The sequence below is a fragment of the Rhipicephalus microplus genome, chromosome 9, assembly GCF_043290135.1.
Source record: "Rhipicephalus microplus isolate Deutch F79 chromosome 9, USDA_Rmic, whole genome shotgun sequence".
NCBI classification, from domain to species: domain Eukaryota; kingdom Metazoa; phylum Arthropoda; class Arachnida; order Ixodida; family Ixodidae; genus Rhipicephalus; species Rhipicephalus microplus.
In genome coordinates, this window is record NC_134708.1 from 44,184,790 (window position 1) to 44,302,819 (window position 118,030).

The window sequence follows — 118,030 nt, forward strand, 5'->3', positions numbered from 1 at the left end:
GGATTCGCTCAAAGTGTCAGCAGGTTATAAAGAAATGCTTCGCATTTAAATATAATAGAAAACTGAACGCACGCTTTTCCATGCAATGATTGCTGCATGGTTTTACGAAGGGCGCGGATTTCTTTAACACATGAAAGGTCTTTGTACGCTTCATAGTTTCCGTTTCCACTCAGCTAGAATGACCATCTCGCATTTCGCTGTCAAGTTCACTCGGCTGAACGTGATATCGGGAAACAGTGGTGTCACCTCTCACGTCTATAACTACGAAGTGTAGCGTTCGCAGATGCACTAGCGACATCCGCTGTAGTATATACGCTACATCTGGGCATGCGTGGTGCCAACGATGCGTCTTCCTCCCATTTTAAGGACGATCGTCTTTCTTGGGGAACTTCGACGCAAAAATTTTGGTCTGTCTCTCTGTTCGTTTGTTTGTCCATCCTTAACGGTACTGGGCATTTTAAACGGCACCAGCGGATATCCCAAACAGCCGACCCCAACCGCAGCGCTCACCAATGTCGCTCAAGGTTCAGCGTTCATGCTTGTGTCATTAAAAGCAATTATCACGCACATCTGAGGCACCATAACAAAACGTATATATTTTGTATGTGCGTCTCTTACCGGAAAAGGGACACATAAGTCAGTATTAGCGTTCATCACGCGGCACTGACCATGCAACGCTTGAACGAAAAGGGAAGAGTTTCCAACGCTTTGCTGAGACGACACGGTGGTGGAACCTACCCGTCGCCTTGCGTTCTACACCTTATCACCTCTGAGACGGATGTGCGCGCCCGTCTCAGAGCCGCGCCTTTTGTTTTCCAAGATAACTGCCAGATAGCGCTCATGTCTCACGTGTGACGTGGTTTCGTGCGCTCGTCGTCTCCGCTGCACGCTCAAGCAACGCCTCCTAGGCGTTGGCTCGAGGCACTCTAAGTCAGCGCCTCCAGAATAGCATTCACCAATTCCCTTGCGCAGAACATCAAATAAACGCTTTGTTCAATCTCTCCAGACGCAAAACTATCGTCTTTCGATGACATTTGTAGTGGACCATGCAGATACGGGGCCAATTTTCATTCTTGTTTATCGCAGCAGGTGTAACAACCGTTGTGGCCGGTGAAGCGTTGTGAATGGCTTATCCCATAAACAGAACAGAAACATTGATGATCATTCTTTTTAGGAACCGGTAAGTGGACTCCCAACCTAGGCCAGGGGGCGCTGCGCCGCACGCGTTTCGCCGCCTTTCTAGCAAAAGCCGATCGATCTGTACCATGCTCCCACTTTCAGCCTGCGCCAACTCAGCACGGTCACACGCTTTGCACGCGCTGTTATCTGGTCACCCTCCACATGCAGCGTCACCTGTGACTTGCTCCGAAGGTTTCAAAAGGTTATAAAACGTTTTTACGGTGTAAATCTTATCAGAACCGAGAGTGAATTCGTCGACAACCTTTTCGGGACCAAGCAAGTCAAACACGATGTCTTTAAAGGACATTAAAAGTGAGGTGACGGCGCAAATTCTATATGTATCAATGTATGTTACCGGTAAAACGCGCATTTGCTGCGGCAGTGGTTTCTTCTCGGAGCTGTCGGCAAAATACCACCATGCTTCCGCGTGCATTTTTATATAGCGTTCGGTTTCGGTTGCTTGGTCGCCAAGTTTGTCACGTGGCTTTCGATTTATTAGGAGGTCAGTGTGAAGAGACTGAACCTCCGTTTTCACAAACGCTCCTCGACTCGACTTTCACCCTTCACTTGACAGAGTGAAGCACTGCGTCGCTGCTCGGCTGAAATTGACGATGCGCTGCTTGAGAATCGCACCACATTATCGCTAATATGCAGTGACTTGCTGTGCCTAGAGAGGGCGCTTCCATCGGCTTTTTCAAGTGAATTCGGTGAAGCGTTGAGTGAAGAGACGTTCTAGAATACGGGGGTAAACTTATGCCTGCCCTGTTCAGTTCTGGCACCATTTTATGCGGCGGGTTCAGTTTCATAAGTCACTTTTGCCGAGGTTTTCATCAGATGTTAAGAAGGTCGCTTCGTAAGCTCAATGACATCTTTGATTTTTTGCAGCTTCTTTGAAAGTACAATGATGCGCACAAAAAAAAGCTTTTTTTATGTCCACTTCTTTCATGCAAGTTTCTTGCAGAGCATGTTTCATTTTGGATAACATCCACACCTTATTACGCAGCGTGTGCATAGATACGAATGTCGATTTGAAACTGTGAATTCGACGCTTCGCTTGGTCGTCATCGCATTGCGCATGTTTCAGCATCGAGCAACTAGCATCGAGCATGTTTCAGTTACACCGAGATTAGCTCCTGATAACCGCGTCAAAATTCGTGATACCATGAAAATTTAATATCTGCCTTGGTTCTTTTTTCAACTTGTTTTCATAGCGGCACCTGTATATCACCCGTGGCTCGGGCGCAAGCAACTTAGCAAGGACATAATTTTTTACGTGTCAAAACCATCATATCTTTAGGAGGCACGCCGTGGTTTAAGACCCCAGATTGATTCCGGCCATGCGAGGTTTTTTTTTTTTAACGTTAACGTGTACCCAAGTCTATTTGAAATGTATGTGGTGTGATGACAACGGAAAGAGGGTGCACACACACCGAGCATCACTTCTGTTAACATGGTGCGTCATACCACACGCTTGAAATATGCAACACCACTAGTATTCTTCCTTGCTGGGACAGCCTTGCTTTGGTTTGAGAACCATGAACATGTCCTCCCCTCTTGGGATATATTTGTTAAGGGACTGAAGGCCTGCTTTGGGGACACGAGTTCCTTGAAAAATAAAGCTGAGCAAACGCTGTCACGTAGAGCTCAGTTGTCCGGCGAGACGTGCAAAACCTACATTGAAGAAGTATTGAAGCTTTGCGGGATTATCAACGCAAGTATGTCTGACGATGCCAAAGTCGGTCATTTGTTAAAAGGCATCGCCGAGGACGTGTACAATTTTTTGACAACAAAAGAAAACTTGAAAACTCCTTCGATTTTCAGGCAGCAGTGTCGCGCATTCGAGGCGTTGAAGACCCGGAGAATTTTACGCAACTTCGGGCGCTTGGACAATGTTCCCACTGTCGCAAGTATGGACGTCGCCACCTGCGAAGACATTCCCTTCCTCGTACGTCGGGTAGTTCGAGAAGAGCTCGTACGACTTCAAGCAGGTGACGTTCACCACCAATACTCGTTCGCCGCGTGCCCCGAGCCACCTCTCTACTGGATGCGAGAGCTCCACGTTGAAAACAGACCACGTACAGAAACTACAGATTTCACCCCGCAGCTTCCGTTTTCCCCGACGGGTCACGGCCACCACCAAATGTCATCATCTCGACGTGCCGCTGCGGACCTCCAACCGTCGTCAACCAGGTCTCTACTAGAAGATTACTATGCGTCATCACTAAATGTTCCTGCGGAGCACGACCCGTCTCCGCGTACTTCTGCCACCTCTGCTCCTGCTAATGTAAGCCGACAAGTCCCCATTTGCTACACATGTGGTCTCCCAGGGCACATTTCGCGCTTCTGTTCCAGACGGCCACCTGCACCGCCACGTTTTTCGACGTATCCAGCTCGTATGTACGGCACGCCTGTGCCGCCACGTTTTTCGACGTGTCCGGCTCCTATGTACGAAACGCCTGTGCCACCACGTTTTTCGACGCACCCGCCTCGTATGCAGGAAACCTGGACCTCTCACCCGGCCGGCCACCGTCCCCGACAGCAATGGCCTAACGAATTTCGCAGCGAGTCCCCCGCCTCCGAGTGAAGCCTGACGCCGCCTCCGACACGGTCCTGCCGATCGCCGTCTCCGCGTCGTCGATCACCTTCCCCGCATCAGCTGGGACACTAACTGGTGCGACCGATGGAGGTGCGGTCGCGGGACGATCAGTTTCGCCAATTCCTTATTCTGTTGTGATGTTGATGAACAAAGTGCGTGTGTGTATAGACGGTGTAGATACTCTTGCTCTTGTAGACACTGGTGCTGCTGTTTCGGTTATGAGTATTCGTTGCAAACATCGTTTCTTGGGTCCCAAAGTTATGTTCGCGTGGAATCGTAAAGAAACTTTTCGTGGAGTTGGAGGCGAAGCGTTATGCCCTGTTGATATTTGTTCAGTTGTACTCACTATTGGTGCTCAAAATTTCCGAGTTGAATTCACTGTACTGGCTCGCTCATCTCACGACGTCAGTTTAGGGATAGACCTCCTTCATGAATGCGGCGCTACGCTTGACTGTGGAACTGGAGAGATTCTTCTACAAAGTACGTTGCCCGCTGCAATAGTTGACGATTTTCCGACTCTGCCCATCGATGCGCCTTCGTTGGCTGAAGATGTGACGATCCCTGGTCGGACAGCAGTGTTTGTACCCGTATGCTCTTCTCATGTCCGCTCAGTACCCTGCGCTGGACTTGTGGAGCCCGATCATGCAAACGCCATCAAGAAGAATATGCTGGTCCCACGGTCTGTCCTTACAGCAATCGAAGGACATGCTTGCTTGTGGGCGCTCAACGCAGCCTCAGAGCCTGTTGTTCTACCAGCCGGATTCAAACTAGGAACGTTCGAGGAGCAGGCCACAATTGACATCAGAATGGTCTCAGAGTCTCCAGCCATCAGTCAGACTGCGCCCAAGTACTCAGTCGAGATTGAACGTATGATCAATAAGTCGTTGCTTTCTTCCGAGCAGATTGTCCTCGAGGAGGTGCTTACACGCTACGCGGGAGTCTTTGATTTCGCTCAAAACAAGCGTTGTTCCACGCTGCCCGAATCCTGTATGCACCACCGCATCAACACGGGAGATGCTACACCGATACGCCAGAAACCCTATCGCGTATCCCCGTCAGAGAGGCAAGTGATCGCCGATCAGGTCAACGACATGCTGCAGAAAGGCGTTATTCAAAAGTCAAGCAGTCCCTGGGCAGCTCCTGTTATATTAGTAAAAAGAAAGACAACTCTTGGCGATTTTGTGTAGACTACCGCCGTCTCAACGCCGTCACAAAGAAAGACGTTTATCCGTTACCACGCATCGACGATGCTGTTGATTGTCTGCACTCGGCCGCATACTTTTAGTCCGTCGACCTAAGGTCTGGATACTGGCAAATACCAATGCATCCGTCTGACAAAGAGAAGACTGTTTTTGTCACGCCTGATGGGTTATTTGAATTCAACGTTATGCCGTTTGGCTTATGCGATGCCCCAGCTACCTTCGAGCGATTCATGGACTCCATCCTTCGCGGTCTCAAATGGGAGATATGTATGTGTTATCTTGATGATGTAATTATTTTTGGCGAGACATTCCACGAGCGCAACCATCGGCTTAGCTTTGTTCTAGATTGCGTCAAACAAGCTGGTCTCGTTTTAAACGCAAGGAAGTGTCATTTTGGTAAGCGTCAAGCACTTGTGCTTGGATATCTAGCCGACAGGGACGGTATACGAGGCGACCAGACTCACACAAAATCAGTGCTGTCCGAGACTTCAGGTAACCGACGTCTGTGAAGGATCTCCATAGCTTCGTGGGCCTGTGTTCTTATTTTCGTCGGTTGATCAAAGACTTCGCCCAGCTTGCTCATCTTCTGACAGAGTTGCTCCGCAAAAACGCCCCATTCCGATGGACCGTTGAGTGTCAGGCTGCTTTCGAGCAGCTGAAGTATTTGCTTACTTCCGGGCCCCTCTTGCGCCATTTCAACCCGGAGGCACTCACGGAACTGCATACAGATGCTAGTGGTATCGGCGTTGGTGCCGTGCTAGTTCAGTATCACGACAGCCGCCATATAGTGCTCACAGGTACTGCACAGCTTGTTTCGTACTCCTAGGTAGAGGAGCTTCTTCGTGCATTCTCCTATAATCACAGCGACACCAGAGTTGGCAGAATACCGGTGTCCATGACTGCCGTGTGACCACCCACCATCGACAATCACTGTAATATAGGGGGTTATGCCATCCTCACAGAAAGCCCCAGCTTCTTCCGCGAGTTTTTTTTTCTTCTTTTCCGGCTTTTATCATTTGGTCAAGAAGGACGGTTTTCCAGCACTGCAACAAAACAAAAATTACAGCAGATTACAACGTCGAAATTGTTTTCACAATAGCGATGCCGCACTTTGTAATTGCGTCAATGCGTGAGTGAGCTCCTAGACAGGACGATTACTGGCTCACTTGTAATCCTGACATCTCACGATCAATCGTTTCATTGTATACGACGAAATGTTGCAGAGAAATTTTCATCGTGCCGTACTCCCGTTCAAAACGCTTGCCATGCACGTGCCACTGTCGCTTCACGTGAATTTTACTAAAAATAAAGCGCTGTACATCCTCCATCGTCTTCAGAAAGAGAAAAATAAATATATATCAGCTTATTTACCTTTCTCAGGGACTCCTCCCGGCGTAGAAAAGCCCCTTTGCTCATAGCAGGAATTTCCATGACTGCCATTGCTTCCTCGAACTGCGAGTGGCCCGATCCGATACTCATGAATGCCCAAACAGCAGCATCATAGACTCCTATATATATATATATATATATATATATATATATATATATATATATATATATATATATATATATATATGTGACGTATGAACTGATGGTTGGTAGAAGCTGAGGAGGAAGAAGTGCAGAAAGGAATAAACATGGGGTATGAGCCAGGCAATGTCACCCAGTCATCATAGCGTCACACAAGTCGACAGGATGAAGACCTCCCAGCCCCTTCATCAGTGTCTCATCATCGACGCAGTTCTACACAAGACGCCCTGACCATACATCGACTACGGAATCATCTCCTAGCCGCACACTGCGACCAGCACCATGACAGAATCATCGACCGACCTTCCCATCCCCAAGTACACCGGAGCAGCGGACGATGGACCTGTACAGGACTGGTTCGACCTGTTCGAGTTCCACGCTACCGCCGCATCTTGGTCGGAACGGGAAATGGTTACGAACTTCAGCGACTACGTCACCGGTGAGGCATTTAAATTTTACCTAATTCACATATTCGAGAACGACGAGTCATGGCGAAAAATCAAAGAGGAGATGATTACCCGTTTTAACGACTATGACCAAGACCTAGTCATTGCCCACCAGCTAGAGACAACTGCACACTATCGTCAATTTCCTAAGCAGTCCTCAAGCATTCGAAAGTCCAGCGCGAATCGACAAGTGCCTCAAGACGAAGTGGCACATGCGTTTACTTACAGAAGGCCATGCGTATATTCGGAAAAACCCAACCGTCAAGCGCAACTCCCTTGTGCACGAAAGTCGGCATTTCCAAAGTCGTGGCACCAACATACGACACGAGACGTCGCTCACCCTACTGATGCTTTTCAAGCTTCGTCTCGCATACATGGTCCACCATCTGGTTTTCTACGACGCAGCTCTGCTCTTAACGGTCACTATTCGTGTCATAAGGACGCCTTGTTCATGGTAGACCAGCTGACACATGGGGAAAATACCAAACAACGCCAAGATGACTCAAAGAGTGAAAATCAGTCTTCACGCATTGGAGCAGCTTACTCCCCATCTCGCAGACTTGGCCCGCCTCCTGGTTTTCCATCGCTTTGCTCTTTCGTGACTCCCAATGTTCATCTCACATCTAGCACGCTCACATTGGTCGGGATAGAGCTGCGGAGCTTGGACGATGCTACGCCAAGCCCTGGACTTACCACCCAGATTCATGCGCCAGAACAACTCGCATCGTTAGTTGGACAGAAAGAGGGCCATTCACAACTCAAACCTTACCGAACTACCCCTGTTGCGGTGTTGCCGTCCAGTGCGCAGCCACCAGAAACTCCAAACACAGAAGGCTCAGACGCATCGAACGTCACATGCTACCAGGCGCAAGAACCACTCATAGTGAGCCGCGAAGAAGAAGCCCCTGATGAACTATCTGTCAACTCTGAATGTTTTTTGTCGCAAGAGTTCATTTCCACGGCACCGCAGACATGCCAAAATTTGCATTTTAAACCTGGTGATGCGACGTCACATGTCGTACTCTCATGCAGTGGTCACCAATCCAAGATTCGAACCAACTCAGAAACAAATCATACATCAAACCTCGTACGCAGTTGTTTTTCAGAAGCGTCCGTAATCAACCACGTCACAGAAGCCTCTGAAGAGCAGGCTAGCAATGATGGCGTACCACCAACCATGCCAGATAATCAAGAAACCTGTTCACCATGCATCAGCTGTCTACAGGACGCGTCAAACCTCAAAGTAAATGAATGTCCCATTCCGGAAGGCTTGCCACTACAGCCATCTCCTGAGCAGCATCAGCAAAGCAAGCATAGCCAAGCGCGCAACCTCATGCGACAACAAAATAGACTGCAACGAAGGCATCGACGAACGCGAAATTCAACGGAAGCACACTCACCAATTGAAGAACAGCGGAAAATAAGATCTCTAACCGAAAAAGTATTCCAAGACGTCAAATTTTCTCGCACAGAGGAAAGTCACCAGAGACGCTCCCTGCGCCTGGAGTTACACAGACCGCAACACCACGGAAAACGCCAAGAAACATGCGGAAGCACTTCTTGCATACTGCCAGCCCGCAGGCATCACGCCATCACAATCCGTCAACAAGCACGCATTTTAGAAACAAAGCGTCTGTCGCAGCCACGTCTCAGAATCCAACGCATGAGACATCCGACCTTCCAACGCTACAAGGACTCCCAGCCTTGTTCCTTCCTCAATACTAACCAGGTTGTGCCATCATCATTTTTAACGCTGAAGGCATGGTTATGCTCACCAGAACGCAACAGCCAACCTCGCCCACCTGAGGTCTCCTAGATGTCACCGGACTGCCTTTCCTGTGAACATTTTATGCAAGTACATGGAACCGCCGTGTGGCATGGAACTACTGCATTTTCTGGCATTATTTTTTATTATAAGACTCCATTTGTTCATGCTTTCTAGATTGTAGCTCGCGCATTCTTTCAGGGGGAGGGGGAATCGTGTGACGTATGAACTGATGGTTGGTAGAAGCTGAGGAGGAAGAAGTGCAGAAAGGAATAAACATGGGGTATGAGCCAGGCAATGTCACCCAGTCATCATAGCGTCACACACACACACACACATATATATATATATATATATATATATATATATATATATATATATATATATATATATATATATATGTTTGCTTTGTCAGTGAGGGACGTTGGTTCTGTGACGGGGTCAGTCGTCAACTTTCTGATTTCCTGACATTCCCTGCAGGTAAACGTGAGCTCCGACCAGAGCCCCACTCTCCGTTCTTTCACGAGTGCAAAACGTCCAGTCAGCTTAGGACAGCTGTGGTCGTCGAGACTACGAACAGCGTTCACGAAATGGGCCAGCGACACAACTCTTCTTCCGGTGATGATCGGCTCCTCTGGCTGAGTTGTGACGCTTGTCTCCAGACTCAGGCCCGGCAGCGACTCTTCGACGATGCCGAAATTGTCCCAGTATTCAGACGTTGCGTCATCCTCTCTGGCAAAACCACTGTCGTCCAAGCATGGCGTACAGGCGGCGCTTTGGCGTTGCTCTCTGTTGCTCTCCGGCGAATTCGCCTTCCTGAAAATTGTACAGGAAAGTACGTCATGTGGTTAGTGAGCTAGCACCAGATGCACAGGGATCGTAGCAACTACACTTCCAAAGCTGGCATGAATAATAAGCTGGTGTGGTGAGGGACCGATGCAAAACTCAAAATAAAAGGGCGAGTCCTTTTCTCAGTCGGGATAATTACTGAAAAGAATTTCTCCCGAAAGTCGTCTGCTATGGGTTGCTTGAATGTCTTCCTCGATCCTAATCAATCAATAAATAAATAAATAAACTAAATAATTTTGTTTCCAAAAAACATATTTACGGTAGAAAAGGATGGCCGGGATAAAATATGAACCATTACGGATTGACAAGTGCGTCATAGCGTTTTGAGAGGATGGTTGGGCGGATAGGGCATGTGACACGCTGTGTGCGCGCGTGTCCGTGCGCTGTAGGATAAGCGCTCGTGTGTACAGAATCATTTGATTGGGTGCATCTCACATCTTTTTTTTTTACTTTGAGCACAGTCTAGCTTTTATATAACACTTTCTCAGTTACAGTGCTCAGCTCTCAAGCACGCCGCGTGCTTGCGACAAAAGCAGCATCAGACAAAAATGCCGGGCTTTGCCACCACTGCTCAATGTTCCGCCCGCAAATATGCTGTTCGATCGGACAAGTGCAGGTCAGAAAGATAGACGGAGCCCAAGGTCACGACAAATGAAAGGCGCCCAAGCAGACAAACACGCAAGCAGGAGCGTTGTGACGTACACACAGCGTGTTGTAGGTCCTGATTCGCCCAGACCTCTCGTCACAGCGCTAAGAAGTACCTACCCTTAGCCTTTTGATACACGGCAGCGACATTTCAGATACACAAAGAAACAAGGCTTTTTATAGACTCCGCACGTCCGCAGATCTTAGCACTTTCTTCTCACGGGCGCGCATTATGTAGGAGTGACTGCGTGTCCAGCGTCCTGTACACGCACCGAAAGGCGCTGCAGCGACAAAGTACGGGCTATAGCATTGGACAGTTTTGTTCACCTGAAGCCGTAAAGCAGAAGTTCTAACGAATTTGTCTTTGTACATATATAGCCGCCAAAACTAACAGGCCAACATAAAATAGAGTAAAGTATAGCAGTGTAGCTGGCAATGTAAAGCTGATCATAGAAAGAATGTCGCCCACAACGTGACAATTTGCCTTCTGCTTCCTTCTTCCTTTACGGAGCCCACATTGCGTCTGGGGTACAAAACGAGCTCGCCACCGTATCAAGAATATGCTTCTATAATGTTTTTTTTTCTTTTTGCTGCTGTAGCTGTGCGCTTTTATTATCAAAAGAAACCACAGTAATCGAAATGGTCTTACCTTGAATGGTGTGAAAATGCAGCTGCTGCCCGTGCTCGACATGTCGCGATGGCGGCTCTCTTCCTCTTCCGTGAAGCTCTATCCTTATGATTTGTCATGACTCATGTGAAGTCCGGCAAGGCACTCGTGCTGCAGGTACTCCCACACGCACTCGCAGCGCACGCTAAGCAAACTCTAAAGAAGCCCTCCACGCGAGCAGTGGACACCAGAGGATGCGGCAGAAATGCGTTCTATCTCTAGTGTCTCACGCTACTACAGCACTGTCGCCTTCCGTGCTGAGCACGCATTTTTGTGTCCGTCCTCATCCTCACTCAGTCCGCCTCCCCCCTCATCATGCTGCCTCGCACCTTCAGGCTAGCATAGTGGCTGTCATTCCACATCTCCTGCCCTCATGCGAGGCCATCTAGACTATTCAGGTGTTAGTGGTGTCGCCTTGGGCACCCCTTCTTGGTACCTGGTAAAACGCGTTCCTCGCTCACTATTGACGGGGGACTAGAGCCCCGTGTACATGGACGCGACGGGGGCGGGCTGAGTTGAGTGGCGGGTTCAGCTTACCTCGACGCGCCCGAGTTTATATGAACTCGCACGGACGAGTTGAGGTGAGTGGTTATCGCAGCGACGCTTTGCGTCGAGGCGAGCCGAAAGCCCGTCTTCCGAAGCCTGCGCTCTCGCCTCTCGCCGCTGTGGGCTGCGGTTGTTTACGCAGTTGTCGCTCCGCCACCGCGATGGCTATCTCAACTCCCGTCTTGGTATTTTTTCTCAGTCTCTCAGAGCAATTTAAATATCGTGGCAGCGCCCAATAGCTAGGTTGTGAAAAAAACTCGTGGGTAGGAAGAACACAGCGTTTCCTTGGCACAACGCGTTCACAGCTACTAGGTTGTCTCAAGATGTTCTTTGAGGGGAAGCAATGCGTTGTTCTTGGGCGATATTTTAACAGTCTTTACAGTTCTTACAACTTTTTATGAGATAATGCAGCTGCATAATTTGTTTCTATTACTGGCGGTAAGCGCAGGAAAATGGAGCACGAATCAACAAGCCGGCTTTGGTGCATTTAGGAGGCTGCCGAGGAACCCTGGGTGCAGTGAAGTGCGCTTACATCCGCCGTTGACAGCCTTGGGGACAGCTCAATATAAATAATATTTTCTCGCGTAAAACAAAGATTCGTATTAAACTTACAGAAATAAATATCGTTTCTGCACCCTTTGAAATGACCCAAAGTGTATATTTTTATCTGGAGCGCCACACAGACCGATAAGTGCCTGAACATGAGCAATATAGCAAATTTTTCAAAGTTCATGTGCCAGCGCTTCCAAACTACTGTCTTCGCGACTCGTTTTTTCCCCCACTTACCGTCAACAATGCAAGCAAGCTATGCAGCTCCTTTGTCTCTAGAAAAGTTGAAAAGCTGTAAAAATTTCTGACTTTGGTCAAGAACACTGCATTGCTTCCCCGCAAAACACATTAACATACACTAGTGGTGAATGCGTTTTAACAAGGAAATGCGGTTCTTTTCCTACCGACTAGAATCGTTTTACCGTGCTGCGTGTAATATTTCAATATTTCAGAGCGAAACCAACCCTGGACTACGCTTTTCCTCTGGGGGAAACTACATGTATTGGTAAACTCACTTAATTTTTGTGATAAAGTCAATTTACACCACTTGCAAAAAAAACCCAAAACAAAATTAACAAAGAATAAAATACCCGAACGTATTTGCCTTTTCATAGTCGAATCTGGCTGTGAAGAACGCAAAATAAATGCAAGCGGAGTTGGAATGCTGCGCATTAGTAGACAATTCTGTGAATTTACGCAAATGTATTCTGATGGCGAGGTGACCAGAAACTTTATTAAAGCATTTATGTGCACGTATTTGAGATTTCTGGCGGACAAGCCGATTTCCTGCTATGGGCAGAGCAAAATAGCCGGTCGTGAGAACGATAACCAACAAGCTCTCGTAGGACGTGCCAAGCAAGATTTAAACGTAAAAGTGATCTGCATTTACCGCATAACAGAACGATGTCCTCCGCGCGTACCGCGCGTACCAGCCGACAGAGAAAGAGCAACGTCGAAGTGATGGGGACAGGGGAAGCGGAGACGGCGACGGGCGGGAGAGGTCACGAGCCGTCAACTCAGCGCGACCGGTTATACATGCCCTTTCTGAGCGCGGCGAGTTCGGTGAACCTACCCCCTGTCTCCGGGTCGACGGGACTCGCCGCGACGACTCTCTGCCCCGACGCGTCCGCTTATACATGGGGAGGGCGAGTCCAGAAAACCTGTTTATTTAGACTCAACGCGCCCTCGTCGGGTCAATGTAAACGGGCCTTAGCTGGAGGAGAAAAGCGCGTCGCGTTCGCACATTGTTCACTGATAGGCGCGTGGCTAATTTACTTATACGTACGTGGCTTTGGAAGTCTTCCTAGTTAGGAAGCACATGGCGGCAGACACCGGCTGTGTGTGAGAGAGGGTCGGGAGAGGAGGCAGTTGTCGTTACTTAAGTAAAAGAGAAAAATTTAGCGGACTTTAGTCTCGAGAAGCTCTTGCTTTCTGTCCTCGCAGCTGTCTTGTGTGCGAGAAGTGCACACAAGGCCAACACGACGGGTGGTCGGCGTTCCTTTGTCATGAAAAGTACTCTGGGTCGACTTACCCCTCGAAATCCAGACCTGCCTGGCGCATTTGTGCGATACGTCTTTCTAGCGCATTACCCCCGTTTACATGGTCGTGATGCGCCAGTTGTCGCATTCGTATAAACGCTGTGCGTGCCGTGCCGGCTTACGGCAAACTGTCGACGCGCGGCTATACGCAGACGTGCTTTCTTATCGAGGAAAGACGAACTGGACCCCACTCCCAACAACCGTGGAGACGGCGTGCCGGCCTCTTGTTGAATGAAGTTAGTTAGTCGCCCCAGCTGGCAGCCGACTGACTGGCAGTTGCCTCGAGCTGTCAGGCTGTAATCAATTTTACACGAATGCCAGAGTAGCCTATCGACTTTGCAAGCGCGTTTCGGAAAGGTGATGCGACGCCGTTTGCAGGACCTCTCGTATGCCGCAGCTACCATGTGGCGTCGGATTACAGCGAGCGAGTATCGGATTACAGCGACTTGTAGCTGGGCCAGTTGGTTTATGTAAAAGAATTTAAAAATAACTCATTAGCTTAGTCGTGCCTCGAGCATGGGAAACAGAAATTCGCACAGTTTTCTGCGTCATCAACCACTATATAAATAGGTACATATTAGCGCGAGCAAAATAACAATGACTTGAGAAAGGAGTGGCAGGAGGCAGGAATATCTCAGCTCCCGACATTTCTGCTTCGTCCCACTTCTTTCTCGAGTGTTTTTGTTTTCTTGAGCTTATATTAATTAATTCCTTATAGCGAAAGAGGGACGCACGAAGTTCGCACAACGGGGGGTCACCATTCCCCTCATCGTGATTTACGGCCCGTGAATCGACCGGCACTCGCAAAACTGCCCATTTCCTACGCATTAGTGCAATGCGCCTTCCATTGCTTACATGAATGCGAAGCGCATGTTTCACACTCATGTAAACGTGTTTTATGCACACCGATGTCACCACACTTTCTTATAAACTTCAGAAACGTTTCTGTTCTTTTCGAGCTACTAGGCGTATTCTAGGACGGGAAAGGGCAAGAAAGACCATGTATGTTACAAGAATTGGAACCAAAGCTCAGGGGCAATGGAGTCGGATATTATCGTTGAAGGCTTCCAGAGAAGCATGTAAATGCATGGTGTGGAATACCGGACATTTATAGGGGACGTGGATTCATCCGTTTTACATCAGATACTCACGAAAGTGGAGTACGGGCGCTTTGTAAAAAAGAGGGAATGTGCAAACCATGTTGTGAAATGTTGCACCACTCGGCTCTATGGCATAGCCAAAGAAACAAATGGCATTTCAGCTTTCCTAAGTGGCTCTAGGATTAAGCGGTTAAAGAATGGTGCACGGAAGGCCATAAAGCACTACGCAAACATTCTTAGAGATGTACAGGGTACTGCACAAAAGCAGCGTGCTCAGAAAGCCGACCTTACGCGCCAGCTCGCGGGTGACCTCATAAATGGCCCAAAACATGTTTTTGGTTGCCACGACAGGTGCAAAGACTACTTCTGTGATGGCACCAAAGGTGACAACATTTATGATAGCATGCCTAAGGTGCTACAAATGAAAATAGTTACCGCTGCCAATATAATTGCCGAAAAAGCTGACCGTCTTGTGACAGATGATACAAGTAATCTTGCCGAGGCAGTCATAGCCCTGGTAGCCAAATTATCTGGTGGTAAACAGACCAACAGATGTCAAAAGGGCTCTTATGAACACCGCTGTTATGGAGCTGGGCTCAGCTTTCAGCTGGGGCTACAGTGGCACTGCACCACATCCAAAACTGTAACCTGCAAGAGCCCCGCGGCCGTCTTGACGCGCTACGTAAGCAAGAAGACGGCTCAGAAAGCAAACAAAGAGTCTCTCAGAGAAAAACTGTTTGGAGAAAATGGCCACCAGCAGCATAAGCGCAAGGAGTCTACGGTGAACGACTCAATGATTCATTATGGTCCGAATTGCCAGCAGCCAGACATGCCACCAGAGCAATATGCCGAGAAACAACGGGCTGTTTTAGCAAGCCTGCAGGTGAATGAGAAACAGCAGATGGAAATTGAGAAGGCTACTCGAGGACAGGCTGATAATCCTACATGGCATTTTGAAAGGAACATGCGCCTAACAGCGTCGAATTTCTATGCAGTATGCCGAAGGAGGGAGTGGACACCGTGTGACACGCTCGTGAAGACCCTGCTCTATAAGAAAAATTTCACCAGTGCCGCTCTTGAGCATGCATGGAAGACAACAGGAACGTGTCGCACTCCAGTTATACGAGCAAGAAATGGAAACTGCTGTGCAACCTTGCGGGTTATTTGTTTACCCAGAGTACGGATTCTTGGCGGCGTCGCCAGACGGATTAATTGCGAGCGACGGTATCGTGGAGGTGAAGTGCCCATTCACTGCGAAGGACATGGAGCCATCCGAGGCAGCTAAAAAGTACAATCAAAGGAGCCAAGTACACGAACCACCCAAATTGAGCCGCTCTCATAACTATTTCTACCAAGTGCAAGGCCAGCTGCATATCACTAAAAGAAGTTTCTGCCACTTCGTCGTCTGCACGTCGAAGGGCATCCACGTACAGCGCATCGAAAGAGATAATGACTTTTGGAAATTCAGAATGCTTCCACAACTAATCAGATTTTACAGAGACTGCATATTATACCTGAAATTGTAGATCCCCGTACTACGCGCAGCATGCCCATACGCAGACCACAGTGGAATGTGAAAGCAATGAAGTCACACCAGCAGTCTAAACGAGCTTCGATGAAGAACAAGGAGGCAAAGCAGAGTGGCGACTCGGACATTTTCCACAGCCTTGAGTCGTAGGACTGCTGGGCGCGTGCACTGTCAAGAAATTCACCAATTGTGACGATGCTACCTAATGGTGATTTTGAGCGCACTTTCGTGTTGGGGCAACGCCAAGTGCGTCTGTAGTTTCGGCCATGTGCAGTTGTAGCTATTTACATATTTCCACGCAAATTGCCAGTGCTCGAGCGTTACGCATACCACTTTGTGCATTGCAGGCGTCGCGAACCAAGCGAAATGCCGAGAGCCCCGTTACGACAAGCGAAGCCAGCCGCAGTGCACGTGCCAGCCCTGCACGCGCGCGAGCTGCGACCGGGGGGGCTAGCGAGCGTGACGGAGGAAGAAGGCGAGGTTAGAGGCCATGGAGTGGAGAGTGACATCGGCAGACTCCACGTTCGCTCTCTTTCGTCCTTGTTCGCTCTATTGGTTACGCCGACGACGCCAACAGGCGCCGCCGCTCAACGCAGCAGTATGTGCGTAAGAGCTTCGCTCTAAAAAACTGCACATTAGGAGAACGACCTTGTATATATCGAATGGCAGATGCAGGCTCAGATTTGACGATAGCAAAGACTCTTGTTCGAACAAGCTATGAGGTAGAAATTCACTTCCTTGTGTCGGGTGTGTCATCAGCCATTCACGTGCGTTCTGCAGCAGCAATGACCGAGAGACATGACCACAGAAGCTCCAATGAACTTTTGTAAAAAGTTCGTGTGTGATATAGGATAACGGAAAATAATAATAAAACATACACCTTCCATTCTCTGCTGTCACAAGTTCGCATCCGAAAGTCGTGATTATATGTACTTTTGCTTTGTGCGATTTCACATTTCTCTGAATGTATGCGTTGTAGTTCTGCGGGCTTTTTTGTGTGTGTGATGTTCAGGTGTCTTCGTGGGTGTAACCAAGTGCTGCCGACGCTCGTTTCGTACTAAATAAATTGTCACAACAACGTGTATTGACTCAATCTTGCTTACTGCATGACAGCCCTTCATTGCATAGCATATACACAACACTAAGACTCGTTGCTTGAAGATATGTTAGCCGACATAGTTATTTGAATTGACCAATCATGCATCCAAAAGCCTTCTTCAGTGCGACAAGACCTTTTCTTCAACTCCTTTGCAACTATTGTATTTGTGTACTCATGTTTTTGCCTTGCATGCGCTTTACGAACTCGAAATGGGTACGACATAGAAGAATTACAAGCAGCGGCTGTGTAGAAAGATGCATGGGAGATGCACTGTATCATAAGTATTCCGCTCCCTTGTTGCACTCCTGGGAGGTTTGTGTGAATCCGCCCCAGTTTTTATCATGATATGTTTATAGAGCTTGAGGTAACGGCCTCGAATCTACGAGCTTGCAGTCAATAACTGATATGGGCGAAACGATCACTCTTCATGTTATTGCCACGACCTTTACAGGAAAAAAAAAATGATGTTGAAATAGCGTACGCGAATAGAGAAGTCGTTCCTTGGACAAGGGAATAACGCACCTGGACCATTCAAGCCACGCATGTGCGAGTCTCGCTCATATGACACACAAGAGGTAATTGCTTCATTTTCGTCATAAAAATAGTTTGTCGACTAGTCCGATGCTTTGCGTACGGCAACGTGGTAAATAAACGTTGCATCAACCAAAACATGAATTCATACTAGCCTGCTGAAGTTTCAATTCTAATGAAATAAATTACGCTACGTATAGTGGGGAAAAATAATGATTATGCATTCGGCACGTGTTGGGCACCGTGAGTCACAGCGGCCACACTTCTTAGCACGCGATTTGCCTAACTACCCGTTTTGTTTTGTTTTGAAAATTCGGAAGCTTAGGTCATACTGGGAAGGAAGTATACATAGTCAAATATAATTTGCCTTCTCCTGTCCCACCGAACCGCATCATGCTCCAGCAACCCCAATTATTTGTAGAACGACCTGTTCCGTTGAACCTCGCATGAATACTCATAGTCCAAGTTTTGATCTCCGTTGTATACATTGTTGTGACCTCCGCGATAGAGTTTTTTACTCAACCCCGCATTCCGGCACTGTATGGAACATAGAGCAGCTGGCCAAGCAGGCTACGCAGCCTACATGAGGGATCTCTTGAAAAGCAGCGACCGCAGGGGTCAGGGGCTAGTGAGCATGGAGAGAGACGGAGGTGTCATTGAAGGGGAGAAAAAAAAAGCCCCTGCTCAGTGCCTCATTTCTTCGAACCTTGTCAGCGCTGAAGGGGAGAAAAAAAAAAAGCCCCTGCTCAGTGCCTCATTTCTTGGAACCGTGTCAGCGTGATTTGCACCCCCTCGTCATGCAGTGTGGCGCGCCGGCACACGTGTGGCAGTTCACCTCCGAAATGTTGGCCTTCCAGTCCTGACTTGGTGGCACCGTCTGGTGTTTTTTCCAGAACTACTCGCAATATAGCGACAGTAGGACCGCCACCTTAAACCAAGCCCTCCGTGTTTCCCTTTTCGAAACAGATTAGTTCGACTGCATCTCTCCTAGTTCGAAGACCACACGAACACTGCGAAGATACGATGGAACTTCTGTATATTTGCCCTTGAACAATGCAATACTTGCATCACATACCAAAGTTTTGAGGCAAAGAAAAGATTACAGACAGTCACCCTAGCAAACACTGACAGATGATTACCGTTGCATCTATTAGCTTTCGTCCAGATTTCTTTCGCTTGTTCTTGCCAGTAGTTCTCATTATCTTTATAAAATTCCAGTGGCACCCCTACGTACTTGACAGATGTGGTCACCCATTTAACATTGGCAAAATAGTCTGGTTTTGATGACCACTCTCCATGCCCCGCCGCGGTGGTCTAGTGGCTAAGGTACTCGGCTGCTGACCCGCAGGGCGCGGGTTCGAATCCCGGCTGCGGCGGCTGCATTTCCGATGGAGGCGGAAATGTTGTAGGCCCGTGTGCTCAGATTTGGGTGCACGTTAAAGAACCCCAGGTGGTCAAAATTTCCGGAGCCCTCCACTACGGCGTCTCTCATAATCATATCGTGGTTTTGGGACGTTAAACCCCACAAATCAATCAATGACCACTCTCCATGCCAGAAACCCAGACACTTTCCCCAGTTTACTAGACTGCCAGTTGCCCAGCCAAACCTTTTAACCACACTGATGGTAGTGGTAACACTATCTCGATCGATACAACAAACAGCCACATCGTCGGCATATGCCAAAATTTTAACTTCGGATTCTTGTAATCTAAAGCCACGAATGCAACTGTTTTGAGCTATTGCTAAGCACAACAATTCTATATATAAACTGAAAAGTAGGGGGCTCAGCGGACAGCCCTGACGGACAGAACGCTTTATGTTAATTGTATCTCCTAGCGTCTTATTGATTACCAGTCGGGTTGTGCAACTCCAGTATGCCATAGATACTCCATCTCTGATTACAAAACCAACGTTGATATGGCCAAGAATGGCAAGCAGAAGGTTGTGGGAAACACAATCAAAATCTTTCTCGAGATCAATCTGTAGAATGGCTACCCCTACTTGATTGGCATCGCTACACTCGAGCACGCAGCGCATCTTGTGTATATTAGTCACAATGGAGCGTCCCATAATCCCACATGTTTGGTGAGGCCCTACTAATTCTTTGATTACCCCTTGAAGTCGCCGTGCTAGTACTTTCATTAAAATTTTGTAATCACAATTAGTTAGTGATATCGGTCTATACGAAGAAACTAATTTTAACTTCTCCGAGTGTTCTGTCTTAGGTATCAAAACTGTATGTGCTTCACTAAAGGACCTAGGGAGGACATTAAGTTTATAAGCTTGATTGAAGACATCTGCAACTACTTGGGATAATTCATTTTTGAACTCCTTATAAAACGAAGCACTAAGCCCGTCCGGCCCTGGAGATTTACCAGGATTCATTTTATCTATAGCCCTTTCTACTTCCGTTGGCGTTATATAAAGCTCTAAAGCTGATTTGGTGTTATCTGACAACTTCGGCATTCTGCTAAGAAACACCTGCTTAAATGCCTCTGAATCAATGGGGGTGGCAGCGAAGAGTCCTTCGTATAGTGTTTGCCAAACGCTCGTCCTATGCTCTCATTGTCTGAAACTTCGATACCGTTGACTTCAATGGCATCTATGTGATTTCGTCTGGCATGACTCTTCTCTAATCCAAGCGCTCGCTTCGTCGGGCGATCATCCACAGTCATTGATGTTGCTCTGGCTCGCACTAGTGCTCCGCGATAGCGTTCCTCCTCATATACCTCTATCCTCTGTTTGATACTCCACAAATCGTCACCATATACTCCGGGTTTTTCACATTCAAGAGCTGTTAGTCTCTCAAGTGTTCGTCTAAGCTCTTTCTCATTCTTCTTAGATTCAAAAGATAAAACGCTAGATCTCTCTATTGCTTTTATTTTGATTCGCTGCTTGAATAGCTCCCATTCTTCTCCTATTTTGTCCATACACTCTATGTTAATATTACTTATTTTTTTAATAACTGATGCGCTAAACGACTCATCCCTTAAAAGGTTAGAGTTCATTTTCCACTGTTCCCAAGAAAAGGCGTTCCTTTCTTTTTTTGACCCGATATTGAATTTTACAAGACAGTTATCGGAAAAGGAAACCGGGACAACATTATAACTGCTACACTGGGACATCGCATCTGCAGTAAGGTAAAGTCGATCCAATCGGGCATTGCTTGTGCCTTGAAAGTGGGTATACTTCACATCTCGAGAGCTATGCAAACACTCCGCTACATCTACTAATTCGCGTTCAATAATCACCTGTGCCAGGACATCACTGCTTCTATCTTTAACGTTGCGCCTGCTTGATCTATCACTTTCATTCAAGACACAGTTGAAATCACCCACCAATAAGAGTTTCCTACCAGTACACATATGTTGTCGTAAATTGAAAAAAAAAAACGATCTTTCCTGGCCAATAGTTGGAGCATAAACACATATAATGCGCTATTCAGTGTCACAATAAACAATATCACACCATACTACTCGACCTGAAGAGCAAGAAAAGACATTTTCTATGACTAATCCTGGCAGTTTTCTAACAAAAAGAACACATCCCCCTGATGCGCCTATGGCCTGGCTCACAGTGGCAAAATACCGTGATGTAAACTTAAGAACCACGCTCGCAGTCTCCTCCTCGCCTTCAACTTTCGTCTCCTGCACTGCAGGCACATCCAGATTTTCTTCCAATAACAACCGGTAGACTTGGCTTTGCTTCTTTTTTGAAGCCAAGCCTCTAACATTCAGCGTGGCGAAGCTAAATGATACTTGAGGCGCCATTACAACCATGTGGAGGAGTTAGGCCCGGAGCATGGCGCTTACCTTGCACGTCTAGCGCTACGCTAGACGCCTGCAGGACCGTCCGACCGCCCGGTTTCACTGCACAGTAGAATTGAATTGTTCACAGCTTTTTTGTCCGTGGTGCCACCAGCTCTTGCTCTCATGCTGGTGCATCTGCCAGTCGGCGTCTTTGCCGGTGGTTCTTCCACGCTACTTGCACTGTTCTTGTCTCCCGTCTTCACAGGTTCTTCCAATGGTCTTTTAATGGCTGAAACGGCACCGCTGGGCCAAGAGACGGGGCTGGCGTTGCACGTGTTTCCGTCTATCTTCATGTCGAAACCAACGCTACAGGAGGCACCATCGACAGCTTGGCCTGGCTCCGACGCATGGGCAGACGCTCCGGCTAATTCACAGCCTGCGTCTGTCACTGAATTGTCAGCTGTATTGGTCGATACAGCTGCAGAACCTGGTCGAGTGTCAACAGGTGCCGGTGTAGATTTGTCTACTGGTGTTGCAGATGTGCAGTTCAAATTTTCTGCGACTTGATCTCCACAACCTTCAGCCGCGTCCTCTGCTTCTGTCACGTCCATAATGTGTTCTGACGCATCTTCGGCCTCCGCTGACGCGGTCACTGCGGCGTACGAACGGACGCATTCCGCGTCCCCATGCCCGAAACGCCGGCAGCGCGAGCACCGAGGCACCTTACACTCGCGACGCACATGTCCTGCTCCGCTGCAACGCAGGCATTGCATAGGCCGACCTGGGGCTACCACTAAGGCTAATTCACCGGCGACTCGTATCTGATGAGGTAGGTCCTCGACTTTCATACCGCTTTTCAGCTTAATGAAAACAGTGCGGGTCGTCGATTTCTTCTCATTTACTCCTTCCACACGCCAGCGTTCCCGGGTCCCTTCTGTAACTTTCAGAACGCTGCCAACGCCGTGCGGACATCTTCGTCCGAAACGCCGTGTAACAGCCAGTGAAGCCGCAGCCTCACCTTCTGCTCCTGAGGGTCGATAACGAGGCAGCGGCGTCCCTTGACCTGGAGTTCTTTCAGTTCAGTCAACCTCTTCGTCGCCTCCTGGCTGTTAAAGGTGACGGCCCACACATGGTTGATCTGGTAGGCGCCCAATGCAATTACGTCGGGAAGCAGTCGTTCCTTGTCCAGGGCGTCTCGGAAATCTTCGACCTTGAAAGGCCTCACTCGAATATCACCGTACAAAAACACTGTGTTCACAACAATACGTCCTGTTGGCGAATTTGGCAAGATGATCTCATAATCCTTGTCACTTTCGTCTGTAATCCTGTTTCCGCGGCCACCAAGGACCGCCTTTGCCGCTCCGCGGGAGCCCATGATTCCTGCGTCCGACGCGTGCGAGTGCCAACGAAATAATGACGCCACAGCTAACAATCAGTTTGAGATGGCAAACAAGCCGGTTTTGTATTGTTGTCACGCTAAACCTAACTAACATTTTTGTTCACTTTTTTGTTTGGACGTAATTTTAACTGGTTTTGGAGCTTATATGCAACAAAAAAAAACGTAAAAAGTTTTTAAAAGGCGTAAACGTATTTATAATTACCCCACGTAAGTGACGCCGTCATTCAGTAAGCAACTTTTTAATACAAGGCATCCTTTGAGTTAGTAGCAAACGCCAAAATTGCTTATCTCAAAGCCAAGGACAAAGACCCTTATTCCTACGTAGGCAGCGCCGCTAAAGATAACCGGCGTTTCTCGCTCATTCGGCAGGCACAAGAAATCTTGGAGGCGTTAGTCCACCACACGACAAACAAACAAACAAAAACCATAAAAAAAAACGCGCATTGAGTGTCTTTTAGTGGCACTCTATTCGCATCACAACTAGGTTCGGTTTCGAATTCGGATTTGAAGCACGGATAAATTTTTTGTGCAATTTATTTTTCAACAATCAATAGACTTATTTACTTATCGCATGTACATGACAAGCAAGTGTTTGGACACGTTCTCAGACAAAATAGTGCGTTGAACCAATTGCTTGTCATTTCTTTGTAAACTTTTTTTTATTGCGTTCTAGGCATTGAATGTTACGCGAAGTGTGTTCCTGTAATTCTGCCCAGAACTAGGAGTGCATTCTAATGAGCGCATCACGTCATGAGTGGCAGATGTAAAAATAATAATAATAATAATACTGCTTCTAATGGGCCGCCAAGCTCGACTTGACGGTCCCTACGTGGCATTAGCCGGGTGGCGCGGGGTCTCCCCTGCGTCTTCTCGGGACCAAAATAAAGTTTTAATCAATCAATCACCTTTGAACGCCACCTTTGAATGAATGATGGACTCCCTGCTCCATGCATTCAAGTGGTCTACGTGTCTTTGTTATCTGGATGACGTGATTGTATTTGCTCCCACTTTTCAAGCGCACCTTGAGAGACTGTCCGAAATTCTTGATGTATTCCGTCTCGCCGGCCTTCAGCTGAATTGATCTAAGTACCGGTTTGGTCGCCGCCGCATTACAATACTTGGACATATTGTTGACGCTTACGGCGTACAGCCCGACCCAGAAAAAGTTCGAGCTGTGAAAGACTTTTCTGTGCCAAAAACCGCCAAAGATGTCCGCAGCTTTGTGGGGCTCTGCTCCTACTTTCGGCGGTTCATCAAGAACTTCGTGGAAATCATTCGGCCCCTAACAGATTTACTCAAACCGGATGAGATGTTTTTCTGGGGTTCCTCGCAAGTAGCAGCATTTTCCGACCTGACCACTTTGTTCACTTCTCCTGTTCTGGCTCACTTCGACCCTATGGCATCGACCGAAGTCTGCACCGGTTCCAGTGGTTACGGAATAGGCGTTGTGTTAGCTCAGCGACAACGTGGACAGCATCGCGTGATAGCTTATGCTAGTAGGCTGCTGTCCCCCTCGGAGCGTAATTATTACATCACAGAGCGCGAATGCCTAGCGCTGGTGTGAGCAGTCGCGAAATTTCGCCCTTACTTATACGGTCAATCATTTATAGTTCTCACCGACCACCACGCCTTTTGCGGGCTCGCCCCCCTCAAAGATCACACAGGTCGTCTCGCCCGCTGGGCACTCCACCTCCAAGAGTATTCTTACACCGTTGTGTATAAATCAGGAAAACTGCAAAAAAGATGCGGATTGTCTGTCACGCTACCCTGAGGCCGACTGCGATCCTACGAGCACTGATTCTGTGGGTTGCGTCCTTTCCATTTCCCAGCTGCTTCATCTCGGGGACGAGCAGCGTCGCGATCCGGATATCAGCTGCCTAATACAACAGCTCGAATCTTCACCTCAAGACGCTTCTGTTCGCATGTTTACCTTAAAGGACCACACCTTATATCGGCGTAATTTATCGCCCAATGGTCACGACCTACCTCCGGTTATACCAAAGCACCTGCGCTCCACAGTCCTACGCGAGCTCTATGACGCGCCAACCGCGGGTCACCTTGGTGTTTCTCGCACAGATGACAGTGTGCGCCGCCGCTTCTATGGCCTGGTCTTTCACACTCTGTACGTCGTCATGTCAACGCTTGCGAAATTTGCCAGCGTCGCAAAAAAGCCATTGGGACTCCCTTCCGGGTATCTTCAGCCCATCGACATCCCATCGGAGCCATTCTTCCGTGTTGGTTTGGACCTTCTCGGTCCCTTCCCAATATCCACCTCCGGAAACAAGTGGGTCGCGGTTGCTGCCGATTACGCGACCCGCTATGCAGTTACACAAGCCATGCTAAAGGCTGCGCTACCGACGTCGCTGATTTTCTACTACGCGATCTCATTTAAGCGGACCGACTACTGTTATTTTCCATGTAACAATATCAAGCATATGAAGTACAATGAGAAAGGAGTTGGTTTGAAATGAATTGGCAAATATAATGAAAACAAAACATTCTTTTACAATGGCCAGACTAGCATAGAAGCTTCTCTTAGCGAAAAACATAGGTTTATATTTATGAATATAACTTTTGCTTCTTACGCATTAGCAGAGTTTACACATTTCTAAATGGCTCTCGGTTGCTTGAATGAAAGTGTAGCGATGCAAAGGAATATTATAAATACATTATTCACACCCTAACGCTTCAGTCATTTACATGACCACACATGTGTAGATGTTGCCCTTTATTGGTATATATTAGCAATTATATTGAACAAAACCAATGTCTTCAGAATGAAGGCATATTTAGAAGACAAGCTTAGCCTCTTTAATCAAACGATCAAAGTTCTTTCAATGTTACAATAAAATAAATAATGCATACACTGATGCAATGTACCACATGCAGTTTGGCCATTGAAGTATTTCTGCCATCGGCACACACAACGCAAAACTCGTGCAAAATGTAAAAACATGAAAGCAACGAACCAAACTAGAAATATAACAAAAAAAACTAATTAATGCAAATGTAGTGCTATGTCAAAGAAAGAAAGAAAATATGGCACATTTCTGAGCACTTATGAAAGGATTTTTCGTGGGTTAGTGTCAGAGTAGAGAAGAAAATAATGTTATTTGGTCAATGAGACTTTTCCCATACTATTTCTCATTTCAAACTATGACACAAGAACTGAAAAACATTTCATTTTCACATTTAGGGCTTGTCCTTTCTGTAAACATCTAAAATGAGTACTGCCAATACATCCAAAACCTAAAAAAAGATGCACATACTTGTCTTTGTGTTTACTCAAGCTATAAGTCATTTGAACAGTTAGCAAAAGGAAAGTGGCAGTAGGCTCACAAATGAAATGCCTCAATATTCCTTAAGATTTGTAGTTTTTCATTAATATGCAATATTATTACATAAATGCAAAAAAAATGAAAGTGTACAAACAACAAAACCACTCCTGCCAGAGCTCTATATGCAGATCATGGGGCACCTCAATTAGAAAACCACGTTTTCAAACCCCACCCAGTAAGGTTTTTTTTTCTACCCCTCACTTGAATCCATTCTTTTTTCATAACTTGAGGCTACAAACGTCATGAGAAAAATACCAAATTATCCCTGAAAAAAGAGAGGTAGGGCAAAAAAATTAAACACACAAATTTCTAGCTTTCTTTTAGTTCTCTGTATGTCCCTACTTTCGCTGAAATGTTCATTCTCCAACCTAATCACGGTATAACAAGCATTTAAGTTTTTCTTAGATTCAAGTGGAGATAATATGCATACAGAACAAATTACATTAGAAAAAGCGATGTAATCAATTGTATTGCTCCCTTACCTCAGACATGACATACTTCTCATTGCTGAAATCTTGTCTGAAAATTTCGCCTAATTTGAATTAGGAAGAAAAAAAAAGTTTTTTGATCCTGCTAACATTTAGGAATCTACGAATCCAAAAATGAAAGATTCTGCTTTATTTAACGTTTCTGTGCTAAGCACCACTGAACAAGGATACAAAATTCACAAACCGAGACAAAACATGGATACACGAGGAAAAACAGAATAATCCACTCTGTTACTCTTTTCGTGGCTCCACAGCACCGAGCAAGGATGCGAAATTCACAAACTGAGACAAGACATGGATAGAAGATCATAAACAAAATAATCCACAGTGATTAACTTTTTTTAGCTCCACAGCACAGAGCAATAATACAAGTTCACAAATTGAGACGAGACATTAATAGAAGATCATAAACAAAATATTACACTGTGCTTACCCTTTTTTAGCTCCACAGCACAAAGCTAGAATACAAAATTCACAAACTGAGACGAGACACGAATAGAAGATCATTAACAAAATATTATACTGTGTTTAACTTAGCTCCAGAGCACAGAGCAAGGATAGAAAATTTACAAATTGAGACTAGACATGGATGCAATAGCATAAACAAAATGGTTCAGTGTGTTTACCTTTTCGTAGCTCTACAGCACAGAGCAAAAATACAAAATTCACAAACCGAGACGAGACATGAATAGAAGATAATAAACAAAATAATCCACTGTGTTGAACTTTTCTTAGCTCCACAACACACAGCAAGAATACGGAATTCACAAACTGAGACTAGACATGAATAAAAGATCATAAACAAAGTAATCCACTGTGTTTAACTTTTCTTAGCTTCACAGCACAGAGCATGAATACAAAATTAAAAAAACTGAGACGAGACATGAACATAAGATCATAAACAAAATAAACCACTGTGTTTAACTTTTCTTCTCCAAAGCACAGAGCAAGGATACAAAATTCACAAACTGAGACTAGACATGAATAGAAAATCGTAAACAAAATAATCCACTGTGTCTACCTTTTCTTAGGTCCACAGCACAGAGCAAGGATACGGAATTCACAAACTGAGACTAGACATAAATAACAGATTATAAACAAAATAGTCCACTGTGTTTAACTTTTTTTAGCTTCACAGCGCAGAGCATGAATACAAAATTCACAAACTGAGATGAGACATGAGTACAAGAGCATACATGTGAAGTCCCTCAAAAGCTCCTGAAAAGTTTTTTTAAACGAATAAGCCAAATAGTGATAAGATATCCAATAGCTGATGGATCCCAAATCTCTCAACACACTTTAGCAGCTATTTGCAATAAAGTATCCAATCAATCATTTCCACAAAAAAATCCTGGGTACTTCTGACCTTTAGGCATTCTTGTTCTTGTGACAACAGGACAGAAGTAGAATAAGATGACCTCTCCGTCTAAATGATGCAGTGCAGTGAATGCACGAAAACAGACATTCTTTTGTGCGGCTGCATACATTGTCCAAAAGATGATTCTTCAGCAAAGAACATGCACTGCAATCGTCACAAAAAAAAAAAAACAAAAGGCGGGCCTGTGTTAACCGAGATGTCTTTTCATTCGCGACTTGCACTTGGTCAAATAGGTGCACTGTTGCTCGTAGGAATACAGTCCACCTTGTATGGACATAAATGGATGGTACTGCTTACAGGCAGCTGTTTATAAGAAACCTGGAAAGACGCATAACAACAGAAAAGCAATCAAAACAGTGTCATACAACGCACGACATCACAGCACCAAGCAAGCAAGAATACTTACTGCACTGCTAAGTGAATTGCCTACACAAACATATTAGTGAAGTTTACAATGAACTGACCCAGTACGTCTCACAAAGGCAATCAAAACTGTGTCATACATCGCACGACATCAGAACACAGCACCAAGCAAGCAGGAATACTTACTGCCCGTGCTAAATGAATCATTGCACAAACATGTTAGTGAAGTTTATAATGAACTGACCCAGTACATCACACAACAGTTCCAATGACTTACAACAGAAATATTGTATTTAATACACGTATACACCTGCTGCAAAAATACAGAGGTATGAATTATGGGGGGACAAAAATTATCTTTGTTATTTAGGAAGCTACAGTGATAAAATTTGGCATGCAGATGTCATTTGTAGTGCTAATATCATAAGTGAAATTGGTTTTAAGCTATATAATATAACTTTTGAGTTACAACACTTGATAGACTCTCATTGTAACCCCAAACTTAATTAGCTAGTTAGACTCAAGTTCGTCAAAATTTTTGCATAAGAATATTTACAAGGGTCCATTTTGTGCCGTAATGCTATTGGTTTATATTTAATATATAAGTATGCACACAAAATTTTTTTCTGAAATGTCCTGGACATATCGTCGTACCAACATCATTTACAAAAAGCTAGTTGCAAAAGTCTGTATTATGTGCACACAAATACGGACAGCCTTACGGCGCTCGCCAATGTTTCAGAATACAAGTGCAGGAAACGGAATGGCTACAGCTTAATTTGCTATGAAATGGCACAGGGATGACTGACAGTAACTGCTCAAAAAATGAACTTGAGAAACTGAAACAAGGAGATTAGAGCTAGTTGCTGATGAAACGGAACTCTGAAGGAGGCTGGCTTTATTTTTCGTTGGAGAAATACATCTTTGTGGTTATGTTGAGCTCCAATCTGTCCTCTTTGTGATGTTGCGAATATGGTGGCACTTTGCCAAGGGAAAGCTACCTATTTGCATTTTTCAATACCCAATTTTCACATAGCTTTGGATGACAGCCCACCAGTAAAATGCTTGTTTCTTAACTTCTACTACTTGTTTTGGTCTAAAATCACACCATGATGTAAAACATGGTCTCTGTATTACAGAAAAAACTAATTGAAAAACTGAACATTTTGACCAAATTCACAATTCTTCTTGTCACGTCCCCCCTCAAAAGTATTTCTTATATTACTATTCGAAGATCGCACGTTCAGATCTTGGGTTCCTGCTGGTGGCAAGTCATCTTTTTGTCCACTTTTTTTTCTTTCGATTTACATAACAATTACTCATAATACCATTCCCTATACTTTGTTTGGCATGATTATTATTTAGATCTCATTGTGTCTAACAAGGAAAACGAGCCCTTATATGTACACATCTTTCCTTCATTCATAGCAGTGTGTCTTTTACATATGAACACACTAAAATTGAAAGCTCTAAAAGAGTTAATATTACCAGTCCAGTAGTCAAAGAAAGAAACAACCTGTATTGAGAACACTAACAAGGTACTCTAATGACTCAACCCACCTGTCGAAAAAAAAACACACTTGCCCAAATTACAGAGTTCTCTAGATTTACATAGAAGAGATTTTGTAACACAGTTATAGAAGAAAGCATTACACGCTTCCTTAGAATCCCCATCAATATGCCCTCTAAGAAAACATGGAATTCAAGTGCTACAGTGTTGCCAACCATGAAAGAGGGCACGGAGACAATAAACTTGGCCTCAACCATGGCCACTGCCGATTGGCATGCCCTCCCGGCAGGGTGTGCCATGCAGGACCTAAAACCTCTCTATGTTGCTTAGTCTTTGGTCATGAGTGCAAATTGAATTGAAAGTGAGTTGGCAGAGTGCAGAGGATTTGCAGGCAAAGCACTCGGAATGCTCGAACCTGCCGAACTGTTCGGACTAACGCGAGCAGATACAAAAGCACTGGCTGCACACCTGTGTGAAAAGGCAACTGAACCAGTTCTATGCATGCGATAAACCTATTGTAATAGCACTCAATGAAAGTGACCGAAAAGACACAGGTAACCCATTCCAAAAACTGCTGAGCATTTCTTATCTGCCGGGTCGAAATAGCTTTCGCTAAAATACTTGGTCTAGGAAAAGTAGCAAGATTATTGTCTTCAAATATTAGTGCACAACTATTTATTATTTCCAAAGTAAATTGCATACACTGCACTATTAAATAAAATTTGTTGCTAGGGCAACTAATGCACAGATAAATTAAACACATATGTCTGATTTTGGAAAAAGGATATCAAACATATCCGTTTTTGGAGTACCTTGTACCAGACATTGATTTCTTGAGGTTTTTTCAATGCGAAAATAAAAAGTCTTGGCAAGGAAAGCTACACCTTGGCAATTAGTAGTGGCTGCTCTAATATGAGCAAAATTTGTTAACACAGAAACGTGGCCGAGTACACCATTAAAGTTTTCTGCGAAGTTCAAACAAAAAAAAATCTACCAAGGTTTTTCGAAACACTATAAAAACATGAAACCGTATTTTTTTGGGGGGGGGGGGGGGCAGGGGGGGTAACTTGTAAATATGTCTGTATGAGTATGATAGTACGATTGTACCTACACAAGTAGGCTATGACTGCACAAGTGATGTATATTTAGGTGCACACATTTATGAATAGATTTTTCAAACATATAAAAGTGCATCGTTACCTTTACACTGCTACTCAAAAGGACTGCACTTAAATTTTCCATGACTTATTTCTTTCCCTTTGATTTTAGAATATTGTTTGTATATCTGAGAAAAGATCTAAAATGAGGTTGGAAACATGTAATAAATATATATTTATACACGCGAAAACCATTTTATTATGAGGCATGCCGTAGAAGAAAGCTCCAAACTTTCTAACATCTGGTGCTCTTTAACGTGCACTGATATCACGAAGTACATGGGCCTCCAGCATTTCGCCACCATTGAAATGCAATCACTGCAGCCGGAATCAAACATTCAACTTTCAGGTCAACACCCAAGCACTGTTATTTGCTACACCACCACGGTGGACATGATCTAAATATAAAAAAAAATACTTTGATTATACTTTTTCGTGCACACATTCAAGCTACGACGCATTTGAAAAGTGTGCAAGACAAATGTGGGAGCACGCTCATGTACTATAAAATGCCACATGAATCATTATTCGCATTTCAAAAGATATGTAGCATTATGACATAAGAAAAATAGATTGGGGTGGGCAAAAACAAAAACACAGCTGCTAAAGCTCAATATAAAGAACATTGAACCTGTAATCAGAAAATAGTGATTTCAAATGCCAGTGGCTGTGAGTTTTCATGTTTGTTTTTTTCACCCACTTCCATTCATAGTGCCTGTGGTTTTTCTGATGAAGCGAGTATTACCCAAAGTGGTGCATAGTTGTGTCGATACTCACATCATAAGAAGCTGACCTCATCGCACCCTCTTTTACGACTCTCCTTCCCTACTTCGAATTCATGCCGTTCTCCCTCGATAGGTTCCACACTAGGTTGCACTCTGAACCTCAATCTACTCTTTCATTGTTACCCCAATGAACACACTCTCTCCATTCTGATGCGCCTCCCCCCTCTTGAAGAAGACCACCAAACGGCTCACTTTTTATGGTTTCTTTTTTCCATGACGCCGGGACATGTGGGAGCTGAGCTTGCGTTTTCCGTAAAATGATGCTTTGCAAAGCTCACAAGAAAAGGTACGCTTTACTGTATGGGTGCGCAAGTGTTGCATGAGAGTCTGTTTTGCCGAGAACGATGCGTTGCAGCCGTCACAAGAAAAGGAACGCTTTACTGTGTGGCAGCGCATGTGCTGAGTGAGGTGCGTTTTCTGCGAGAACGACGCACTGCACTTGTGACAAGCAAAAGGGCGCTTTCCCGCGTGGGTGGGAATGTGTTCTTTGAGGTCAGTGTAGCGAGAGAATGTAGCTGGACAGAAGTGGCACTGGAAGGGATGCTCGCCCCTGTGTCTGGAAAGGTGCATTTGCATATCCCTTTTGCGATTGGTCCTGTAGGTGCACTGGGGACAGGAAAGCAGTTCACCTTGTTCGGATACAAGTGAATGGTCCTGCTGATGGGATGGTGAAGACGAGGAACCTGCAAAGCCACAGAGAGAACAGAAGGCCAATGAAAACTGTGTTAAACACATTGTCTGTAGAGGCAATGAAGAAAACTTGCTGCACTTGTAAATTGTAGTACACGATTACCTTTGCTTATTCAAACAACATGTTTTTGCAGGAGCAGTAGCTGTGTACTGACATGCAGGTTTTAGAATATTCTCATTTCCGTACATGAGCCAATCAATAAAATTCATGTAAGAAACTCCCATGAATGCATAAGGGTCTGATTTGATTAAAATTCTGATACTATACCAAAATGGCCAATTTCTTGCTGACAAGTAAATACATTAGGCACCAGCAAATTGCACTTATTTTACTTTCTTATTTGCATAATACTGCACAGCACCAACACCACCTCATTATTCAAGACATGAACTGCAAGAAATAAAGTATCGATGAAAACGTCAATATGAAACGAACTGGAAAAGATGATTACGGGAAAACAATAATTTCAAGGAATTGAATGGCTTCGCAGTTTTTAACTGGCAGAAGATGAAGGCATGTTTCTGTGGAATACACAAAAATATTGTTTTGATGTGAGCTGGCACAGTTTACAGATTCCCGATTTTTACCTCAACCCTCCATCAAGGAAAGCATAATCATACCACACAATCCTATGGAACCTATTCACCTCATAATGTTTCAGACAAATATTTGCATGAATAGGAAAGTATTCCCCTTAATCACAATATATAAATGATTATACTGAATGAGGACTATTGGTACCGTATACTTTACATTCAATACAACTGTACAGATTTGCCAGAAAGGTCATGTCACCTTTGATATATTACGGGGCAATACACACAACACAAGGAACTAAATGTATTTCAAGAACTATTTAAAATGAATGCTAAAGGAAAAAACATGAATTATTAGTGAAACATTTCATGACAAAAGAGCATAAATAAGACATTTAGACAAACTTAAATAGTTTTTGTTGCGCAGTAAGCAGCAGAGCAAAAAAAAATAAATGAGGTTTGTCCGAATTATTCAACTATCTTGTTCATTTCAAAGAACACAGACATCTGCACCAAGGTTTTAGGGAGTGAAATGCAAAATGAGGTAATGCAAGCTTGTCTTTGCACACTTCTTTTAAAAATTATCACTAGCTTAAATCGGTGCGAAATCAAAGTGCCCCTACCAAGTGTTGCGGTTACTCAGATGCAACACTGGATGAAGGAAGTCAACATTGAGCACTCATTCCTTTCACACAAGACACGAAAAGTATAAGATAATGAAGCCAAGAAATGTACACAAGACAAATACAGCAACCCTTAAATTTTATTCTAAAAATTCTGTCGTATACGTGGTGAAGGAAGCAAAGTGAGCAAACAAAGATCTAGTGGCCGGCCAGTGCCGAACCTGCAACCTAAAGAACAAAAATTGCAGGTTGTCCCTGCCAGTAGCAGGTTGTCTTTTGGTGTGCTTTGCTTTCTCACATCTGTATAGCAATTGCTTAAAACTGTACAATTAACATCCCCTTTCCTTCTTCGGCTTCATAATCTGCTACTTTTCACTATATGGAACAGTTTCTCACACCACATGCAAATACTTAGAGATGTGCATTGTAAATACCTACACTCAAACCTCTAAATAACAAACCAAGATATAATGAAATATTCATTATACCAAAGTAATAGTCTTGCAATATTGTTAGGAATGTAGCTTTATATCAAGTTGATGGATATAACACACTTAGTTTGCTGTACGGTGCAGCTTAGTTATACTGAGGCTTGAGTGTAGCTTGAACCAGTGCTTTGTACAATAGGCACAATTTTTTCGCACTGCTGACTGAGAAATATACATTTGAATAAAATATATTACTTTCTTCCCAATTTTAATATACTAACAGCATAGAAAAAAAAGTGGACTTCACTTATCACTATTATTCAATGCTGAACAGGAGTCCACAGACATGGGTACATCACTATCGCTGTACTAAGTTCTTTGCACATTAGAATGCAACATAAACTTAAAATGATGAATCATTTTATTGTGGGAAACTGACGAAACACATTTCCGGCAATATTCAACCCTTGCCACTTTTTGGTTGCTCCCTGGAAGGACTGGCTGCATCTTCGACAGCAAACAGACCACTGTTAAATCCAACACACACAAAACAGTACACTCAAACCTGCTTATACCCTTGCCATCAACTAAGCTTCATTGCTAGAAATTCCATAATCCAATTTTTCAGTACTGTAAATGCTAAAAAATTTCTTTAGTAACTAATTTGATGTCCCTATTAATCTTTATGCCAAGGCAAGCTCTTAACATAAGGTTACACAAGCTTGAGGAGTTGAATGCAGAAGTAAATATAGAGCTGAATATCTCCGGCAGTGCAGTGCTGCAGCGTATAGTATATGTATGCACAGCGAATCAAACTAAAGGGCGAGTATCTGTTCCCCCATTTTAGCGCACTACATGTGTGGAAACTATACCAGATGTAGCTGTAGTGGCTAAATAGAGATGGGTGCATTAGAGCACACATCTTTATTCAATAGTTAATTTTGAACTAAAATCTCGACCACATAAACAATGAATTGATTGATTGATATGAGGGGTTTCACTTCCCAGAACCACACAAAAAAAACACAGATAGAACGGGTGCTAATGGGTGCATCAACTGCAGATGCACGCAAATCAAACATATAGACAGTTTCGTTCACATTTACCAAAACGTTTAGGTGGTGTCGCCCTCGAGTCTTAGCAAAAATAAAGTACGGTGCTTAGAAGAGAACACACATGCAGGACTTCAGCCAGAAAGAAAATGCAATTTGATGCACTACGTTTTTGTACAACACTGTCCCTTGTTGTCGTGCATACACAAAAGAAACTTCTAATGTTGTTACTTTGGCTTTGAGACAGTTAGAAATATTTATCAGCACCAATATTGAAAATTTAAAGTCATAAACAGCTTTGGCAGGGCGGCAGAGGATTCGATAAGAAAAAGGGCAGATGATTTTGCATGCTGAAATTAAAAGGTTATGAAAAAGATAATACAAAGGCAACCTATTTCATTTAACTGGCTTTCATTATCAGTAAGGGTTATCAATGCAAAGGCTGCAATGGGCATAAAGCATCAAGGCAACTTAAGGTGTATATGCATCAGTGTAGTTGATGACTATGCCCGATTGTAACGTGGCTGTAAAAAACTGTAAAATCCTGCGCATTAAACTTGCATCACATACATAAAAGTGACACAGCGATCAAAATGAAATAAAATTTGCCGTTAAGCATGTATTTTTCAAGGAGCCCTGACACCAAAACCGATACCTCAGTTGATAGTGTTTCTTGGATTCCGACTGATTATTAGTTGGAAGCGTTGCTTTTATATTTTCTTAATTTGGTTTTAAAGCAAACGTGAATGCTTAGCTGAGTCGGCAGCACCTTTCGACACCGTCACTAGAGACAAAGGCCTCAGGTGACGTTACACAGAAAATGCGAGTATTGTCAACATAGCAGAAGATTCGAGGGGCACATACAACACCATGACTGCAACCCAATCAGGGCTATTGTTGTTGTTGTTTTCCTATTGTTAGTGGCGCATACATACTGAGGGGGATTGGCCAAGAATCGAGTGGTTTCAAAATTTACTGTTCAGATTTGGAATGATGGAGGTTTAACAGAAAGATTACCGATAGCCTAGGAAAGCGTGGTGCTTAATGTAGTGCATACAAATATTTACATAAACGAATTTATTCCTAGAATATACCAATAATCTGATTTTATACGCATATAATTATGTGGACCTGTTAGGATAACGAAACTGGTTAATTAGTCAACCTATTGGTTTTATCAATATAGTGCTGGACAGCCGCACATACTGTCGCATTAGAGAGACCAGAAATGGAAGCTCCAAAAGACAAAATGACAGGCAGAGATAAGTCCATACCAATACCACGTAAAGGTATTCTAATAGGGTTTTTCGTAATGTGTTAAACCACCTGCAGGTAAAAAAGAAATGGTCTATTGTTTCCAGTTCATCACAGAATGGACACAATGGCAAAGGTGCCTGAGCAGGCCTGTGTTTATAGAAATTTAGATTCGATACCGGGCAACGCAGCCTAGTAATAGCTACTTTTTGTTTACGAGTTTGGCAAAAGTCTCTTCGCCAGGGATATAATAAATGGCGATATTCCGTAGAGCTTGTTAGTGCTGAACCTTTAAAGACTTCCATAAGCGTACGTCTGCGGAATCGAGCAGCACTCACATAAGCGGATGATGGACAGAGTGGTAGAATTGGTTGGCTGATTGACGACTTAGCTAAGGAATCGGCTATTTCATTTAGAAACAAACCTTTATGTCCAGGCACCCAAACTAATCGTACTTTTTTCAAATGCGCAGGTACTAGTGCACGGAACGCCTTTGTTACGTGATTATCAGCACCAACAGAAAGTGCCGCACAGAGAGATAGGGAATCTGTTATTATGGCAGCTGATGTAATTGCTGTATCTATCCTCACCCTATCGCTTTGTTTCCACACTGCCCTCTCAAGGTGACTCAGGCTGCTTATGCCGAAAATACTTTTTTTTACTTGAGGGGATACGCTCTTAGCTGGCTTAGCTCCTCCCAAAGCAAACACATAACATAAGGTATTTCTTAAGTTGGCGCGTAAAATCAATTCAGCTTTCGTGCAACGGTTAGTGGGGAGGTCATGGGTAGTGATGATACTGTGGACAAGAAGTACGTAGGTGGCTCACAGGATCACAACAAATAAGGGCAGAAAATACAGCATAAATGTATACAATGCAGTAGAAAAGCAGCGTTAATACAATGCTCAACAAAATAAAAATTAGCCTAATTGAATATGGTTGCTCAACCATATTCAATTCAGTATATCGAAGCAGAGACAAAGCAATTATCTCTGCCATTACTTTGAAGTATTAGGAAACATTAGCTTCTTCCTCCCAACAGCATGGCAATGTCTGAGTTTCACAGGACCTTTGTGTTACAATGTTAGGTCAAATGCAGCGCCCCCCGCGCGGCGCTGATAGTTGTGTTGAGCTAACATTGTGACACTTTGTTCCTTTGCTAGGCAATAAGCAGTAGGCATTTTAAGGTGAGTAGATGCATCAATAATGCAGTAATCATTTCAATTGAGCTAAGTTGTGACCACTTACACTGCTGAACACTTACAAATTCAACAGCATGCGTTACTACACAACTAGCTTTATCTGATGCTTTGAAACTATAAAAAATTAAGAATGAAGTCTTGTGCCTATGACAGAAACATAAAATAGCAATGATGTCAACTTCTTCGTTCACCATTTAGTATTGAGATATGCAGAAGCAGATGCGTGATTTCACTTGTTTCAGTGGTAACATAAATTCAAAATAGAAGCCAGGAAACATTGGCACAGCCGTTACAATCTCAAAGTGATAACAAATATGAAACTGCTATGTAACTATGCAAGCAGGCTGCTCATTGTTATGAAAAGGCTGGTGTCGTAGCAACGATGCTTGTAGCAAAGAACTTTCCTGACACTCGGCAGACCAAATAGACACATCTGCACAAGCACAAACATTATTGTTAAAGGCAGCTGAAACACTCACAATACACCCACCCAAACATTCATCCGCTGGGAATTAAATGCCTTTTTAGCAATGACACTTAAGCCTCATTATAACATAGTTGCATTTTGCATTTGTAATAAAGATTTATTCTTAAGACTGTATCTATTGCAAGACTTTTTATTTACTTCTAATGACCGATATTTTATTATATCTGGGTTCAATATAACAAGGTCCAAGTAAGTATGTACGACTATTTATATTATAAAAAGGAGGAGGTCTAGCAGGCGATGCAAACCTGGAGACATGAATTTTGCTGAAAACATACAATTTGAGAGCTGCAGTCTAGCCATATATAGTGTGTAGAATATGCAGAAAATCAAACCAGAATACTCAGTATTTGTGTTCTCATATTAGTGCCAATCAGGGACAACTATCGTTATGCAGCTTTTGTTCATTGGCAATCTCCCCATCGGATATTAATGCCAGAAAATTACCCACTGACAAATTTTTCGTTTTCTGCGGCACTTACTGCAAACATCCTTTTGATTTCTTAGAAGATCACAAAGTGCTGAACTTTAAGTAAGGAAACCTGCGAGAGAACACAGCCCGATTACAATCTTGTGAAGAACATTCTAGTGCAACTGTGCCCTTTTTACTGCAAGCTCAGCAATGAGTTTTCAGTGATACTGTGTAAAGAAAGAATCAGTGATCCACGTACATATCTAAAACATATCTATTTCGCAGAGAATATAAATTGAAAATTAAGGGCTGCAGAAACTGCACTTTGAGACACAGGAAGGTACTTTTGAAGTTGTAAGACATCAAGCATTGCAGAGAAGTGATGCAAAAAATTAGAAGTAGAAATTATTACACTTGCACTATATTTCAGTTACTTCAGCATTTTTTTTATTGTTTTTGTCAACACGAATTTCTCGCCACCCATTGTATCCACCAAGAAGCATCACATTTTTTCAGCGTCTTTTCTTTCAGCACTTATTCAGTCAATGAAAGACCTAGTAGTGAGCACTCTCGAAGGCTTTTTAACAGAGCATGAAAGCGACACCTCATGATAAGTAAACCACCTGATTTTTGCAGGCGATGACATTCGAACAAGAGTAAACGTCGGACTCAGGACAAGGTTCACACCCACAGTTGATGCACTCTATATTTATCATTTCAACCACAACCTCCACAACTTTCTTCATTTTTTCAATATCACAAATGTTTACACTCGGCCACCTATAACTAAACAAGTGACAGTTTAGTCTTGCTCCACGCTGCAGTAATATGCCAATGGATGCTGTTAACAGTTCGTTTCTATAAAAGCGATGTCTGTTATGTAAGGTGATGTATAGGAGTTACATTAAAAAAACAAATGAGCTACTATTTAGACATCAGTGAAGTTAACGTGCCTGTGCCCATCCATACTACTCAAATTCCACAATGACAATCCATCTCGTGAGAACGAGCTGTAGTGCAGCCTATGCAGCTACTGCCTGACTGGTTTGCATGAAGTGGAATTTGTAGCAGCCGCTGGAATTTGTAATCTTGGTATGCAGCCTTGTGTTTCATTTTTTGGGAGAACGGTCCATAATTTATGTTGATTTATGCAGAACGCTCATCAATGATCGATATTTGGGGTTTAATGTCACAAAACCGCCATATGATTAAGAGAGACGCCGTAGTGGAGGGCTCCGGAAATTTGGACCACCTGGGGTTCTTTCACGTGCACCAAAATCTGAGCACATGGGCCTACCACATTTATGCCTCTATAGGAAATGCAGCCACTGCAGCCGGGATTTGATCCCGCGACCTGCGGGTCAGCAGCCGAGTACCTAAGCCACTAGATCACCACGGCGGGGCCAGAACATTCATCAACATTCGTCCTCCACTTCCGAGCAGGAGTGCAGAAAACGACCATTGATATGAATTACTTGCGTGTTCAGGATGTGTGCAATTGCAGATTCACTGAGAATCACAGAGTGGTTCAGAGTTGCATACTACTGGTGGTTTTAAGTGTATCGACTCATTTAGAATGACTAGTGCCATGAACGAACAATATTTCCACACTTACTTACAGTAAAGTGACCAGCAATATGAAATACGCTTATTCAAGCATTCCCTTTCGCAGTGGATGATACTGTACAAAAGTAAAAACAGGAAAGAAACAGGGGTTACAAATTTTTTTAAAATTAAAGCTCATTCATTGGTAACCTGCATTTCAAAGCCCGCTTGAATTACAAGAAAAAGAGAGAAACGAGAAGCAAAGACGGGGAGAAGGCTTTGGCTTGATTGAATATGGTACACTTGCGTTGGGAACAAGAGATACGACAGAAAGGACAAAGAATAAATAAGATGAGTATAAAAGAGAAGTATCAACAGTTAGTTTGAACACACACAACACAAAGTCGCACCGGCCGTTCACAGGCGCTCGTGAAGTCCAGTCATTTTTAAATAGCACAGCATGGCTTTCATTTTTATATAGCACAGCAGGGCCTTGGCCCACCCTCGTGTATGCACAAGGGTGGGCCAAGGTGCCAGCATCTTCTTTTCTGACAGCTCTCTTGCATCAAGATGATGAAGCTGCAAGAAACTAGAAAAGTCGACCTGGAAAACTGCTCAACTTCACGAAACAGACCACGGGTGTATATTTATTATCAAGTGGAAGAAACAATGTTTGAGAGGTTAATGCATGCAAGAAAGCCAGTACGCATTCTTCAGGAAAAGAAGGAAAGTAAATGGGGTGTGCAGTGCACGATAACTGTCTCTCACGTGAGGAAACTTCCATCGATACACTCGCTGGGGAAAGGGAATTGAAAGGAGAATGAATAAAAGAAAGTAAGGTAAAAGAGAAAAGACATGAGAGCAGGAAAAGAAATATAAGATAAAAAGGGTGGGTAAGTCGAGAGGAGGAAGGGAAAAAGAAGCTTGTGTGATCCAAGGAGAAACACATGATTCACCATGGAGTGCAGCTTAAAGTCGCTCGGTCAAGCTGGCGTCCTCAAGAAAGCAGAGTAGGGCTGCAAGGGCAAAACGGCGATGGTCCTCGCAGCCGGTGGGATGAAGGGAGCCCCGCAGGGTCACACATGGCCAACGAGACAGTACTTCATCCCGGGCCACGACTCCTAGCCGCCATCTAAGGGTGAGGATATAAATTGTCTTACACTTGCCATTTCAATTTAAGTTGTTTCTCTCTCTCACTAGAGTCGGTAGTGCTTACACACCAGATGGCACTAGAGGCAGTGGCAGTTGCTTTATTTTATGGTTTATGAGACAAATAGCACTGCTCATGAGTGAGTAAGTGAGACGGCATTGAATATCTTCACACCTTTCTCGCTCAACCTGCGTGCACATTTTCTCCACTAGTTCTTCACGTTGCGGCATATCAGTATAGCCCGTGCAGACGGTCTACCTGGCCTGCGTCGCCCATATATGGTTTCCCCTACGTCTCATGTCTCGGCCACCCTCACGGACTAGCAAGACACGCAGGCATGCACTGCCAACAGAAATATTGCCGCAGTCACTTTTGGGTATGGCTATGTAACAATTAGCTGTTCAAATGAGAGGTGTTCATTAAAAATCGGATGTATGCATTAAAGGACAAGGAAGGCAATGTCATGACAAATGTGGATAAGATAGTTCAGGTGGTGAAGGAGTTCCACTGAGAGCTGTACAGAAGCCAGAACAACCAGGATGATATCATAAGAAGCAATAATAGCCCAGACAAATTCTACATCCTACTAGTAATGACAGGGGAAGTAAGAAAAGACCTAGAAGAAATGCAAAGAAGCAAAACCACCAGTGGAAATAAGGTAAGTACGGACCAGGTGAAAAATGACAGATAAAGTGTGTTAGAAAAGCCGGCCAAATTATATACAAAGAGTCTCTTAATAGGAAGGATACCAAAATCTTGGAACAACACCAACATCATCTTAATCTATAAGAAAGTAGACATCAAGGACTTCAAAAATTATAGGCCAATCAGCTGACTGTTCGTTCTCTATGAACTATTTACAAAAATAATAGCTAATAAGATTAAGGTGACATTGAAGTTCAATCCACCAAAGGACCAAGCAGGATTTCGTACAGTCTCCTCATAATAAATCATATTTATACTATCAACCAGGTGATAGAGAAATGCACGAAATACAACAAACCACTATACATAGCCTTCACATATTACACGAAGGCGTTTGACTCAATTAAGACATCAGCAGTGAAGAACGCAGAACAACATCAGGGCATGCACAAATTCTACATAAACATACTGGAAAAAATATACAGAAGATCCACAGCCACCATAGCTCTTCATAAAGAAAGCAACAAAATCCCAATAAAGAATGGCGTAAGGAAGGGAGACAAGATCTATCCAATGCTATTCGCAGCGTGCTTACAAGAAGTTTCCAGGACCCTGGATTGGGAGGAGTTAGGGATGAGAGTTAATGAAGAGTATCTTAGTAACCTACGATTCGCTGATAACATTGCCTTGATGAGTAACTCTATCACGGGACAAATTACAGCTCACAATTACTGAATTGGAGACGGAAAGCAGAAAAGTAAGTCTGAAAATTATTGTGCATAGAACTAAAGTAATGCGTAACAGTCTCGATCGAAACAGCTTCCCGATAGGCAGAGAGATGGTGGAAGTCGTAAAGGTGTCTACTCAGGACATGTAGAAACCGCGGAGCCAGACCATGAACATGAAATAACTAGAAGAATAAGGATGGGGTGCATCCCATGCAGCAAGCAATCTCAAATCATGAATGGCTATCTACCACTAACCCTCAAGGAAAAGGTATATAACAGCTGAATCTTGCCCGTGCTTACCTACAGAGCAGAAACCTGGAGGCTTACAAAGAAAGCTAAGCTTAAATTGAAGACAATGCAGCGAGTGATTGAAATAAAAATTAAGGCTTACAAAGAAAGCTAAGCTTAAATTGAAGACAATGCAGCGAGTGATCGAAAGAAAAATGATAGGTGTAACCTTAAGAGACAAGAAGAGAGCAGAGTGGGTCAGAGAACCAACTGGGGTTAAGGATATCATAGTTGAAATCAAGAAGAAATGGTCTTGGGCATAGCACGTAGCATGTAGGCAGGATTATCACTGGTCATTAAGAGTAACTGATTAATTCCCAGAGAACGCAAGCCCACAAGGGGGAGACACGTTAGGTGGGCAGATAAGATTAAAAAATTGGACCATCTTCCGCTATAGATAACCATGTGTAGATGCAAAGCAGCGGACGCTAACGCTTACTTTGGCGGTGACGTTGATGCTGGTGCTCATCAAGGAAAAGCTAAGTAAAGACGCCCTTGACTGAATTCCGAACGCGTGATCCAGTGCCTATATATATGGGGTGAACGGGTGTGCAGAGCGGGCAGTCGGTTTTTTATTAGCAGACGGCCTTGTGAGGCGAGAGACGGGGAGGGGAGAGACGGTTTCGCAAGTGTCGCACGTGGCGAGCAACGACAAGCTAGGGAGAGTGTGACGTCAACGTGCGTGCAGTGCGAGGAAAGGCGTGGCCTACTTGGCACCACCCCAACACCTGCAGCCAGGAGAGCGCGGTGCGGACGTAGGACAGCGTTACACAAGCTAGTCAAAGAGCTGCTTTGCATATAAAAGTTCGCAAGTATGGCGTGGCAGAAGACAGCACAAGACCGGATTGATTGGCGGATCACGGGAAAGGCCTTTGCACTGCAGGTGGCATAGTCAGGCTAATAATCAAAATATTACAATTTGAGATTGAAGGGCCAAGAAATCTCTTTTTCGTTTTTATGCAATTCCCAACTTTATGAAATATTTCAAAAGTGGTTGTCACTGCATTTGATCAAGTTTACTATACTTCTTACACAAAGAAGTGAGAGGAAGAAATTGAGATGTTTATACCCTCTTTCCTTACTGTATGAAGGAAAGAAGTGGAAATTTAAAAGTAAGATTTTCCTTTTGTTAGACACAATATTTAATACGAACACTCAATGATGCCAAGGAAAGTATGGGAGATGTTATTAAAGGTAATAGTAATCTAAATATGAAGAAAGAAAAGCGGACACAAGAATAACTTGCTGCTGGCACAAGCCGGTCGTTGATGCAACCTTCGACTAACACGTCCAATGCTCCACAATTTAGCTACGACGAAGGTCACCCTCTGTCCACATTTAAAGGGTATATCAGTGGCTTTTTAAACATGAAAGTGTCAGTCAGCACTGCCAGTAGCCATTATGGCAAGTGTGGAACACTCTTACAATTTACTTGCAATAACAGCCCTTCTACTTTCCTTGGCAGCATGGTTACTTCTCAATATTTTTTTACTATAGACAGGTTGTATGCACTGCAGAATAACAAGTAACTGCATGGTAATATTGTGACGAAAGGAGAAACTATCACCGTCTTTCTTGCCGCAAGCAAGTGACAATATAACCTCAGAGAAAAAAGACCCTCAAGATCATTTATGTTCCAGGTTCATCCAGCCAGTGGTTCACTTTTGCAAAACCTGAAAAAAACCATCAAAACATGGCTGTCTGACCACACCTGTCTTGTAAATGCGCATTATTGTCAGAAACTTGTCGATCACATTGAAGTCAGACTAGATTTCCATAAGCAGCACAATAGTGCTTGTGCACTAGCCTCTCACACCAGATGCCTCACACTAGTGACTCAATGCTTTTGTGAAAAATTGCCCAAACCATTTCACAGATCCTTTAAAAAAAGCTGCACCTACGAAAACAGCTAGCCAATAGCAACACACCTCCGAAGACGATACAGTGTTTTCAAAGTACAGTTGAAATTCCGTCTCATAAAACCAAACCCACTTATCGGAGCTTCCATAATGATAATGAATTCAACGTTTCTGGTTGGTGAAAACTTCATTGATGAAGTTTTAAACCTAACCAAACAATTCCAATTTTCCCAGAAAATACCCATAAAGCTCAGTGTTATCATCAACCGATTTCGACTACTAGCTTTTAGCTTGACCACCAAACTTGATTAAATGAAGTCTGTCCAGACAAAACTGAGTAGATAAAACTGTCCAGATAAAACTGAGATGGCAATCACCTTTCAATATTGCGGAGGTGGGTTTTTTCTAGAGTGTGCTCCAATGCTATAGCATTTTAACGTCTGTGCACTCTATTCACAGCCCTAGCTTTAGTACGACGAGGCTGCAAGCCCCACCCATGCATGCAAAAATGGACTCTGCACTCAGTAGTGCTCTTTCGTACTGGATAGTTCAGCAGGTGACGGTGGGTGGTTTCATGATTCCATGCCACACATCATTTCCTTGCCAGCCTGCTTGAACAATCACTTCATTTATTCTTTGTGTTCCCACATATTATTCGCCCATTAATGCTTTGCAAACTTTTCCGACCGGCATTGCCCAGGCATGGGGCCCCCTCTGTCTGGGAGACATGAGAGGATCCATGTCAAGACTGCCCTCGTGGACTTTTCACATGCTGGAGTAGATTGTGGGCAAGAGAAACGGCCTGGCAGCCTTTGGTTATCCCTACACTAAAATTTTAAATTTCGGAGAGCCAAAACACTTTCTTCATGATTTTACAAACTTCTCAAAGTAACGACTCTATTCAAGCTTTCTTATCACTTCATTAGATCAAGTTACCGCTTTGCATGATCGCTTAGAAAGTTAACTTTCCCACATTTTGTGAAAAGTGCACAGACTGCAAAGTTTTCCATTATTCAATCACATATAAAAAAACATGCAATAGCCTGTAGGGGGTTTCGAGGCTGCTCAGCCCAGAAACCCGCAGGGAAGACGCAAAGCCAGACCACAAACCTTCTTTATTAACCAGAACCCGGGCCGCAACTGCCCGCTGCCAGCGGCTGCCGCGTGCCACCACATGGTTTCACGCGCTGGCAGACTGGGCAACTTCACACGTAACGCGTGAGATTCCTTTTATGTAGATGGCCATGTAGCAGTCTGAGATAACTTATCATAAGTCTTGCTGGCAGAACTGTGACTTGCTAACGATGAATCATGGAAGTATCGGATGAAGTCCTGCCTGAGTCACCTTCGGACGAAGACACGGAAGGCACGAAACCCCCTATAAGCCCTGCCGAAGGTAAAGCTTCGACGAAAAATTGCCTAATAATTAAAAAGAAACTGACTGAACCATTACAAGTCTGCCCAATGAATGCAGATATAGTTTTCTAAGAGCTATCACAGTTTGTGAAAAACATCTATGGCATTTGGTAGAGCTGTGCTTCTTGGCCTAATGTTATTTTTATAAATAAAGCAGAGAGGGCTTGCTGGCATTACATGACCTGGGTACTAGTAGTAGTGCAAATAAGGCACCTAGACAGAACAGAAGAACCAGTAATATATGGCACTTTAGTTCAATAACGAATAAAAACACACTTAAAACTCATCGTTATAACATCAATAAAGTCAAATGCAGCAGCAATGCACTCGTCTCTATTGCTTCTTAGTCTGCCTTGTGCTTTTTTGCACTGATCTACATGAATATGAAATACTAGCTAGCATACTCCAACACCTTGACGGCTTGAGCAGGCTTGCTGGTACAGCATGACCCAAATACTGGTTGCAGTGCTAAAAAGCACATGGCCAACATGATGCACAGGTGTTTTCTTGTTTATTCAAGCAAAGCTTGTCTTGACTGACTGACCTGTAAAGCTGGTGTTTCCCAAAAACCAACTTCTGGAGAGAAAAAGTGTTTTGGGAACGAAGAATGAAAAGGTCACTGTGTTCTGCCTGCCGTCGTTGGTGCATGGCTCAACACCTTAGGGAAAAGAAAGCAGCCAACATTAAAGATGAAATGATGATGAAGAGATGACAAGAAGACGCATGGCAAGAGAGTATCTCCTCAGTGAAGGCAGGAGCACAAAGCAAAGGACTTCATCTATAGGGTGGGGAGGTCTGCAAGAGTCAAGAACTCAAGGATGTATGCAAGGGCATACATCTTCGACCATGTGGAAAGGATGAATTTCTCCCCTCTCATTGTCGGAAGGCCAAGCAGGTGATGGCAGCTCACCTTGCATTGTTAAGCAGCCAAAGCAGGGCAGGACTAAATAACATGCTCCAGCATTTCTGCATTGCCAAATATGAGGCATGTACCCATAGAGTACATGGACTGCTGGTCCACACGCTAAGCAACCGCTGCATGTGTCCCTCTGCACCAGACTCTGGTAGGAGTAGCGGTGGTTTGCTGCTTGCTTACCATCCGCTTGTCAGGGTGGGCTGTTGGTAGCAGCTGCCACAGTTTTTGTCAGTCGTAGTCTGACAGGGCCATCGCTGTGGCAACTGGAATGTTGCTGTGATGTGCAGCCATACCAGTGGCACCTCCTTGTTACTGTGCGTCTTTGTTTACAGCTTTCCATTATGTAAGAGAAGCCAGCGAACAGAAAGACACACATTGCTATGCCGTTTGGTAGCGTAGGTTTCTCAGCTCGCGACTGCTTCTGCGCAGAGCTGATAGACGAGCGGACGAGACGACGGTGAGTTAAACAAGGTTTATGTACAGCATATATACAGAGGCGTCACAAATTCGGCACTGGGGCCGACAGAGACTCGAAGAGCCGAGCTCTCCTCTCTAACACATAGGTCTGCCCTCAAATGGGTCCGCTGTAAAAAGGGGTCTCTCTCGACGCGCCGCAGGGCTTCTTTTATATGCCCCGAGTCCAACCCAAACGTCCAACCCGAAGCGCCGCTGGTCGCGAGGCCCGAATCCTCCAATGAGGTCACCGCTGGGCCGCGTCCTTCTTTCTCCTCAAATCTGGAGAGGCTGCGCTGCAGGTGGCTGCACCCAAGGACGAGTGACGTCGCAAGGCATTGCGTCAGACCCGCCAGACAGGAAGGCGCCAGTTGTTACTCGACGTTGCGACGTTGCACAGGGGAACAACGATACGGCTTGCTACGGATTGACTCCTCACCGCTTAGCTCGATACCGTTTTCGGTCGCCCTCGTGTTTCCGCGGCGGTCCGAAAACACGTCTCCAAACTCGGAAACAATCCTTCTCAGGTCCTCCTTCCGGACTTCACTTAACCTAGGCTCTAGGTTTATCTGCTCCCAGATTACTTTCGATCCCCCTTCGATTACCTCACAAGAACTAAAAATTTCTGCTTCCTCTTCCTCTGAAGCATTCAACAGCTGATTTACGGCCGCTTGATGTTGAACGTAGGGTTTCAGCAAGTTGTAAATTTTGTTCTGTCGCCTTCCTAATTTCACTTCATAATTCGTATCGGGAAGCTTCGATATTACATTGGCAGGCCATTCCCAATCAACCTCAAGCTTGTTCCTTTTGGTCGGCTGTAGCAGCATTACCTGACTTCCTACTTCAAAAGCATGCTTCTTCGCCGATTTGTCGTAGTACTCCTTCGACAACATTTGTGAAGCTTTCATGTGGCTTCCCTCTAGCGCTTTAATCGAGAGGTCCTCACGCTGCTCTTAAATGAGCGTCTCTCGATCGACCCTCCACAGCTCGCTCCAACTTTCTGCTACAGGCGAGAGCGTTGCAGCCCTCTTGCTCTGACTCAATGGCGCCATGTCGTCTCTCCTTGCTACAAAAACCGCGCCAGTCGCTTCGGCGACGGGCCGCTCGCGTGACTGCTCACATGACTCACGCGGAAAATTTCCTCTCTGAGGTTCCGTCGACTCGCCGACAAGGTCACTTGAGAGTTCGCCGCATTGAACAAGATCAAGCTCCTGCGAAATCTTCCGCGCTTGCGATCGCGTGAGGGCTATGTACGCTAAGTTGGGGAAGAACGATTTACCCTGCTCTTTGAGAAGCTGCTCTGAGTTGTTAGAGAAAAGATAAGAAAAACGATCGGGAAGCGCGGCAGACACAGCCGCTTCGGTGCGAAACTTACCGAACGGGCCTTCAATGACAACCGTGGCGATTGGTAAGCAACCACTCTGCTCCTCGGCGACTTCCCTGATCCGCGCGCATTCTCCTGCAAAGTCATCCGGAGACACCAATGAAGGATGGACAACATCTATGGTTGCCGCTGAGTCTCTAAGTGCTCGGCACGTTTTCCCATTCACCCTAATTTCTTGGAGATACGGCTCTAACAACCGCATGTTTTTTTCTGATTCTCGGATTGTTGCGAAAGCAAACTTTTCCTGACAGTTTATCGCGATGTGTCCTTCCTTTTTGCAGTTGTAGCAGATTAGCTGCTTCCGTTTGTTTTCCTATTCTAGGATAGTTGCAAACTTTTGATGACAGTTTATCGCGATGTGCCCTTCCTTTTTGCAGTTGTAGCAGATTAGCGGCTTCCGTGATTCAAACGCCCGTGTGGAAGAAACCTCACTCCATTTCTCCGCTTCCGTTTGCCCTTCCCCTACAGTGTCATTCGCAAGAGACAGGTCCTTCTTGAAATTACGGTGCGGAGGGGGTTTCCGTTGACCAGGTTTCCTTGAAAAGCCCTCTTTCCTTTCATCCTTTTCAACGCGCACCGCCCTGCTATGCAACTTTCGGCGAGTATAATACTCCTCAGATAACTCTGCTGCCTTGTTTAGCTGTACTTCACCAATTTTGTCCTGCAGCCAAAGTTTGACATCCTCCTCGATGCAGCAGTAGAATTGCTCCAATCCAACGCATTCCACCACTTTATCCCGGTCGTCATAAACACCCTCGCCCTTGAGCCATTCAATTAAATCGGCTTTAAGACGAAACGCGAGGTCAACGTGTGACTCATTCCCCTCTTTAGCATACCGGAACCTTCGCCTGAAAGCCTCGGGTGACAACTTATAACGTCTCAAGAGCACTTCCTTAACCTCGTCATAGCTCTCAAACGCTTCCCTCGACAAGCAAGTTATCGCCTCGGACACTTCGCCGGGAAGAAGATGTAACAGGTATCTGCACCCAAAGAGACCGCTCCAAAGCGTTTCGCTCACAGACGTGTTCAAACTTGACGAGATACTTCGGCATGTCCTCGCCTACTACGAACGGTGGCAGTTGGTCCCGAATTCTAAAACCGCTGACCTGAACTGTTGGAGAAGCTACGCTAGGCGCCTGCGAACACTGTAGTATGGCCAATTCTATTCGTTTCAACTCGAGGCGTACCTGTCTCTCGGCCTCCTCGCGCTCGCGACGTTCGCGCCTTTCAGCTTCTTCACGTTCGCGAACTTCTCGCCTTTCAGCTTCTTCACGTTGGCGAGCTTCTACTTCTCGCCTTTCAGCCTCCTCGCGGCGTGCTTTGATATCCGCCCAGGCCTCATTAACTTCCTCAGCCGACACTCCTTCATCCCTCATGATCTCAAGGATCGCTTGCTTTCGTTTCGCACGACCCAAAGTAATGCCGAGTTCCTCACAAATTTCAATTTCCTTCACCTTAAGGTTCTCCATCGTTCACACTAGCCTCTTGCTGTTTGCCCGTGTTAAGAATTTACTTGTCGTACCCACTATAAGTCAACTAGCAAGACGCGCAAGCAATTTTAACACTCCCGTGTTTACACCCTTCGCATTAACTTTGGTTTCAAAGCACTTCGACTTTGCTTGAAACAATCAAAGCTCACTTCAATGCTTCACACAGCCCTTCTCTAAACTATTACAACCTGAGCTAGAGTAGTCTGGTGAACTGAGGGAAAAACATCAGGCACTTACCGCATCGATGTCGCTGACGCCGGCCGATCCCGCAGCTGCCAACCACTGTTACGACGCGCGCCTCGAAATCTCACCGCTGCAACCACTGTTTCGAAAGACGGCGACGCCAACACGGTCCCGAAGGCGCCACTGCTTTGAACTCCGCCGGGAAGATCACCAGCCGTTTGGTAGCGTAGGTTTTTCAGCTCGCGACTGCTTCTGCGCTGAGCTGATAGACGAGCGGAGACGACAGTGAGTTAAACAAGGTTTATGTACATCATATATACAGAGGCGTTACAAATTCGGCACTGGGGCCGACAGAGACTCGAAGAGCCGAGCTCTCCTCTCTAACACATAGGTCTGCTCTAAAATGGGTCCGCTGTAAAAAGGGGTCTCTCTCGACGCGCGCCGCAGGGCTTCTTTTATATGCCCCGGGTCCAACCCAAACGTCCAACCCGAAGCGCCGCTGGTCGCGAGGTCCGAATCCTCCAATGAGGTCGCCGCTGGACCGCGTCCTTCTTTCTCCTCAAATCTGGAGAGGCTGCGCTGCAGGTGGCTGCACCCAAGGACGAGTGACATCGCAAGGCATTGCGTCAGACCCGCCAGGCAGGAAGGCGCCAGTAGTTTACTCGACGGGCTCGCTTGCGGAGATGACTCACTGCACGTGCACGCCAGAAAGGCGCCGTTGAGTTGTTGATCGCGTCAGGCGGGCGACGCGGGCTGGCCTTGACACAGATTGCCTTTTTCAGAGGCACGGACGTTCGTTGTCGACTCGCAGGCATAACAGCCTTCTGGACAGCCTTGAGTTGTCGCATAAGAACCGGACTCGTGAGCAATAAATGAAAGGAGTTTTCGGAAAATTCTTCATTTTTTCTTTGTATCAGAAAACTTCCGACAACGTAAAAAAGAAGATAAGGTCGCCCACTCGCATTTCCCTGATATCGCATGATCGATGCTTTCGATCGTTCGGCCGTTCTACATGGCGAGCGCACGCTGTGAAGTCATGCCGATTCAGCTTTAATACAGCGTTCAGGCGACTTGGTGACGCCGCCACGAGCCAACTCGCGCTATCCTACTAATAGTGAATGTAAGTAACTAATAACAATATCTCGGGCGCTGCGTACGTGCCGAAACCGCGATATTATTACGAGACACAGCTTAGTGGAGAGCTTCGAAAGTTGTCACGGGTGCTTTAAACCTACGTACATGCGCTCGTGGCTCCGCCGCCGTAGCTTCTCCTTCACTGCCCCCCCCCCCCCCCCCCCGAAAGTTAATCGGTGAATACACCTATTAAACTGAAAGCTTTCGTTTGGAGATAGGGAGCACTGTGCAATGAAAACGAAAAAATTAGAAAGGAAACTCATTTAGACCCTTTCACTGTTTACAAACACAGGTCTTTGATGACATCCCGAACTTCTACAGTTCTTTAATTTGGCAAAACACATTGAAATAAATGTTCGTTTGAGCTATATAAATGCTACAAAAGAATTTCCTCATACTTCACGCACGTTTTTTTTTTTTAATGTGAAAAACGAAATAGAAACTTCCCTTACCCTCGAAGAGAACTTGAGAACGTGCTTTCAGTTCGGACGTTAAGAGCTGGTAAATGAGGTGACCGGAAGTTTTTCGGGGTACAACGCTTGCAACCTTCAAACCGTCTATAGCCATGCAAATGATATGGCACAACAAGGAGGACAAAAAGCTGCACGTTACCTATGCAGTGCGGAAGCCGAGTTGGCTACTTGGCCGCCACCAATGTGCGCGGCTATCTCGACAGCGTCTGCGCACTTACGACCATACTCGCGCCATAAACGACTTCTTCGCGAGTCCATCCAGGGACGCATGCGCATGGAATGTCAAACTCTTGTTGTCGCAAGACTTGCGGAAAATAGGATACACCTCGATCGAGAAATGAAAGTGGCGCGGCGCCGGTGGCTTGAAACAACGCACACAAAGCCGACAAAACCAGGCAAAACTGAGCGCTTTGTGCGCCGCCTTGTGGCGGGCTGTTCACAACACCGTACAGTTTCGATTCCCCCCTCCTTTTTTTTCTCAAAATAAGCGTGTGTAATTATCGAACACACGCGGTTGGTGAGCCGAAATACAAAGTAGAAGTACGTGAATATTAGGCATAAACGAATGTTTGAACTATCTTCGACATGAATTTAAATTTTACGGAATGGCTTGACGGCGTCACTGAAACCGCAGAGACTGAAACCACAACGTTGGAGCACCAGTATGTGAGCGCGAAATTTGAGATGTTACATCAATGTTGTCAAAGTATGACAGGCTCTGAAGATGAAACGCATGCAAGCTATCTCGTTATTAACGCACAAAAACGCGGATTCGCCATGTCGCTTTCATTGACGAAGCTTTTTCTTCATGAAAGCAGTCTTCGTATATAGAGCGCCAGTGCATTAAGTAGCGGGGTCCGTGACTTCACGTGCAGGCTGTTTATCCGACATGAACGTAGTCGAAAATCGCACATGGCTGGAGCGATCGAGCGCGCGGCTGTAGATGCTGGCGCAAGCGTAGATACAATAGTTCCAGTATGACCACTCTTGCATCATAAAGACGGCCATCTACATTTGCAAAAAAAAAAAAAAACGAAGAAAGACCATAAGTGGCCGAGGGGTCGCTTTGTACATTTGACAACACGCAGAACCTTGAAAAAGCTGTTTCACCGCAGCCAAGGTGTGCTAGTGTGTGTAACTGAGCCCGAACTGCCGCGAAGCCACCCGTCCACACTTCCAAGGTTAAATGTACCTTCACTTCGATTTTTTTTTATGCTTAAAAGCTTGTTATACTAACTTATATGTGCTAATAATAGTATTATTTTAACAACATATTTTGCCACTCGCAAACTTCACCCTACTATTGAATTCTTGCTGCTTTTTGAAGCTGCTTCCACCTAAAACAAACACAGTGACATTCGAACACGTGTAGTTCCACTTCCTTGATTGATATGTGCATTTTTAGCGTCCCAAAACTACCATATGATTACGAGAGACGGCGTAGTGGAGGGCTCCGAAAATTTCGACCACCTGGGTTCTTTAACGTGCACCCAAATCTCAGCAAACGGGCCTACAACGTTTCTGCCTCCATCGGAAATGCAGCCGCTGCAGCCGGGATTCGATCCCGTGACCTGCGGGTCAGCAGCTGAGTACCTCAGCTACTAGACCACCACGGCGGGGCGTAGTTCCACTTTCTAAATAATGTTTTCTGTACTTATAGTTTTGTCATGACAAAATTGCTCCTTTTCTTACAAAAAAAAATATATGCGATGTATACCATTAGTTCAAAATCAATGTTCAGTTAAGACTGTAAATTTCTCCAACTCATCAACCAATAGCGATAATGAAAGTTGCACAAGCAATGGCATTTCAGCATGGAGGACAAAAAATGGGGCAGCCCTATTGTGCAACAAGCCTTCACAAGCAAATGATGTATGCTGTTTTATAAGGGGAAGGGGGGAGTGATTTTAAATGAAAAGAAATGCGAGCCCCATAAATATCTCTCAGGGGGAGGACACTTCAACAGTAGCTCACGAGGGGTGGGGGTAAAGGATAGGATTAAAAGGTAATGAGATAGAGAGGAAGGAGAGAGCGAGGCGCAGAGACAGCGAACGACAGAAAACGACGGAAGTAAAGAGGAGATGGGAAAGATGGAAACAGTCGCAGGAGTCCGAGGACAGGGTACCATTCGTCGAGAGCTTTTGTCGGTGTCCGGAGATGGCGTAGGGCGAGCCCAGTCGGCCAGAGCTGCGCTGTCGTCGGAGAACGGGAGGGCACAACCGGTCGGCACGAAATTCAGTGAGCAAGTATGCTGCTCTATAAGGCTAAAGGAGTCAGCCTAAAAGCTATATTTGTGAATATTGGGTACAAGACTCACATTGTGACACGAGTATCACATATTGAGCTGCAAAATATGTCAAAATACTGCTTCCTAATGTGTTGCTTTGCCTTTTGTTATCCTCACAACGTCTCCAAGGGTTTGTATAAAAATTGACGAACAACATAATGTTTGCAGTAATTTGCTATTCCTTTTCAAGTTGAAGATGTGCAGCAGAGAGTAGGGTTTCCACCTCCTTCCCCTACCGCTCCCCCCAGAAAAATAAACGACCCACTGATGGAGGTGGGTGGGAGTGTGATGGGATGGGTTAAGAGGAAATTAATGTTGAATAATAAATGCATCAGGGCCATTTAATGTAACATTGCTTTCCATAGGCCAAATAAATGTAATTAACACACAAACAAAACAGCCCAGTGAGCTAAGCAACAAATTTATGGCATAAGAATACCCATGATTAGCATGACCCTTTGAATATTGCTCTGAAAATGCTGCACTGAAAAGTAACCGGAATACTTCACACATTAAATAAGTGTTAATTTCTTATTGAAAAAATTTCCTCTCCTTTGTGTCTGAATGTCACATGGCAGTGGCATTAGTATGCAAATAAGTGTTAAAATGTATAGCGTGCATATGCCCCCAAGATGTCGAATATTGATATGTCGTATACATGCAATCTTATGCTCTATTTAAATGATTGCTACACTTAAAGGAATGCTAAAAAGTGGTCGACAAATATCTTCAGAGTTTTTGGGACGGAAGATAAATGTTTACTGTATGCCCGAAAAATAAAACTCAACATTATGAAAAAAAAAAAAAAAAGCCAATGATGGCCAATGCGTACCGCCAACCAACCCACTATCTAAAAACCTGCCACGTTAGTCTCAAACTAGGCACTTGGCTACACTAGCAGGAAGGAAGTGCTACTGACAAAGAACTATGATGGACTCTGTAAATGTTTCGAAGTTGACGTACAATAAAGGTGTTCAATTCAAAACGTGTTCACTGGAGCTAGTTGGTTCACAGCTAGCACTGGAGCTTAAAACGAGAGACAGAAAGAAAGAAGACGGACAAAGAAGTCGCTGTAATAACCGAAATTTAATTTATTGTACACAGCTAAATAAATTACCTAACTTGCGCAGTCACCTACAGATATTAAGTGCCTAGCATGGTTTGCATGAGCTGTTGGTACACCAAAAGCCCTTGTCGTTTTTTTTTTGTCCCTCATTTTCAGTTCCACAGCTCAGACCAGTGTTGTTTAATTACTTTACTTCTGTTTTGTTTGTTCTAACCAGCCAAAATACTGGTACAAAAACGACATGACCTCAAATGAAAAATGTTTAAGAAGTTACAAAAAAAATTGAAATGAAAAAAAAAATTTTAGCGGCCATGCACCACAAGGGGTGGAGAAATGCAGTGGCACACGAGAAGTGGAGAAGTGGACACTTCTGAAAAAGCCTAAGTAGGCTATCTTGTAATAGTGGTAACTATCCTAATGCGGGTTGTATTGCATCTCAGCAGCTGAATGTGACCACGAGGGAGAAACCCTAATGCCCAGGATAAGGCATAGCCTGCGAACCTTTCCCAAGGAGGTAGGAGGAACCATCATGTGTTAGCGCAACACGTGTGCCATTGCATGTCTGGGCATACATATGCAAACTGTAATCATTCAAGAGTGCCACTGACACCATTGTACACTTGCATTGGTGTAAGTGACAAGTGAATATCTTCTCTTGATCTAGAGGTCTTCATCCGATACCAGTGCGACTGTGCATTATTGCCATCAATATAGCTATCAGTTTATTGTAAAAATTATATTGCTTTTATTTCTGCTTTTGCATGGTGAAATGTAAAGACAAAGATAAGATTATGCAGGGATTAAATAACAATCAGATAAGGCAACCAAACCTTTAACACAATAATCATGAACCCTACCTCCCACTCTCAATTTTGTTATGTTGTGACATGCCCACAACCAATGTAATTGGCCATCTGCAACAAAACTCATTCTGGGATTTAAAAAAAAAAATTTTAGGACAGTCACTTGGGATCGAGCATTCTGAACTCGTCCAGCTTGTTGTACGCGCTCTTATTGCATTCAGTGTTGCCACTGTAATGTTGAAACAATGTCTGCAACATTAGGGTAACATTCACGCCATTTTGGCTATGTTGTGTCAACGAAGCATGCTCGTGCACTCAGCACTATGTGTGTAAATTCACCGAGCCTCGCCAGAGTAAGATGTTTTCAGACTGTTTTGAAGGCCAATATAATTGCGGCCATTAAAATATGGGCTCATTTTACTATACTCGTCAGAATTACCCACTTTGTCAATCTGAAGCTGGCAGGATATGCACAGCCACAGTTGATGACTGTACAGGAATAGCTGTGGCAGCAATTTGTATTTTGCAAGTAAACAAATAAAATGCATTCTGCTGGCAAGATGGGAGCCTTAATTGTGAATCAAAGCAGAGCACTTAAAAAATGTCACAGGCATGCATTTATAGGAGAGAGAGAGAGAGAAAACAGTCCTTAAGTGGCCACTTGGCGAATGTGGTAAGGGTCCCTTATTCCAGAAACCCTCTGGCCTGGACCGCCTGCCTGCCCGCGCAACAAGTTGGCACGGTTTGACCAGGTCCAGCTTAGAGATTGTAGCCTCTCCGGATTCAATGAGAAGCGTTGCATGTGCATCTCTTGGTGCTGCTTGTATGGCTGGGTTCAGTTCCTTTGCACTGCAGTAGAAAATGCACATGCAGCCGTACGACCGTTATACGTGGTGCAATAAAATGCCGTGAATGTGTTGCTTTGAAATTGCCTGCAGTCCGTGTCTTCATCTCTTGGGTGTTTAAGATGGGAGGGGGGGAGAGACAATAGTGTCACAGCAATTCATGACAGGTTAAGGGTACCATTATAGTTCCTTCGACTTCGACTGGTGTTTTTGTGAGGGAGGTGCCTCGAATTTTACGTGTAAAAGCGCGGCTGATGCATTCGCGGGCTGTAGTGTATGCCGCTTCACTCCCTTCGAGGCCCTCGTGACTGGAAACTCATGCAATGTAGGTGTGTGTGGGGATTTAACTTCATGTATGGATGCATTAATACACTTGACATGTTTCGCCACTATGCCAACCATTTCCTTCTAAAATCCCCAACACATCATGATGCTCCGATTTTACAAAAGAAATTTATTTTTCCACAGCTTATCACCGAGTAGTATCGGCTGTCATATTTCACTGATTCATCTCAATGTGCAGCTTCTACCTTGAAAAACCTGAGTAATGCTGCGTTCCAGGATGACGTGAAATTTCAACCTACGGTTTTTTACTGTGCACCAAGGTACTATGACTAGGCTATCCTATGAATTTTTATTCCTAATGCATATCTTATTTACAGACTTTTTTCTTTAATTAGCTTTCTACTATGCTTTCTTTTTCATGCACACTCCCAATCGACTAATTAGGGATGACTATAATTAATAAACAATATAAAATGAAACACACCTGCAAAACCGATGTTTGTGGTGACAAAAAGCCAGCACAAAGTAGTACATACTTCTGCTCATAGTACTTTACATTCAGTAACAATGAAAATCGAACATAATAGGTGGCTTGTAATCAATCATGTTGTCTGCCAATTTTGGTACAATTTCAGTGACTAATTCATGTAACTACTTACAGTGTTCAAGACAAAAGCTGTACCGGGATATAACCCTTTGAGCACATTAAATTATCGGAAAATGTGCAGTTGAACACCTACAATCATGACATGAGAGAAACACATTGATTGCAAATGTTCATACTAATCAGCCCACCCAAAATGCATTCCATCACTTTGGCACTTGGTGTGCACAGTAATTGTTTCATCATCCTAGCACACATGCAGGTTGACTGCTTGAAAAGGATGATGTTTCATCATCCTAGCACACATGAAAGTTGTGCTGCTTTGGCTTGAGAACGATGGTGATAGAAAATCAAGTGTGAATGGTTTCTTACTTCTTTGCGTGACCTATTGGAAGCATCCACCTTTAGAATGAGGACTTATCAATTGTTATATTTCAAGGCAGGCAGAGACGCGAGATCAAGGCCATTGAGTAATAACAATTTTGTGTGCAAAGCTTGCGTACAATGCTGCTATTCATTTAGAATGGCGCACACAGCAAGTTTTCAGGGTCATTTCTAATGCTTCACTGTAAAACAAGAAAACATGAGAAACACAAATTAAGTTATAAAAACCTAAACTTGTTGATACACAGTTGAAACTCTCTGCTGGATGTATCAGCTGGATAGCTTTTCCTTTCCAAAAGTGTTATAAGCCCTAACGATGCCAGTGTACCGTTCAAGTTTAGAGAAAACAAGGTAGTTAACAGTATTGCATTAGTAACAATGATAGCTTTTTAACCATGGCAATGTATCGGTCACTTCCATGATTATAAATGTGTAGACACTCCATTTTATTGCACCATAAAACTCACTATCCTGAACTAAAATCATAGCCATTTAAAGTGACAGCCACAATTGTAAAGCTGTATTCAGAAGCCTAAATTATTTATTTACTTATCACTGCGCAATGTATTGATCAACTTAGAAGTGGCACATGCATTTTAGGCATCACAGTTTTCAAGTCATTGCATATCAAATGAACCAGCTTGTATGAAAAATCAGTAAAAACATCAAGAAAACTTAGCTGTAATAAAATATTTGAAATGTTTCCAATATCAAAGTGAAGTGCCGCCACAGAGCCTTGCAGTAACTAGTCTACAAGACTTTTTTTTTTTAAGTTACACCTGCACACATATTTGGATTTTCACAGACATACAATATCATTTTTTGCAAATTACTTAGCCTAAATCAATGCTTTGTAAGCACAGGTTATATTTATGCATAAAGTTGTAAAAAAAACCACTCCTCTCTTAAAATGTTTAATAGACCAAAAAAGCAGAAAAGGAACGTCCAATTTCGCACCACTCAAGAATATCGGTCCAACGGTGCAGTGCAACTAATATTTGCTGCTGTATCATCGTCACAATTGTGAGTTCATGGCAAATTACCCTGAAGTGACACCAAAAATTGAATATCAACTTGAAAAAAAAAAGGAAGAAGCTGTCAATATCTACATTTGCCAATTTCAAAAGAAAACAACTGTTTGGATGCTTCGTGGGACCGAAGGACTAATGTGCAACAGCACAGGTATCACTGTTAAAGCGAGAACAAATACACAGTGCACCTATAAACACTTCTTGCCTTAGCATCAACCAATGTTGCACATACATTTTTGCGTGTAATCATTTTATTTGTTTTGTTGCAATCAAACTATTGCTCATTTCCGTAACTAATTAAATGCATCCAGTTTGAATGAAAGCAAAAGAGAGTTCAAGAGGCTTATTTCTTTTTAGACAACAAAAAAAGAAAGAAGCTTAGCGGACGTTCAGCGTCGTAACTGGAGCACAAATGGAGATTCAGGCTCATGTTACTTCAACGGGATGTGACACCGCAATAATCACATAAGTCAACGCAGACACTGCCGTTTACCATTTTTCAGTGGGCATGCACTGTGAAAAAGGCAAAGCTTGTATCCCAGCCAATGACTATGCTTCTGTGATACATGCTAGAGGACAACAAAGAAAAATGGAGATAGAAAAGGCTCTCTCAACTCAAAGGGCAGTTGAGGCACGCGTCAGCAATGCATCTATTTCACTGTCTTAAAAAACAGGGTGCAAGCAGAAACCAGATATGTGCGGGCAGTACATATTAGCGGAGGTGAAAGTCATCACGAAAAATACTTTGTCAGTGATTTGGCAGTTGCTTTACAAAAAATAACGTCTTAATTGACTATATCAACAAACTCTATTAATTGGCATCTTATAATTCCCATCTATGCACATGTGCCACATCCTTGGCATTAAGCAGAGTATATACTTTTATACGACTTGCCACAAAAATAAGGAATCGCAGTTCTTTGGCAAAGTTGCAACAACCATTGCTTGCTCAAGCACCCAGGACCATGTGCGTAAATTACAGTCCTATGCATGGAAGACATTTCCAGAATCTTTAAAAGGAAAGCCCTAATGAGCGAGCTCTTTTACCAATACTGATCTGCATGCTCTCAAAAACTGCTTGTTGGGTAAATTTCATTTCATTTTCATTTCATTTTATTACCTTAAAGACCCCACTAGGGGTCTTTAATTGCGAGACAGACGATGTATGTTAATTGCAAGACAGACAGACAATATTCATTCATCATATTCATATCATGTCAGTGTGTCAACATTGAAAGAAGAATCATCTCTATTAACTCTTGCACTTCGTCGTCGCATTGCCAGCCTAGCTCTGTTTCATAAGTTCTATTACAGCTCACGTGACCGACCGGACTTTACTACCACTCCAGCCCGCATATCTCATCGCACCTGTCATGCCCTACAAGTCACCCGTTCATGCAGCCACACCAAGACATTTTCTGCCTCCTTCTTCCCACGGGCATCATCTGAATGGAACGACCTTTCCCACAGTACTGCCACCATTACCTGCCCGAGTTTATTTTTACAAAATGTTACACATTGTCTGTCTCGCAATTAACATACATGGTTAGCATTTTTTTGTATAATTCCTCTACATCCACCCCTTAAATGAAATGTCAGTGGCATAAACATACCTGCAAATGCGAGTCACCGAAAACATGCAGCCTTTGCAAGCGAACAAATAAGCCTGTTTTAACAGTAGGACATGAGTCCTTGAAACCCTATGCTCAAAACACATAACAGGCTAAACATCTCATGAGGTGGGAAAAAACTCCAACTTATAGCTAGCAAGCACATGCATGATTAAGCTTACCGGGTTTTACACAATGCTGACGGCTTTTTTCGGGAATTCCACAGAATTTATATTTTTGGGAAAACTTCATAAGTGGCGGTCAATCCTATTTTTTGCGTGCACTCACCTTGCAGACAGATGCAAAATTGTAGTCCAGTACAATTTACACGTTTTCCTGCAATTTTCCTGTGCCCAGTGTTGCTCTATCACGTGTTTATTGATTAGCATACTACCCTATCTTCGTCGCCAGTTGTACTTTTTTAACATTATTAGCACTGCACTCTCATTTATAGCGAAAGCTGTTAAAGAAAGTTAAATTCGGTTAACACGCAGTTGTCCGCCACCGCCGCCGGTGTTTCTAACCACATCACAGTAAATTTGAAAAACCTGGCACCGATGACACAGTGGGGCTCGAACTCGGGTCCGCTGGGTGCCAGCCCAGTATTCTACCACTGAGCTACGCCAGTGCTTGTGAGTTGTTGGCAAACTTGCCTTAGGCACGCTTGATGTTGGGAAAGCAATCACGTTTATATGACTTATAAAGCATTTTAAAACAGTGAAATAACAACCAGTCATCGCACAATGCAAATAGCGTAACGAGTGGGTCGTACCAATGTTCCGACCAATTACAAAAGCTTGTTTTTGTTCAGCTATAAACTGTGGTGCATACTCACCTCAGGCGTAATTGCTCACAGTCGTAAGGCACTGCATGAACTAATGGCACAAAATTCCTTGCAAGTGTTCAGTGGATACCACACTTCTCAGAAGAATGACGAAAAATAGCATAGCGAATGCCGGCCAACTACCCAAAAGATTACTATTAATGCTTTAGTGGGTATCAAGCAAGTGTGCTTGCAGTAGTTACCCAATGAATGTAGTTACCCAATGACTGCAGTTGCCACAGATAAAGGGGTGTTACCCAGTTTGGGTGTGCATGTAATCTTTGGGGCTCTTCCTTCAAACAGGAAGGATTGCAATAGAAACAGGAAAAAATATGATCTTTTGTTGAGTCTGTGTAAACTTGTTACCATCAGTAACATAAAGACACATAACCATTATTCATGTAACAAACACTGTTGCTTTTTGCACCTCCTGCTCATCTGCAGAACTTCTCCCCGAGGTCTGGCTGGTTCCGGTCTTATGGGCAGACCGTGACATTAGCGGACTCTGCTTATAACTCTCTTTTCAACATTCGATTGCTTCCAGAAATTGGTGCCATTCGACAGAGTGGCTTGAAGATTGATGTCACTTTTCTAGTCTCAATTAACAGTTCAACTATTACCTAAACAAACCCTACCCTCCCATTCTACCCACCCCTCTTCAAAGAAAGCCTGTAGGTCCCTTACTTTTAATGTAGCGCTATTACCTTGAAAAGGATGTGCTGCAATGAATATCAGAAACATGGAAAATAAACATTTTGCAAGAAACTCTATCTTTCTGGCATCTAAAACCAATTTCATTTCCAAGCACGTTACGTTGCCTTATCAAGCTGTAGACTATTAAACCTCCACTGTCCCCACACACACAAAGAAAGTATATGCCACTCACAATTAAGTCACCTTCTTTTCATGGCAATGAAGCATGTGATCTCCGAGTTCCTTTTTCCGGGTAAAAAATTCAGGGCACAAGACACAGGAAAACGATCGCTCTTCGGAATGGACTGCCATGTGCCGAGCTCACGTGGCTTTGCGACAAAAAGATGCACTGCATTGGTCACAAGAAAAGAGAAGCTCTCCTGAGTGGGTGCGCATGTGGCTAACAAGATGCAGCCTCTGCGAAAATGACGCGTGGCATTGGTCACACGAAAAGCGACGCTCACCCGTATGAGTGCGCATGTTGGTCTTGAGGGTTCGATTGAGTGAAAAGGATGCATCACAGTGAATACAGGGATAGGGACGTTCTCCTGTGTGGGTGCGCATGTGGGTCTTAAGGTTTCCACTGAGTGAAAAGGATGCACCACAGTAAATACAGGAATAGGGACGTTCTCCAGTGTGGGTGCGCGAATGAGCCACGAGCTTGCTGTTCTCAGTGAATGCAGCTGGACACAAGTGGCACGGGAAGGGCTGCTCGCCCCTGTGGGTGCGAAGATGTCTCTGGAGATGTAATTTTTTTTTTTTTTTGGTGACATAGCTGCACTGTGGGCAGAAATGCACTTTCACTTGTACTGACGGGCATGAAGGGGAGTGCTCCAGGGATGCCTCCAACGAAGAGGTATCTGCAAAGTTATAGAAAGCAGAGGAAGGCAACGCTTATCAAATATCGCAGACTATCCAGCACTGGACTATTCAACCTCTTATGACTATTTAACTAGATGGAAAGAGCTACAGGCCATTGAGAAATACGATCTACTTAAATTGTGATACTCGTGGCCTACTCATAGCCTACCCTTTGTTACAATGAGCCAACCTAAAAATGTTTTTGAAATAGTAAAAGTGCATCAACCATGTGTCTCTTACATGTTTCCACATCTCGGCACATAAATACTTCAAACACATGACACACTACACCTGCTGCTAGCTCATTTAAAATTTGATTTATAAGCTACACAAACAGCGAAATCATTTTTCCTTGTGTGCAACTGTGATAAGCACGGACCATTAAACTAAACTGCACAGTTTTCTTGCATAGAAGAATCAGCGCAATGGAAGACACCAAAAGCATCACTTAATTTTTCAACAAAACATGCACATGGGAAAAAGTGTGAGAGGAGAAAGTCAATATGAAATGAACTGCAATATACAAAACAAAAACAAAGCACTACCAATGAAAGAAATATCAGTTTTCTGTGGAAACGAAAATCATTAGGCTCCATTCACTTCACCTCAGTTGCTATACTCTCTTCACTTCAGTTGACATCTAGTGTACGCCAGGACTTACGTCCTCATGCACGAAGTTGATGCGTTTACTGATTAAAATCAATTACGCTTGAGCATATTGGGTGTTCCCTTAGAACAAGTGTATACTTAAACCACCCACTTATTTAATATTCACATGCTGTGGTGCTTGCAGCCACTTTACACATTCGCCATGCAATATTGCAAGTGTTATGCGACTCCTCGCATTATGTAACAGCTGTACAACTTCTCCTTTTTGAAGTTGTTTTAAACCCTGTTGAAGCTGATACAAGCATTGAAATTCAAATGAAACAAGCTATTTAACAATATTTCATTACTAATAAGTATAACTTTTAAGGGGGCAGACTGCTCTTAGACATTTTTTGTTTATTTCTTCAGTGACCTTGATCAAACTGCACAGAATTATGCAGTTTTTTCTACTGATTTCAAATATTTGATTTGTTTTCCTGTAACTCATCTTATTCCTGAGATAAATTATGTTCACCCCCTTTTGTTCAAGGCCGCCATAGAAAAAAAGTGCTTAATAAATGTGATATTTAAAATATTCTAATATAGACTAATGACTATAGATTGAAATAATGCAAGAGTTTTTTGTTTTTAAGCCTTTCTTATTATTTTACAGGAAAATGAACTATCTATTTTCAAAAGCAGTTGGAATTGTGTTAAAATTTTGATGAGTGAATAATTAAAAAGGCTTGTTCTCTAAATTCTGCTCCCATACTTGCACCCTAGACACATACAGGTTTTCATTGCAAAAAAAACTATTGTTGTACCTGCCCAAGCTGCAGAGACATTGAGGCCTCAAAATTGAACAGTTGTACATTTTCTTTTTTGAGAAAAATGGAAAAAACTGGAAACACACAGCTTCTTCAAAAAGCAACTATCATGGTGCGCATGTTTTGCAACCCTCATAAAAGTGCTCATAAATTCGTAGCAGAGCTTCTAACACAGGTGCTGGCAAATTATAAAGAGGCCTCGAAGTTGGTTCCTCATTTTTTTGCAGGTTCTGCATGCTAACAGCACCAAGAATCTGGACAGTTAGAATAACATTACAAAAAATCACCACTTCCTGATGTGTAACAATTTGTAGAGAGATAGAAAAATACTTGCAGATACCAAATATGTCAATTTAAATTTGTTTTTTGTCACACTTGGGTCCCAAAGAGCAGTCTGCCCCCTTAAGACAGCGAATGTATCAGTCACTAAGACAAATATGAATGTGTAAATACTCTATATTATTGCAACATAAAACTCCCTATCCTGCATAGCCATATGTGAAAGCCACACTTGTAAAGCTGTGTTCAGAAGCCTAAATTATTGATGCACTTTTCACTGCCCAATGTGCTGATCGACTTAGAGTGGCAAATGCATTTTAGGCAACACAGTATTCATGTCATGAAATATCAAGTGCACCTACTTGTATGAAAAATCTGTAAAAACATCAAGAAAATATAGATGAAATACAATATTTGAAATGGTTCACAGTATCAAGGTGAAGTTCCACTACCGAGTGTTGCAGTAACTAGTCTACAAGACTTTTTCTTTAGGTTCCACCTGCACACATTATTGAACTTTCACAGAGATACAAAATCATTCTTTGCAAACTACTTAGCCTAAATCAATGCTTTGTAAGCAAAGAGAAAATTTGTGCACAAAATTGTAAATAAACCCGCTTCTCTCTAAAAATGTTCAATAGACAAAAAAAGCAGAAAAGGAATGTTCAATTTCACAACACTCAAAAACATTGGTCCAATAGTACAACCAATATTCGCTGCTACATCATTATCACAAACGCTGAAATGACACCCAAAACTGAAAATCAACTTCTAAAGAAAGAAAGAAGGTGTCAATATCTATATTTGCCAATTTCCAAAGAACACAACTCCTTGGATGCTTCGTGGGACCAAACGACCAACGTGCAGCAGCACAGGTATCAACAGCACAGGTATCACTGCACAGGTATCACTAAAACGCCTTATTACTGATAGTAATGCTACTCTTTTCCCGACATCAAGCCTGCCTAAGGCCAGTTCGCAAAGGAGTCCCCAGCACCGGGGTGGCTCAGTGGTAGAATACTGAGTTGACATGAAAGGTACAGGTGTTTTTAATTTAGACTCTAAATTTATAGGGCGGGTGACGCTTGTGTCAGTAATCTATCCATTCCATTGTCCAAAAAAAGTGAACTATCTGTGCAATCAAAACCGCACGTGTGCAGGCAATACTTCGAAGAGGCGGTGAAAATGATCATTAAAAATAGTTTGTCTTGGATGTGGCACTTGCTTGTGTGTCTCTTAATTCTATATACTAAATCTTCCCATCAAACAACTTATCTAAATTATTTACATCAACTAATAGCAGTTCCTTCTTTTTTATTAGTAATTTACATGCCCATCTATGCACTCGTTCCGTGACTATGTAATTAAATGGAGTAGATATTTTTATATGAGGTGCCACTTAAATAAGGGAATCACAATGCTTTGGCAATGTTGCATCAACAATTGAATGCTCAAGCATCTGAGACCGTGTGTGAAAATAGTCCCATTAGAGGAAGACATTTTAAGAATGTTTGAAGTCAAGCCTTTTCGAGCGAGCTCTTTTACAAATGTAGATAGGCGCGCTCTCTAAAACTGCCTGTTGTGTAAATGAAAAGTCAGCAGCATGGGCATAGTTGCAAATGCGAGTCGCCAAAAACATGCAGCCTTTGCAAGCAAACAAATAATTATGTTTTAAGAGTAGGACATGAACCCTTGTCTTGTACCAAAGCCCCGTGCTCAAATCACAGCTCAGGCTAAAATCTCATATGGAAAAAAAATCCAGTAATTTCTGGCATGCAAGCAGATTAACGATAAGGCTTACCACGTGTTACACAATGCTGATGGTTTTCTTCAAGAATTCCAGAGCATCCATTTCTTCGAAAAAACTTCATAAGTTGCGGTCGATCTCATTTTTGGCATACATTCACCCCGAGGACACAAGCTAAATTCAAGTCCAACAAAATTTTCACATTTTCTTGCAGTTATCGTTGCCCTATCACGTGTTTGTTGGCCAGCCTACAACCCTATCTTTGTCACCAGTTGTACTTTTTGAACATTACTAGAACCACACTCTCTTTTGTTTGCATAACTTTCTAGCTGTTAAATTTTATTATCACTTCTTGATATGAATGCTTTATACATATTGCCACCTACTTCTAGTAGTGGGTCGTATGCCAAGGCGAAGGCTCACACCACTAAAAAGAAAGAAGTGCGCGTGGGCCCATGCTCTGGCAAACAAGCCCAACAGACGCGCTTGGTTAGAGTCCTGTTGCTCAGACGTCAATAAACCTTGTCGACACCCTCTGGAGCGACGTGACAATTGCTGAAGGTGCGGGGTAGCCCCTCACGGATGTTTTGGACCCCTCCTGGAAGCGGCACCACAAGCCCAGTGCGAGTCAACACTACCGTTCATCGGACAAGCCGCAGGATCAGGGGATTGCCACTGGAAGCTGACCCTACAGTTCACACCAGTATGATGAGCACGTCGGTTGAAACCACTTTAACAGGTACGGAAAACCCCACGGTGACTCGGTACACCCTGGAAAGTCCACAGGTTCCGACACCGTTTTATGGCACCGAGCTCGAAGACGTCGAGGACTGGTTGGTCGACTTCGAGCGCATGGCTGCTTTGAACGACTGGAACGACGCAGCCAAACTACGGCGTGTGTACTTCTATTTGGAGGATGGAGCACGTACCTGGTACATGAATCATGAGGAACAGATGACATCGTGGCCCGAATTCCGCCGCCGGCTGATGCATACTTACAGAAGTGTTGATCGCCACGAACGAGCGGAGCGAACGATCCAGGCCTGCATCCAGATGCTCAATGAAACTGTCATGACCTATGTGGAAGATATGACGCGCCCGTTTCGACGGGCTGATCCGAGTATGACAGAGGAAAAGAAGTTGCGTCACCTGATGCGGGGAGTTAAGGAGCAGCTTCTCGCTGGCCTTGTACAGAGCCCTCCGAACTCGGTCGCCGAGTTTTTGTCCGAAGCCGTCACGATGGGACATCGATCCACCCTGTATGAGCGGCAAGTGAACACGTCCACTGCTCAAGTTCTCACGACTATTGGGAGCAACATTGAGTGTCTGCGCGACCTTATCCGCTCTATAGTATGCGAGGAGCTGCAAAAGGCTGCCGCACCACCACTACCTACGGTGAGTTCTATTGCAAACATCATCAAGGACGAGCTGCATCATGCCCTTCGTGACCCTGTGAGTCTGGATAACGCCACACCCGCCCCGGCTGACTACCACTGTGCAACCTATGCAGAAGCCTTGAAGCGCCCAGCTTCCTCTTCCCCGCTGTTTGTTCAGGCACCTCCTACGGTTTGACTTCAGTCGGCGCAGCCTCTACGGTACTACGAGAACACACGCACGCCCCCACCCCTCGTTTACGCCAGCCCTGTGCATCTTGCGGAACAACCAGTGCACTACCTTGACGACAGACGCGTTTCGCCTCGGAAATCTGATGCTTGGCGCACTCCTGATCGCCGACCTCTGTGCTTCTACTGCAGTGAATCGGACCATTTGTACCGCCAGTGTCCATACCGGCGCCTCGGCCTGCGCGGCTTTACAGTATATTCAGCGCCTCCTCGGTATGGCCAGCGACCCCGGGACATTGAGGACTACCTGGCTCAACAGCGCATGCCACCGCCTTATGGACGGCAGTCGCGCTCACCGTCACCGAGGCTCTTTCCATCTTTGACCTAGCGCGATGCTGGCGCACGGTCCCCCAGTCCCCGCCGGAAAAACTAACGCAAGCTACCCTTGGAGGCGAGGTCGCTGGCAGTCGACGTGCTGAAGACCTCCGATCGACGCTAACAAAAAAGGGTGTAGATTCGACTGAGCGATATGTGCGGCTTTCTCTGGATATACCGGTGCTGATGGACGGCTATGCAGTAGGTGCTTTAGTTGATACCGCGGCTGACTATTCGATATTAAGCGGGAAAATGACCAGACTACTAAAGAAGGTAATCACGCCCTGGCATGGCTCCGCGATTCGAACGGCTGGTGGCCCCACCGTCTCTCCGCTTGGAACCTGCACGAGTAGAGTTCGGGTCTGCGGTTATACTTTTGTAGCAAGTTTCCTTGTGCTCTGTGAGTGTTCACGCGACGTTATTCTTGGTGTTGACTTCGTGCAGGAGTATGGAGCTGTCATTGATCTTCAAGAGAATCGCATCACCTTCTCAGCCGACCAAGCAATCGACAAGCAGGATGACCAACAACGTGCCGACGTTCTTGGTGTTTCTGCTGAAAGTCTAACGCTTCCTCCAAGAACCAGTGTTATAGTCGACGTCACATGCTGTGGATTGCGAAATGATGAAGCGATTGCAGAAAGTAATATTGAACACCTGCTGACTCAAAGTGTTTGTGTGGCTAGGAGTATCACACAGCTACGTGATGGCCGATCTCAACTGCTCGTTACAAATTTCAGCAACGAACACCGACACCTTTTCCATGGCACTTCGTTAGCGTTTGCATATGAATTAGGAACCGTTCCCATCTGCTTCTCGTTGGACGCAGTGGAGGTCGCCAATACGTCTCTAAACAATATCGATATTAATTCTAACCTCACACCAGAAAACCAGATAGCACTGAGAAAACTCTTGCTTGAATTCAAGTCATGCTTCGCTACTTCCTCTAAGGTGCGCCAGGCTTCGATCACTAGGCACGGAATCGTCACTTACGACGATGCCCGCCTAGTACACCAACAGCCTTACCGCGTGTCAGCGAAGAAACCAGAAGCCATTCGTACGCAAGTTCGAGAAATGCTTGACGACAGCATCATCGAGCCTTCCAACAGTGCGTGGTCATCTCCAGTCGTCCTAGTCAAGAAGAAAGACAGAATGCTACGTTTTTGCGTCGATTACCGGAAGCTGAACAGCGGGACTAAAAAGAACCTGTACCCGCTGCCACGCATCGACGACTCGTTAGACATATTACGCCGCGCCCACTATTTTTCCTCTTTGGATTTGAAAAGCGGGTACTGGCAGATTGAGGTTGACGAGCGAGACTGCGAGAAAACGGCCTTTGTGACCCCTGATGGCCTGTATGAATTTCGAGTCCTTCCTTTTGGTTTGTGCTCAGTGCCCGCAGCCTTCCAGTGAATGATGGACACTGTGCTTACTGGTCTGAAGTGGCAAACTTGTCTCGTATACCTTGATGATGTTGTCGTTTTTTCTTAAACCTTCCAGCAACATCTTCACCGCCTCAGGAGTGTGCTACAGGCTATTCAATCAGCAGATCTTACACTCAAACCGCAGAAGCGTCACTTTATTTATGAAGAGCTCAAATTCCTTGGCCATGTAGTCAATGCGAAAGGAGTCCGACCCGACTCCGACAAACTTCCCGCTGTAGCCGCGTTTCTGCATCCTACAGACAAAAAGGCTGTTCGACGCTTTCTGGGCTTGTGCGCCTACTAGCGACGATTTATTAGAGGGTTTTCGAAGATAGCGGAACCCTTGACTCGCCTTACACGCGACGACACACCCTTTGTATAAGCTACCGAGCAACAGGCTGCTTTTGCCAAGCTACGACAGCGGATGCAGTCAGCCCCTGTTCTTGCCGATTTGACGATGATGCTGGCTGACACAGAGGTGCACACTGACGCCAGTAACATTGGCCTCGGCGCAGTGCTCGTCCAGCATCAACACGGCAAAGAATGAGTCATAGCCTATGCCAGCCGCTCACTGCCCGTACCGAGGTGAATTACACGACCACAGAGAAAGAGTGTCTCGCAGTAGTGTGGGCGATCACCAAGTTTCGCCCGTACCTCTATGGTCGTCCATTTAAAGTGGTGACGGACCACCATGCCCTCTGCTGTTTGGTAAACATACTTGATCCCTCTGGACGACTGGCCCGATGGAGCTTGCGTCTACAGGAATTTAATGTGACCATCGTATATAAGTCTGGACGGAAGCATGAAGACGTTGATACCCTGTCGCGTGCACCCATACCTTTAGTCAATCAAGAAGAAGAGGACGATGACGGTTTCCTGGGCATCGTTCCGAAGGACATGCGGGACAAAGTCCTCTCCGCGTGTCATGACGAGCCCACATCTAGTCATCTAGGTTACTCACGAACGCTCGTTAGGTCAAGTGAGGCGTACTACTGGCCCAGACTTTCTGCAAGCTTGAAGCAGTACGTCAAAAGCTGTCGTGAATGCCAGCGTCGAAAGTCGCCACCAAGCAAGCCGGCTGGATTACTTTAGCCAATTGATCCACCCCACAAGCCATTTGACCAAGTCGGCATGGACATTCTCGGCCCATTTCCTTTATCGTCCGACGGCAACAAATGGGTCATTGTTGCAACTGACTATTTGACCCGCTATGCTGAGACACAGGCGATACCACGAGCCACGGCTTCTAAGGTAGCACAGTTCTTCTTGTGCCACATTGTTCTGCGCCACGGTGCTCCATTTACAGTGATAACCGACAGAGGAACACCGTTCACTGCACAACTTATTGATGAAGTTTTTCGACTAAGTAACACTAGGCATCGAACGACGACTGCTTACCATCCGCAGAGCAATGGCTTAACCGAGCGACTAAATAAGACAGTCACAAACATGATCTCCATGTACATCGACGTCCAACACAAAACATGGGATCGCATTTTGCCTTATGTGACGTTCGCTTATAACACCGCCGTTCAAGAAACAACCCGATTTACACCGTTTCGCCTTCTCTACGGCCGCGAAGTTCAGACGATGCTGGATGCGATCCTTCCTTGTGAAGACGCCGATCAATTAACGACCGACGCAGAAGAATTTGCAGAGCATGCCGAGGGAACTCGCCAGCTCGCTCGGCTACACATTGGTCAGCAGCAACAGGTCGATGCACGACGTTACAATATGCGTCACAATGACGTATCTTACAGTCCGGGTGACCAAGTTTGGGTTTGGACCCCTGTTCGTCGCCGTGGCCTCTCCAAAAAGTTGCTCAGCAGATACTTCGGTCCGTATAAAGTATTACGTCGCGTGAGTGACGTAGACTACGAAGTGGTTCCGGACGCTACGCCGTCATGATGGGTACAACGAAGACAACCGACCTCTGACATAGTTCACGTGGTGCGCATGAAGCCTTATTTTGTGTGTTCCTAAAAGACCGCTTTTCCTGTATTTTTTTTATTTGTGCTCGACAATTGCCTCATCATTGGTGAACTCATCACGTCTAACATTTGATTATTGGAGCCCTTTTTATTGTTTAAGCTACTTTGTTTTGGTTTTTTTTTGCAATAACAGCACGATGCTCTTTCTTTTTTGTTGTTGAGGAGGAATATTGCCACCTACTTCTAGTAGTGGGTCGTATGCCATGGCGAAGGCTCACACCACAAAGAAGAAAGAAGTGCGCATGGGGCCCCACTTTGGCAAACAAGCCACACCGACGTGCTTGGTTAGAGCCCTGTTGCTCAGACGTCAATAAACCTTGTCGACACCCCCTGGAACGACGTGACAATATTTACAATTACAAGAGTACATTTCTTTGTGTTCATGCCTTCAGGCATCTCATAATAACATTGAAAACATCAATTTATCTCTGTAAATATAGAAAGATAACAACACAACACAAAAAGTTAAATTCTGTCAACATTTTATTGCGTACTTGTGTATCTCTATTACACTCCTGTAGTTACACCAAATCATTCTTACAGGCCTAGTCCAGGCAAAAACACACATTCAAATTTCGTTTCTTAGATTAATTTGGATTATAACCTCGTGCAATGAACTATAAAGGAGAGTCCGGTTACATACAGCAGACTATTTATTTATTTATTTATTTATTTATTTATTTATTACAGTATTGCCGGTCTGATCTTCAGACCTTCGGCAGGAGTGGGTACAAATGAGTACAAAAAAAAAGGGTTACAATAAACACATATGAAACATTGCAGCAATGATAACAGCAAAAGAACAGTACAACTAGTTCATACAAGTGCAGTAGCAAGATATTTAAATAACTTGTGAAAACATGAATACATGAAACAAACATGAGGTCATTAGTTATTTCTAGATACAGTAATTAACTTTGTGGTACCCTAAATGTGCCGAGCAACGCTATACAAAATTATGCATTTCACACTCAATACAAGCCAAATGCTTCATGTTTCGTGTTTGTGAAAAGTAACCAGGACAAACGCCACTGCAAGCAACATAGTAAAGGACATAAAAACAGTGAGGAGTTCCAAAACCTTCCCAGAAAATGAAAATCAACACCTATGATGGAACTTCAATCAAATGAGCCCCCAAAAAACAAAAAAAACACCTCATACCCTTGACCTTTAGAGCACCTTGTTGGCATGAGGGTGGGACTTGTTGCAAATTAAATGCTTTAAGGCAAGATGTAGAAACCGTAGTTCCCACAGATTACGGTGCTCTGCCCAGTCTGGGTGTGCGTGTGATCTTTGAGGCTCTTTCTTCAAACAGGACGGATTGCATTAGAAATGGGAAAAGGGATGCTCTTCTGTTAAGTTCGCATATGCTTTGTGAGATGTAAGTTCTGAGTGAATGCAGCTGGACACAGGTGTCACTGAAATGGTGAATCGGCATAATGAAGACAAAGGTGTCCTTTCATGTGCACTTTTTTCTTAATCACATAGATATATATATACTGCCTGCAAGAATGCAGCCCACCTTGTTTGAGCACAAAGGGATGGCACAGCTTCTCGAATGCCACCGACAATAAACCTGCCAACCCAGTAGGAGAACAACAAGGCAATGAAAGCCATGTGTCGTGCATGACATGGAATCAGACTGCAGTGCAAAATCTCTGAGGGGTGCTGCACATATAAGTAAAATATATCCTAACATCGGCTTTGACACAGTTGGCGCTATTGCTACAGTGACGGTGACACTGGCCCAGTACATGCCTCGTACACTGGTTCAGCAGAGATACACACACGACAGGCGCTCACCAGGAGTGCCGGACCTTAAGCATGCACGGATTCCAACTAGGCCAAATAGATATAATGCTACAATACATTTCTAGCTCTTTTGGCCTACTGTCTATACGTCAACTTGAACTTCAGTGATCCCAAAACTTTGGTAAGCGCCGATCTTGTATATACTCCTACTTCGTTCCTGTGTTTTTGCACTTCTTAAGCTTCACAAGATGCTGCTACATTTTGTATTTGCAAGTCCTCGCACTGGTTTTGTCAGCTCGTTCACAGTACGCACCAATGCTTCACTTTGGTGACTGACATGATTGTGGGCACTCGTGAACATGTCTCTGGATGCTCACGCACAGCTGAGGCAAGCGAGCACAAAACTCAAAACTACATTTGATGGACAAAACCTCGTGATAATTTCAGGCGGTTTAAACGATGTCTTAAATGAAAATACAGCAGGACTAGCAACCACACTGGCGAAAGGGGTCGATGACATGCGCGGCTTCTCCTCAGGTACAGGTAGTAATATGCACGATACCGGAGGGACAAGCTCAAAACATGCAACACCACTTATCTGCGCAGTCGGTTGGGAGGGCTCAAAAAACACGTCCATTCACCATGACAGTCCGAAATGAACCACAGAAATCCAAGAACACCTACCAGTGATTGAACTGAGTGGTAGCGTCGGTAGTGACCCCTGGCTGAATAAAACTGAGCACTTTCTGCGCCGCCTCGTGGCAGGTTATTCACAACAACGTACAGTTTCGATTCCACTCTCCCTTTTTTTTTTCTCAAAGTAAGCATGGGTAATTATCGAACACATGTAATTGGTGAGCCGTAATACAAGGTCGCAGTACGTGAATATTAGGCATGAATGAATGTTTGAACTATCTTCGACATGAATTTAAATTTTACGGAATGGCTTGCAGGCGTCACTGAAACCACAATGTTGGAGCACCAGTATGTGGGCGCGAAACTTGAGATGTTACATTAATGTTATCAAAGTGTGACAGGCTCTGAAGATGAAACGCATGCATCTCGTTATCTAGCTATCTCGTTATTAATGCACAAAGACGCGGATTCGCCATGTCGCTTTCATTGAAGAAGCATGTTCTTCATGAAAGCTGTCTTCGTATATAGAACACAAGTGCATTAAGTAGCAGGGCCTGTGACAGCACGTGCAGGCTGTTTATCCGACATGAACGTAGTGGAAAATCACACATGGCTGGAGCGGTCGAGCGCGCGACTGTAGATGCTGGCGCAAGCGTATATACAATAGTTCAAGTATGACCACTCTGGCATTATAAAGGTGCCCATTTACATTTGCAAAAAAAGAAAAAGAAAAAAAGAAAGACCATAAGTGGCCGACGGGCCGTTTTGTACATTTGACCGCACGCAGATCCTTCAAAAAGCTGTTTCACCACAGCCAAGATGTCCTAGTGTGTATAACTAAAGTCCGAACTGCTGCGAATCCACCCATCCACACTTCCAAGGTTAAATGTACCTTCACTTCGATTATTTTTTTTATGTTTAGAAGCTGGTTATACGAACTTATATGTGCTAATTACAGTATTTTTAACAACATACTTTACGACTCACAAACTTCACCCTACTGCTATTGAATTCTTGCTGCTTTTTGAAGCTACTTCCACTTAAAACAAACAAACACAGTGACATTCGAACACATGTAGTTCCACTTCCTTGATTGATATGTGGGGTTTAACGTCCCAAAACCACCACATGATTATGAGAGACGCCGTAGCGGAGGGCTTCCGACCACCTGGGGTTCCTTAGGGTGCACCCAAATCTGAGCACATGGGCCTACAGCGTTTCCGCCTCCATCGGGAATGCAGCCGCCGCAGCCGGGATTCGATCCCACGACCTGCGGGTCAGCAGCCGAGTACCTTAGCCACTAGACCGCCACAGCGGGGCGTAGTTCCACTTCCTAAATAATATCTTAGTACTTAATGTTTTTTCATGACAAAATTGTTCTTTTTCTTACAGAAAAAAAATATGCGATGTATACGATTAATTCAAAATAAGTGTTCACTTCAGACTGTAAATTTCTCACACTCATCAACCAATAGCGATATTGAAAGTTGCACAAGCAAAGGCATTTCAGCATGAAGGACAAAAAATGGGGCAGATCTATTGTGCAGCAAACCTTCACAAGCAAATGTTCTATGCTGTTCTAGAAGGGGAGGGGGGAGGATGGAGTGATTTTAAATGAAAAGAAATGTGAGCCCCGTAAACGTCTTTCAGGGGGAGGACACTTCAACAGTAGCTCACGAGGGGTGGGGGTAAAGGATAGGATTAAAAGGATAGGATTAAAAGGTAATGAGATAGAGAGGAAGGAGAGAGCGAGGCGCAGGGACAGCGAATGACAGAAAACGACGGAAGTAAAGAGGAGATAGGAAAGATGGAAACAGTGGCAGGAGTCCGAGGACGGGGTACCACTCATCGAGAGCTTTTGTCGGTGTCAGGAGATTGTGTCGGGCGAGCCCAGTCGGCCAGAGCTGCGCTGTCGTCGGAGAACGGGAGGGCACAACCGGTCGGCACGAAATTCAGTGAGCAAGTATGCTGCTCTATAATGCTAAAAAAGTCAGCCTAAAAGCTATATTTGTGAATATTGGGTACAAAGCTCTCATTGTGACACGAGTATCACATACTGCGCTGTAAAATATGTCAACATACTGCTTCCTAATGTGTTGCTTCACCTTTTTATTACCCTCATAATGTCTCCCAGGGTTTGTAGAGCCGTCGACGAACAACATAGTGTTTGTAGTAATTTGTTATTCATTTTCAAGTTGAAAATGTGCAGCAGGGAGTAGAGTTTCCACCTCCTTCCCCTACTGCTCTCCCCAGAAAAATAAACGGCCCTCTGATAGAGGCGGGTGGGAGTGTGATGGGATAGGGTAAGAGGAAATCAATATTAATAAATGCATCAGGTGCCATTTAATGTGACATTGCTTTCCTTAGGCCAAATAAATGTAATTAATGCACAAACAAAACTGCCCACTGAACTAAGAAACTAATTTCTGGCAAAAAAATACCCATTATTAGCATGAGCCTTTGTATATTGCTCAGAAAATGCTGCACTGAAAAGTAACCGCAACACTTCGTACATTAAATAAGAGTTAATTTCTTATTGAAAAAAATTCCCCTCCAATGTGCCTGAATCCAACATGGCAGTGGCATTAAGGCATTAAGATGCAAATAAGCATTAAAATGTATAGAGTGCATATGCCACAAAGATGTCGAATATTGATATGTCATATACATGCAATATTATGCTCTATTCCAATGATTGCCACACTTAAAAAAATCCTAGAAAGTGGTTGACAAATATCTGAAGAGTTTTGGGGACTGAAGATAAATATTTATTGTATGCCCAAAAAATAAAACTCAACATATTGACAAAAAAAAAAAAAAAACAGGCAATGGTGGGCAATGCGTACCCCCAACCAACCCACTATCTAAAAACCTGCCACGTCAGTCTCAAACTAGGCACTTGGCTACACTAGCAGGAAGGAAGTGCTACTGACAAAGAACTATAATGGACTCTGTAAATGTTTCGAAGTTGACATACAATAAAGGTGTTTATTTCAAAACGTGTTCACTAGAGCTAGTTGGTTCACAGCTAGCACTGGAGCTTAAAATGAGGGACAGAACATAAGAAGACAGACAAAGAAGTCGCTGTACTAACTGAAATTATATTTAATGTGCACAGGTAAATAAATGACCAAACTCGCGCAGTCACCTACAGGTATTAAGTGCCTAGTATGGTTTGCATGAGCTGCTGGTACAGCAAAGCCCTTGTCTTTCTTTTTTTGTTCCTCGTTTTCAGTTCCACAGCTCAGACCAGTGTTGTTTAATTACTCCGGTTTTGTTTGTTCTAACCAGCCAAAATACTGGCACAGAAACAACATGACATCAAATGCAAAATGTCTGCAAAGTTGCAAAAAAAAAAATGGAACCGAAAAAAAAATTTTAACGGCAATGCACCACAAGGGGTGGAGAAATGCAGTTGCGCACGAGAAGTGGACACTTCTGGAAAAGCCGAAGTAGGCTATCTTGTAACAGTGGTAATTACCCTAATGCAGGTTTGATTGCATCTCAGCATCTGAACATCACCACGGGGGAGTAAACGCAATGCCCAGGATAAGGCATAGCCTGCGAACCTATATGTTAAGAAACCAACATGTGTTAGTGCAATACGTGTGCCTTTGCATGTCCGGGCATACATATGCAAACTGTAATCATTCAAGTGTGCCACTGACACCAATGTACATTCGCATTGGTGTCATTGACAAGTGGAAGTCTTCTCTTGATCTGGAGGTCTTGATCCAGTACCAGTGCAACTGTACATTATTGCCAGCGCATTTTCATCAATATAGCTGCCAGTTTGTTGTAAAATCCATGTCCTTAAACATTGCTTTTCTTTCTGCTTTCGTGTAGTAAAATGTAACAAACGAGGATAAGATCATGCAGGGATTAACTAATAATCAGAAAAAGCAACCAAACCTCTAACACAATAATTATGAACCTTACCTCCCACTCTCGCTTTTATTATGCTGCGACATGTCCACAACCAAAGTAATTGGTCATCTGCAACAAAACTGATTTTGGGATTAAAAAAAAATTTTAGGACAGTTACTTGGGAGCGAGCATTGTGAACTCGTGCAGCTCGTTGTACACGCTCTTATTGCATTCAATGTGGCCACTGTGATGTTGAAACAATGTCTGCAACATTAAGGTCACCTTCTCGCCATTTTGGCAATGTTGTGTCAACAAAGCATGCTCGTGCACTCAGCACCATGTGTGTAAATTGCGCCGCCAGAGTAAGATGTTTTCAGACTGTTTTGAAGGCCATTAGAATTGAGGCCATTGGCAAGTGGGCTAATTTTACTATACCGACTTTGTCAATCTGAAGCTGGCAGCATATTGCATCGATACAACGCGAAGAAAAGGCAGACAGACGTTGACACAGCGATACTCAGCAGCTGAACAGCAAGATCACCTTCTTTGTCTACGATCACCCAGAGCTCCACTGCCTGGTGTCCGCCAAATTTCCTTATCGTCGTGTCTGTCCACCAGTAAACACGCGTCATTTGTCCCCCTTTTAGAGAGCATCGCCTCGATGCTAGTTCAGTAGTGCAGCGTTTTTTTTTTTTTTTTTAAAGAAATGTCTTGCGCAGTCCCTGCCTGGCATAAGGCTTCGTGCGTGCTACGTGAACTAGTTCAGGATGACGACGGCGAAGCCTCGTACTACACGAACTGTCGGGAACAACCTCGTAGGTAACATCTTTCAGTTGTCGCAGTACTAGGTATGGCCCAAAGTATCTCCTTAGCAGCTTTTCAAGGAGTCCTCGTTTCCATATGGGTGTCCAAACTCATACTCTGTCGCCGGTCTGGTAAACGACTGTTCTGCGGCGAGGATCGTAGCGGCTGGCGTCGTACTCTTGCAGCTGCTGGATTCGCAAGCATGCTAGTTGCCTCGCTTCTTCCGCTCGTTCTGTAAACATCTCGGCGTCTGGGTCAATGTCGTCACATTCGTACGCTAGCATCACATCTAACATGGTTCGTACTTCCCGTCCGTGAATTAGGCTGAACGGGGTCATCCGGGTTGTTTCTTGCTTGGCCGTGTTGTATGCAAACGTGATATATGGCAAGATTTCGTCCCAATTTTTGTGTTCGACGTCTACGTACATTGAAAGCGTGTCTTCAATTGTTTTGTTGAGACGCTCTGTAAGCCCTTTGTTTGCGAGTGGTAGGCGGTGGTCTTACGATGGGTTGTTCCACACAGCATGAGGACTTGATTCAAAAGAGCTGCCGTAAATGCGGTTCCTCTGACGTTGATTACGACACGTGGTGCACCATGCCTCAGGACAACATTCTCTATAAAAAATTGTGCCACTTCCGCTGCTGTACCTCTCTGGATAGCCTTTGTTTCAGCTTAATGGGTAACGTAATCAGTCGCGACAATAACCCAGCGGTTCCCGGCAGTAGAAGTAGGAAGTGGGCCCAAAATATCCATGCCAATCTGGTCAAATGATGTTTTTGGGACCTGCACAGGCTGTAGGAGGCCAGCTGGTTCAGTCGGCAGTGACTTCCGTCGCTGACAGCTGAGGAAAGTACGAACATGGTGCTTTACGGTTATGGTCAGTCTTGGTCAGTAGTACCGTTGCCGTACTCTGGCCAACGTTCTCGTGCTACCTAAGTGGCCCGAAGTCCCCTAGTTGTGGCATGCTTCGAGAACTTCGGAGCGAAGGGCTGCTGGGATGACGAGTAAATAGGAAGATCCTGTCGAAGAGAAGTTTCTTTTGTATAATACTCAGCCGCGTAAGGAAAATGATGACAGCACTCTTACGAAAACAGTTGGTGCCTTCCGAGATTTTCCGTCCAGGTAATTAATTAGGGCAAGTAACTCAGGATTGCCAAGTTTTTGCTGCGCAATGGCGGTCGTGTCGAGCACACCAAAGAATGCTGTTTCCTCCTCATTGGGTAGAGTTGCCGATTCAATGGGTGAGCGGGATAGACAGTCAGCGTCCATATGGCGGTTCCCTGACTTGTGTACGACCGTCATGTCGTACTCCTGCAGCCTGAGACTGCAACGCGCTAATCGCCCGGTAGAATCTTTAAGATTCATCAATCAGCACAGTGAATGGTGGTCGCTGATGACTTTGAAAGGGCAGCCGTATAAATATGGGCGAAATTTAGTGACCGCACATACCACGGCGAGGCATTCTTTCTCAGTCATGGAGTAATTAGTCTCGGCGCGTGTTAGTGTTCGACTTGCATTGGCGATTACTCTTTCTGTGCCTTCTTGCAGCTGCACAAGCACAGCTCCAGGAGCAACATTGCTGGCATCAGTGTGTAGCATCATTGGGGCTTTCTCATCAAAGTGCGCAAGCACTGGAGGCGTCTGTAGTCGCTGGCGCAGGTTCTTAAAAGCAGCTTCTTTTTCGTTACTCCATTGGAAGGCGTCTTCTTTCGTGAGGTGGGTTAACGGTGATGTGATGCGTGCGAAGTCCGCGATGAATCATCTATAATACGCACATAGGCCGAGGAACCGTCGGACAGCCTTCTTATCATTCGGCACGGGGAACTGTGCAACGGCTGCGATTTTTTCAGGATCAGGACGAACACCTGCGTGACTGACAATGTGGCCAAGAAATTGCAGTTCTCCATAGCAAAAGTGGCACATTTCAGGCTTAAACGTCAAGCCCGCTGACGGTATGGCTTGTAAAACTACCTCATGTCTTTTAAGATGCTCATCAAATGTTGCGGCGAAAACTATGACATCATCAAGGTAGACCAAGCAGGTTTTCCACTTCAACCCAGAAAGCACGGTACCCATGAGTCTTTGAAAGGTAGCAGGGGCTGAGCATAAACCAAAGGGAAAGACTTTAAATACTTATAAGCCATCTGGTATCACAAAAGCAGTCTTCTCGCGGTCTCTCGGGTCTACCTCGATTTGCCAATATCCACTTCTCAAGTCCATTGTTGAAAAGTAACGAGCATGTTGAAGTCTGTCGAGAAAGTCATCTATACGAGGAAGTGGATACACATCTCTCTTTGTCACCTGATTGAGATTTCTGTAATCTACACAGAAGCGCAGGCTGCCGTCTTTCTTTTTAACGAGAACTACAGGTGACGCCCAGGGGATTTTGGAGGGCTGAATGACGTCATCTTCTAGCATATTGTCGACTTGCTCTTGTATCACTTCGTGTTCCTTTAGAGCCACGCAATAGGGGTTTTGGTGCCCCGCCGCGGTGGTCTAGTGGCTAAGGTACTCGGCTGCTGACCCGCAGGGCGCGGGTTCGAATCCCGGCTGCGGCGGCTGCATTTCCGATGGAGGCGAAAATGTTGTAGGCCCGTGTGCTCAGATTTGGGTGCACGTTAAAGAACCCCAGGTGGTCTAAATTTCCGGAGCCCTCCACTACGGCGTCTCTCATAATCATATGGTGGTTTTGGGACGTTAAACCCCACATATCAATCAATCAATAGGGGTTTTGGTGAATTGGTCTCGCGATGTCCTCGGTAATTATCCAATGCTTGGTTAGAGGCGTGCGGCCAACTCTTGATGTTGTCGAAAAGCAGTCCTTGAATTCGGCCAGTAGCTCAAGAAGCCTTTTTCGCTCATTCTTAGGCAAACTAGTGTTAACGTCGAAAACTGGTGTTGAATCAAGTTTCGGCACCTCGTCAACTACTGCCAAGCAGCCTTCTGCGTCTGTGATATCGTCAAAGTAAGCGATGGCCATACCTTTTGGAGGGTGCCGGCGCTCACCACTGAAATTTGTCAGAAGCAAGTTTCTGCGTCCAGCGGCGACACTAACGATACCTCTTGCGACGGAAATGCCGTGTGTAAAGAGGAGCGAGATAATTCGGTCTGTCACTTTTTAGCCGTCAAGTTCGGCGGTCACAATGTCGTCGGTCTCACGTCTTGTCGGCTTTACAGCGTCGTGCAATCGGAGCTTTTCATCGTCATCTTCATGGCCTACAACCTTACCCCCAGAGGTCGCCGCCCTCAGTTTCCCCGGCGCGGGCTGGGTGACCTTCTTTCATTAAGGTCCGCAGAGGTACGTCGGTGTTACGTAGGCGAATGCGCGGGAGAAGGAGAGTGGGATCGGCGTCCCTAACCTGGCTGGCGAGTAGGTATTGCCTCCTCGTCAGAAGTACGGCAGTCGTAAACGCGAGAACGGGCTCCTTGGAAAGAGGCATCTTCCCGGCGTGGTATGTATTCGTCGTTCGCATGTCGATCATCAGACCATGTTCGAAGAGGGCGGAACGAATATCTGCAGTGCCAGCAATGACGGGCAATATGACCTGCACCTCCGCAGTTAAAGCATAGTGGATGTCGATCAATTGTGTGCCATGCATCTGTTCTTTGGAGCAGTGGACGTCTGAGCCTCCCATCTTGCGATGACGTCCATCGTGCTGCTGTGGACGGCTGGTGGTACACCGGTAGGCTTGGCAGTAGGCTCAGGGTCTGCTCTAGCGGCGATGACCAAGGGGCCGTTGGCACTGGGCTGTATGGCGGCGATATAGCAGATGATGAACATCGGAGAGCGTCGGCGTAGCTCATGGGATGGTGCTCGTCATCAGGACCGGCGGTAGAAAATGCATGGCGGATTTCGTCACGTACCAGTGACGTACCAGACGGACACAACGGGGGTTTGGGACACCGGAGTCCAGAACTTCTGTAGTTCTTCACGAACTATCTCCCTAATGAGGTCTTGCAGGAAGCTTTGACTCTCAGGTATGGCGGCAGCATTGATTGGTGAGCTGCCAGACATTCGATCACACTGCCTGCATCGTTGCTGGAGGCCCCGCTCAATAGCCTCCTTGATAAAATCAACTACGGTACTTGGAGGGAGGCGCAGTAGCCTGGTGAAAAGTTGCTCTTTAACGCCGCGCTTGAGGTAGCTCAACTTCCTATCTTCATTCATGTTCGAGTGAGCTCGACGAAAAAGACGAGTCATATCTTCAGCGAACATAGCAACGCTTTCATTGGGTTTTTGAACCCGTAGCTCCAACAGCTGCTGCGCATGGTCCCGTCAATCAAATTTGGCGAACGTGTCGACAAGCTGTTGTCACAAGTCGCCCCAAGTTAATAGACTGGCTTCTCTGTTCTCATACCAAATTTTTGCACCGCCGCCAAGGTAGAAATAGGCGTGTGAGAGCTTTTCTTGTTCAGGCCACAGATTGATCTTGGCAACACGCTCATATTGCTCAATCCAGTCGTCAACGTTTTCATAGGCGCTGCCACTAAAGTGATCGGGAACCAGCGGTTGAAAGATGGTTACCTGTGAAGGTTGTGTCGGCGGGGGGCCTTGGGGCGCCGGTTGCGGACTGGCGTTGGCCATTTGGTGAGGTAAGCGGCTCCTGCGAAGTTTCGTGGAAGCAGTGAACTCTGGCGCGAGGCCTATCAGCCGCCGACTGAACCGGTGCAAGGGAGTTGCAATAGGTGGCAATGCGTCCGGGCTAGATGAACGGCTCCCAGCGGGAGTATGGAGCATTAGGAAGGGTTGCGGTCCAGCACCTCCACCATTGACACGGTACAACGCGAACAAAAGGCAGATAAACGTTGACACAGCGATACTGAGCAGCTGAACAGCAAGATAACTTTCTTTGTCTACGATCAGCCAGAGCTCCACTACCTGGTGCCCGCCAAATCCCCTTATCGTCGTTTTTGTCCACCTGTAAACACGGGTCAATATGCACAGCCACAGCTGATGACTGTATAGAGAGAGCGGTGACAGCAACTTGTATTCTGCAACTAAACAAATAAAATGCATTCTGCTGGCGAGATGGGAGCCTTATTTGTGTATCAAAGTTCAGCGCTTAAAACATGTCACAGGCATGAATTTAAAGGAGAGAGAGAGAAAACAGTTATTAGGTGGCCATTTGGTGAATGTGGTAAGGGTCCCTTATTCCAGAAACCCTCTGGCCTGGACCGCCTGCCTGCCCGCGCAACGAGTTGGCACGGTTTGACCAGGTCAAGCTTAAAAATTGTAGCCTCTCGGGCTTCAATGAGAAGCTTTGCATGTGCATCTGTCGGTGCTGCTTGTATGGCTGGGTTCGGTTCCTTTGCACTGCAGTAGAAAGTGCACATGTATGACGTACGACCTTTTTAGGTGGTGCAATGATATGCTCTGAATGTATTGCTTTCAAGTTGCCCGCAGTCCATGTCTTCGTCTCTTGAGCGTTTGGGATGGGAAGATGGGGGGCAAGACGATAGTATCGCAGCAATTCAGGGCAGGTTAAGGGTACCCGCTCAGTTTCTTCGACTGGTGTTCTTGTGTGGGAGGTGTCTCGAATTTCACGTGGAAAAGCGTGGCTGATGCATTCGCGGGCTGCAGTGTATGCCGCTTCACTCCCTTCGAGGCCCTCGTGACTGGAAACTCGGGCTATGCAGGTGTGTGTGGGGATTTAACTTCACACATGGATGGATTAATAAACTTGACATGTTTCGCCACAATGCCAACCATTTCCTTCTAAAATTCACAACTCATGGAAATGCTCCGATTTTACAAAAGAAATTTATTTTTCCACAGCTGATCACTGAGTAGAAGCGGCTGTCAAATATCACTGATTCGTCTGAATGTGCAGCTTCTACTTTGAAAAACCGGAGTAATGCTACGTTCCAGGATGACGTGAAATTTCAATTTACCGTTTTTTGCTGTGCCCCAAAATAGTACGATTAGGCTATCCGATGACTTTTTATTCCCAGTGCATATGTTATTTACAGACTTTTTCCTTTGATTAGCTTTCTAGTGTGCTTTCTTTTTCGTGCGCACCCATAATAGCCCAAATAGAGATGACTATAATTAAGTAAACTACATAAAATGAGACATACCGGCAAAACATATGTTTGTGGTGACAAAAAGCCAGCCCAAAGTTGTACATACTTCTGCTCATAGTAATTTTGCATTCGGTATCAATGAAAATCGAACATAATAGATGGCTTATAATCAATCATGTTGTCTGAAAATTTTGGTACTTCAGTGACTACTTCATGTAACTACTTACAGTGTTAAAGACAAAAGCTCTACCAGGAGATACTACTTTGGGCACATTAAATTATCGGGAAAAGTGCAGTTGAACACCTGCAGTCATGTCATGAGAGAAACACAGAATTGAAATGTTCATACTAATCAGCCCACCCAAAATGCATTCCATTATTTGGCACTTGGTGTGCAAAGTAATTGTTTCATAATCCTAGCACACATGCAGGTTGACTGTTGAAAATTTTGCTGCTTTGGCTTGATGACGATGTTGATAGAAAATCGAGTGTGGATGGTTTCTTACTTCTTTGCGCGACCTATTGGAAGCATCCACCTTTAGAATGAGGACTTATCAATTGTTCTATTTCAAGGCAGACAGAGATGCGAAATCGAGGCCATTGAGTAAGCACAATTTCGTGCGCATAGCTTGCGCACAATGCTGCTCTTTCTTTAGAAGGGCGTACACAGCAAGTTTTCAGGGTCATTGCTGATGTTTCCCAATAAAACAAGAAAAGATGAGGAACACAAATTAAGTTATAGAAACCTCAACTTGTTGATATACAGTTAACCTCTTTATAAGAGACACTGATGTAAAAAACAAATGGGTATAAGAGACACCATTCTGCCTGTGCTTGAATAGGGGGTTTGTAAGAAAATGAGAATGCGGTACCCTGTGTATGAGAGACACCTCATGTAGGAAAGAGGAATTGCTCTCTAGTGCATGTCTCTTATAAAGGGGTTCGACTGCACATGTAACTCAATCGTGCTTCAGCTATTCACTAGAAGGTCTGCTATAGTTTATCCTCAAACTTTCATGAGAGAGCAGAAATTTTGAGCACTGCATACCTGTCCCGATATTTCTTGTTAACTTTTTAAATAGGCGTAACTTCTCAAAACTTTCACAGTGATAGGTGCATTTGTAAATTATCCACATTAAGGTAGGTCAATACTTCACCATCCTGGCATTACTGTGAAGACACCCAAAGGCACCTCAGCGACTCTCCTGTTCATCAACAGACCTGTTTCTGAATGATATGCTGTGGGCAATTGAATGGAAAATAAAAACATTTTGATTCACTGAAAAGGTTACTTTCCACCATAAAAGATGTTAACAAATTAACTTCCTCACCCGATGCATAAAACGTCCTTCCACTACTGACCTTCAGAGCTCCTTGTTTGCACGACAATAGGACATGTGGCGAATGAGATGCTGTTTCTGCAAAAAGGATGCGTTGCAGTGGACACAGGAAAAGGGGCGCTCTCCCGTGTGCGTTCGCAAGTGATCCATGAGGTGTGTTCTCTGAGTGAATGCAGCTGGACACAGGTTACACTCGAAAGGGCGCTCGCCCGTGTGCATCCGAAGGTGTCTCTTCAGATCTGCCTTTTTCTTGGTCACATAGGTGCACTGCTGGCATGAATGCAGTTCACCATGTAAATACACCCATGAAGACGACTGTTTCAGGGATGCCAAATATAAGGAACCTGCAAAGCAACACAGAGCAGAGCAAGTCAATTCTCACCATGTGTCGCAAGCTGTATGGCAATGGACTGCAGCTCCAGGCAATGAAAAAAAAATTAACCTAGACCTCATTATCACATAATTCCATCTTAGACCAAAATAAGTTTGTTATATCCAAACATTTGTTATAAAGGTATATACCTAACACTATACCTATTGCAATGACATTCTTCATTTACTTTGTTATAACAAATATTTCATTGTATAAAGATTTGAGTGTATAATTGTGCAATACCCTTGGTCCACCTAATACATGCCTTGAACAATTTGCCAACCCACTGCACATAAATACTCCAATACTTATGTGGGACCAGCTGTTGCCAGTGCACAGCAATCCAATTTGGATGCATTTCTGATACTATACTGCATAACAGAGCTCTTAGGATTACCATGAGAAAAAAAAAACTGAAGCTGCAGCACTGTCGCATGTACAAAAACACTGTAATTAAACAGGCTCTACGTGGCATCTCTCATGAAGAACCTAAACTGCTCGAGGGAGCGTCTGGCTTAGAGCATTCCTGATGGCAACTTTAAACTAAAGGAGCCCATAACTAGCCATTTTTTCTTAACATGGCAGAAACAAATTTCACGCAACTTTGAGAACTTCTGCTCCAATGTTCAAATTTATGACTGAAAATTTTGAAAAGTGAGCCGCTGTACAAGCTCTAAGACAATTGACAACTTCAGCGTATAATCAGTGACAGTGTCACGTTTCTTTCTTCTTTTCATCATTTGCTCATGCCTTACATGCTAAAAAACTTTTACTGTAAAACGTGAGAACAAATAGTATATGTTCATGAAGTCTCTGTAATAGAGAACCCACATTTGTGTTCTTCCGCATGCCTGTTTTAAGCCTACTCCGCACAAGCCTTATAGACGCATATACTGTCATTCCCGCAAACCAAAGGCTCCATTGGAAAACTTGTACAGAATGTGGTACCAATCTTCCCTGTAGCTATTATTGTGAGGAACTTATAAACAGCAGAATCGTTTCATGTGTGCCACATTACACACACACTGCCATAAACTATTAGTACCACACTGTTTCCCTGCATATAAGTGTCTCTTCAATGCAGGACAGCAAGAACATCACTTTACATTTGGACACATGAAGCATGTAAACGAGAGACAATTAAGAAGGTAATATGAAAGGAACTGGAAAATGTTAAAAAGACACAAGAATTTCGAAGGGCAAGAATAGTGTCAATGTTTCTGGTGGTAAAGTAAACAGGTACCATTTCTGTGCATAGCACAAAAACAAAGTCTTTCACTACGTGTATTAGCACAGTTTATGTACTTTCCACTATATTTTCACATATCCCTTCAATAAAGACAGTAACGCAAAGAAATATGAAGTGTAACTGATTCCCCAGACAATGTTCAAGTAACGTGACCATATACATTTAGTAGATACTCCACTTTATCGCTTTATAGCGGTTGTTACCCAGAGTGAATACAATGGCAATATGTCCAAGCAACATTAGAAAAACTGCATTGACATGCCTATATGATTAACGTATCTTGAACGTGTCAACAAAACAGTACATGCATGATGGTATGCACATTGGGAGATGACTAATTAGACCTGCTGAATTAAATAAAATGATAAACATCAATAACACAATGAACCTGAATTACAAAAGTATAATGAAGACATTGACAAAGTAGTGCCATCTTTTAATAGAGCCGCATTTACGGGGAGACGTGGCAATGAGAATTGTAAATTTGGTCAAAATGTTCAGTTTTTCAATTATTTATTTCCTGTAATCCTGAAGCCATGTTTTATATTATAGTGTGATTTTAGACAAAGGGTTAGAAGTTGAGAAACAAGCATTCTACTGGTAGACTGTCATTAAAAGATATGTGAAAATTGGCCGTAGCAAAATGCAATCTTGCAGCTTTCCCTTGGCACAGTGCCACCATATTGGCATTATCATATAGAGCACATATTGGAGCTCAAGATAGCCACAAAGATGCATTTCTCCAATGAAAAATAAAACCAGTTTCCTTTTAAGTTGCGTTTCATCATCTTGTAGCTCTAACTTCTTTAAACTCCATTTTCTCAGCTTTTTTTTTTTTTTTTTTTTTTGAAGTTGCTGTCAGTCATCCCTGTGCCATTTCGCAGCATATTAAGCTATAGCCGTTTGCTTCTTGCACTTAGATTCTGAAACATTGGTGAGTGCCGTAAAGCTGCCCATATTTCTGTGCACATTATACAAACTTTTGTAATTGGCTTTTTGTAAAAGTTGTTGGTAAGACAATATGCCCAAGACAGTTTGCAAAAAATGTTGTGTGCTTACTTAAATATTAAAGATAAACCAATAGCATTATGGAACAAAATGAATTCTTGTGAATATCTTTATGCAAAAATATTGACAAACTTTGTCTAATTAGCTGATTAATTTTGGGATGACAATGAGAGTCTATCAAGTGTTGTAACTCAGACGTTGTATTAGTTAGCTCAAAAGCGATTTTAGTTATAATATCAGCACAACATATTACATCTGCATGTCGTATTTAGACCTTTAGCTTAATAAATAAAAGAGATAATTTTCATTGCCCCGTCCCCCCTTGAGTCCATATAGCAAACTGTTCTTTTAGTTGGAGGCATCTTATAAAAAAAAAGAAAATAAACTTTCGCAAGTCAACATTTCTATTCTGTTGATTTAAAAGTGCAACACAGCAACATAAATGCTAAGGATGACAGAGCTAAATGCACCACAAAGTAACACACAATATCCACTTTAAACTTATTTCAAAATTATTGTAAAATATACTGCAAATGCAAAATGCCATTAAGAAGTGTGGTGGCAACTCACACATTTTTCTTTAGCTAAGTTGCATGAATATGAGCAATGATCAACATACTTAAGAGGAAGAGAGTATGCATTCTCAACTATCTAGCCTCAGCCAAAGCTTTGTAATTACACCCACCGTTCCTTTATACTGATGGTTGAAATATAGACTGTCAATAGGTGTTTTTTTTTTTTTCTCGACAATATCAGACACATTTTTTTTCACATGTTTTAGGATGACAAATCAGACGGAGCAGCCAGTAAACATGATCATATCATAACAATAGCAAATTTCTAAACAATCAAACTGCTATGTAACAAGGTACGATTCAATGATTTCTGTGAAGAGGCCAGTCCAATGCACACATGGCATTTGAAGCATGGAAGTTCTTGAATGCTTTGCAGAAGCGATGGGCACATCTGCAAAAGCACGGAGATCTCTGTTAATTAAAGCTCGCCTGAATGGTCACAGTTCACCCAACACCTTTCAAACTTACCATCAACCATACTTTCACGTAACAATGCATTCTTAATAAATTACATTCAGTTTAAGCCCTACAAGTTCTTCATCACTTTTCAACACTTATTAACACGTAACAAGTTACGTTATTGACGGGACCTGTTGTACCTGGTGAGACATATCTGAATGCTTGTATATGGCAAGAACCGCACAATAGATTACCTGTATTCATTCCATGCAGCAATATACAGGATGCTTATGTCGCAAAAAATTCATATCCCCAGTATTTGCTTCACTATGTAAATTCTCAGAGTGGGTCAACAGATTGAGTCTATAGCGCTACAGCTTCACAACAATGGTGACATTAGACCAAGATGGCTGCTAGGGCTATTTGGAAAAAAACATTAGTTTTTGTGTACAGGAGGAGTCGGTCGTTCACAGGCAGCTACCCCATATATTGCTATGGAAGCATGGCTTGTGACTTTTTGACCCCCTCCCCCTAAACATATATTTATCTCTATGCTGTCTATATGAATACATATTTTGTTTTATCCTTTTTTTTTTTCAAGGTGCGGTGCATTGAAAAAAAGGTTTTGTTGTCAAGCCATTGTCATTTGATTTTACACTATGAGAAAGATCTATTTTTGCTGAGTCTATCATAAGTGTCTTGTTTAATACTATGACCATTCCTATTCCCATTAGAAGTAAGTTATTAATGGTTTTAAGTTCAAATTTTGGGGCTCTCTGAGTGCCTCTGGACAGATAATGCCAGTTAAAGGATAAAAGAGGCAGTACTATATCAGTTTCGCTCTTGAGTTTCTTTTTTACACTGTGGGGACATTTTTGAAGCTCTGTCACAGTCGAAGAGGTGAGCCCTTATGGTTTCAGTTGTGCCATCGACGTTGCTCGCGGCATTCACGAAAATCGCAAATTTCGATGGATACTGTTGAATAACAGCGACAAACTTTGGGTGGTGATAGCAGCACAGACACAGAAGATGACTCATTTGTCAGACTTCAGCACTGACTTCAGTACAGTATAATGCAGTGGCTCTCAAATAAGGGTCTCCGTAGCCCAGGGGGTCCGCAAAACCCTCAACCGCTTTTTTTTAAGATTTTTTTGGAGTTTAATCCGGCCTTGACTGAAAGTAAATACTGAAACAGGTTAAATGTGCTTGCAGATGCATTAAGTGCGACTGTGCCACGTATTGATGAACTGTCCAAAATGAAGTGATGTGGCATGTTTGTTAGATGTTTTTGGTAGCTTGTTCCAGCTGTGTTAATTTACCTACGTACCCCTCCCTCCCCTTTTCTGCAAGGGGTCCCCTATCACTTTCACCAGTCTACAAGGAGCCCGCGACACATCCATGGCTGAGAGCAACTGTTATAACCCATCAAACATCTCTGGAACATCAGCAGGCACTAGCAAAACATCAACGGAACACTCTTTATGGGCCATTCATCCCTGCTGTGTGCTGATGTAAGCATATCTCGCACCTACTAAAAGCCACAGCTCTTATCTGCAAGGTATCAACTTTGCTCAGGCAGTAACATTTAGCACTCCAGCTGCAGGTTGGCACACACAGTGAGCCAACCTTCAATTCACAGTGTTCAGAAACTGTTTCTCGCAGTAACAATATAGTCACTAGTGCTTATATTTTTGAAGGTATATAACCCTATAGGGAAATTATTTCGGCAGTATAATCTATAAGGGAGTTTATGTCCAAAATATATATTTCAATTTTTTTTAATGTTTAGCCTGTTCCAAGAGGCGTTAATATGCTTATGATTATTTTCTTTTGTTGAATTCTTTTTAATTTTGATAATTTTTGATAACATTCAAAATAAATGTTATCTAAAATCGGTACTCTCAGAAATACCAATTTTTCTTCCACCATTTGATGCCCTACACTTCAGCATCAATCAATTTTTGTGGCAGGAAAGAAATATTCCCCAGGCTACCTAAAAACGATTTTTTCTTTGTGGTCACAATAAAGTTAAGCCCCAGTAATATGACATGGCATATTTGAAGGACGACAAAAATGTGAGAATTGAGCCATTCAGTGAATACAATTATGTGCTCAATTCAGTGCAACTGGTTTGCTGTGAGATACATGAAGCACATTTTCAGTGTTCTTCTTGATGGATCACAATGAAACGAGGAGAGATGTTCTGAAGGATATGGTCTAGATCGTTCTCTTTGCTAGGATGTATGCTTGATACAAGAATACTACAAATGCAATCTAATACATTTTAGTATTTCTTCAACTGGCCAACTATATAAAGGCAGTAACACATAACTTTAGTCTGTTTCATCCCGAAAAAAGCCATTTTTTAAAATTGCCTATTAAGGCAAAAGCCCCGATTCCTTCTTCAAATGCAAAAATTGACAGTACGTGTTAGTGGCGACAACGTCCCACATCGGGAGCACAAACACGAGTGATGTACAAGGTCATTTCATGATGATGTCAATATCTGACATCATAATACTGTCACAGATCACTAAAATTTGCGACATTACCGTGATATCATCATGTAGCATCACACTTGGTAATGTAAGCCTAACCGCATACCGCAGCCCGTGGTATATGGGTACGTGCCACAACTGTCTGGAGGAGTGTGTTTGTTATGCAACAGCATTTTCATACTGTTCATGCAGTCGTACTCATCAAGCCCTCTTGCTGTTGTTGTCAAGTTCCAAAGGGCTGGCTCGATACAGCATCAGATGACATTACCACTATCTATTTTCTGGCTCGAAAATCATGTACACAATGTTTACGCGACGGTGAAGTGTAAGATGACATTATTGTACCGGTGAATGAAGCCGCTAAACATCCTACTTTCAACCCAAGGGTTTTTTCTTTTGTTAATTTAAAATTACAGGGATGTTTTAGCAAATTAATCTACCCTCTTTCTCACAGAGCTCATACTATTTCAAAATAGCAATATACTAATGTAATCAAAAATAAGCCGAAATTCATGTTTAAGCCTGTGCTAAACATTGACTGCACATACCTTTGTATAACATCTTTAGCAAAGAAAGAAAATGTATTAAAGGGTCTCTGAAACAGGTTTTGGAATGAAATATATTGACACGAACGTGTAGTGGGTTTCTGCTATTTTGGAAAAGTTTAGAACGAAGAGACGATAGTACGCACAAAGGCCCATAAAATAGCGTATGTCGTGTTTGTTAGTCGGAGTTGGAAAGGCAGCGACAGCCAGTGTTTTCTCGGGGTCTGGGCGAATTCTGCCACTGTTGACGACATGGCCGAGAAACTTGAGCTCCTCGTAACAGAGGTGGCATTTTTTGGGCTTGAGCGACAGGCCAGCTGTTCGTAGCGCCTCAAGTACTGCATGAAGACACTGAAGGTGCTGCTCGAAAGTCGATGAAAAAACGACGTCATCTAAATAGACAAGACACAACTGCCACTAGAGACCAGACAAAACTGTGTCCATCATTCGTTGAAAAGTTGAGAGCAGAGCACAGTCCAAAAGGAAGCACCTTGAATTCGAAGAGCCCGTCAGGAGTAATGAAGGCGGTCTTTTCCCGGTCACGCCCATCGACCTCAATTTGCCAGTAACCACTGCGTAGATCCATGGATGAAAAATATCGGGTGTTTCTAAGGCAGTCAAGTGAGTCGTCGATGCGAGGAAGCAGATAAACGTCTTTCTTTGTCACTGTGTGTTTGCGATAATCCACACAGAAACGCAATGTGTCGTCTTTCTTTTTCACCAACACAACCGGTGATGCCCATGGGCTTGTAGATGGCTGAATGATGTCGTCAGCAAGCATTTGTTGTACTTGGTCGTGGATTGCGTCTTGTTCTCTGCGGGAAACTCGATAAGCATGTTGTCGAATAGGCCTTTCGCTGGACTCTGTTATAATTCTGTACTTTGCGACGGGTGTCTGTTTGATTTTGGACGCCGTGGCAAAGCAATCACTGAAGAAAAACACGAGGGAGCGAAGACTCTCTTGCTGTGAAGTCGACAGTGCGTAGTTAACATCAAGCTTAACCGGAGACTGTTTGTCGTCGCGAGGACTGGAAGAGAGTTGCGCGAGTGACAAACTGGCTTTCGAGTCTCCGATTTCTTCGGCTTTCGAGTCTCCGATTTCTTCGAAGTAAGCGATGACGCACTGCCTCACGAAGTGCTGGTATCCATGACTGAAATTTGTTAGTAGAATTTTCCCAGGCTCTTGGGTCAATTCCAAGAGACCACGGGCGACGCATACTTGACGAGACAAGAGCACGGACATATTGCCTTCTACAACTCCGAGAGCCATTCGGCTGATGTCAACCAGAACAGTGGAACGGGGCGGTACTGTCACTGAATTGTCGGATACACGCAACGCCATCATACGCGATTCTCAGGATTGTGAGAATGTAACGAACATTCTCACAATCCTGAGAATGTTCACTTTATGGAGATCAGCCGCGAAGTCACCGTTCATTAGTTTAATATCATTAGCTGGACCAATAAAACAGTGAATCATTTACAACACAACTTAAGCATACGAATTTGTATCAAGAGAGCTACACATGACTAAAGGAGCACAAAACTTTTGCATCTTTATTTTTTTGAAGTAGGTAGCTTATGACCCACTCATCACAGCTGCAAATCCTGTTTGTACGAGTGCACACGACTGCTATTCATTTAGAGACATTTTTAGAGCGCCAAGTCTCCATTTCCGTTTCAAAAAGTACAGAGATAGGCAGGAGCAGTTCCGAGGGCATAGTAAACACAGCTGGCCACGTGACCACGCCAAACTGTGCTGTGGGCACCACATGCGAGGGTGTGCACGAGTGCGCCACACCCACGTCGCAGCACAGCCAGCGCACACAAAGCCGCAGGCACGGAGGAGGAAATCAAAAGTAGCACAAGCTCATGACATAGGTTTGTTTACAATGCCCCTGCATTTATATGTGAGGGGCTCCTCATATCACTCAGTGGTGCAGCGTGCACCGTAAAATTGATTTAAAATAAATTTTAGGCTATGTTTGCCCTTGATATCTCATAGATCTTGTGTGTGTCTCCACATAAATCTGTGTCACTCATTATCTTGCCCTCGAAATTTTATGTCAGTGCTCCTTCAAGTGCAGCCACCTACGAAAACATGCCTTTTCATTTTAGCTTCTGCACTACGCGGTCACGGCTAAAATTTATCATGTGATTGTTCACCATCACACCACAGATTGTGGAGGGCAGGCTATGCAAATTTCTCACTGGTCTCGGTGTAGCCAGGTGCAAATACATATCTGTACACTCAAATTTTTATGTCTACCAGCAAAAGCAGAAAGAATGCAAAACCAATACATGCCAGTAACTCCTGTGAATGCACTCTTTCCTTGACAAGACTTTTGTCAACAGAAAGACAAGAAATTAACAGAGCATAGATATTGGCATTCTATATAATAAATGTGTGCGATAAGATTGTCAGCCAGGACTCAATCTCACTATTAGGCAAAGAATTCATCCTCCTTTGTAGCACGTCTCATTGAGGTTCTTTGTAGAGACACTGCTGCTTTTATTTTGTTGAACACTTAAATGTAAAAACTGATAGTGGATCATGGTGTCTGAATGCAGCCATGTGTTTAGTGTACTTGTGAGTATACTTGTCATGCCAAATATACTTATGATGATTATGTATCTAAGTGTCGTTCTTTATTTTAATGAACCATTTGAGGGCTTTCGGCTATGCCATTTCGGTCTCTTATTCTTCCTGGCCTGGTGCTGCACAGTTCACAATGAATGAATCAGTACCAACTCGCTTAACTGAGTTATTCTGATAATTCTTTCCTCAGTCAGAGGAGGGTAAGCGCACAACTTCCCAAACTTGCCACGGTGGTCTAGTTATGTGGCTCGAGTGCTGACCCAGAAGTTGTGGGGCCAAATCCCAGCTACCACGGCGTCATTTGAACGGAGGCAAAATGCTTGAGACCTGCATATTTCATTAGACGAGTGCACATTAAAGAGCTCATAGGGGTGGAAGTTTCGGAAGCCTTCTGCTGCAGCGTCCTTCAGAATTGCATTGTTACTTTGGGACAATGAACTTCAATAGTTAACTCACAAACTGTTGTTGGAAGTACCAATATTTATTGAGAAATGGAAAAGCACACAGAATCACTGCTAAAAGTGAAGCTGTGACAAGAAATTTCTTTATAATTAATAAGGCACTGATTGAACAAGGCCTCCAAGTGAATGAAAATATTAGGACGTTTTCTAAAAGCTATCGCGTTTCCCAAAAAGCATCTGTGGCATTTGACAGAGTTCACCTGCTTGAGCTAACATTGTTTTCACAAGGGTGGCACTACACGACTTTGATACGTGTAGTAGCACCAATAATTCAGCTTGACAGAACAACCAGGAATTAACTACTGTTCAACGAGGAAAACGTCAAACTTGAACAAAGTCAAGATTAGCAAAGCATCCGTCATCATTGAAAGTTGTGGAACAACAACTAGTTAATTCGCTCACACACCTTGCTTTAGTACTGCGGACTTTGTATTGTATAACCTGGTAAAAAACGTGGCGAGTTCGAAACAATGCATGCTTGATATACCAGCTCGAACACGATGGAAATGAAACACGAGGTCGCAGCGTAACTTTACTGGGACAAAACCGAACACAATAGATTTCAGTTAGACGTCGCTGGTACCGCGTCCTTCTGGTCTCGCGTTTCCGTCACTTTCGCGCTGGCGAAACAAAACAGAGCACATTAAACTTTGTTAGACAGCGCTCGTATTGTGTTTGGCCGGGCCGCGCTAGTTTTTCAAGTAAGCATCGTTTACGTATACTGGTTGTAGCGCTAAAAAAAGACGCAGACGCTGACAACATTACATGCCAGCTTGTCCCTCGTTATTTTGTCTATCAGTGCTCATGATGCTATTGCCTGCATACAAATGATATCCCACTGCAAAGAAAACAAACGGCCGTACGTTACCAACGCAGGACAGGTGCTATTTACTCGACCATCAATGCCCATGTATCGTCGTCCATCCATACGGTGTCCGCGGCTATCACAACCGCACTTGTCAACTCACGCCTCGAATGACCTTTTTTCACGAGTTCGTCCAGTGAAGCATCCTCGGAATGTCAAATGCATGCTGCCGCAAGGCCTTCGATGAACATGATCAGTCGAGCGACTCCGAAAAACGAAAGTGGCGACTTGGTCGCCTTGTTGGTAGGTGGTAGGTGTTCTGTGGGCACGTCCACCACATGATGCACCACGCGGACACAAAAGGCCCGTTCGATTCGCCTGCATCACGTGAACCAGTTCACGAGGTGCTGCACCTTACCATTCGTTTCAGCGGTGCAGCATTGACGACCGCTGAACCCTGCCATTCGTTTTGAAAGGTGCAGAAGAGGTGCAGCACCGGTTCACAATTTTCCTGCACTTCCTTCGCTGACGGTGCCGGCTTGGTGCAGGCGCGCGTGCAGCTGAGCAGACGACGCAGCACTTAGACGTAGGTGGCTTAGGCTCCGTACCCACCTCTAACAAATGCGATGTGTTTTGTCAAGATGTTTGCGCCTCATAAACTGTCCGCATGTGCGTTTCGCCATAGGTCGGTGTTTGCTGAATGGTGTAAATTAACCGAAAAGAAATAAGGCCAACACCTTGTCGGCACATCGTCATTTGTTTCGGGTGACGTGCTGTGCCTGCACCACTGAACTCACGCTGCACAATTTCTGAACTTCACGTGCACAGCCGTGAACCGGCTCCGACCGGTGCAGGTGAATCGAACGGACCTAAATGGTTTGTTCGATTCACCTGCATGACGTTTTACGGGGTGCTGCACTTTGCCATTCGTTTCAGCGGTGCAGCATTGACGACCTTTGAACCCTGTCACTCGTTTCAAAAGGTGCAGAAGAGGTGCAGCACTGGTTCAGGATTTTCCTGCACCTCATACGCTGACGGTGCCGGCTTGGTGCAGCCGCATGTGCAACTGAGCAGACGACGCAGCACTTTGGCGCCGGTGGCTTAGACGTCATGACCGCCTCTACAAACGCGGTGTGTATTGCCAATATGTTTGCGCCTCATAAACTGTCCACGTGTGTGGTTCGCCATCGTTCAGTGTTAGCTGTACGGTGTAAATTAAGCGAAGGAAAATAAGGCCTGCACACTGTTGGCGCATCGTCATTCGTTTCGAGAGTCGCGCTGTGCCTGCGCCGCTGAGCTCGCGCTGCACAATTTCTGAACTTCGCGTGCACAGCCGTGAACTGGTTCCAATTGGTGCAGGTGAATCGAACGGACGTAAACACAAAAGCCACAGCTGTGCACAAACGACACAAACAAACGCCTCCTTTAGAAAGCTGCCTGTGACATCGCGTGCTTTCCTCGTAGTTTAGTACTTTCTCCGCAAGAAGCGCTCGCTGCCGACACTATTTTCTAAACACGAAGGGGTAGGACGATGATAGTTATATCGCGAGAACAAAACGACGACACAGAGACAAGAAGGACACTTGTCTCTGTGTCTTCTCGTCTCTGTGTCGTCGTTTCGTTCTCGCACTATAACTATCGTCATGCCATACCAACTAGCCCAAGCTGCCACACTTCTAAGTTACGAAGGGATAGACACGGTATGAAGTGCATGTGACGAGGAGGAGAAAACTGCTGAACACATGATAATGTTCTGTAAAGAGTTTCACCCGATAGTTCAGAATGATGGCGCAGAGTTTTTCAAAGCACTGGGGTTTAAAGACAGGGAGGGCAAAATAAACTTTAAGCGGCTAGAATTAATTAGAAGGAGGTTATTTGATTGGTGGCTAAAGTCAAGGCACGATTGAAAATTATACCCTTTATTGCAAAGTAGTTGTCCTCAACTTCACTATTTAAAGGGGAAAAAAAGATAAATCTAGTTGTTGGTTTACTAAGTATTACGGCTAGGTGACGCTAGCCACCACCCAATCTAAAGGGTACAGCTTTATTAATCCAATCATCCATCCAACTTTAGAAGCCAAAGTAGAGGGAAGTGTACTTGGCTTCAACCTCTGGCCCGGTTGGTCCGCTTCTTGAGGCGGGTAACTTGAAGTGCGCTAACTCGATGCGAACCACTAAAACGCGATTTTATTTCAAAATAGCCCTTTCCTTAGCACAAAAGTAGCACTACGAGGGTTTTGGAGCGCTATTTCAACAATCAATGTCGATTTAATATTTGCCTTTAGTGTCCCTTTAATCTGTGCACTACCTGCCACATACAAGGCCGGCCTTTGTCAGCGCCTCTGTTTGCCTTGGCAGGTGTTCTGTGCCTTGGCCTTGTGTTAGCAGCCATGGTCGGTTCGTACGCACGCATATCCAGGCCCAACTATAGAGTTGCGCCCAACCTTGTTCACTAAGCTCGGGCCATGATCAGCTATGTCGGCCATGAATGTTGGGGCCATTGCCCCAACTTTCATGGGCAACATATATTTCAGTGGCAGACTATTGGGCAGCGAAGAGCCGGAAGTCGTTTTTTCAGTGAGGTGCCAACTGCAACCACCCATATACCGCCAATCCCCTTAATGGAGTGCGGTTGCTGCGAACCACTTTTCACCCCGCGAAGTTTTATACGAACGTACGCTACCACCCAGATACGAAAAGGTGCTGTCGCGCAAAACGTTCGCCAATTAAGCACGTGCGAGTGCGGGAATGCAAGCGGGGCCATGCGCACTGCACCACCAAATCGTCAAAATCGCGATTTACACACACACACACACACTTCACGGCCAGAATAAAGAGCGCGTCACGTGTTGCGAGATTCTGTGCGTGGATCTCCGTGTGCCTTTGTGCTTAGATTATAGAAAACATTGGCGCCGTGTTTTTTTTTTTCTTTTTCCTGGAACGTTGGCACGGGCTGCTGTCGTTACCCCTGACATCCTCTGAAAGGTGGACAAGAACCAGAAAAAGGTGAGCTCGGTCATGGCCATAGAGTTTCTGATAAAATTTTTGTGAGACACCCAATGATCTTGGCGATGAAGTGCATGTGCGACTGTTAAGGTAGCACTCGTGGCGGCACGCCATAAATCTAAAAAAAAATCTCACGCACTTCCGCGATAACTAAATCATAAAATAGAACAATTGATGGTTCTAAATTTTTGCGACTTCAATCTATTTCGTAAAAAAACTTTTGTAATACTTTGGTATCCCGCGAGAAAACATACTAAAACTTGAAGAAGTTAATGCTGTCTCGGGTGACAACGGACCTGGTTCATTATTAAACACGCATGTACGAACCATGTCTTTGCAGACACCTAAAAACTTAACTGACAACGATTCACAGTTCTTCCTGACGTTGCTGCGGCCATTAAAACCAATGAATGAAAATGTATGCCAACTTTCTTTGACAAAATACAAACGAAGTGTTATCATCGGGGAGTTTTCGAATAGCCAAAGCCCTTTGCATATGGATGCATTGGGCTTTGGAGCGAAGAGTTTTCAAATAGGGTCTGGGGCGCTTTGGATACTCACCCAATTCTTGGTCATATCACTTCACTGGGTGCCATTACGTTTGTCTGACCCAAATCTTTATGGGGAGGCATTTGGGCTCCCAATAAATTCAAAAAATAGCGTCCACAACCCGAAACGCAAGCATGGTTTGGGTTTGCGCATGTGCAGTGGCCTTGACACAATTTTTTGGGGCCCCTATTCGAAAACTCCCTATCAACATATGCCGATGATCTCACTATTTTAGCACTGCTTTCCTTCTCACTCCCATAAAACAAAGCTCAGCAGCGAAGCAATCTTCATGAATGGATTAAAACTCGCATCGAACAGCAGCTAAATTTTTAGGACTAAGATTAAGAGTCCCACTGCAAACCCCTATTTTTGTCATGCTGCGGCAAGTCCGCAACCAAAACATTTGGGAGTTTTCAAATCGGGGCCCCACAGCCATTTGGGTATGGATGGCTTGGGTCAAGCAGGAACGATGAGTTTTCGAATAGGGTCTGCGATGCTTCGGACACTTCCCCTATTCTAAGTCACTCCAGTCTTAACTGAGAACCGTCATTTCGGTGGGTGCCGTCACATTTGTCTGACCCAAAACTTTTGGGTCAGGCCTTGGGGCTCCTGCTAAATTCGAGAAATAGCATGCCCAACCAAAACGCGGTTTGGGTTTTGAGCATGCGCAGTGTCCTTGACGCTATTTCTATGGGGCCCCAAAAGTTTGAAAACTCCCCAATCAGCCATCTACAACAAAACTCATTAGAGGATTCATTTTTCATTCCAGAACCAATATTTTGTCGCAAGAATTGTGAACTATTTAAGGACTATATGAACTATATAAGGAGCACTACTTGTTTTTGATCGAGCTATAAAGCTGATTTGTAATTGGAACTTTACACAGTGTAAGTTGTGCATCTCATTGTGGACCGAAATAAAGATTATCTTGTATTTGTGATTTCTTGCGGGATTTACATGATTCTGTGGTCAGCAAATATTTTTACAACACGATATTCGTTCAGTAGAGTTACTATTGAATGCTCAGCTATTCATACATTACTCAAATATACAGGGGAGGGGGGGAGAATGATTAAGTAGAACATTTTGACAATGTTTAGGATGGCATATATTGCCCAAAATATCCAGTAATGTAAATGAAATAAAACACCTTACATGAATACTTTTCCCACCACGGCAGACAGCAAAGGAGGGCAGACATGTCGGGACATGAGAACGGCAGAAAAGGCGGCAAAGCCCGCGCAAAGGCAGTGGGCTAGCCTCAATTCCCACAGTGTTCATGGCAGTGTAGCTGTGAAAAATAATTTTGTAAGTTATGACTGCACTTCGTTGTTGTGCTTCGCTTTTATGCTGTGGTATCTTAACGATGACATTTAAGTTAAGAACCGAAAAGCTTCTGTGTCTTCATTGTACACTTAGTTCTGTAATCTTTTGTGTTTTTATATTGCACTTTCAAATCGGTAAGATCTCGTAACTGACATGAGACAATGGATGAATTTCTGATTTCAGTGCCATTGACAGAGGTACAATTGTTTTCAAGAATGCTGGATGATTTATTAGTGTTTTCTAATGTATTAGTAGTGTTTTCTGAACAGCACACCATTTCCACTTTTTCTGAGTTTTTTTTTCTTTTATAATACACTCAAATGTCATTATAACATAGTTGCATCTCACATAAAATCAGGTTCGTTACATCCAAAAATTTGTCACGAAGGTTTATTTCTAACACTATATTGATTGCGAGGCTACTTTCCGCTACTTCATTGTAACCAATATTTTGTTATATCTGGGTTCGTAATATCAAGGTTTCAGTGTATGCCATCTGTGTTTCGCTCATGTATATCAGTTGTTTATTATTATATATGTCTGTGCATATCAGTTGATACACGAATGTGCTAATGACTTGAATAGTGTGGTGCGTAAAATTAGTGTCTCCTTGATTGAATAAATGTAGGGTGAGCAAGTCGTTCGGTGTAAGGCACTCGTAGTGCGTAGATATTTAGGTATGTGAACAGCGCTGTTCCATTGCGGCTCCAGTGCATACCCATTGCATTCAGTGTGTAGGAGTCATATGTAATGAATGAACAAGTGACGTAAGTCACGTATTCATTCTATGATGTGAGTGGTCGTATATAAGGAACTGGAATATTATCAGGTGAATGTTATCTCTGGATTTTGTTGTTATGTTTTCATTGAATGTACATAACAGTAATCGGAAATGCGTAAACTCTGCTAATAAATCTCAAGCAACATGTCGTTTCGCTGTGCAGAAAAATGGGGCTGTGTTTTACGACATCAGAAACTGTGCTGCTATTCTAAACCTAGTAAGTGTTCTTTTTTTTATATTTTCAAATTTCAAGTGGTGCCTTTGCTGTGCTACTCTGTACAGAATCTATTGTGTGAAAATAAATTACATTAATTAGTTTAATGGTTTAGTGCTTCATGTTTTAGCACATGCAGAAAACAATGCATCTTGTTAAGGTATGTCATGACATTTAAAACACTTTTTTAAATTGCCTTATCTTTTCGTACATTTCTTAGGTCCCTTGTAATAGATTATTCAGCAAACAAACTTACTTTTGACCTCAAACTGTTGAAAAAATTGTGATTATATTTGCATCTCATCCGGTACGTAAATGATTATCAAACCAAAAGCTTCACAGTCGATAAAGCATGCCAACTGATCAGAAAATAAGGTAAATATGAAATAGGTGAATGACACCTTCATGTAAAATCATAAGACGAGTGGTTCATAAAATATGCATTAAATATATGCATTAAAATTTGAAAAATGTAGATCTAAGTCTTTCAATTTTTGTGAGGTTTTATTTTTCAGTGCTATGAACGAAGTTCGATGATAAAAGCACATGGATACTTGACGTGTCGAATGAGGCAATCATCGAAGGCAGCTGTCACATGAGTAAACTGTACATCTTTAGTCTGTACATGAAGGCCGCACATTAGTTGCCTTGCAATGGTACACACACAAAAATAATACTTAAAAATCTGTTTCCGCTCAGATGAATAAGAAATATATCCAGTTTCCAATGAACGCTCTAGATACAAATGTTACCAATTATAGAGATTTGCACACGGAAGTTAGGTTACAATTTCTACACCCATCTCTTTGTATACTGGTGGCTTTGCATTCTACCGTTACATGATTAAGATTGAGTAGACATGCATGAAATTTGACACACTGCTCCTCTACACAGTAGTCTGTGCATCGGAGCTGAATAACTAAAAAATTGTGGCACATATACCATGAAAAAGTATTTATAGTAGCATCAGAAGTCTTGCTGGTATTGTGTGACTAATCTCATTTGTCTAGACATATCGAGAATGCGGTTTTTCTGTGCACAGATTATTGTGCTCACTACAAACCTATATAATCGCTTTTGATTTGCATGCACATTTGGGCAAATTTCATTACGCAATTGTTTTTGTCATTTGACTAATATTATTTAACTTAAAAGTAAAACTCAGCTCTACAGTACAAACATAATGCCACAGCTTTCAAAGGAAAATTTTAAGTACCGTAATTGTGTCCTAATTGGTGGTCTATCTGTTGGCAGCAGGAGTTTACAAGTATGAAATACACATGTACCTATAGAGATATTAGAACTTGAGTTAGAAATGTGTCGTTTCAGATCACTTATACCACTGCAGTAACATGTCGTTCAAATAGGCTAAGGTTACCGCATACTCACAAGTACAGCAACTCCTAAATATCACTTGGTGCCGCACTGCACTTCTGTGTACACTCAAACCTCGTTATAAAAAATTGTGTCTTACAAAAAAATATGTTTGTTACATCCGAGAATTCATTATAAAGTTACACTTCCAACACTATATTACAGGAATATTCTTCATTCACTTCGTTTATAACCGATATTTTGTTATATCCGGGTTCGTTATATTGAGGTTTGAGTGCAGTGTGTGTCGCAAGGTTTTCATTGCCTTCTTTTTTATCTCTGTGACTTTGCAGGTTCTCCAATTTTGACACCTCGGGAGCAGTACCGTTCACTTGTGTCGGTAGAAGGTGGACTGCATTCGTGCCATCAGTGCACCTATGTGACCAAGTATAGGACGCACATGCAAAGACACCTTAGCAGACACACGGGCAAGCGACCCTTCCCGTGCCACCTGTGCCCGGCTTCGTTCGTCCAGAACACCGATCTCAGGCATCACATTCGCATCCACACGGGAGAGCGTCCCTTTTCCTGTGTCCACTGCAATATGTCCTTTAGTCGAAAACGCCAACTCATTGACCACATGTCCTCTTTTCATGTAAACGAGAGGCTCTAAAGGTCAAGCCCACACACACGCTTTTTTCAGGAGCTTAGTCGACTGATTGACTTATTTGGCTAAGGTTAACTTGTAAAGTGCCTCTGAGTGTTTTTGGACCCCTCAGGTTATAAGTTTCTTACAGCATATACCTTGAGAAAATCCTGTCGTGAATGATTCAATTTTAAGTATAATTGGGTGACTTTGTATTGATTTTGTAATGGATTACCTTGAATACAGGTTATTTTTTGTGTTACACTGTTGAGGACATCATGGTAAATAAAGGAGATTAGTTCATCTATGTAGTAGCTCATCCCTGCATGTTAGTCCGCTTGGCATAACCCAACTGTTTTCTCAGTTGCGCCTTCAGTAGTAAATAAGCACATTTCGCAGGTGAGCTTCTCTTCTACGTTAGAAGCACAGTACGTAACAGAGAAACAACTATGCATTTTATAAAATAATGGTATTCAATTGAAAGTATTGTAAAGGCAAGTCTTTTGTAATGAAGTACAAAACAAGAAAGTTACGCTGCATGAATCTGCTTGAATTCTACCGATGAGTTAGATGGGGTGATAAGCACCCGGGGAAAACCAGGGACACAAGAATGCTACGAAACAGTGACAAGTTCATCGCTTTTTTTTTATTTTGCGACAAGGTAAACTGATGTGTGCAAACAAAGACAGGGACACAGAAAGAACGAACAGAGACAGGCACAAAGTTCCCTTTGTGTCTCTACCTTTATTAGCACTCACCTGTTTGCCTTAAAGTACGATTCAACTCGCCCAGCTACATGTTTTGTCGAACCACATTTGTTTTGCTACCGTATGATTAGCTTAGCAGGTATAGATTGACATTTTCAGAGTGACTTGAGACCAGTAAGTCACTTAAAGAACACAAATTTCTGGGTGATTTTTCAGGCTTGAGACCAATAAGTGACCCAGAAGGCTTTTTCAATCTGAGTCTGTGGGGGCTTAGGAGCCTAAACCCTGTGAGCCCTCCCCCATTTGTACTTCTTATACTTTTGGTGTTGAGGTAAGATGCGAGAGGCAGATGACGATGACTAGTTTATCCTGCCTATTTACTACTGCCAGGTGCTTCCTTTTTTTTTTTTTCCTAAAGTCTACTCAGCTGGAAAACAGACAAAAGACACTACTGCATGTGTAGCAGAAAAAACTTAGCTGCAAAGTAGCCCTTTTCTTTCCCATCGTGGTGCTGCTGCGTTAAAGGCCGTGTGCTTGAACTCTTTAGGTAAACAAAGCCATTCTTCTTTTCGGTTTTCATGTAGCTGGCGTGTCGTGTGTGACCACTACCTTGAGCAGGTTACACCAGACTGTCTCTAATTTTCATTATTAGTATTTTCGAATGTACCGATATAGTGACTGTGCTCACAATGCTTACAGTAGCATTTATTCTGGAACTACTGCAGATGTGAGTGATAATGCCAGAATTTTCTATGCCACATGTACAAATGCTGAACCATGACCTCATCACAGATTACATTAGCTGGTCGACATGCTCACCAATATCATTGTACAGTGATTATTGCTTGTCCACTGAATATTCTTTTAAAAGGGGCCATGCTACACTCTTTCAACTGGCCATAAAATGGATTCACCAAACAAGCTGATCACGTCACGAATTCACCACCGCAAATGTTTTTAGAATCTGTCCAGTGCGAGTGGAGTCACAAACGTTTGTCGCGCACTGGTTCTTTTGCACCGACAAAAGTGCTGGGAGCTAAGCAGAGAAATGGCACGATGGAAGAAAATACGTCACGCGTGCCTCAGGACTTTGAGCACTTCATCTTTTTTTCTGAGTGTGCGGCTTTTTAGTGCGATCGTACGTGCACGTGTAAAAGTGCCTTGATTCACGCAGGGCAGATAAGGGATCCTTGCATTCGTGGACAAGTTAGCGGCCTCGCAGTAACGATCAAGCATGCCATGCTCAAAACTTTTGAGCCTGTAGCGTCATTAGTCGAGAGTAGAGAAAGGTTTTTTTTTTAAGTTGACTTTGAGAAAATATTGTCAATTCTAGGCAGTGTGTGCTGCGAAACATTAGACTCGTATTTTCATAGGAAGCTGGATGTTTTCTGATCATGGTCAAAAAGAGCCAGTTGGGGAGCTGCCTTTCTTTACTGTCACAAAGGTATGGTGGCCATATAACAAAGGTATGAAAAGGGCACGTTGGTATGCAGTTAGACAGTTCCCAGCAATTTTAATGTATCAGTTGCTCTGTATTGCAGCAACCATGTCCACCACATAAATATGGAACTCTGAGCTAGATGTTCAGGATAAAAGAGGTACGTGACAGGGCTTGGTGCTGAATTGTGACCTCCCAGACAATCAACAAGCGCGGTGAACTCATGGCCACTTCCAAAGCTTGGCCACTTCCAAAGCTTGGCCACTTCCAAAGCAAGACATTGGAAGGTCTCTTTCCAAAAGCAATGTACTGATAAGATTTTTCCAGAATTAAGTTGTTTTTTTTTTCTGATTTAACACTCGGTGATTGATTACTACTGCATGAATATCGATTCTTCCTGCTTCTTGAACACAAGCTGTTTTATTCAGACGCTGGAAAGAGAGGGGTCTCTCCTTTGCACCCTCGCTTCCATTTCTCACCCTTTTTGACGGATAGGAGGATCCCTACCCGTTTTGCACTGGAGCGCAAAAGGTGCAGCTTCGCCAGTTTATTTATTTATTTATGTTGGAGAACGGGAGGGGGGACCACGCATATGTGGCGGCACCCAGGAAGCCTTCAGTGGAAACAGTGAAAAGGTATTCCACGCTTGATTTTTCCTCCTCGCAACACTTCTGTCACAATTCTTTTTCTCCACAATTCTTTTTCTCGCCTCGTTCTAATGCAATAATACGCTCTCCTTCTCAATCCTTCTCGTTCTTCTTTTTTTTTTATCGTCTTTCTCTCTACTGGTTCTCTCGCCCATTCAAGTCCCACGCGAGGCAAATCGGTGCACGTGTTGTGGGAGCGAAGAAGATCAAGATAGCATTGAGTTACGTAATCATACAGAAGAAAGTGCAGGCCAACCGAACAACCCGCTAAAATTGGACTCGCTCGCTGGATTCCGTGCCGACCGGATGTGCCCCCGCGATCTCCGACAACATCGCAGCTCTGGCCGACTGGCTCGCCCTACGCCATCTCCTGATGCCGACAAGAGCTCTCGCTAAGTGGTGCCCCGTCCTCGGACTTCTCCGACCGTGTCCAGCTTTCCTACGTTCTTCTTACTTCGGTATGTGGCCGTCCCTGCACCTCTCCCTATTCTTTTTAATTCTTCCTCACCCCCCATCCCCTGCGCGGAACTGTGGAGGTGCCCTCCATTGAAAGCGGCAGTAACGGAACTGCGCTTATTTCTTCCTTTTCCCATTTACTAAACTTTGCGTGGCCGAACCTCGAGCTTACGAAGCTGAAAATGTCCAAGTAAAACTGAAAATGATAATGGTACAAACATGGGTACGAATATTAGGGAGTTTTCAAATAGGGGCCGGGGCACCAAAGAAATAACGTCAAGGCCACTGAGTATGCGCAAAACGCAAACCGCGTTTGGGTTGGAGATTTCTCGAATTCAGCGGGAGCCTTGTCCAAAGCCTGCCCCAAACGCTTTGTGTCAAGACAAACGTGATGGCCCAAGAATTGGTAGAGTGTCCAAAACACCGCAGACCCTATTCGAAAACTTTTCGCTCCTGCTTGACCCAAAGCGTGCACACGCAAAATGCTTTGCGTTTGGGGCCACAAACTCTTGGGGTCCCTATCCGAAAACTCTCTATCTTTCTTCGGTTTTTTGTGCTTGAGCTGCGTTTGGGCTACCGACCTGGCAACCATGGCCATAGACTCTCTAAACTAACGCCTCCTAGAGGCGTTGGCTAAACTAGCAAGGCGAGAGCTCTCCATCCTCTCTATATTTATTAAGGAACATGGGAATCTGGGGCTGTTGTGTACATTCGTACATGTCCCTTAAAATGTGGGTACGCTAGAAAAAAGGGCGCAACACGTGCGTAAAGGCGACGAACGCCAAATGTGGTCGCGATAGCCGCGCGGAGCGTCAAACGCATACATTGCGGTAAACTCAACTAAAGCAGGTGAAGTTGGTACGGACTACGTGAGCGCATTGACGGTGTAATGAATTCTGCTTACACCATGTGTTTGTAACACATATCCGTTTGTTTTCTTCGTAATTGTTGCAAAAGTGGTAGGTGTTCTGTGGTAAGTTCTTGTCGAATACGGTATGTGTGGTTAGATTCGTGTGCAGAGTATAATTCTGAAAATGCAGCACGGAGAGCTTGAAATGAATGCATTATTCAAGCGCTAACCTGTGGGGCTAACTTGCAAGTAGTAAATTAAAATTTGAATGCGAGGTGTATATAAAGTGCACGCGGCGAGGAAAAGCATCGCATAGCGATGTTGCCGCCCTTCAGGCCTTATAATTTTTGGGGGCGAAGCATGTGCCAATAGTTTTTGAGCTGTTTCGTTGTTCTACTGGTAAATACCGAGAGTCGATGTGGCCGTTCGCGGCCGCGGTGGAACGCCGCGATAGCGTCCCAGTGCGGCCGCGGCCCATTCCACCTGCGCAAAACGCTTTGCTGGTGTTACAGAAGGAGTGTTACAAGCGCTGCTGCTGCATGTAACACGCAAAGTAGCTGCGTGATGAGCGTATCTTCAGTTATCTGTGCGTGTGTGCATTGTTTTTGCGATTGTTCGTAGTTGCAAGGTGTGGGGTAACGCGCCGGTTAACCAAATCCATGTTCTTCCCGAGTGTGCGGATAGCACAGAAAGTGATTGTGTGCTGGCCAGTGTACTGAGCAAAAGGACACTCGGAGGAGGCATCCCTGCAGAGTTGTGAAAGAAACACACCAGGAGTGTGGATGCCTTCGTAGGGGAAATGCTTACACAGATCGTTCATAACAATGTTGTTAAGCTTCGGTATCTTCAAACTATTTAAATAACTAATGTGTTGTAGACGTTTGTCGAATGTCTTTTTATTAGGTTTCATGACTGCAACAGCATTACTTGATAGGCGCTGAGGAGCAGAGGACAAAACACAATACTGTCTGTCAACTTATGTCTGTTTCAGGGTAGTGAACAGCTGCTAAAAGACAACCGTTCTGTGATTGTGTGGTTTGGTGCACCCAAAAGAGATGCACCCGTGAGCACTCAGGGGTTTCTGGTTAATTTAACGTTAGCACTCAATGCCCCTTCAGAAGCGGCAGTGTGCAGAAAAGCAACAGAGGGGCCAGAATTGTCTAGATTGCCAAGTTTAGTCTAACCCTCTGAATGAATGACAAGAGGTCCGTTTTTAATGTATATTACATCATATAAGTAGACAGATGAAAATTTATTTTAAGAAAACAAAAATGGCACGTCTCCAGACTAGCATAGCTGGCTTAAAAGGAGTGCTCATTGTGTTCTGCCTGTTGTGCATTTTTTGTGCTGTACCGCAACAGAATAATGTACCAACAAGCCCAACTCGCCGCTTTAATGATGGAACAATTATTTCAAAAAATAGGTTTGTGGCCATATTTTAGTAAGTTGTCTCTAGCAAAAATATGTTTGCTAAAACCTGTCTGTGTTTATTTGACAAAATAACCACATAAAAACGATTCCATCATAATAAAACTCACTCAAGTTACCAATTATTATCAACTAGTTGAGGATCTACTCAAATGTTACTGATTGTACGTATTTCCTGTACTTCTCTACACTCACTAATATTACTGTGGATAAATTGCCTGGCTATTCCAGTGCATATTGTGCAGCCCTTACCATTCTGTTTTTTTTTATATTAACACTAATATTGCAAATTGCTTCTCAAAGCCTTGTATCATTCATGCTTTTCAAAGTTTCTGTCATTCATCTTCTGTCACAGTGAAAACGCTTGTGAAGGCAATGAAAACTTGCATTATGTGCCATCACTATGCAAGGGTAGTTTTTACTAAAATATTGTGCATGACATTTTGTTTGCTTAATGGCACGACTCTTGCACCTCTGAAATCCTTCAAATGCACCTCTAAATTATTAGAACTGAGCACTTGCCGGGTTGTTTATGCACTAAAATGAACTTGCGCAAAGAAACGGCGAAAAAAAAAAAAAGGAAGGAAAGGAAACTGCGAAAGTGCATGTGCCTTTTTTGTCCTTGTTTTTTTTTCTGCCGTCTTGTAGTAATGAATCATCACTGGGGCTTTATGAAAGCACTTCTCAAAAGTCAAGCAAAAAGTGCCAAAAAATTGATGTTCCTAGCATCAACATATTGTCGCAGTACAACGCGAACAAAGTACAAGTACGCCTTGAGGCAGCGAAAGCAGCGTGTTCTCAACAGCTGAGCCGCAAGATCTTCTTCCTCGTTCTTGCGTCAAGCCAGAGGCCAACTACCTGGTGTCCGCTGAATCCCCCCCATCATCGTTTTTGTCCACATGTAGACACGAGTCATTTGCCTCCCTCTCAAAGAGCATCGACCCGATGCGAAGTCAACAATGCAGTTTTTGTTAAAAGATAAGTCTCACGCAATCACTCGCTGACGTAAGGCTTCATGCGCACTACGTGAACGAGTTCAGGATGGTGCTGGCGACGCTTGGTACTACACGAATTGTCGGGAACAAGTTCGTAAGTGACGTCACTCAGTTGTCGCGGCCCAAAGTATCTTCTTAAGAGCTTTTCTGATAGTCCTCGTTTCCGTACGAGTGTCCAAATCCATACTTTGTCGCCAGTTTGATAGACAACTGCTCTGCGGTGAGCATTGTAGCAGCCTGCATCGTACTCTTGCTGCTGGCGGATCCGTAAGCGTGCCAGTTGTCTAGCTTCTTCCGCGCGTTCCGTAAACGTGTTGGCGTCTGGGTCGATGTCATCACTTTCGTGCGGTAGCATCGCATCTAACACAGTTCGTACTTCTCGTCCATGAACGAGGCTGAACGGGGTCATGCGGATCGTTTCTTGCTTGGCCGTGTTGTACGCAAACGTTATGTATGGCAAGATTTCATCCCAATTTTTGTGTTCAATGTCTACGTACATCGAAAGCATGTCTTCAATGGTTTTGTTCAGACGCTCCGTCAGTCCGTTTGTTTGGGGGTGGTAGGCAGTGGCCTTACGATGCGTTGTTCCACTCAGCATCAGGACGTGATCCAAAAGAACTGCCGTAAACGCGGTTCCTCTGCCTGTGATCACGATGGTTGATGCACCTTGCCTCAGTACAACATGTTCGATGAAAAATCTTGCCACCTCCGCTGCTGTACCTCTCTGGATAGCCTTTGTCTCGACATAACGGGTCAGATAATCCGTCGCGACGATAACCCAGCGGTTCCCTGCAGTAGAAATAGGAAGTGGGCCCAAAATGTCCATGCCTATCTGGTAGAATGGAGCTGTTGGGACCTGCACAGGTTGCAGGAGGCCAGCTGGTTTAGTCGGTGGTGACTTGCGTCGCTGGCAGTCGAGACAGGTACGAACGTGGTGCTTCACGGCTGTGGTTAGTCTTGGCCAGTAATACCTTTGCTGTACCCTGGCCAACGTTATTGTGTAACCCAAGTGGCCGGAGGTAACCTCGTTGTCGCATGCTTTCAGTACTTCAATACGGAGGGCTGCTGGGATGACGAGTAGATAGGCAGATTCCGTCGACGAAAAATTTCTTTTATAGAGTACTCTGCCATGTAAACAAAATGATGACAACGCTCCTGCGAAAACTCTTGGCGCCTTCCGAGATCTGCCATCCTAATAGGTAATTAAGCCAAGCAACTCAGCGTCGTCTCGTTGTTTCTACGCAATGGTGGTCATGTCGATGACACCTAGAAATGATGTTTCCTCCTCCTCGGGTACGGTTGCCGACTCAATGGGTGAACGGGACAGGCAGTCAGCGTCCATATGTCGCTTGCCTGACTTGTGCACGACCGTCATGTCAAACTCTTGCAGTTTTAGGCTCCAACGCGCTAATCGGCTGGTGGGATTTTTTAGATTAGTTAACCAGCAAAGGGAGAGATGGTCACTAATAACTTTGAAGTGCCGGCCATACAAGTACGGGCGAAATTTCATTACTGCCCATACTACGGCGAGGCATTCTTTCTCTGTTGTTGAATAGTTAGTCTCTGCGCGTGTTAGCATTCGGCGTGCGTAGGCGATCACTCTTTCTGTGTTCTCTTGCCGTTGCACAAGCACAGCCCCAAGACCTACATTGCTAGCGTCTGTGTGAAGCATCGTCGGGGCTTCTTCGTCGAAGTGGGCAAGCACAAGGGGCGTTTGAAGACGTTGACGCAGGTCATTAAAGGCAGCCTCCTGTTCTTCTTTTCACTCAAAGGCAACATCGTCTCTTGTGAGACGAGTAAGTGGCGACGTGATGCGGGCGAAGTCTGCGATAAACCGGCGATAATAGGCACAAAGGCCTAGGAAGCGTCTGACAGCCTTCTTATTGGAGGTTACTGGGAACTGTGCGACGGCGGCAATTTTTCCAGGATCGGGCCGGACGCCTGCGTTGCTGACGACATGACCGAGAAACTGAAGTTCGTGAAAACAGAAATGGCACTTTTCTGGTTTCAATGTTAGGCCCGCGAACCGTATGGCACGTAAAACAACTTCCAGCCTTTTGAGGTGCTCGTCAAAAATGGTCGAAAACACTATAACGTCGTCCAGATAGACTAGGCACGTCTTCCACTTCAATCCCGAAAGTACCGTGTTCATAAGCCTTTGAAAAGTCGCGGGCGCGGAGCACAAACCGAAAAGCAGACTTTAAATTCGTATAAACCATCTGGCGTCACAAAAGCGGTTTTCTCTCGGTCTCTTGGGTCTACTTCGATCTGCCAGTATCCACTCCTCAAGTCCATGGAAGAAAAGTAGCGAGCGTGCCGAAGTCTGTCAAGGGAGTCGTCAATACGTGGGAGCGGGTACACATCTTTCTTGGTCACCCGATTCAGCTTCCTGTAGTCCACGCAAAAACGCAAGGCGCCGTCCTTTTTCTTTACTGGCACTACAGGCGATGCCCACGGGCTATGTGAAGGTTGAATGACGTCATCTGCAAGCATTTTCGTGACTTGTTGTTGTATGGCGTCGCGTTCCTTTGAAGCTACACGATAAGGGTTCTGGTGGATAGGTCTCACCGTGTCCTCGGTGATTATTCGGTGCTTCGTCAAAGGTGTTCGACCAACTCGTGATGTCGTTGAAAAGCAGTCGCGGAATTCGGCTAGCAGCTGAAAAAGTCTCTTTCGCTCGCCCTTTGACAGAATGGTGCCAACATCGAGAACGGGTTCTGGTTCTTGATTAGGCGCTTCGTTCAATACCGACAAACATAAACTGTCTCGCATTTCTACTATATTGTCGTACGAAGCAATAGCTGTGCCCTTCGGAAGGTGCCGGCGCTCAGCACTAAAGCTCGTCAGAAGTAAATTCGTGCGTCCACCAGTGAGACGGACGATACCTCGTGCGACCGAAATGCCATGACTGAATAGCAGCGAGCCAATTTGGTCAGCAATGCCTTCGCCATCAAACGCTTCGTGGCCTTCCACCGAAACAAGAGTGCATGACCGGGGTGGGACGACCACATCATCATCAATTATACGTAAAGTGTTGCGTATTGCGTCTGAACAGTCAACTAAACCAGTGCTGTTGCGGAATGTAATTGAACGGTCCGGGATGTTGATGACGGCACCATATTCTCTTAAGAAGTCCATCCCTATGATCAAGTCCTTGCAACATAAGGTGAGGATGACGAACGTCGCCACGAAAGAAGTGCCACCGATGTCGAGTCTTGCTGTACACCTTCCGACAGGCATCAACAGCTGGCCACCTGCTGTCCTCGGGTGAGGTCCCGTCCACGTAGTCGTCACTTTTCTTAGGCGTACGGCAAGGTTTTCACTTATCATAGAAAAGTCGGCGCCGGTGTCAACTAAGGCTGTTACTTGCTGTCCGTCTACCGAAACGGTAAGATCTGTGGTCACAGTTTCGTTGGCGTTACTTCTCAGCTTTACGGCGTTCTGTGGTACAAGTAACGGGGGCTTTTTTTCGTCGCCTTGACGGCCTGCAACCTCACCCCCGGAGGTCGCCGCCTTCAGTTTCCCTGGCGTGGACTTGGTGACCTCCTTCCACTGACGTCGGCTGTAGTTCGGTGGCGCGACGAAGGCGAATATGCCGGAGACGGAGAGCGTGGTCGACGTCCCAAACCTGGCTGGTAATCAGGCACACTGTCGTCATTATTGGCACGGCGGTTGTCAAAATGGGACTGATACAAGGGGGGTCCTTGAGAATGAGCGTCCCGGCATGGTGCGTAGCCGTCGTTGGCGCGTCGATCGTCAGACCATTGCCGAAGAGGTCGAAACATATCTACGCGGTGCCAGCAGTGGCGGGAAATGTGGCCCACGCCTCCGCAGGTAAAACAAAGCGGACGCCTATCTACAGTGCGCCAGGCGTCTGTTTTACGAAGCTGTGGACGCCGCAACGGCTCGTAATGTGGCAAATGCCGTGTCTCGTTGGGAGACGGCTCTTGGTACGGCGGTATTTCATACGGCGGTACGACGGCAGGGCGCCGCGGTGTCTGTTCTGGTGGTGGCGACCAAAGAACGGCTGCCGATGGCTGGCGGTACGACGGCGCAACGGGCGGCGTGCGGCGAAGCGCGGCTGCGTAGCTCATAGGTCGCTGATCGTCAGTAGGATCAGCTGTTGAAAACGCTTGTCGTATTTCTTCGCGGACGACTTCAGCGACAGACGCCGTGGGTGGTTCCGTGACAAGATTCCGCAGCTTCAGCAGCTTTTTGCGAACAATCTCTCTTATTAAATCGCGCAACGAGCTTTGATTGTCAGATGTCGTAGCGGCGACTTGCATGTGGGCGCTGCTGGACAAGCGATCGCATTGTCGGCATCGTAGGTGAAGCGCCCGTTCGATAGCCGTAGCTTCTTTGATGAAGTCTGTCACGGTGCTCGGCGGGTTCCGCAAAAGTCCGGCGAACAATTGCTCTTTAACGCCGCGCATGAGGTAGCGCAACTTTTTGTCGTCGGTCATGTGCGGGTCAGCTTTACGGAAGAGACGGGCCATGTCCTCTGCGAACATTGCGACCGTTTCATTGGGTTTCTGAACCCGTAGCTCGAGTAAATGCTGCGCACGTTCGCGCCGGTCGACATCGGCAAATGTGTCAATCATCCCTCTTTTAAAGTCACTCCATGTTGACAAACTGCCTTCTCTGTTATCGTACCAGGTTCTAGCGCTGTCGTCGAGATAAAAATAGACGCGGGAAAGCCTTTGATCAAGGGACCACTGGTTGGTGTTAGCGACACGTTCATAGTGATTAAGCCATTCTTCGACGTCTTCATGTGCTCCACCACTAAAGCGATCAGGCACCAGTGGTGAAAAAAGGGTTACCTGAGATGGGGTTGGCAAACTACTGTCTCGTAGTAACTGTTGTGGACTGGCGGTGGCCATTGGTAGATGTGAGCGGTGCCTCGTAGAGTGTTCCTGTGAGAGGGTGAACTCTGGAAGGAGGCCTCGCAAGCGACGACTGAAGCGATGCACGGGAGTGTCGACAAGTGCTTCTGGGCTGGATGAACGGCTCCCCGTGGGAGTGTGGAGCATCAGGCGGGGTCGCGGGCCAGCACCTCCACCAGTGTCGCAGTACAACGCGAACAAAGTACAAGTACGCCTCGAGGCAGCGAAAGCAGCGTGTTCTCAACAGCTGAGCCGCAAGATCTTCTTCCTCGTTCTTGCGTCAAGCCAGAGGCCCACTACCTGGTGTCCGCTAAATCCCCCCATCATCGTTTTTGTCCACATGTAGACACGTGTCAATATGATGTGGCCATGCCTATGAGGCCCTAACAGCACCTTTTAGAATACTGAGCTGGCATGGAAAGTTATTATGAAGAAACAGAGTCATTATGAAGAAACAAATGCAGAGCAGCCCATATTGCTTGTCTGAGCATTTGCACCCTCTATGCTGCTAAGCGCCATTGTAGGTCTTCCACTGTGCGGTTACTACCAAATGAAGGTGTTTGAAGTATTTATTTTCCTCTACAGCTGGCAACCTTTCTGAAAAACCTAACTGGATGGTACATGTAACTGGTTATTAAAATCAGTAAGCAGTCAATTACAGTGTTAGCAAGCAGTGCCCATCACTTCTTTTGTGAAATTTAGTCTGGTTTACGCTGAGGGTCAAATTGTGTGTATGTGCACTGTGTGTGTGTTCATTCTGGCTCTAACAATGATGTCTATGCTGTTACAAGTGGGTCCACTCCTCCTATGGAGCATTCAAAGAGCTGCATGTTTTGGAATTCGCCAGAAGTTAATTGAGCCAGCTTCTTGGAAATCATCTGCTTTGCAGTGTTATGTCTGCTTAACCTGTTATGAGCTCAAATTTGTGAGAGTGATGTGAGAGTGCTTGCTGACTGCTACCTCCTATCTTGAGTTAAGTTGAATATCATATTGTCACGAGGTTGTGATACACGCAGCACTTGAGAGGAAGCACGCAGGGGTCAGGGCGGTGTCAGGCGAACTGTTTATTGGGCGAACTTGTGCCCAGCAAAACAGGGCCAAACACAACTCACAGCAACAGCGGCATGAACAGTCGTCGGCCGACGGAGAAAAAAAAAAAGACCCCCCAGTGGCGCACTGCGCCGGCTTTTATACACGCGTCGTAACGCGTTCCAGAGTGGCATACAAGATAAACGCGGCCTGCGTTGCGCTTAACAGAAAGTGATAGCGGCTTCCTTCGTAAACCAAAAGAACCGCACGTGTCAGTCTTTTATACACGCGTCGTAACGCGTTCCAGAGTGGCATACAAGATAAACGCGGCCTGCGTTGCGCTTAACAGAAAGTGATAGCGGCTTTCTTCGTAAACCAAAAGAACCGCACGTGGCACTACCCCCCTCTGAAAAAGCATCGTCCCGATGCTAAAGACAGAACATAAGAAAGAGTACA

The 118,030-nt window shown here is 44.4% G+C and overlaps 2 protein-coding genes across 10 annotated transcripts; both read right to left on the reverse strand.

Moving 5' to 3' along the window:
• Positions 1 to 5,989: 5,989 nt before the first annotated feature.
• LOC119185864 (uncharacterized) lies at positions 5,990 to 10,988 on the reverse strand. Its single transcript, XM_075874438.1, has 3 exons — positions 10,862 to 10,988; positions 9,172 to 9,534; positions 5,990 to 6,020 (listed from the first exon to the last, which is right to left on the reverse strand). Exons 1-3 carry the CDS (start codon positions 10,957 to 10,959, stop codon positions 5,990 to 5,992), a joined length of 492 nt encoding a protein of 163 aa, XP_075730553.1. The 5' UTR covers positions 10,960 to 10,988.
• A 14,644-nt stretch (positions 10,989 to 25,632) lies between these two features.
• Positions 25,633 to 64,728, reverse strand: LOC142772211 (uncharacterized). Of its 9 annotated transcripts, XR_012886324.1 has the most exons (5): positions 50,735 to 64,718; positions 48,999 to 49,082; positions 41,125 to 41,300; positions 32,568 to 32,621; positions 25,633 to 28,441 (listed from the first exon to the last, which is right to left on the reverse strand). XR_012886324.1 is itself a non-coding variant. In XM_075874405.1 (3 exons), exon 1 carries the CDS (start codon positions 50,474 to 50,476, stop codon positions 49,919 to 49,921), a length of 558 nt encoding a protein of 185 aa, XP_075730520.1. In that variant the 5' UTR covers positions 50,477 to 64,728; the 3' UTR covers positions 25,633 to 28,441; positions 32,568 to 32,621; positions 41,125 to 49,918. The 9 variants fall into 9 exon arrangements, 1 of the variants encoding a protein (XP_075730520.1); XR_012886325.1 differs by having other exon boundaries at positions 41,125 to 63,067; positions 63,183 to 64,728; XR_012886322.1 differs by having other exon boundaries at positions 41,125 to 57,292; positions 61,491 to 64,728.
• Between the last annotated feature and the right edge of the window lie 53,302 nt (positions 64,729 to 118,030).

What these genes read in the sequence shown, in the direction of transcription:
- LOC119185864 (XM_075874438.1), bottom strand. Translation starts at nt 10,959, where the DNA reads ATGACAAATCATAAGGATAGAGCTTCACGGAAGAGGAAGAGAGCCGCC. An exon ending in GCATTTTCACACCATTCAAG is followed by an intron (nt 9,535 to 10,861) that starts GTAAGACCATTT and finishes TACAATTTTCAG; the next exon opens with GAAGGCGAATTCGCCGGAGA. An exon ending in GAATGTCAGGAAATCAGAAA is followed by an intron (nt 6,021 to 9,171) that starts GTTGACGACTGA and finishes GTTTTGTTGCAG; the next exon opens with TGCTGGAAAACCGTCCTTCT.
- LOC142772211 (XM_075874405.1), bottom strand. Translation starts at nt 50,476, where the DNA reads ATGGAGAACCTTAAGGTGAAGGAAATTGAAATTTGTGAGGAACTCGGC.